This window comes from Argiope bruennichi, chromosome 7, assembly GCF_947563725.1.
Source record: "Argiope bruennichi chromosome 7, qqArgBrue1.1, whole genome shotgun sequence".
NCBI classification, from domain to species: Eukaryota; Metazoa; Arthropoda; class Arachnida; order Araneae; family Araneidae; genus Argiope; species Argiope bruennichi.
In genome coordinates, this window is record NC_079157.1 from 55,846,255 (window position 1) to 55,975,373 (window position 129,119).

General features: G+C 27.5%; 2 protein-coding genes across 2 annotated transcripts; both read left to right on the plus strand.

Moving 5' to 3' along the window:
* The first annotated feature begins 16,252 nt into the window (after positions 1-16,252).
* LOC129975380 (tubulin polyglutamylase TTLL6-like) lies at positions 16,253-49,453 on the plus strand. Its single transcript, XM_056088443.1, has 7 exons — positions 16,253-16,362; positions 24,576-24,732; positions 24,944-25,087; positions 26,167-26,258; positions 27,106-27,331; positions 44,616-44,788; positions 49,264-49,453. The coding sequence occupies exons 1-7, from the start codon at positions 16,253-16,255 to the stop codon at positions 49,451-49,453; spliced, it is 1,092 nt and encodes a 363-aa protein (XP_055944418.1).
* Positions 49,454-51,504: 2,051 nt separating this feature from the next.
* On the plus strand, positions 51,505-88,876 carry LOC129976646 (inhibin beta B chain-like). Its single transcript, XM_056090327.1, has 2 exons — positions 51,505-51,931; positions 87,672-88,876. The coding sequence occupies exons 1-2, from the start codon at positions 51,595-51,597 to the stop codon at positions 88,517-88,519; spliced, it is 1,185 nt and encodes a 394-aa protein (XP_055946302.1). The 5' UTR covers positions 51,505-51,594; the 3' UTR covers positions 88,520-88,876.
* The last annotated feature ends 40,243 nt before the right edge of the window (positions 88,877-129,119 follow it).

Below are 129,119 nucleotides of genomic sequence, written 5' to 3' on the forward strand. Positions count from 1 at the left end.
TTTGAGTGTTTTCGATTACATTGTACTGTTTTAACATTCAAGATTTTATAATATCCATAGTGAAATTTGTTAAAATGAGTTGCATTGTTTGTAATGTTCATTATTTTTATGTTCTTGATTACAGTGCGTTGTTTTAACATTTCTAGATTCCATAATATTTACAATATGGAATTATAAATTAAAAAGTAAGAAGTAGAATATTAAAATAAAAAATTATACTTTTAACTACATGAATACCTTCTAAAACCTTTGGTTGAATCCTAGTTTAGTGTCCCGAGTTTGTCGCCAATATGGTAACCCAAACAAGCAAGCGGAATAGTTTTCCTGATAACCTTAATATTGTTTTGTTAACAAATTTTGCACTTGTTGAGTTGTACATCTACTACAACAATTTTGTCAGAAATAAAAATTAAAAATAACTAGCAAATAAAGATCCATTGAAGAATTTAATTAAATTATGTTTTATAATTGAAAGTATTATTGCGGTTAATAAAATATTCTAAAGTTATTTTTAGAGTGAAATATGAATTAATAATATCTATCCTTTTGCAGTTCTTACTGAATTAATTCATTCTAATTAAAATCGTCTGTTCATGAATTTTTTCAGAAAATAAAATAAAAAAATAAAACATCTGTTCGAGCTTTTTGAAATCGCTTGTCTTTATTTCACAGCTTGTCATTTTAATACGATCTTGCCATTCTAAAGGAATTTTTTTTGCGATTTGTTGCTCTTTTTGTGGATTTCCCGTAATTCAATAAGTCTGTGACTGCTCAAGAATCTAATATCTGATGATTGGGATAATCAGAAATATTATGATCCCAAATATTATCGGGGATATTGTATAGCAGAATTCGATGTTTATATTTTGAAGTATATATAGCGCCGATTGAATGACGTTTGATTCAATGAAAAGTTCCGCTGTTTTTAGAAATCTCTAAAACGTTCCCTGCTTAGTTGAAGAATGAGTTGAATCGAGTAAGTGTATTTATTTATTCCTTAAAATTTCTTAAGACAATTATCAGTCTCTAGTGGCGAAGCTACTAGGAACGGACGTTTTCCTTTTTTTTCTTTTCTTTTTTTCTTGTGCTGTTTCTGTTATCCCCAGAATCTTTAAGTTCAAACGAGGCAGCAAAGTTATTTGTTTCCCACTCCCTATGCCAGCAAAGCTATAGGACATTTTTTTGAATTAAAAAATTCTGCCCCGTTCCTTCTTCAGATCCGAAGGCGTGTGTATGATTTATCCCATTTCTTTTAAATTATAAGGGGGAAAAATTGAATTCCTTATCTTTAATGTGCTACCGAAGCTACTAGATTCCCACTACTAGCGAAGATGTTTTAAGTTAAATTCTGCCCAGTGCCTTTCTGATACTGAAGACATCGCGTGCTCTATTTTTTTTATATATATATATATATATATATATATATCTAAAGCACAGGCCGGCGCAGCCATTTTGCAAAATTTATTTATTTCAGAATTTAAAGAGGATTCAGCATTTGTACCCATAAACGCTTAAAAAATGAAGTCTTCTTAGATAAAATAATCATGATTAATAAATGTCATAATTTTAGTAAAAAAGACAGGTAAATATAACTGTTTCACATTATTGTTTATTTGGTCAGCTATCTTGAGTGGCGACTTGATACTGTTCGCATCCTTGATGAAGCAACGGACACACTAAATTAGTATATAATCACACCTTTTCCCCTTTTTTTATTAAATTCATTCAAAATATTGACATTTCTGTTATACTTAAGATTACTGCATGGTGATAAAAATGGAATTATTTTGGAATGATTTCTCGAAAAATGTAATTGTGGCAAATTTTTATTGCAATCCTTAAACCCGTTTGCTATCTTTTCTAGTAGCCATACAAAATGGTGGCAAGCTTTGGGTGATTGGCACGATTCTGACATGCTTGGTGAAAAACAGTGAATTAATCTTTAAGTCTTACCGTTATATCTAAGAGTAGGAACAAATCAATATCTTTTTGTTAGCATTTTGTTTGACAACAAAAAAGAGCGCCAATAAGATAAATGAAATCTGAAATGATGAGAAATATGAAAGCAGTAACGGCAAACAAATCGCTGAGGTAATAAACTGACTAAATAAGTTGAGATGATGACCTTATAATATCAATTAATCATTGATTTAATTATATCTAGATTACATGCATAATGGTAATCAAGGCATTATTATATACATTTGATATTTTCATCATTATTTCATCTGATGAAAAAGGACGGTATCTTTATGCCTAAAGCAATATTAATTGGAATCAAGACGCGAAAAAAAGAAGTTAAAATTAAAATATTCCATTTAGTTATGATTGCCTTATACCATTGAAAGAAAAATTTAATCATATATGTTTGATTGAATTTGAACTGAACAACGTTTATGCGAATTGGTTTTTTGTATATATATATATATATATATATATATATATATATATATATATATATATATATATATATATATATATATAAGACAATGTTCATTTGTGTGTTTTCTCTATAAAATAAAAAAATTACTGGACAGATTTTATTGAAATTTTAGATGCAGATGTATGAAGCATACAAATGTATCCGATAAAGTTTCGTGGAAATTAACCGAATGGTTATTTTTTATTAATCAAAACTATTTTTCGCGCTTTGGAGATCGCACCTCTGCCTCGAATCTTTCTATTTCTTTTCCTACGCCAATAGACAAAGGTTGTCGATTCTTTTCTTATGCCAATGAGGTAAGGCCTTTGATAGTGTAAAAAAAATAATAGAATTAATAAAAAATAGCGTTAAACTATTTTTTTAGCCTATAGAATTTTAGAAATCTCCACAACCACCACCACCACACACATACACATGGCAGTGATTTAAGCTTAAAAAGTATTTCACCTATCGTTTCAAAAGAAAGCATTTATTTTTTAGTAATTTATGCACTGAAAATTAAGCATTGTTAATTAATCAACCTTTCAGATTTTTTTCTAATATACTTCTGAAATAAATTTAAAAAACGATCGAAGAAAGCTAAAAACTTTTAATCTAAGTTTTATGGCTTCTAAAAGCGTGTAAAATTAAAATCGAATGTAAAAATGTGTTATTTACATTCTGACTTCAGGAACATTAAATTTTGTTAAGTTTCATGATGTTCAGTCATTTAATGTCTTGAAAGTTTCTTAATGTTAAATACTAATTATGATAATTTTCCAGCCATATCTCTTTTCGTTAAAAAGTTATTTTTGGATTATTTTTAATTTGGTGAAATATTAATTATAATTTCTGATTTCTTTTCATTTCATTGATTTGATATCTGGGTGTTAATTTGAATGATTGGGAATTTCAAGTTAATAGTCTCATTTTAATAAAAAGTTCAAAGATTATGTATTTAAAAAATATTTACACATTCAGTAGTATTGACCCTGGGAAAAATGGGATATATCAGTTAGTCAGTCAATAAACCAACAATAAAGGCTGATTCCAAATTCAGATTTAGCGATCTATAAGTAATAAGTTTATAATCATAAGCATATATCATAAGAAAGTAATCACAAATATGTATATAATCATAAGTTTTATAGTCGAGAACTATAGGGATACAAATTTAAATTCAGCTGATAAAGAAAATCTTTCTAAAGCGTGTAAGACCATGCGGCATATTCAGTATACATTATTTCACTTCAGTTAAGATTATGATTTTATCGTCTAGTGCGCGGAATGTTCGTCAACTGTTAATATGCGTGAGATGCATTGAATTTTTGCTTTTTAGGGCTGCAGTTTAACATTTTTTACTTTTCCTTTAACCGATCCCGAGGCAAAAACCTCCAGATCTAAACGAAAAATCTTCAACTCTTAGCGATAATTCGTCGCATTTTAACGATATTTCTCTAAAAATATGATAAAAGCTATATATATTGCAGATATTAATGGAGTAACGCTAACAATGATTAAGTGGTCAGTTGGCGGGAAAGTACCAAAATTTCTGGATTGTCATATTTTCCGTAGCTATTGTTAAGGGGGAAAAAAAAATCAAATTACGAAATTGTACCGAGATTTTAAATCAACTGTTTCCGTGGTAGACTATTAAAGTTATAATCAATGATAATTAAAAAACAAGAAAAACTAAAGTATTTACTATATGCTAAACACTTGCCATTGGGGAACATAGTCAAAACGAAAGTTGCATAGTTACGAAAGAACCTAATAGTATCTGATTGTTTGCATTGTTTTAGGGCACTGAGTCGTTCGCAGGTTGTTAATACGGAAGCACCAAAGTCATATTAATTATCAATACTCCTTATTAAACTGTCCGGATAAGCTCAAAATATTTTGAAAAAATTAATACATTTAAATATAATTAATTTAATAAAACTTATGTAAAATTTATGTAATAAAACTTTGAATATAAAATGAAAATTATTCAAATTCATAGTTGTTTACCTTTTTTTTTTATAAAAATAAGGCGTTTAAAAACATATATATTACGTCATTTACTTGAGAATGCGACAGCAAGTAATTTTCCAAGTACAAGAGCTAATCAACAACCACATCTAGAAAAGAGAGTCCGAAGATTGGGTAATTTTTTTTTGGCAACCCTTTGTAATTGTCTAAAATCGTATAATATAGTAAAATTAAATTTCGGTCAGTTTTGGTTACAGAAAAATTGAATCGTTTTTTTTTTTTGTTTAAAATGTTAATATATTAGAAATATTTAACTAAATATAATTAACAGGATTGTGTAAAAATTCAAATTTCGTAATTTTTTCCAGTAGTTTCCAGTATTGACTTAAACGACATAAAATATAAATCTTTTCGTAATTTAAAGCATTTTTCGAAATGGTAATATGTGTCTATCTTTAACGGTTTAGAAATTAACTATTGGGCCATAAGTGGATATTATGCATATAAAATCTCAACCCGCAGTCCATTTTTTAATCTCCAATAATTGTAAGTAATTCATTTTAAGAATCATCATTAAGTACTTCTCTTAGAATTTTACTGAAATTAATGATTTATATAAAACATTTTATATCACTTCTAAATCTATTTTTCATTCAATAAAACTATCATTGTCTTTTTTTAATGCTTTTCCAGAATCAGCCCAGAAACACAATTCTAAACGAGTTACCATTTTGAAGGAGATTAGTCTTTCCAGCGCTAAAAAACGCAAACGGTACTTGCTTGCTATTTTCTATTATGCCTTTTACACAATAAGAAACGCTATTAAATATTTCGAAAAAATTTTACGTAGCCTGTTAGTAAATACATCTCTGTAGCATAATTTGACGAGTTTAATTTAAAGATAACTGGGGAAATTAATTCATTATTTAGATGATCTGTAACATTATCTCGATTTTTTTTGTTAAAAAATTATATAAATTATATGACGAACAGATTACTTTTTACAAGATTGAGTATCCCATTAAAAATAGTTTAACATTTAACAAAATCCCTCTATATATAACAGAAAGTTCGTTTAATTGCGTAAACTTCCTACAATCCTACATTCCTTGACAGAATCAAACAAAAATCGGTACAATGGTTCCTTATCAACTAGAAGAGTTAGTATGCGATAAAAAAAGTTGCTACACCTTTTAAAGGGGGTGAAATGAGAGTAGAACTATTTTACGTTTTCCATCCATAACTTCGGAGCGTACAATTGAATAAAACTTATGTTTTAAACTATATTAAACTTTAAACAATTAGCTGTCCAGTGACATAGATTTCATTTCTGTACAAACTATTTCTCTATTTTTAATTAATTTTTCAAAATTAATTTAAGCGCAATCTATAATAATTATTTTTCCATTGAAACATCAAGCCTACTTTACTATTTTATTGCAATTTATCACTCGTGCACTTGTGTCAATGTTAAAGCTATTTTTTTTTTTTTCATTCTGTAATTTTTACTTTTGCTTTTATTATTTAGTACCTATTAATACACGTATGCAGATATTTAAATATTATCTTTTAAAACTGTTGCGATTTCTTTTGTTGCTTTCTTTAATTTCTTTTCACATTTTAGCGCTTTCATATTTTTAGAATCCCATTAGGCATTTCTTACACTTTTTTAAAAGATCGTTCTTCATAATGATTGCTGGTGGAGTTACCGGTAAAGCAACTAGTAATTCGCAACTGTTTTATCAAATAATAATAAAGAAGAGAAATTTATTAAACACTAGCAGTACCCGCACATCGTTGCCCGTGGCATAACATCTAAGAGGAAAAATTAGCTTTAGACTTAAGTCTAGCCTCCACCCGATATGACATGGATATGTCATGCAGGATCAAAAAGATATTTAGAAATCATCAAAAATAACTACAAAACAATTTTTTATAGCTCATATTCAGAAATATTTAGGGCTAAGCTTTGATTTACAGTCATTTGGCGCCTTGCGAGGTAGACAATTTTTCGGTGTCGCTTTGTTTGGGGTTACATGGCCATCATTTTTTTTATGTTACTGTATGCTACTGTATTTCGATCTTTCTTTTTCATTTCCCTTGATTTTTTTTCTGCTGCACATACTTCTGCTTACTTTCATTATTTTCGATTAAATTTTTTGCATGCATTTCATTTTACTGCATTTATTGACTTTTTTTTTCTCTCCATATTTCCGTTAATTTGTTGCAGCATTCCTCGGAAAACTTTAGATTGGAAACTCTATTGCTACCGTTCGCGCCACATTCAGCCATTTCACTAAAATTTGGCGATAAACTTTTTGGAGGAAAATGACTGTATATCAATGCTGTTTCATATTTAGACTGCTAAAATGGTTTCAATTTTCCCTTGTAAACAACACATGCTTTTTGATTCATCTTGCCATTTTAAAGCTGGGCTTTGATATACAGTCATTTTGCGCCTTGAGAGGTTGGCAATTTTTCGGTGGCACTTTTGATACCGTTACCTATTGCTGCCGTTCTCGCCACTTTCGGATATTTCGCTAAAATTTGGTGATACATTATTTTTTGGCAAAAATGACTGTATGTCAAAGCTGTTCCTAAAGCTGAACAATAGGGACACACTATAGACATTGTTCCTATTGAAACCGAGGTATCATTTCTGTAATCCATACATTGATCAAAATTTAGAACGGCGTACTCCTTTTCGGATCAAATATCAGGAACGTTTGTTCTTTCACTTCTTCTTCTGTATCTTAAATTTAAATGTCTTTCTCTGTCAGCAGACAGGCGAGATTCATTCTATCTCTGTAATTCAACTGCAGTACAATTTAAAGAGAGAGACGGTTACTTCGTTCAGCAGAAGATTCTCCTTTGAAGAAAGTGTGGACATTCTTTCTCTGATATTCGCTAACCTAACGTTTCTTTCCTCTACATTTTCACAATCGCGAAACAAACGAAGCGTTTTGGCACTTAATGTGCTCCTGCCAAGGTTGAATTTCCTTCTTTTGGGGATAAAGAGTTTTGAATCGCTGCTTAAAATAGACGTAAATAAAGAAATATTTCGCATATGCATACCACAGCTCTTGCTATTTGCACATGCTATAGTTTGAGATTTTTCGCTCACGCGCGGATAAGTGAAAAGTACAGATACTGCTGCTTTACCATGCTCGAATCGTAGTAGGAAAATAATTAAAATCGCAATTATACAACTCCTTTCTTTATTTTGATATGACTTTAATAAACTAAAACCTTCCCCAATAAATGCCCTACAAAATAATACAAATATCTCCAAAATTAGTTAAGTATTTCTCAAGTTTTTAGGGTTTCAACATACAGACGCTTTCAGGAGACTACATTTTATACTATGTATAGATATTCTTCCTGTTGAAAGCATTGTCAAAGAATGAAGAATAATTATTAATTAAAGAACTTAATTTTAATGAATTTATTTTAATTTTGAATTACATTGATGCATATGTTAGTACATTCAATTATTGTCGAAATATTAGTATTAAATCGATAAAAATTTGTAATTCTTCCGTTTTTTTGCACTTAAAAGTGCTTCTGTGAGACCAAGTTATATTGTAGGGTGTTATTTCGACTTTTTTTTAGTTGGTCACACACCAAATCTACGGGCAAAGGTATCCAAAATGCACATTCGATTTTCTGATACTTAAATATTAACCACATGACAGCAATAAATCGTTAAAAGTTAAAAGATAGATTCAGTAAAAATGTTAGATTCACTCAAGAGATCGACCTTTCGTAAAAATTTCTCAACAATGGCACTAAATTAAAACACAGGATTCACGACATTATGGAAGGACCACAATTTTATGCAAAGGGTAGGGAAATACTACTTTTATTAGAGAATGCGGAAAATCTTGTATATACCTTTTTTGCTGATTTATTAACACATTTTTTCCGACTATGCATATAAAAAATTTCAAAATTGAAATGTGTTTATTAGATTCGTATTTTTATTTTATTTTATGAGATTAGGTTTATTTTATGAGAATAGGTTTATTTTTGGAGTAAGAGAAATAAAACTCTAAATATAATTTTAAATTAAAAAATATATTTAAGAAATCAAAAATATATTTAAGAAATCAAAAATATTATTCAATATTAAAAAATGTTATATATCTCCTTATTTCATGTTTATTCTTAGACTGTTGTAGCTGCTTGATATTCTTTGTCCAGCAATCTATCTTAATCTAATAAAACCATTTCGCTGTTGAAATTTCACGCATGTTTAGAAGCTTCTATAATCTATTTTACAGTTTTTTTTACTGTTTATTCGTGAACGAGTTTTTAACTCCTTTATGTCGTTAGACCTTGTTTCAATAATCAGCTCCAGCGTTTGTTTATTTCAATTAGTAATGAGAGACATTCCGTTACTGTTGTAAACTGCCAATATTAAGATCTATGAAGGAAAGAGTAGGGCTAATTGTAAGATTTTTTCTCAGCAACTTTTTAAAGAGATCATTATAAGTACTTTCACGAAACGTTCTTTAAAATTTATTCTAATTATTAGAGATCCATAACATATTCTTTAAAAAATGATTGGATAATTATAATTCAATAGTATTTAATAGTATTTTATATATTTGTTTTCAGCACTAAAAACAAATATATTATTTTTTGTGTTTTTATTATTTTACAAGTTCAATAGAATAAGAATACGTCTATGAACTTTATCCATAACGCACTTGAATTCACAAGATATTTTGATGAACGATTATTACAATTAATGTCAATAGCAGTTTTTACAAATATGTAATTTTTAAAATTTGCTCTATGTCGTGTAGAAAATTCTATTCAGTATGAATTGCCTTCTTCTTCCAACGATATCTGTGAAGAAACCTTTTACTTTCGTTTATTTGTATAGGTTGATGTTTTTTTTTCAATGCTTGGTGTTTTCTCTGTATAATTTATCATTTCCACCATCGGTTTGCAGAGCATATATATTAAAATGAAACGGTTTCCTCTTAGACTACTTTCCTATCGTCAGCATCTGAAAATGACCTTATTTCCTATAAGCAACATGACCATCTCCTTCTTCTTGTCGAAATAGTGGGATTTGTTTCTAATGAAGAATCTGCTTGTAATGCAAAAAGGCTTACTTCTGTTATGAAAGGACTTCCTTCTGTTTTAGCCTCACTACTTCGTACATCCGCAGTATTTCATCCCTCAAGCGAATGAATCTAATGTCTGTGGGTGATCAGCTATGATGTCAAAAAATTGTAATCACCAAAAATGTCTCATTTGTTAAATTGTCAGATTTCAATTGCGAAGAAACCTGTCATATGTTTTCACCGCGTTACAGCATTTGGTAGAACCTATTTCACAGGAGACGAAATTTTATTCATGGTCAGAGTTTTTTCGGAGTTGTTCCTCACCTAAGAATCAATAAGACTACTAGTGAATTTTTGAAAACACAAGCAAAGGCAGACCTATCTAATAGTCCAATTGATGTCATGTTTGGGATGGTATTTTTATGTTTCTAGACCAAAGAATCCCCCCGCATTGTGAATCGAGATGATACTGATGATTTATCCAGTTTTACTAACTGCAAGTAGTTCAAAAATCTTTCGAGAAGCCACAAGAACGAACCATCCAATGAGAGAAGAAGAATTTCAATAGTCGGTTAATTTAAAACGTGAATATAATATCTTACTCCATGTAACAATTAACCACGATCTCCCCTAATCCTTTGTCTAAAATTTTGAAGACACTCTTTGTTCTTATGTTTTTGTATCCTTTTGCTTGTCAGATATCAAACAATTTTCCGAGAGTCAAACAACACGGAGAAATGGAAATGTTCTGGATGTGCCATAAAAGAAGCTTAAAATAATTCAATTTACTTTTTCTTGAAAAGTAGATTGAACAAGCTAGTTTTAATTTACTTTTTAAGTACTTGAGCATTATACTATCTTAAACCAGAGGGAGGGATCTTCCCAAGCTTTCTCGCATACTCTGTAATAAAGGTGTAATCCCAGAAAACGCCTTACATAGCACTAGCAAAATGGCATGAATTTAGCATTTTTATTCAATTTGTTGTAGTATCTTTGGGGAATCTTTTGACGATTAATTCCTGGCATGACGGTTAATTGTATCCAAAAAACGGGCTTAACGGGCTTTTTTTCTAACCGATTGAAATAAAAATTGAATGCAAAACTATACACACAGTCACAAAATCCCATACCAGATTTGATGTAGTATTTAAGTCATTCTGTTTTTTAATTATTGTGTTTACATGTTTCTGAGGGCACAGATCGAGAAATAGTCAAATCCTTCTTCGATTTGTCTCAAAATTTGATAGTTGTGTACACTGCAGATGGCAAATCTGTGAACTGAATTTTATCTATCTGGCTATCTTAGTTTTGTAGTTATCATGTTAACTTATATTCGAACAGCCGGACAGATAGACTTCCCTTGCATTAATTTTGCTGAAAATTTGATAGAAATTTACAAATTTAGTGTAAAGCCCATATATTAAATCTCAGCCGTCAAGCTCAAAGCCTTTTAAGTTAACTTTGCCACAGACTGACAGAAGGACATTTTCCAAAAAATGCGTTTTTTGAACTCAGGGTGATCTAAAACTTGGAGATGCATCAAAATCTCGAGTTCGAATTTTTAACGACATAATACTTTTTCTATATTTCATATACGAGAAAGTAAAAAGTTTTGTGACGCATAAACATTTTTTGGATAATATTTTATATTCAAGTTCATGACGAACTCATCTAGTATTCTCAATTACGGATTGGATCACGTGATAATGTAAAAACATAATATTTAATTTGCTATTGCCAATTACCTTGCATGGGAAATGCTTTTAGGGTTTCTGTTTTCTATTTCTTAGGGGAATTTGCCAGCTAGTAGACACTCATGTATACCCCAAAGGTCTTTCTTGTCTGTCCTGAACCCATTGAAATCTGTCCCTGAAATATCTATAAAATACTATCTCTTTTATTGTGCAAAACAAATGGAAAAACTTGATATAGTATTAAACATTTTTCTACAGTTTCACTAAAAGAAGTAAGTTGCTGGACTATCGAGGACAACCATAACTTTCCTAAGAGGCAATTCATTTAAATGAGCCAAACAAAGCATCGTTGTATTGAGGTTTTAAAGCTTTTTCGAAAAATAAAATTGATCCATTAAATGCTCTAGTATTTATTGCAGGAACCATCACAACTTAGGACATTGGTACTTTTCTCATAAATGCAATTTTATATCATAAATTTTTAGCACTGATGATATGTATTTCCGGAATGAGTTTCTAGAGTTAAAAATATATTGAATCTGATTCTTCAACCGATGATTCTACATCAATTATCTATCCTGACAGATTTAACATTTACAATTACATTTCTCTTTTTGCTAAGGTTCAAATTAAATTACCCTTTAATGAAAATCTTTCCTTTCATCTATTACTGCTGACTAATTTTCTGACGTTACAACATTTAAATCCTGAAAAAGAGAATTTGCTAGATGTGCTCCTGCTATACTGGAAATACTCTTCGGGCACATACTTCATAGAAAAAGTCTAGATTTTCTCCCACCGATGTAGTTATTCGTCATTTCACAAAATGAGCTCATAAAGCTGAACTGTATTATAAATAAAAGAATTGATATTTACTTAAAGGATGGTTTGAAAGTTTAAAAATATTTGTATCTGGTAAAAAATGAAAAAGGAAGAAGAAGAAGGAAAGGTTGTCATGCAGAATCTAAGGACCGAGAGATCTAACTTTTACATGACGGATATAATTTTATCACTGTTAATTAACATTCAAAATTTTATATTGTGTTCTTTATTCCAATATTTAATATGCAGTATGTATGATTATGGCGTTTAATTATTTATGATTCATATATGTTGTTTTTTTAGCATTTTTTTTTAACTTTAAGTTTTATTTGGCTTTATTTCCCTTACTACAAAAATAGACTTGATTGCACAAAATAAAAAATAAGATTGGTTTAGAAAATATGTTTTATCTTTAAAATTCTTTTTATTTAAGAAAAGTGCATTAGACGCAAATGAAACCGTCAAAAATTGATCTTTATTTTTTGAAACATTTATAATTTTATTGCTAATGCAGTAGTCTTAAATTAAAAAAAAATATATAGATAAATTTTTTTGCTTCAATTAACATTTTAAACTTTACATTTTTGTACCAGTAAACTAAAAATTGCTTTCTATTTATGTTTTATTAAACTTCAGAATCCACATTCTTGACCAAAAGAATTCAGACTTTCGGCTCATTTCGGGAGACCTAAATATTTTTCAGTGATAGATATATGACCATGTGACAACTTTTATCGATTTTTCTTTTTTGAAATTTTTAAGTTCAAAAAAGAAAAAGCTTTTTGTGATATACCCTATTTTTATTCATACAGAGGCCAAAGATATTGAAAAAAAAAATGTATATACTTGTTTTATTTCTTAGATAAATACAAAATTTTATCTAAGAATATGGTCAAATGAAATAGTTTTGTAATTTTATTCAAGCATTTATTTTATGATGAATTTATATTGAACCGGTAACTATCTAAAAACTAATTGAAACTGATTCTGAATTTTCAGGAAATTCAAAATTTTCTTGGAGGAATGCAAATTTCCATTAGGTAATAATCAACTTTTCTAGTCAAAATACATATATCTATTTCCAGAATTCAGCAATTTCTGTTAAAGACCTCTATTAAAGAAAATGTTACGAAAATATTCAACTGATATCTAATTGATTGTCAGATTTTTAGGATGACTGATTCATCAATAAGTCTAATAAAACAGTTTAGACAAACACGTTTTTATAAATGAATTTTAAAGCAGCAATTTTTTAAAATTTATTTTCAACTTAATTTAGAATTTGTAATTCATTATTATGAATATTTTGAAATAAAAATATTTCATATTCACTATAAACATTATCAATTAATTGAAATTTAATCACTATTAATCTATTAACTCCTTATAAAGTTTTGTGAATGTTAAAATAAAACACTATCATCTGAAACACATGCATGTAAAAAATTTTAAAGTTATGAAGTCCCATAAGGGAGTGAATAAAATTTATATTACATCTTGAAAACACTGAATAAGCTAAGTGAAATAAAAGTGTAAAGATATTCTATGTGTTTGTAAAGATTCATTTTTAATTGGTCAGTGTAAAAATTTATATTGACATTTTGCAAAAGATTTTGAAAAATTCAAAGAATTTTGTAGCAAAATCAATTTAAACAAAATAAGACACAAGCAAAGCAAATGAAAAAATAAATACAGAATGCTAATGCAAAAAGTAATAAATCTCAATTAATAATAATGATGCTTGGGTATGTGTCGACTTTCTACAAACTAGACCGTTTACCAAATTTAGGATACATATATATATATATATATATATATATATATACCTTAGAGGTTGGAAATGTGCAACACCGAGTGCTTTTTTTAAAAAAAAAAATATTATTAAAACCTAAGCTGAAATTTCCTTTTTTCAGCCTTAACTTAACGGAAATATTATTGCACAAAAATAAGTATTATACCACTTCAAAACATTCTTTCTTTTCTTTTAAATAATATCAAATTAATAGTCATGCAAATTTTCCCTGTATTTTAGTAATTTAAAATGTTTTTTGCGTATTTTCCAGAAACAGATAACGTTGTTGTCTTGAAATTTAAACCTATTTCATTATTTCATCTAATGTATAATCGCGTGATTTTCTTAAATTGTTGAAAGATTAAGAAGGATTTTGCTTAATATATGTGTAGTTTACAAGAAGAATAGAAAAGTTCCAATACCACGAAGTTCAATAGATAGATGAAGCTGATTTATATGTTTAATAGTATTATGATGCTATGGATATATTAAAAGTGTGCATGCGCGTGGTAAATAGAACGTATGTAAGTCAATTAAAATAATATGACTTAATTGTCTGATAATTCGACAGAATCATTGGCATCAAGGAGAAGATACTGTTGTAAGATTTGTTTTACCATCGCCTATACAACCAACATTATTAAAATCTGCATACATTTGAGGATCAAGTGTAGCTACCTTGCACTTTCACACAGTTTAATGGAGTTCCTCTTTTGAGAAAAATGCATGCCAATGTAAAAATAACGAAATTGTCAAGGTTGAAATTAATAAAAGCAGCTTTGATGCAATTATATCTTATCTACAACTTGATTGTATTTATTCATAAGACAAGATGAGCGCAAAAATGTAGTAGGTGAGATTCATTTTTGATGGGGAAGAAGTTGTTTTAAATGAGGCAGTAAAATTTTGTAATTTATAATTTATTTTATAAAAAATTTGGTTTGCTTATGTTTTTGAAAATAGAATTGTTTTCTAGTGAGTTATTCACTCACTTTCTGTCTTAGATATTTCGAAATTTTGTATATTTATGTTATTCTCGATGGAAGAACTTTCAGATGTTAAGAAACGACTGATTGATTAATTTAATTAAATATTGATTACATATGAGCGGAGCCTTATGATAGCGAATGTGTAAAATACAATTTCCAGTATTGAATAAAATTTATAATAATAAATTACAAATTAAGGTTAAAAAGTAGAAAATAATTAAATTAAAAAAATCCACTTTTTAGTAAAGCAATAAAAGTTTGCTTTTGAAAATGGTTTTATTTAAAACAAACATTTTTAAAAAAGACCATTTTCGGTTAATAAAGCCATAAAAATGCTTGCAAAAATATTATTTCAATATTAATATTTCATATTCTTTAAAATATTTTAGATATTTTGAAAATTCAAATATTTTAGAAACTATTCGATGAAGCCGATTTAATTATTTGTCACAATTATTTGTTGTATCACACTTAACCATATAAAAATTCAAACTTACTAAGCTTTGACTACTGAAGTTTTAACTAATAAACATACAAAAAGTATTGTTCATTAAATTTTTTATTGAATTAAGCAGGACTAAATAAATATAAAATCCAAATATCCACGGTAAAATCCATTTTGAAAGAAGATGAAAGTGAATGGAAGAAGTCAAATTTGCAGTATCTTTTATTGTTCAAATATATTTGAGAGACGATCATATAAATAATAAATCATTAATCATATCAAATAAATCATTTGCTCTTTGTGTCATGAACGTAATTTAAATTCATTATTTCAATTATTATAAAAATAATTGATTTGAAATGGAATAATTTTAACGTATTTATTTTCATTAATTATGAATGGATGTATCTGATGAAGAGAATTTGCTTGGATTTATTTGGAATGGAATCGCTTCACGTGATAAATATTACTTTCCATATCATTTAATATCTGACTGCTAATTTTATTACGTCTTATTCTACAAAATTTTGAATAGAATCCATATTTAACTTGATGCGACATTATATGATTTAACATCCATCATGCGAGCAGGAAATGGCTGCAAAAGATTTTGAAACAAAATGAAATCATTTTTAATAAAAAATAAATTAGCAGACTTTAGTAAAATAATTATATTCAAGAGAATGCAATATTAATAAAAAATTAAATGAAATGACTTTCTTTCCCCAACAGTCCGCAATGTACTTACTGACTCGGGAGCTGTTAATGCTAAGAATGACGATAGTTGGATATTAGCATGGATAGATGGTTTGATAACAAAGGACCGCTTCAGCAAGATGAAACCATTTCAAGTAAACTACATATCATTATCACACGAATTTATCATTCAAGATATGATTTAGATACAGTATCTGAGAAAATAATTACAGTTATGACTTCAAACTAACAACTTAATTAAATTCAATAATAGATTTATTGATTACATGGTATTAATGTAAGTTATTTTATACACTTTTAGAGGATAAATCATTTTCCAGGTATGAGCGAAATCTGCAAGAAAGATCTACTCTGCCATAATATGAACAGAATGAAGAAGGTTCTTCCGCAACATTATAATTTCTTTCCTCTCACATTTTGTCTGCCAGATGAGTAAGTTATTGATTGAGAAATATTTACCTTTACGATTCTCAGAAGTTTCATAAATACGCTGTTATAATTTACCAAAAGAATATTAAAAAACAACATTTTTTTTTGCTCCATTTAAAATTTACCAACTTTATATATCTTCCTTTAAATTTGTATTGCCCTGTTTTAGAAGTTATTAAATTTTTAAAAAGCAAGAAATCTCTGACGAGAGAAAAATTTCTGCATAAATACCGAAATAAACGAGACGAGTTCGGACTTCATAATAATATCATATAAAGATCTTAAAAGCTTCTAGTAATATACTTTGTGTTCAAAACAAAGAAATAAAAACTGTTATTCTTTGAAATGTTTTTTATTTTTCTATGCAGAACTATTCGTCTAAAAAGTGATATCCATAACCTAGAAACATGTATATAACAATTCATAAAAGCTTTATTTAGAATTCATTATTTCATGTAAGCCACGAGGTTAAAGTAAAATTTTCTGTCCAGAAATAAATTAATTCTCTCCGCCGCTCTCTTATGAAAAAATAATAATGGTTATGAGAAGGTTGTTGTATTATTATTCGGATAACTGCAAAATATTTATCTTCAGATTTAAAAACAAAAAGATTCACAATTTTATTAGCAGCTTTCATTTTCACAGCTCAATCATACTAGCATAAAAATCATTTTTTTTTTAATCTTTCCACTCTCTTCCCGTGACTGAATAGCTGGCACATGCTCAAAGATGAGTACGTGTGTTGGCACTGACACACAAGATGGCATTTCTTTAAAAACAAAAGGATTTATCCAGATTTTAATCAACAATTTATTTCATCTTTATAATTGTACCGGCATATAAATAAAATTATTTTTCTTTCCACTCTCGCTCCGCGTTTGAATCACTAGCTAAAGGTTTAAAATAAGCAAGCGCATGGAGATATCAGCTTTATTCCCCTCCTCTAATCCTGCAATAGTTGGAACTATGTAACTGAAATATAATGGAAAAGAATGCAGCTGATAAAAGTTTCCCTGGGAAGTGTTACAGGGCATGGTAAAAATCAATTGAAACTGCATTATTTTCAGGAACTTCATTCTTTGAATAGGATTGTAAATATTGAAAAATATTAAATGTTGAACTTACTCGTAATAATAAAACGATGAGTTTCCAAGTCAAATTATTCTTCTATCTTCTATAGTGTAGGTGTCATGGGAAAAAGAAAATTTCATTTCAGCACGATTTCCCTCATTTTGAGCTGGACGGCCTAGGCACGAAACCGGCTGAGATTTTTTATACTGAGCATATCCCTCAACAGTATACATACTCGGGGCCTTCAGTCTAATCGCGGCCAATGGTTTATTTCCTAATAGAAATGTAGATGCATAGATAAAAAGAGATAGGGATATAGATGCAGTCTGAAAATTCACGATATAAAGCATTTCAACTTTTGCTAATTAAGTCTATATATGTAATGCTGAAATAAAATACGATTCTTTAACTTGTACACAATTCTTCAATACTATTAATCATATGTAGTGAAATATTCTTGACATTGTAATATTTTTTCTTGATATTATAACATTTAACAGTCCAATCCATTAAAAATAAAACCGGCCGACATATGAAATTTTAGATATAATAGACTTTAAATTATTTCAACAGCTGCCTCAAATTAGATCACACAATCAACGAATTCCGTTTCCTCATGATTGTTGATTATCTTGTTTATTATCTAAAATAATAATATTCAAAGCTTCAAAATTCGTAAAATTTGGATAGCAGAAGAAAGAAATTTCGGGAAAAAAAGTACGTCATGGCGATAAAAGTTTTCTAAATTTTATTTGTAAGGTCGGGTGGATGTATGAAAATTTACATATAGTTTATTCTTTAAGCAACATATTTATTGACCGAAACGACATAAAATATTTTTTCTTACGCCATTTGAAGTATTTGTCAATTGGAAGTAGTTGTCTATAAAATGACTAAAAATTATCTATTGCCCACTATAGTGTGTGGACGCCCTATATATAAATACATCTGAGATTAATACATATTTTCCATCGAATATTATGAAAAGGAAGAAATTTGATTACAGAATTATCTTTTTTTTTAACAATTCCAGCTTAATTGTTGTAAAATGATTTACCCAAATGTTAGCAAATTTCATCAATTATTTTTCCTTTTCATAATCATTATTTTAATAAAAATCAAACTAGCTGCAATGTTTTTTTTTTCTAAATCATTTTTTCACATGTATATGCAGCATAAATTTAGCAGATACATGGCCGAAAGAATGACACATTTTGAATAGATTTCCATTTATTTTATCACGGGAAGTATAATTTGTAAACAAGGATAAAAGCAAAACGCTCCGTTCTCATTAGAAGACAAGAGCAAAGTGAAGAAAGTTTTCTTTTTCGTGATTTTATTAAGGAATTCTGATAAAGATTTTTTTGACATATGTCGACTTATGAAAGGGAATCTTAAGTAACTTTAAAAGAATGCCGTAGGCGTTAGGGATTTTTATCCCTTCGCTTTGGGCGGGAGATTTTCTGACTCAGCAATTTTTTAGAGCGCGTGTTAGAAATAATTAAATAAAAAAGTAGTAATAAGTATCAGTAAATAAGAGAAAATTTTAGAATGTAGCAATATTGGCTAATTTAAGAAAAAATTAGGATATTATTTAAGATATGCATACAACGCTTTGCCCGTATTAACACGATAACTATAGTCATTTAATTGGAGTCTATTAAACCTCGGATATATTGTAAAGAGAATAAGAATCTTAGATGAGATCATAGATAGATCATCTCGCTCAAAGTGAGTTAAATGGTGGGGTGGAAAATTTAATTTCCCCATGATTTCCTTATGATTGGAGATAAAAAAGTAAACCAAATTAGGAGAATTCGTGTCACATTAAAAGGAAAACATTATTAATAAAAGTTTTTCGAGAGTTGCAAGAGAATTTAGAGCCTGAAAAGTGATTTTCAACCTCTAAATGCGGCTGGATGGATATTTCTTTTCTATTTTTCAAATTTTATATTTTTAGTTTAATTCTATTTTCACTATTATTATAATGTAGTTTTCTCTTCTTTTAGACGCTTTGACTAAGAAATAAGGAATTTGAATTTTTCTTCTCACAAATTTATACATTGAAAATTCTGGCATCTGAATTCTATTAAAGATACAGATTTATAATATTTTGGGAAATTTTGGTTCATTTTCGGACTGTTTCATATAATTTTTTCAAAGCATCATATTATTCTTATAAATTTACATGCTTATTAATATTTCTGATGTTGTTTGATGTTCTGATGTCTGATCCCCCACACATAAAAGCACCATAGTAAGGCACTTAAATCAAAATCTCTTAAAACTTGATAACTTGCCATTATAGCTGCAAGAATCAGTCCAACAGTTTTGCCAGACACCTGTACCAATTTTTCTGACTCTTTTGTGTAGCCCAATTCAGAAATTATGCATTATTTTGAAAGCATGCTTAAAAAGTGGCAATTCGGTTTTGCAATACATCTAGTTTCCATTAAATTCATATTTTTTAATCTTATTGAGCAACTTATTAATTATTAAGCCTTGTTGAATTTCACATAGTTATGTACACCGTATAATCAATATTCTGAGCGAATATGCAAGCCGAGAAAGGCTGCATGCACTTTTGCCGAGAATATCGGCATCTAAATGAAAGGAAAAAACATCGTAAACATAGCCTTTAAAATGGGATTGTTTTCCAGCTGAAATAAAGATTCCACGCACCATTTTTTATCAAAGATAATTTCCATGCCCTCATTTATCACATGCATAGTAATAAAGTGAATAATTAATAATACACTGTCATTAACTAATGATTATTAAATACCAATGAGTAATCATTAGTTTTTAAAACCTAGCAATAAGAAAAAAATATTTAATACAGTTTGCAAACAGGAATAAAATATTCCAAACCAAGAATTAGTTTTTCTAATATTTTTGACTTTGTTTTTAATGTAGAAAACTCTAAAAAACTGGCTAATTAACATAGTTTTCTGAATTGTAATATGTGACTAAATTTCTGATGCATGAGTTAATTTTAGATTCATAATCTATCTATAAATATAAAATTATTAAAAAAATTAAAAAATGATGGTTATAAAAAGACTTCTAGTTTAACTGATTCAGTTAATAGAGAAATTAAAGAGGAGACAAGGTCGTATAAATCTTAATCTCAAAGATAAAATTCTAATTAGTTCTTGAAAGTAGAAGTTAATTTCCTTTATCTTTAAAGTACCTAAAATAAATGTGGCTCATACGAGTTGGATGTATATAAAAAATCTTGTACTGAAAATATTTATCCTTGTATCTTTTATGAAGTATTTTGATGATATTTAAATCCAAGCTACATTGTATATAGAATTAGTTAAAAATACTTTGCCAGGTACCGTTTGAGAAGTAATTGTTCTTTCAATGGATTTTTTTGTTTTTTATTTCTAATTCCGAAAAGTATCCAGTGATTCTATTAATAAAACTAAAAATAAGCCTTATTATTTTTCGATACGAACATCAGCAGAGAGCAAAATGAAATCGTCACATCTATACTGCTACGATTTTGTGAGGTTTGTTCTTGCTTCAGAAAATTAAAGTTTTTACAATTTTTTTAGTATTTCCAATTCATAATTAAAAAATTTCATATTTTCCGCCTTTTATTTACATTTTTCTAACACTGAAATACTCAGCAAGGTTACTTGCAGAGAGTGCAAACGGATTGCATCAACTTTTAAAGCATTGGCTCTTCAAGGTTAATTTCTTCTTTTTTGATGATTTTCTTAATTCAAATTAACCCTACTCAATTTTTGATTCATTAATTTGTGGCGCCAATTCAAATTAGCCGTCTTAAAAATGAAATAAAATATTTGAGGATGGAAGTGAATTGCTTATCCTATTTTTTAATACCGATGAAATCAATTTATTTTCAAGAAATAAACATTCATTCAAGTTACTTTTTCTTCTTGTTGGATAAATTAACTATTTTCTGTTTTATAAGTAGGATGTTCTGATGTCTAACAAAAATCGTTTTAAGGGGATTTCTTAATAAGAAAGATGATTTTTTAATATGGTAATTTCTTAATAAACGATGATTTCTTAAAAAAAATGGAAGATTTTGAAGGTCATTTTTTTAGCATCGGACGCTTTAAAAGAGCGTTGGTTTAAGATCATGGAGCATTTAATCTTGATAAAATTCGGTAATTTGAATGGATAAAATTTTAACTTGGAAAGAAAAGTGAAGAGTCCTGTAAAAGAGAAGGTCATACTATAACTGAAGAGAAGCTATTCAGGTCAATACTATGAAAAAACGCATAATATGCTTCAACATTTTATCACTTTCAATCCAAACTTTTGTATTGCGGATTAACAACTTTTTTTCAACTGTAAAACATTGAGAAATATATATTAGACCAAAATATCATAAGAAAATTTGTAATTGATATTAAATGAGAGAATATATTAAAAAAATCCAATTGAATTTAAACTAGCGTGTCTGTTTTCAAGTCGAGGTGAAACGAAATACAATTTTCAACATTTCAAGGTAGGAATCTTAGCATATTGCGTGTCACGCCGTGTACGTGTGTGCGACAATTGCGTTCCCCAGAGAGTACTGAGCGTGTTTTTTGTAATCTATAGGAAAACGACTTTAAGTGTGATTTTTGTAGATAAAATAATAAAATACGTAATGATATGTCGTTGACGTAATACGTAATAAATCGTTGACGTAATACGTGTCGTTGACGTAATACGTAAATGATTGTCGTTGAAATGTATTTTGATGTCAGCGACATCAAAATAAACAAACAAACAAAAAAAAGCTGATAAAATTAAAAAAGATTTATGTATAAATATTATGCATGACTAAATATATTTGAATTCAAATAAATGCCAATTACAAGAAGAAAAAAAAAAAGGAAAAATGTGATGGCTCCCTCTGAAATATTATCCGCTTGACCGTGGTATGCAGTGTGTTAATGATTTATTTTCTTTACCCTTTTTCTCTATGATGTTACGGTAAAGTCCTCAACTTTAATGATTGATGATTTTGCTGCAATTTCTCATCATATTTATCAAAATTCTTTTCGGGATAATTAATTCTACAGTATTTAGATTTCGGTTATTCAAGTATACATGTTATACAAGAGTATCTCATTTTTCTCCATTAATTTATTTTTTACCATAATTTTAGAGTAAGATATTTTGAAGTGTTTTCTGAATTTACTTGTTTTTCTTAAAATCAAGAAAGAAAAATGCTAGGCTTTAAGTTACGAAAAAAAATGTTAATAAGAACAATAGTAATGAATATTTTTAAAAAGTTTACTATGCAGGAAATTTGGATTCAAGAATCAATAATGATATATTATTATGTTTAATATAGCTGTACCATTTCTCTGACATTTAAGCTTTATCTTTCCGTATTTTTAAATTAAAAATATTTCTATTGTGAAATACTAAGTAAAGCCTTTACATTTTTTTGCATGTGCATACATAACATTTGGAAACGATTGAATTTGTAAACTTTTTAATGAATATAATAAAATGAACGAAACAATTCAGAATATTCTAAATGGTACAAAATAAAAATATTTTATAAAACTTTATTTAAATTTTACGAAGCACCATCGAAAATACCTACATAAAATACTGCATAAATTTTATTAAGCAAAAAATGTTTAAATGATATTTTAGATTAATATTTTATTATAATTAGAAAAACGAAAAGTTTCCTATTAGTATAAACAATGAATATTCATGATTTCCATCTTGATATTTAATTTAGTTGGTAAATTAAGGAACTGGTAATTCATTTACCAGATTTACTGAATTGGTTTAATTTAACTAGTAAATGAACTGATGAGTTCTATTTAAAATTTAAGGCAATTTTATTTTCGAATTGTTAAGAAAAAGTATGACGGAACATAAAGATATTAATTTTGAAAGTAAAAATTGAGCTTAAATCTTTTGGAAATTTTGCAAATGCAGATTCACAAAGTGGCAGGCACAAAGATCATTAAAAAATTTTCAAATATTGAATATTTTCCTTCGGTATTTTTTACATATAAATGATCAAAATTTATAAGAGCGAATTGGAAGTATTTCTGTTATAAGAAATCAATTCCACATTAAATAATACAATAAATCCTCTTCCCCCTCATAGCTACTTTTTCAAAGCAGTGTTGTAAAAAACTAATTCTCTATCTAATTAATTATTACATTCAAGAAGTCTGTTGAATAAAAGATTACATGGTTTGATTTTGGATGTAAAATACTTTTATACAGTTTTTCATATTGGACTCTTTAATTATAAAATGATAGTTGCTTCCGATTCCATCCATTTTGGATTTTTTTACTTTCTCATATCCGTAAAATTGGGAAAGTCTGGCAATCGTCAAAAGATTCGAACATGAGATTTTGACGAAACTCCACGTTTTAGATCTCCCTGAGTTCGAAAAACACATTTTTGAAAAATGTCACTCTCTCTATCTGTGGCAAAGTTAATTAAAAACATTTTAAGCTAGATGGATGAAAAGATCCAGATGGATAAAATTCGGCTCACAAATTTAACGTCTTTAGAGTAGATATCTGTCAAATTTTGAGCTGATCGAACAAGAGGTTGACCGTCTGTCAATCTGCATTTTCAGAAACATGCAAACGTGATAAACCAAACACGCAATGACTTAAATGTATCAAATTTGGTATGGAATTTTGTAGTTGCAAGTGTTGATTTTTTTTGTCAAATTCTTGTGTCAATTTGTTTCAACAAACGCATCTAAAACCTAGATTCGATTTTCGGACACCGCTTGCCAAGAATTAATCGCCAAATAACTCTCCAAGGATGACATGGCAGATTCGATAAAAATGCTTAGTTCATGTTAAAGGTTAATATTTCGTTAATATATTGTATGTCAATGCTATGGAAGATGTTCTCTAGGATAACATATCTATTAGAGAAATACGAGAAAATTTTTGGGAGACCACTAGTTGATTTAAAAAGAGTGATTGAAATCTACTTCCTGGTGTAAAAATCATTTTATTTTTACAAAAAGAAGATGATTTTAATAATTCTATCATTGTTAAGTAGTAATCTGAAAATTAATTGAATCGAGTCATTGTTAGGGTAAATTTGCGTTAAGGTAAATGTAAGGTATATTCTTTAAAAAAATCACTAAAAATGTATAAAAATGCTTGTTTTTCAGAAAAGTGTCTTTGCGGAAATATTGTGAGAAGAGAAAATCTGAAATTTTTATCATAAAACCAGATAGAAATTGTCAAGGCATTGGTATAGATCTAGTGAAAGGAATTCCCGACATAAAGAAATATTGCAATGTTGTTTGCCAAAAATATATATCTAAAGTATGTTTTAGAATTTATCTTCTGTTCTATTATTTAAAATAAAATATCTATTTTAATAGAATAGCTGGTTAAAATTTTCCAATTATAATACTAGTTTCCAAATATTCTTGAATTTTTATATTCTAAAAATGTACACATATTTTATTTATAAATGATCAAAGCGATAACTAATTTCAGAATAATAGATGCAATTTAATCCATATCTTTATAGCCTTTCTTGATGGAAAGTTTCAAATTTGATCTCCGACTTTATGTTTTGATCACTTCTATAAGGCCTCTAAGGATTTACATTTATAAAGAAGGATTGGTTCGTTTAGCGACGATACCTTACAAGAAACCGAATTCTTCAAATTTGGTTAGTTATATATTCTAAAGTTTATAAAATTATTATGAATTCTGTGTAAAAAAATTATCAAAAGATTAAATGCCACAAAATTATTTTTATATCATTAAATGTATTTAATTTTTGCAGCTTATTAAAATGAAAAAATTCTATAAATAAAAACTTTTCAAATGCATTTGGAACTTAAGTTAAATCACGCAAATTATAATTTCTAGGTGGATATACTCATTTTTTTAAATGGAACCATTACAGCTTTTAGAATCTTTTAAAAGAGAAGTAAAGCTAGTTTTGTTATTTTTATGACTTATATCCTCTGAAATTCTATGTAATTATGGTTTGTCAAATTTATTTTTTAATTTTAGTTATCTATTTTCATGGCAATCTTCTATGTATTAGAAAGAACATTTTTAGAAATAAACTCCGATTTCAGTTGTATTTCAGTTTACATATTAAAACACAAAGAGCTTTGAAATATCGATTGATTTTCATTGATTTCTCAAATAATTAAATACCATTTATCCAAAGAACTCTAATGATTAGGGCGATCACTGCTGTTAGTCTGTATATGGATATAAAATCGTTGGTGCTTCACTGTTTCGTAACATTAAAGTTAATAAAATTTGAATTTTTTCTCAACTCCAAGTTCTAGTGATTCCATTTTCCTGGAGTTAAAACTTAGCGGCTTAGTCACTAGATTCAACCATTTGCTGTCTATAGAACTCAATTTGTACACTTATAAAATCAATGTAACGAAGAGAAAGAAATAGAATTAATAACTATGACTTAAGGATATATTTATATATTTTGAGTTCAAATGCTTAAAACAAATTATAATATGGAAGTCGAACAGAATTGTTTTAGAGATAGATAGTTCTGTCTCACAATGTATAACACATGAAATAAAATCCTCAATTATGGATTTCATGAAAACATGACCATCTTCAACTTATCTTTTGTAGATTTGCTTATACCGTGCTAGTTTGTATAAAAGGATGGTATTTGTATCAAAAATACTTAGTTTGCGTAAAAATGTTTTCAAACTGGTAAAATTTCACTTATTCCAAACTTCTCTTTATTTAAACAATCTCCAGAAGAAGAAAAGAATGCACTTAACAAATTATGCCATAAATAGAGACTCAGGAGAGAAAAATCCAGAAGAAGTTAAAGAAAATCATTGCAAAAAGTAATTTTCTTTGATTTTTGTATCAATATTTGATTTCTAATATAATAAAAATTAAATTACCGTAGAATCTGGGAAGTTATTTGAATCCAAAACGATATGATATTAAAGTTACTGATTTAGTGAAGAAGGGATGTAATCCTTAGTTCCTCTGCATGCCCTGAGGCCAAATATTTTACTAATTGTTACTTTTAAACTATGGAGATCGTATAAAATGTAATGCTTTAAACTTTTCATAATCAACCTACACAGAGGCCAAATTGTTTTCGCACGATTTTCCACCAGTAATTGGAAGTATATGTCAAGGTGTAGTATTGGAAAAAATAAGTGATCGTTCCATTTTTTGGAATAACCTGTATATTATAAATACGGTCGCGTAAATAAATCATATTCAATCAGTGATGATTTGCATCTTTCTAAGTAAATTATTGGATAATGCATTTAATGACGATTTTAATTATGGCAACAATAAATGAAATTTGATTTCAAAATAAAGTATTTTTGAATATCTCAAATGAATAGATTTAAAGATGAAAAGTAAAATTCTTTCGATATTTTAACCCAAGTTTTCATTCAGACCTATAAGCTCATAAAAAATTCTTTCTGTTGATGCTGTTTGCACACTCATAATCGTATATCGACATAAATATCAGCCGATTAAAAGCAAAGACTGTACACAAACGAAAAAAGATATGATTGAGAAAAATTTAGCGATTGTAATTTTAGGATACATTCAATTTTGCTCAAAAACTTCATTTAAGAGTAATTGTTATTATTAGTAATTTTTTTTTTGTAAATATTTCATTACGTTAATGAGTTCCATTATTTTAAACCATAGTTCCTTTTTTAGGTCTTTATGTGATTTACATAAGTTACTAACTTCTACAGGAATATCAATAACAGAACTGTGGACAGTTATCGATGGAATAATTGTTAAGACAATCCTTTCTGCCCTGCCAACTTTACAACATCTGTTTCATACGGCTTTTCCAATATCTACACCAGTGTCCTCGTGCTTCGAACTCCTTGGCTTTGACATTCTTCTAGACAGCAGAGGTAAACCTTATCTACTTGAGGTAAGTTGTTAGAAATATTTTAAGCATAATTGATCAATCGTTTCTTAGTTCCTTTTAATCTAATTTTTAGGAAGGTGATAATAATAAATTCCATTAACAAAATTGGCATTTATAAATATCTGAGCAAAATATTAAATATTATGTAGTATTATCTTTTATATTTTTACAGGGGCATCGTAACTGATAGCAAAATTTTTATGAAAGGAAGCTATTTTATAACTTTAAAGACAAATCTATTAATCGCACTACCATAAACTTTGATTACGAATATTTTTTTTCTTGTATTCATTAATTATAACAATATCAAAAACTCTTGCTTATTGTATTATCTTATTTGTTAATCGATTGTATAATTGTGTTATTATATTGAGTTTATTAATATAAGGCGAACCTTTTCCACGAAAATTGTTTAAATTAAAATAAATCTACACGTTGACAAGGCTTTTAAAAATCACGGATTTATCAGCATCGCCAGCAAGAATTCAGGTTGCAGCTAGAACTAAAAAAAAGTTCTAAAAATTAAAATTTATTGATTTTGCTACTGATTGATTATTAATATTGCATCTTAATTTATCTATATATTTAAAATAGGCAAAACCAAAGAAACAGTTCCCCAGCTCCAATCATTGGCTTTATTTCGTCCATTTTATTTCATATGATAACTCATGACTCCTAAATAGGTCTTTGTATGTGCTCTACATTCTCGACAGGTTTCTTAAGAAAACTACTTTCAGGGGAAAAAAAACCGAGACAGAGTTCCTCTGCTCCCAGCTTCTGTACTAATTTTGATCATTTTTATTTTATTTGAAAACTTATGAATGCTAGATATGTCATCAATGATCATCTGTTCCCCTCCTCCTTCCTATTTTCGAGAGAAATCTCAAAAGTGTTACTTCATAGCACATTCTCTATGGGAAAAACACCGACTGGTAGAGAAACCCAGCCCCAATCTTTGCAGCCATTTTTCCTGTTTTTATTTTAATTCAATCAAAAGCTCAATCAAATTCATTTAGGTATATAATTAATGATAGTTTGGCCCAAAAATATAAGAGAAATCCTTAACTTCGTCAGTATTTGAAATATGAGACTAAATGCTGAAAACAGTTTAGTTACCCCATATTCCTAATCTCAACGTTTGGAGCATATTTTGATTGCTTGGAACTCCCACTCTAGAAGGTGGCAGAATATATTAGATCGGGGAAAAAATAAGAAGGTTCTGAGTTATTACTGTTTAAGTGAGTAAATCTTAAGACTATCTTAAAAAATTCTCTAATATTAGATAATCGATTGACTTGAATGCTTGAAAAATGAGGATTAATCTCTTAATGCCAAAAGATTTGTAATTGACAAACGGCAAAATACTTGAGAGCAAATATGCTTAATACTTCATAGACTAATACTTAATAATAATAATAATCTTACATTGACATCTTAATATCATTTACTACTTTAAATATATAATTGCAATAATTTCAAATAAACTCAATCCCATGGAAGAAAATTGTCACTCAATGGGATGATAGCGCGTCTGAAGATAGTTACATTTTATAAAAATATTTTTGATTGCTTGTTTTTGCCTTTGCATATACAAAGTATATGAAGAGAAAGTATTATAATCGTCAAAAAATTCGATTTTAACAAATATCGATTTGAACGTTTCAGACTTATTTGAGTCCAAAAAACTATATATAATAATATATCTGTTCACTGAAGATGAAAACTCAAAAAAGCGTTAAGCTAGGCTTATAAAATTCAGTATATGCTACTTATACGAAATTTTTACCGTAAATTCATTAAGAGGAAATCAGTTTTTTGGACTGTTCTAGTGCAAGTGGTAACTGCAAAACGTACAGAAGTAAATGGATAAAAATTGGCACACAGGTTAAGCATCTTAACTGTAAATCTGGCAAAAAAGCCATACAAATTACATGTAATATACTTTTTATCTTTTATTTATCAATGAAAAATTAACAATTTAATTAATTGTCACGAAACCTTATTTCTATATATGTGTGAGAGACTGAAATATTTATAAAATAATAAAATAGTTACAGCAGAAGTTATGATGAATAAACCCATACGCACACAATACAATATTTATTAACCATATATATTTTGAATGTAAAATATTCTTTTATATAGAACTTAAATAAGATTTTCCTGTCATCCGTCACTTCATTATTTCACATGTACAAAATATAGATAACTTATTGTAATCGTCAAAAGAGTTGGATTTAAGTTTTTGATAAATTTTCACGCTTTAGACCTCCCTTAATTCGAAAAAAAAATATTTTTAGAAAATGCCTGTTTGTCTGTTACAAAAATAGCTCAAAAACGCTTTGACCGAGAGGGATAAAATTTGGTATATAATCTTTAAACCAAATTCGTAGATGTCTTAAATTTTAAGCAAAATCCGCTCAGAACTTTATCTATCCGGCTATTCGAATATGAAACTCGATAACTCCAAAACGATGGATAAAATTGGGAACAAATATTTAACATCAATAATAACATCTACCAGATTTTGAACCAAATCCAACGCGGGATTGACCATTTGACAATCTGCACTTTAAGAATTTAATTTAGTTTTATTAACGTCCCGTTTTAAAGCAACACTAAGGCTATTTTGGGGTGGACTTCGTAATTTTGAACTGCGGTCAGATGACGAGGACGACATCAGCTGATACCCCCCCCTCTCCAAACTTCTACAGCACACCAGCGGGAGGACGTTTGGCCTCGACGTATTTAATGTTCATCAGACCTGCTTACACGGAGGTTCTTCGGTGGAATCGGCTCTCAAACTTTAACTCTCCAGTTCCGAAGCCTAGACCTTATCATCAGGCCACCACGGCCCCTGCACTTTCAGAAGTATATAAAGTTATAACTTAAAACTGCAATGACTCAAATTTGGTATGCGATTTTGTGTCTGCAAATGTAGTTCAGTGTCAAATCAATCAGACGGGAAAAATGTCTAAAACACAAATTCCTTTTTTTGGAACTATTAACCGCGTGCCGAGAATTAATCACCAAGGATTACACGATAGATTCAATAAAACAGTAAATTCAAGCCATAAGTTAGTATTTCGTAACTATTGCATGCCATTGCCATGCAAGGAGTTCTCTGCCTTATCCGCCCATTTTTTTTTTTTTTTTTTTTTTGCGCGCGAGGTGGGGGAATAACACTTTTATTAGCGAGTATACGAAAAAGTTTTGTGGAGAAGACCATCCCCACTGGTTTTTAAATGATACGAGAAAAATATATCAAAGAATTTTAATATCTTGTAATGTCTCGGAAAATTGCATACTATCGAATATATTTTTTTAAAATTCGATTAGAGTTAGTTTACATGTACTAAATAGAAGTCATTATGTATACATTATATCAAATAGAAATATGCATATAATTAATAATGCATCATATTAAGTGCACATCTGATTGAAAAGAAACCCCAGCATGTGGCAACAAATACACAAAATATAAAGACAAAAGAAACGTAATCATGCATATCACAGAACGCATGTGAGGCAAAATAAAAACAAAAGTTAGAATTCTGTTTTAGAATTAATATCCAAAGGAAATAATTTTTTATTTCCTTTGTCGTTTTAAAGACAAAGAAACGTACTAAAACTGGATTGAATTTTCATAGCATTCTATTAAAACTCTAAATGTATGTCTCAACGAATAATAAATATGCATGTGCGTGTGTATTGTGTGCTGGTGCTCTACAGACCAGACAGCTTGAGCTAGAGTAAAAAAATTTGGTCAATATTATATTTTGGAGGATAAAATGTGCATATTGAAAATATTTTTTTTGAAATTTTTATTAATAAAAAATAAGCTAGATTTGATGTTTTTTCGCTATAACTCCAGAAAATATTCCAGCAAGAAAATGTTTTTTAAACAGTTTTTAAGTCCACAATGTTATCTTTTCAATAAAGCAAATCTAGTTTCTGTAAAATTCTTGGGTTGACATTTAATTTTTAAAAGCACATTTTTGAGTATGCTACACAACAATATTTGTGAACAGTAATTGTGAAGAGAACCGCTATTGTTTGTTTCATCAAATATTTGATCATATGATTTTATTCAATTGTTGAAAGCTGAAGAAGGATTCTGTTTTATATTTTTGTAATTTACAGGATGAATAAAAATGTGAATTTATAATAGCATTAAATTTAGAAGATATATGAGCCGGACATAATAGAGCTATGGTATCATAAAAAGGGCCTCCAGTATAAGAATTTATATATATAATAAACAGAACATATGGAAAATTATTAAAATAAACGGCTTTAAAGTCTGAAATTTGTCAGAATCATGGGCAAGAAGTTTTATGTGAGCGATTTTACAAATTAAATATAATAAATATGTTCGAACGATACTGCACACGCACAGGATTCGTAGTCTGATAATCACATCTGTGAAAACAAGGTTGTAGTTGTGAAGAAAGTGCGTAATATTTGATATTTTTTAAATTGGTTTGTTATTCACACTGTATTTGCATATCATACTTTAGGGTTCAAAATATTTTTCAGATTTATTATATATATACTCATAAATATTAAGCCATAATAAGGAATAAGAATGTCTTTAAAGAACACAAAAAATCAGTTGATAATACTTCGGTTTGGTTTCATTATTTATATGATGAAAGGAATATGGTGGCACAATGTAAAAAATGTTCAAGAGTGAACGGAGGAAGTAAAAACGGACTCCATACACATTTAAAAACGAAACACGATACAAATTTGTTAAAGAGGAAAGAATCCAATTGCAATGAAGATACAAATTTAAGCACAGTTTCTAAGCCCAAGCCATCAGGGATTTTAGATTATTTTGAAATATATATATATATATATATATATATATATATATATATATATATATATATATATATATATATATATATATATATATATATAATTTGTATGAAACTATAAGTAAAATGGCAGCATTAGATAGTTTGCTCTTTCGAGTGTTTTGCATTTCTACTGAATTAAGAAAATCACTATCTGCCAGAGGTTTTAAAAATCTACCAACATCGAATCGGAACAACAAGAATCGGTGTTAGCAATTCTTTGAAACACGAGCTAATACAATTAAAAGTAAATGGTGAAAAATTTAGTCTTACATTTGATGAATGGACAAGTGTAAGAAATGGACGCTATTTAAATATAAACACTCATTAAGAAAAAAAATTTGGAATATAGAACTTACACATGTCTGGGGAAGTATGCCAGCCGAAAAATGTATGGAAGTGCTTAAATCTAAATTATCGATTATCCCTGAAAGAAGATATTGTATCCATAATGACTAATGGAGCAACAGTTATGAAAAAAGTTGGAAAGTTGATTGGTGCAAATCAGCAATTGTGTTATGCTTATGGAATTCAATTAGGAGTAATACCAAAAAAAAAAAAAAAAAAAATTAAGAACAGAAGAATCCAGATACTGTGGATATAGGAACTTCGGATTCCGACTTTGAAGAGAGTGAGAGTGATAATGATGATAATAACAATGTAATTGTTGAAGAAGATATTGGTAATGAGGATGAAATATTAACCAATCAAGAATTGCTTCCTATAATTTATAAAGTTCGAAAAATAGTTTAGATATTTAAATGTTCCCCTATAAAAAATGCCATATTACAAAAGTATATACTAACTGAAAATAAAACAGAATATATGTTAATATTAGGTTCTAAAACACGTTGGAACAATTTACTCCTAAGGACAGAACGATTTTTGAAACTGAAAAATCCAATCCAAAAAACAATAATTGACTTAAACCTACAAATTTATTTTTCAGATAGTGAATTCTACTTAATATCCAAAACTGTATCAGCCCTACTTGCAATAAAACTGGATGTTGAGGCATTATGTCGGAGATGTTCAAATTTATTAACAGCTAATGCAACAATAAATTTCATGTTGCAGTCACTGAAAGAACAGCACACATCACTATCTGAAGAATTATATATTACATTGAAGAATATCACAAAAGAAAAGCATACCGAAATAGAAAATATATTACGGTATTTACATAATTATAATGATTTTAAAAATGAAAAAGAAGAAAAGAGACTAACTAATTGAAATCTGATCGAGTTTATAGTAAATAGTAAACCCACAAACCTATACACATTCAGAAGAATTCGGTACAGTTATCGAAGATTATGATGACACTAATGTAGACAGTGAAAAAGAATTGTCTCTTGAACCAAAATTAGAATGAGCGATAAATAAAAAAAATTCAAAGAACCAAAATACAATTCAGAAATCAGCTATATTCAAAACCAGCCGACGAGAAATCGATTTATTTGAAGATGAGGAATTTAGAAGTAAATACTTGGAAAAAGTATATCGCGCATTGCTCAGTACTACCAACTAGCGTAGATGCCGAAAGAGCGTTTTCGATAGCTGGTAATTTTTGCACAAAATTACGTTCGGGCTTAATGACAGTACAATTGATGCTTATGTTTTTTAAGATCACATTTCAAAAATTTGTATTAGTACCAGAGATTGATTAGAAATAATTTACACTTTTTTTGTGATTTAAATAAATAAGATATTCCTTTACTTTTTTGTGATTCTTTATATACTGTTATCATTTATAAGTTACAAATTATTTTTTGTGATATTTATACTCTGTAATAAAACTGGCAAATAAAACAAAGAAACACTTGTGTTTTCTTTCTTTTTCTACTGCCGGTATTAAAACCGGTTCGCCCGGTACTAAGATCTAAAAAATACCGAATATCGGTATTGAACTTTTGGTCCGATATTGCAATCCCTAATTGTAACAACCTGGATGAGAAACTGAATCAGAAAAAGGTTAGCATAATGAATTTTGTAATCACAAACCTAGCATATAGAAATAACACCACAAGACATCAAAAATAATACATGATTATTAAAAAATTGAAGTTTAAAAATATTTTCTAATTAAGCCATTAATTGCTTATTAAACTAATTAAGTCTATATTATGTACAAAATATTCTATTGAAATTTTGCCTATGTAATATTTCTAACTAACCAGCTAGTTATTAAAGGTGGCCAGTATAAAACCAAAAGTGGCCAGTATTGTCACGTGCAATTTTATGTCCATTAATGATGCCTTTGCTTTTCATTTTTAGATTAAAAAAACAACCTAGGAATTTATTTCAATTAAAAAATACTAATTTTAGAATGCAAAAAGTGACAATATAGTTTTGGTCATGTTCTTCATTTTGAAAAAAAAAAAGTATAGTATACAGCTATTGAAGTTGTTCCTTGAAACCCAGTAAAATATGAATATGACATTTTGATTTCTGTTATTGTTCTCCGTTGGTATTTTGTTTTTATAAGAAAATTATTTTATTATTTGCAGGGAGTAAATCTGTTAATAAAACGTGGTTTCTAATTACGAACAATTCCGGTATACTTTCTTTTTATTTTCTTATTGAATGTTTAAATACAAACAGAATTTTTTTGTAGGATTATAGTTTTTGTACTATATTATAAAATTTGATGTTACTTATATTTCTTCAGAATTTTGATGGTAACATACAATGCTTTCAACTTCTAACCTGGTTTGGGGTGACGATCTTCCATGAACTTGATTCAATCTGTTAAAAAATTTATTTGATAAACCTTTTACTAATGCATTAAACTGCATCTCAGAATTCTAATGAAGAATTAATTCAGACCAGCTCCCTTGTATAAAACAAGTTTTATTCTTCATCAAAGAATCTTATTTTAAAGTCCTTCACTTGGCGGTTACAATGATTGAGCTTTAGAAATTTGAAATTTTAGATTATCTGTTTTAGAAGTTACGATTATGAAAATCGATATTTTGTTTGGCCTTTCTCCTCGTCTAAAACTTTTTTCTAGCATACTTACAAATGTACCAAATTAATAAGATTAAAACAGTTTTTTTAAATGAATTTTTACTGATATATTAAAAAATAGATTTTTATTTTATTTTCTAATTTTTAAATATTTATTTAAAGTTTATAATTAAATTTAATGACTTTTTTTCTCAAATTCATTAGCAAACGGTACCAGTTGCAGAAGAAAACGATTAATTTAAGACCGCTCGTCTTTGTTAGTAAATATTCTTTGAATTCTTTTATTGTCTAGATAAATCCATATATTTTTTTTAATTGGCCATATTTCTATCCAAAATTATCATCTATTTCAAGAACAATAGGTGCAACGTTTTATACATGTACAATTTAAGAAAAATTTTAGAATTTTTAGTGGAGAAATATTTTGAAATCTCTTTAACTTTTCGCGGGTGCATTAAATGCTTTCAATGGATTCAGAAGCTTTTTCAGACACGATATTCAATTATTTGTTATTTAATTTTTGAATTAAAAATTATTTTTATGAAATTTTTCTGAATATTAATTAGAATAATAAAAATTAGATGTCATGTTTGATAATGTCACTTGAATCTTGGTCTGAATTTTTTCATTAGCAAAGACCTTTTCAATTGCAAATTTTGATAAAGATTTAAGTCATATTATTTTAAAAACTTTCACTTTTCTGCTTATAGAGTTGCGCGTCTCACAAAATCTCTGCCATTTCACTTGAGATTTCAAATTTAATCTGAAATGAGAAATGATTTAACTTCTATAAATCCAATAAGTTACTGAATAGAAATAGATTCATGAAAAATGTACGGATGATAAGAAGAATAATTAAGTATTGTTTGTATATAATATCAAAGTTACGCAATGCCTTAGTGGAGTTTTATGTAACTTTGATATTCTACACAAACAATACTTAATTATTCTGCTTATCATCCATACAATTAAGCTAAAACAATGATATTTGGATAGTTTTATGCATCCAAATTTATATTACAAGTAAGAGTAACAGTGCTTTTGAGAATAGGAGAATTATTTTTAGTTGTTTCAGAAATTAAACTTTAATTGCAATTACAAAATTAAAAAAAAGTAAAAATTTTATTAAAAGTATGTTTAAAAAAAGATTCGGAATATATAAAAATAGACGAAATCTTCATACTTAGTAATGGAGGAAAAACACAGGGTAAAATATTTGTAGAAACTATAAAATGATTTGAATTTCATTACCAAATAAAAATTATTCTGTTAATTGCCTTAAAATGTTTTGAAAAAAATATCAAAATTATCGAAATTTTAAAGCAGTTAAAAATAAATAATAAATAAGCCTATCATCGAAAAGAAAATGATATGAATTTTAAAATGATGTTAAAATCAGTTTTGTTTTTTAATATTTTCGAAATTTACAACAGAAAAAAGCTGTAATTATGTGTATGCGATTAATTTAAATAAAATCTCAAAAAGACTCTCTTAATTGTTTATTTCCAACCTGCTAAATTTGTGATAAAGAATTATTAGCTGCAGGTTCAGCGATCTTTCCTGTAGTGCGACAACAAACGCACTGTTCACATTATCTTATATTAGTAGAAAATTAAAAAAAAATTCTATTAGTATATATAAAATTGAATGCTTGTTTATTTGAACCTTGTGTAATTCCCCACCCTTAACAGATTCAAGCATTTACTTACATTTTCAGAATACAATTTCCATAATACCTAGAAGATTTGAACGAGCTATTAGAAAGTTTTAACACCCCTTCTAAGATTAAGGGAAACAGGGGTTAAAATAATTTAAGGGTTTCCACCATAATTTCTGAAGAAATCGCCATGCAAACATTTTCATATCGTCTTAAAATGAAAAAAATTAGTTTTATAATGACATCAATTTCATCACCGTAAACTTTTCTCTGATTTCTAATAAATTTTCAAAGTTAATTTAAACATAACTTTTTTTTTTTTGCACGCTATAAGCTGTATAATTTGCAAGTATATGTGTTTAGGTTTTCTTACATGTAGAAAAAAATAGACGCATATGAAGCTGAGGGTAAAATGGCTATTTCATTACAAGGAAGATGAAATTCAGCGTCAGGTATTAGTGGTGCGATAAAAATTTCTATGAAAAATTGAGTTCCGGATACTCAGAAGTTAAAAACCTAAGATTTAAACTGCAGTTAACTGCAATACTGCTAGGATAAAATTGTAGGAAAAATTAAATTACTTTAAATATATAATTAGAGTTTAAAGAGAAGCGTGCTAATCGATTTTCATGGAGCTTCTTAAGGATATTTTAATAGATTTTGCAAATAAACAAAATAGTAAATGCATATTTTTTGAAATGATATATTATCATATTGAAAATACAATAAATCAATATTTTCAAACTAATTTATATGATCTATAAGAAAAAATTCTCGATAATTTGTTTGCTATTGCATCATAAATCAAATAGCTACTGACAAAGCCATTATAAAACATTTTCGCCTTTTAAAAGTCAAGATGATTTTTCGCAAACAAAAAAATTCCATAAGTTTTAAAATGAAACCTTGAAAATGCATCTGAAAATATGGTAAATTCTTTCAGTAAAAGGGGAAAAGTAAACCACATGGTGCTTCGGTTGTGGTCGAAATGTTAATCATGAACTTACTAATTTCATCATAAACGTCATTCTGTGGTTTTCGCTACAGGGGCAAGAAAGGCGTCATGGTATCCACGCCTACTAAGGTTCATCCAAGGTTGTTAAATTATATTTACCATCACTTCGCGGACATGATGAAATCTGAAAAATACTGTCACTTCTAAGTGGTGGCGGCACCCTGTCGCAAATTTTGTTTTCTAGTGAGCTTTAGTGTTCGCCAAACCCGGCCTTCATATTACTTTTCAAAACGAATATGTCAGCACATGCTTTACAATTAATTGCTTTTGAACGGGAGCGGAATAGACAAAATTATTAATTACAAAAATCCAGGCTCTTGTCTTATTCTTATTTATAAATAGTATTTCAAAGGTGTTTTGGAAGAAATTATGTAAGAAACAACAGAAAAAAAATAATGAATGATCTTAGAATTTAATTCATCCCAATCTGCAAATAGTGATATTAAATTCAAAAATAAAATTTTTGAATTGAAGGGATACGGAAATTTAACATAAATCAGAGATAGAAAAAAAAAGGGCTGAAGAATCATTTTCCAAATTGGCATAGGTTCGAAAGTTTTAGAGATACATTGTAATGCCTTTTAGCCTGGTAAAAAGAAATGAAAAATTATGCCCGAATGTTTTCGTAAAAATTAGCAGACAATTCTGTTTTAGTTGATAACTATAATGAACCAACATCAGATTTACAGACTTTACATATACAGAGACAGACAATACAGTTATGTTTTATTCTTCACATTAAAATTCATTTAATTTAATATTAATTAATTAACTTATATATATATATATATATATATATATATATATAGAGAGAGAGAGAGAGAGAGAGACTAAAATTATATAATCATATTATATATATATAATTTTAAAATAAGGTTTGAAATAATTTATTTACTTTTTCTCCTAATTTATATATTTGAACCTGAATTTTTTTTTCTGATTACTTGATTTTATAACTTGATAAAATTGATTAAAAGACGAGTCACAATTAAGTTATGCTGTTATGAAATGTAGATAATCCGATTTACTTTAAATCCTTTATATAAGTGTATAGCCTCTTCCTTTTCAAAATTTATCTGATTTTAATTACATTTTAATTTCAAAATTTTATTTTAATACAAATGAAAATCATTGTGGCTATGCATGTATATATGCATGATCTGTATCTCCTACCAATTAACTGGATAATTCCATCAAATTGAACACACATTTTTATATAAGACATGAAAAAGAAAACTGCCAATTTTTCAAAGTACAAAAATTAATTAAATATTCAATCAATTATAAACTAACAAATTGTCTTCTTTACACTTTGAACTTCTTTATCATTGTTTTTTAAATCAGTCTTTTATTCTAATACATCTTTTGATAATGATTTTATTGGCTTTAAAGAAGTGATTTAACCACGCATTAAACTAGAATCAATAGCTCGAAAAAAGACAACCATTTTTACATTTCAGCATCTATAAAAGAATTTGGAATACTGATATAACAAATATTTACAGTTTATGGAGAAAGTTTGTTATAGGCGGTTTTTAAAAATCATATGGTATAATTGATATTCTCTAATTTTAATTAAAAGCAAACGATAAAAGTCGATAAAGATTTTAAACGGTAAAAGGATTTATTTTTATGCTAAATATTTTATGCAAGAATAGTTTTTATTTTAAAATATTGTTCATGAAAAGATTAAATAACAAGTAAACGCTGCGTACATCAATTAATAAATATCATTGTGGTTACGCATGTATGTTCCACATCTCATCCTATACAATGTGCCGAATTATATCGAACTTTGCACATTCATTATTCATGATAAGAGTTTTTCAAATTTTCAAAGTGAAGAACTTAATTAAATATTCAATTAATTAAAAAAATTAACAAATGGTGCAACCTACTTCAATCTTTTTATTTTTCTGCCGTAAGTATAGAACAAATTAATTTACAAGAAATATCTTTATGCCATTTTAAAATTCCAAACTTTACCTTTTAGATGATATCCATTATATTTATGTGCAATTTTCCTTGAGTTTTATTAATTTTTAAAATTTAATGAATTATCGAATAGATACATATGAGTTTAATGTATAATAATAAACAAGAAAACTGTTATCAAAACACATTAATAGAATTTTCATATGTTTAAAAAAGGGAAATTTAAAACAAACGATTTGCATGTTTTTAAATAAAAAAAATTAAATTATATATTAAATTTTCTCAAAACGCATACTTCAATATTCGTGATTAAAATTGCAAGCATTTATATAATTAATATTAAAAAAATTAGTGAAAAAATTAATTAGTTTAAAACTATACAGCGACGATTTCTAAATATCGTCTAATTCAACTGGTATTCCTATATTAATTTAAAAACACGTTTCAGATAATGAAAGAATTTTGTGTATTACTTTATACATAATAATTTTTACATTAAAAATATTAAACATGCATGTGCTTTAAATCTTAGCAACACAGGCTTATCAATTGGGGTGTTCTAAAAATTGTAAGCCAATGAGATGCCGAAGTCACTTAGTCCAAATGCAGCGAAGCTTCAGTTTCTAATCTAAGAGTACAACATAGCTTGACAGACAGATATGAAATTACATTTCTCCATCCTAGTGACTTTATAAATTTTGTAAACTTTGTAGAATTGAAAGTTTTACAAGTTGAAACAATTGGCAATGAAATCCTTCAAATTTATTCGAAATCAAAATTAATGAAAGTACATTTCTTCTATTCCGAATATTATATAACGTATCTTATAATAAAGCAGTATTATTAAATGGCAAAACTCCAAGCAATCAAAATATCTGAAATATATAAAAGAAATTAAAATTAAAAAAAGGAACTACATTTTTTATAGACTTTTATAATACATGGCACCTACAGCGAGTATTCATCAGAAATTTTAAAAGAACGCACAACCTTCAATTTTTTTTTCAACTGACTCGAAGAAAGAGAAAAATGTACATAAGCGTACCTTTTGAGTGTAAGCTAAGTTGAAATGGTCAGTTAGGTTGACTAATTCATATGTGCTTGCGTCTACTATTTTCTTTTCAAACATTTCCATGAATTTGAGATTCAATTGACTATGAGTGCAAATGTACTTAGACATATCAGGTATCCCTATGAATAACCTTCATAAATTTTAGTATATTACTCTTTTGTACTTAGTAATTAATCATTCATAATATTGATTGTCAGAATTAATTTTAAGAAATTAAATCTATTATGGCTTAAATCGCTCAGAGTTAACTGTCGGTGGGCTTGAAAAGTGCCATAAGTCACAAATTTGTTATCAACTATAATTTGGAATACATCATGTCTTTGATCTTTGATTTTTTATTTGAATGATCATAAACTATACCAGGAATATAATGTATTGAAATCTACACATGTTGACTTATATTTCGTCAACACATATTTTAAGCTTATATTTCTTCAGGAGATGTTTTATATTTTTTTTCTGAAACACAAAATGCATTTCCATTTTGAATAACACTCTTGTAGTGGTAATATTGCAATATTAAAAAAAAAATCATTTTATTTATTTATCGCAAAGTAAATTTCCAACTAAGCATTTCTATTCGACCTTGTACTTTGAATGATGTTATTGTTACTTTCGTAAATAGTAAATTAAAGATTTTTACGGTAAATTAAAGATTTTAAAAAAATGATCTTGGCGTCAGAATTAGAGAAAAATGCCTTAGTTTTTTTTAACAATAACCTTTTAAATTGGTAACTAATGGGCGACATTGATAAGCAATTAACTACACGGTGTACATTATCAAAGAAATCAATTATAGATTTCATTTTATTGATGCTACCCTAGTAATATAAATAAAATGTTGCAAGACGATTATTTTAAAATAACTGTAAATGTACTTGTCTTTAGTATAATGAATGTTTCTGTAACAATAATCATAAGTATTTTATAGTATACTAACCGCCTTTGGCGACCAGTTAGTTCGACAGGATTAATGCTCTCAAAAATGTTCAATTAAATATTTATATACTTTGATCTCTTAGCAGTTTCTTCAGCAAAATATTTCTATTTCTATAACCACATAACACATATTATTATAGAAGCCTTTCGATATTTTGTTCATTATGCTATATATATCTCTCTCTCAGCTGCCGTAATATTTAAATTTGAATTTGAAACTGAATATGTAAAACTTCAATAAATACGAGAACGTTTTTGCTTAAACCAAGCATATTTTTTTTAAAAAAAAGGCTACAGAAAATCGAATCCTTCAGTATTGTAATCTTACGTGTACCACGGAATTTTTTTTTTTTATAATTTATGCAATACTTCAAAGAACTGTTCAATAAAAATTTCTCTAATTCATTATAAAATTCAATTTTATTTTCAAAAACATTTAAATGAGGCAAATAAGATTTTATTTTATTTTAATCAATAAATTAACTTCTGAAAACAATTATGAAGTTTAAATTTTATACAGTCCGTTGATCCTATAAGTCATATTCAGTAAAATTATCTTGAAAATCTAATGTTTCAATCTTCTGCGATCAAGCCTGACCGAATTATAAAGTTTAAATTGTCATTATTTTAGGACAATCAACATGATTTTAGACTATCAATCTCGGAAAAAGTCTACTGACTATTTTCTTCAAGACGGTAAAGAGAGATAACTAAATTCGTATATTTTAATAGAAATAGGATAGAAGCATTCGAATTTTCATAGCTCAATCAGTTTTGATTTCAAACAAGTAAAGCTATTGTTATTTAAAATATTGGTATCTCAAAAATATTTTATTAAACATTACTCACAAAACAAGGCATCTGTATAAAAGTTTAAAATTCGTAATTCAACAAGGCATTTATTGTTTCAAAATATATAAAATGTGATTATTTATTTAAAACCATTTTGTTAGCAAATGTATGTCTATTACTAAAGGTTTACAAATTGGCTGTTAGGCCCAGATAAGAGCTGATATTCTGTACATATTGGCTATATATACCTTTAATGAAACTGAATTATTGAATTAATAACAGAGCTATTTTAAAACGTCAAAAAAATTTTCTCACATTCTTTTTTTTTTTTTTTTTTTTTTTTTTTTTTTGGAAAATGTCATTTTATATTTATTCTATTTCATACAGATATGTCCTGAAAATTATACTTTTCTAAATTTAATTTGCCGGAAAATTTATCTTTTTTTATTTGAGCTTATGTGAATATGTTGGCAACGCATTGATAAAAACTAATTTTTTTCAAATGCACGCCTAACGTACTCGTTCAGGTTAAATTTTACTTTTATCTTGCGCGAGATAAATTAAAAAATATAATTAAAATATTTTTTCAAAATTCATTAAAAATAGAAACTTAATTTATAAGTTCCAACATTGGTATATTTGAAAAAAATATTTTTTGAACTTTAACTTGATGTAAAAATAATTTTTATATAATAATATTTTTGAAAGTTTTTTCATTTGGAAATTTCCAAAATTTTGCTTACTTTTTAATTAATTAAAATTAAAAAAATAGCTCTTAGGTTCACATTTTCCACCTCCAAGGTTATTACATGTGCCAAATTTCGTAGCTGTGGGTCAAACGGTCTGGTCTGTAGATCGCCAGCACGCACACGCACACACTCAGCTTTATTATAAGTACTAGCCGCCTTTGGCGACCAGCCGGTTCGCCAATCTTAATGTTCGTTAAAATTTTAATAATTAAATATTTTATGCAATTCCTACTTTAATAGCTTCTTCATCAAAATATTTTAAAACTTCAAATTTTGATAGTCATATAATTCACTCATAATATTATAAACGCCTTCAGTCATAACGTAATATGTATCTCTCTAATTTTCTGTTAGTTCCCGTAGAATTTATACTATAAATTAAAATGGAAAGGATTAATCTGCAATTAATATAATAATATTTTTTACTGAAACAAAGCATTTTTTTTGTAATATGATTATTGAAAACAGTCACTGAGTGTTTAAACTTTATGGGCACTAAAGAATATCTTTCCTAATTTATGTAATATTTCAAGAATTTGTCAACAAAATATTCTCAGATTCATCATGACCAGAACGATTAATTAACAATGTTTAATTTTAAATGCATCAAACGCTAAGAAAATAAATAGAATCGTTTCAAATAATCAGCCGAAAAATCTTAAGCCTAGCCTCATGACTGTTGGGAAAAAAAACTGAAGCCGTACTCATTTGGCGGTGGGGAAAATGAAAACATTTTTTTGGCGAGAAAGTTAGTTTTTAATTCATAATTAAAATTCTAATTAAAAATTCAAAAAAAGGGCTATCCTATCTTTTAAGTTAGATAAAACTGCACACGGTGTGCAAATTTGATTGAAATCGGTTAAGGAGTTTAGGAGTCCATCGCGGACAAACAACGTGACACGTAATTTATATATATTAAGATAGATATAGATCTAAAATAGATATAGACGACAGATAATACAGTAATATCATGTAAGTCTCAGTGATTTGATATTAAAATTTAAGCATTAGAAATGGAAAATTGTAAGTTCAGCACCAGATTTTATTTTTAAAAAAATCTGCTATCGTGGATCAAAATATGTGATGTAGAAATTTGGAAAGTAGAATTCTCATTGGACATAATCTTTGCCATTCGATGTTGTCACATAAATAAAATATTTCTATTCATTGCGATTCAAGAAACAAGCTCTATGTCTTGCAATTTGTTTCATTTCTATACTTCAATTCTATATAAATAGGTATACATATGCTAATTTTTTAAAAAATAAATTAACAATATGTATGATTTTTTTGCAGGTTAATCGTTCTCCGAGTTTGGGAGCCTCATCGCCGCTCGATCAAGAATTGAAGCAAAGCATGATAAGGAATGTTTTGAATATGGTTCTTTTGACATCAAAACAGATAAACATGATAAAGAGAGAACAGCATTTGAAATCTCTCCACAGATTAACAAATCCTAATGTAACAAGGTAATTTTCCAGATCATATTTATCATCAAAACATTGATTCCCTAAGAAAAAAAATCGGTACTTCAATAAAAATATTTCAAATATTATCAAAATTTGTTTCGTATAAAGATAAAAAAAGAATTCAAAGACAATAAAAAATTTCAATACATATCAATGTATTTTTGTATATAGTAAACAGAGGACATAACTTTTTCAAGAGATATTTTTTCGAGGAAAAATATGGAATCAACGATTTTGAAAACGCAGCATCCTGCAATATAATATAATCACATTATATGAAATATTACCAAAAATTCATTCTTATGAGGTAAATAAATAACATATAAAGAAACAACAAAACTCATAATTTTAATAACAAACAAATTTAAAATTCCCCAACTAAAGATTTCTATACTTGTAAGTGTATCGTCATGCTGGCATGTGGTATTTAATTCTACTAGAAGTGCAGACGACTCCTTAATGTTTAGTATAAATGCTTGTAATGATCAAATGATTATTGTTGTCGTAATTAATTACATCCCAGGTCATGACAGTACTCTCAGAAGCAGTACGGTTAACAAAACTGCTTTAATTATAAGTCAGTTGCCTTTGCGTTCCACACTCGCACTTATTCATTTTATAATACAAATACTTGATTCATTTGCAAAGACCAACGAGTACCAGTCATTTTATCAACTGCTAAAGGTGCAACATTCTTGTTCTTGTTCATGTTAATGCATTGTAGACGTTTTAAGACAACATCTTATATAATAATAAACAAATACGAGGTCTGTCTGAAAAGTTTCCGATCACAACATGAAAATGCCAGCATGAATCAACCGAAGTGGGGGGAACTTATTTAAACATCCTTTGTTAACGTCCAATTAAAATTTCAGCCATTGTTTGACAGTTATTTTCGTGAACAGAAGTGACTGTTTTTGCGGAAATGAAAAAAATGAGGGCCGAACTTCATTAGATACTTATTTTTGAAAGGTAATATGCCTATATAAATTAAAGAGGAGTTGGACGCTGTGCACGGGACTCTGCGTCATCATTTACAGTTGTGAAATTTCGACAGCTGAATTTAATGCCATTCCAGCTTGCGTAACGATAAACATTCAGGACTGACAAAAACTGCAATATTGTCGAAAATATCGCTAAACTTTATCAATGATGTTGGACAGTCGTCGAATCAAGGTTAGAGACATAGTAGAGGCTTTGAGCATGTCTAAAGAATGTGTTTGCCACATATTGAACCTAGATTTAGGTATGCGCAAGTCAACTGCACTTTATGTACCACGCTTGCTCACTTTGGTTCAAACACGTATCTGAATGAAGATTTGCATCGGCTATTGGTGAAATTTAGGTACAATAAATAGGAGATTTTTTGACGATTAATTTCTATAAATGAAATCTGGATTCATTACAGCCCAGAAACCACAACAAAAAAAGTCAAAACCGTGGACTACAAAGGGAGAATCGGCTTCTAAAACCCAAAACATATTCATTCTGCTGAGAAAATGATAATAACAATTTTCTGAAATAGCCATAGAATTGTCTCAATAGATTATTTTGTGAAGAGTAAAACCATTACAGCATACTATGCAATATTAGGTACTTAACAAGATGTGGCGGAAAAACGGCCACATTTGCAAAAGAGAAAAATATATTTTTCGCTAAGGTAATGCTCTGTCTCATATTTCAATGGTTGCGATGGAGAAAAACCATGAATTACGCTTTAACTGCTACCCCCCCCCCCAAGTGACTTTTTCAGTTCTCTAAAGTAAAAGAAACACTTGGAAGGCAAAGAATTTCATAAGAGAAGGTTATGAACTTCGTTTTTCAGAGGAAGATTTTAATATTATTTAGAATATTTAAAAGAATGTGTGTATCGCTGGAAGAAATGCATAGATGTACAAGGAGACTATTTTGAAAAATAAAAGTAATTTTAGAGAAAAAAATATTATTATTATTATTTAAAAATATTAATATTAGGTTATCCAGACAACCTAAATTATAAACTCTAATTATTGAAAATTTTAATAACTTTGAAAAATCTCTAGCAACCAGTGATGGATGATCTGTGTCTTTAAATCAAGGAGCATTAAATACTTTTAATAAATAATGTAAACATCTATAGCTATTAGACACAAAATTATCTTTTAATAGACATATTAAAAAGGCCATTGTCAAGACTGCATATGTGAGTATAAATTCAACAATTTAGTTTCTCATTTGAATGAGCTACAGGCCACACAAATACTTTTCCTTTATAAGTCAATAATAAGACTTATGATGCTGTGCGACTCCCTAATTTGAGATTTGGCCTTATTAGATAATAATAGGAAAATATCAAGTTTTCTATAAAATAAGCAATTGATGCAGAGGGTTTATGTTCCTTATCATGTAAGGCGTAAAGTCATTCACAGTTACTTCAAAAAGGTAGTCATATAAAGACATCTGACAAGAATTTAAAGAACCTCTCCGAAAAACTAGTTACTAACTAAAGAAAGTCTTCGAAAATTTACCACTATTAACAATGGTAACTTATATTGCCATCGCCAGTAAATGAAATATAGTATTAGCAGTTTATTGTGAATTTAATATTACGATATCTAGGCAAACGTAAGTCATGAAGTTTTCTCTTCCTTTTCGAATTCTTTAATGCGGATTCGTCATCGACAGCTTTATTATCTACAAACCGCCTTTGGTGAGAAGCTAGTTCGCTGAGAATATTGATTAAGTAAAATGTAAACACTAAGCAAATGATTTTTGTACATAATTTCTAAGCTTTCTCAACAAAATATTTTCAGTATTATAATTTATAATTCAAACAATGTTAATAATATATTTCAGGCTAATTTAGAAGCCTTAAACAGCTATGGCTATTCTACTATAATCTTCACTATTTTCACTTTTTCAACCTAAATTTGAAGCTTAATTTTAAAGGGATTTAACTACATTTAAATATTTCGAATTATATTATAAAAATTTCAAATTAAATAAATAATTTGCTTGCTAAAACGACGTTCATTAGTAAAAAAAATGTGAGGGTAGAAAGAAACATTTAGCTTTAATGCTTTGTATGTACTACAGAATATATTTCATCACTTATGTAATATATCACAGGATTATTAAATAAAAATTTATCTAAAAAATTAATAAAAAAATCAGTGAACTGCAATAAGAAAGCAAGCAATCAAGCTAAAAGAGAGATAATATAAAAGCATTTGAAAATAATCAATCTTCCACAATTGCGCTTTTTTAAAGTAAATGCTAATCGTAATCAAACAATTATGAAAAGCATGCTTTAAACAAAAAATCCTTTCTTTTTAACATGAAAAAAAGTAGAAATTTCTTATCTTGATCATCAATAATAACAGACTGGGAAAAAATGTAACAGTGAAAACGACTTGTAATTAATTTACAACAATAAAAATATTGTTGTAAAATATACTTCGAAACATTTTAAGAAGTTAATTAAATAAAAGTTTTTGCAAAATTAACTATAACTAACTACTGTCATTGAAACAAAAGTTTTAGAATTTTAAGATGTGTAGATTTCCTTTTTTGCTCTAATATTTACAGAAGTTATCGCATAAAAACCTCAAAATCTCGCTTAATTTTTGATAAGTTAAAATTAAAAACATCGCTTCGTGGTGAACTACCCAATCTTTCAAATATATATGTGCAAAGTTCGGTAGCTCTTGATCATGATATCTGACGTGTAGAGATATGCATACATCTGTTCTAATTCCTACTAATAATAAGGATGAATGTGTCTGTGTATGTGTTTGCTCACTACAGGCCAAACAGTGTGACCTACAGCTACCAAATTTTAAGAGCTCTCGGAGGACTTTTTTTTAAAGTTTTAATTTATTAAAAATTAAACAGATTTTTGGCGTTTTTCCGAACTTAACTTTCGAATATCTTATACGTCTTGTTTTTTAATTATAAACGTCAAAATACGCACCGATTTTTAGATTTGAGGAAATCTTAAGCTATCTGACATAATGGTTCTTTTTCAAATCCATTAAAGTAGTATATTTAGTATATATAATATTTGCTTACGCAAAGAGTCCCAAGAGAATGGAGGCTCTGAGCTATAGCTTATGATGCTTATACTTATTCTCAATACTAGTCTAAATATTTACACATTACCTATAATATGAAAGAAGAAATGCTTGCCTTTTCAACAAAATACCTTAGATTTTATTTCCTTATATTATGAATACTTAATGAATAAAGTTTTTGCAGTTTATTACAAACTTATAATGAGCGAATTATTTTCTATTAACCATACAATTAGTCATTATAAGATTAATACAAAAAAGACTTCGATTACAAAACTTTATAGTTTACATTAATTATTAAGAAGAAATATATAGTATTACCTTATAAACGAATTTCTATAAGAAATACAAATCTTTTAAGGAAATATGTAATTATGTGAACAAGTAAAACCTTTTTAAAAAAATAATTTGTGTTTTATGTAGAAGTCTAACACCAAAAGAGCGAATTCTGGCAGAATTTCAAGAACAAAAAGAAATCAAAATGATGGGAAACTTCCGCATGTTATATCCTGTTGAAGATGACAGGTACGACGAAATACGTAGAATGTCCTTCAGTCTGGACGGGAGAAATGCAGACAATTCTAAAACTAATTCAATAGCGAAGGACGCCTGAAAAAGAAGACTAGCCATGAAGCGGAATCTCATGAAAAATATTTGTGAGCTTTAAGGCACAAACAATATGGACCTAACTGATAAATACTTTAATTTCAATTTAAAATGTCATGCTGTAGATAATTAGCTTTTCTGTTGATGTATTTAATTTGGAAACTGGGATCATAAATTAAAAGAAATTTGATTTTGATTTAAAAACACTTAATTTAATTTTCCTTGTCATGTCTAAAATTTATATTTTAATTATATAAGAAAAATGAATAAAATAAAAACAAATTAACATTTTTAATGCAAAATATTCCAAGAATATCCAAGGAAATTTAAATAAACAAGATTTATTTAGATTTTTTTCTTTTTATGGCAAATTATTTTTTGTAAGATGCTTGGCAAATCTTTATCAATGCCAATCTATATTTTCTTTATATATTTCACATTTCACAAATTATGAAAAAAAAAGAGCAATAAGAAATCAATAAAATTGGTCAAAAGGAAATAAAAATAAGGATTACAAATAAACCATATTTGTTAAAACTTTATTTCAAACAATAGGAAAATTGGGGATTTCCATCTCCTTCCCCAAATTATATTTAAAAAAACAGAATGGTTAAATTGTTTATGGCTTTTTTTATTTATTAATGTTTTGGTGATTTAAGGATTTATTAATGATCTGAATGCAAAAAAGGATTTTCTCAGCGATGCACTTATTCGGAAAATTATTATGGCTATGTTATATTTTAAAAAATGCTTAAAATATCTCAATCTTACTAATTAAACTTTACTTAATTAAAATTTACTTAATTTTAAATTATTTCGTGATAGTTCAAGTATTTTTAAAGCTTTTTTCAATGGGGATATCGTCATCACATCTTCAAATTACTGATCCGAACATGTAAGCACTTATTTTTTTAGCAGAATAATAGTTTTATTAGAAAACTTACAGAATTTCAGGTTTTCAAATATTTATGTCAAAAGTAAAATTTTTTAGAAATTAGCATTTCTTTATTAGAGAGAGAGAGAGACTATTCAGATGTTAATCATTTTGATTTCTTAAATTATGAACTATTGGCACTAAGTGAAAAGACTGAGTCGCTACATATCTTGTACTCATTTGAATGAATTTTTTTGTATTAATTTAATCATTTTGTGAAGACTAAGTGAAAAAAAAAAGAATTTTGAATTTCATAGGAATTCTTTTCTTTTCTTTTTCTTTTCGAATTAGCAAAGAGGAAATTTGAAGTGTTCAAAACTTTAGAAAAATATGAATAAGCGCATCATGCAATAGCCAGAATTTATTTAAAAGGAAGTTCTGCGGTTCAATCGCTCTTAGGTAGGACGAAATTTTCTACATTTTACCTTGGTGTAAAATTAGTATCTCTGAAAGTGCAACATAAATTTGAGATCTGTTTTATTTATTTGTTTGTATATTTCTAATATTTCCAGTTTCCTCCTTTTTATTTTGTGATTCAGAGATTTCCGAATTGTATGAATGCAATGGCATACTTTTCACGTACAGTTTATAAAACTCGGTAAAAATCCTGATCTGTTCAGAAGCGAAATGCAATCGTATTATTTCCGATTATTTCCTTATCCCCTCTCCCCCTGCAAATATAGAAAGTTCTTGCTTTTTGTAACTTTGCATAACTTATAAATGTTTTGAATATCCTCATTCGCTTGATCTTAATTAACAACTGCTTTACGTACAAGTTAAAAGCAGATATGAGCAGTGAGTTCATTTCGAAGTTTCGGAATGATGCTAAAATTCTTAATTTCAATTAAAAACTTCTACAGAAGTTATGTACATGGCGGTGAAACTTCTTACACTAAACGACAGATTCAATGATGTATATTCGGAAAAATTTCCCATTCCACAAACAGAATTACTTAAAAGAAAATCAGATGGAATGGTCAAGAGACAGAGTGGATGACGTCACTTTACCCAGTTTCCCCTCCTCCGGGATGACCAGTCACTTCCCCTGACACACTTATTGCTCCTCGGATGCTGAAAGGGCGGGGACTGGAAGAGGCTAGACCATTTATTGCTTTGGTCGACCACCGCCAGCTGGTGCGGCGATCGCGAACGTAGATCGGCCTGCTCTTACCAGAGATGCTCTTCTGCTCCAACGACCTTTTACACCGTCCGTTATGGCTCTCCGCATCCGCGCGTCTATCACCTTCCTCGTGCTCTTGTCGTGGTGCCGGCATGCCTTCGCTACCTGCCCCGAGTGTGCGGTCAGCGACCAGCAGCAGGCGAAGCGGATCAAGCTGGAGGCAATCAAACAGCAGATCCTCTCCAAGCTTCACCTGCAGGACAGACCGAACATCACTTCCCCCCTCGCTAGGGAGGTGGCTCTGGAGGCTCTCAGGAGAACGCAGGGTGGAATACCGGAGGAGGAAGGAACAGAGCCGGAGGAAGATGAAGCTGGTGGCCGCGATGACTACTACGCCCGTCCCTCTGAAATTATCGCTTTTGCCGAGCCCGGTGAGTAGACACGTGGTTTTCAAGAGTGATGCAATACACCGTTAATGCGTAACTTAAAATTAGTGAGAAAAAATCGCGGCAAATGCAAGAACTTGTATAAACTGTTGATTCAGGTGAGTGAATGAGATTTTACTCTCTCAATCTACTAGTTTGATAAATATATGTTTTACAAAGCAATTTGTGTCTGATAAAGAGAGTATTAAAATCTAATTGCTATTAATGTAAAATTTTCGGGATTTTTTTTTTTTAATTGAAAAAGGTGTAAGTCTCGAAAACATAAAATGGCACTGAACATGCTTCAAAACTTCAGATTTCAATGCAAAGCTGATAGTGATATTCATAGTCAAAAATGTTCATTAAAGGAAAATATTTCTAGCACTTGCATTTGCTTAGGTCAGGCATTAAAAAGGCATAATTACCTATAAAAAAGAAACTTGCTGATTTATACAAGATACTGAGCTTTATATAATCTCTCCCTCCCCATTTTGTGCGCACAGTTTAAACTCCCAGAGGCTGAATTTAATTGAGAAATTATTTGATGAAAGGAGTTATTTCATCTAAATAGGAAGCTTCTGATAAATTTCTGAATTGTTTATGTTAGATTAATGAAACGCGACTTAAAAGAGGTTACTCTTCCATTTTAAAAATACTGTTTTTACCATTTATTTTCTATCTTTATACCAGTTTTATTCGTATTTCTACATGAAACTTAACAGAAGTGTAAAATGCGTAAAAGTATCAATAAATAAACAATACATTTTAATACATATAAATAATTCCTTGTTAATATTTTTGCTTGCTAAAATTTAGCAATTTCTTGTGTTATTAATTGGATAAACACAACATTTAAACTATAGAACTATATGCATCTATTTAAGTATAGGAAGTAAGTTCTGAAGTTAAAGATATTAGATTGCAAAAGCAATAATAATTAATATTTAGTATTAAATGTTCTCTTTTTTTTTCAAATGTTATATTACTATACTTTGTTTAAATATTGAAATCATTCCTAGCAAAGTATCTTTAATTTGTATTCATTGAATACAGCTTTCTAGTTTTAAACATATTTTGTCAAATGCTTTTAAGTAATTTCCATACTTATAGCATACATCTTTGAATCACTAAAATACTCACAATTGATATTTAGAAATTTACGGATATTCCATTGCCGATGTTTCCCTTCCATTGCTGATGTTTTATGAAATTTCGTAAATAAAGGGATAATGCTGAGAAAATTGTATATATTTCTTATAAGGATGCAAAACATATTTTTTAAATGTAAATATTCGAAAAAATATTAACGTATCAATTCACTTCACTCTCATTTGAACAGGTCAAAGCAATATATAGCTTTGGCCTTAAATTTAAGAATTTCTTGCACTGCTTACCTTTTAATTGAGATTTTTCATAATTGAAAACTGACTCTAAATTCTTAATATTTTATTTTATTTCAATTAAAGAAGAGTTCATGTCTTATAAGATACCAAAGAAATTATATTTTCGTAAATTTTATCTTGTGGAAAAAATAATAAATATCTACAAAATTGGACTTTGAGGCATTTTTAAATTTTCACTATAAAGAGAAATAGTTTTGCGAGATTCATTTTTGATTAACTTAAAAGAATTTCTTACCAGTATTTTAATTATTATTAATCAATGAAATATTGGAAAAACTTATCGCAGAAAATAAAATAATAAATTTATGGAATAATTAATGAATAAGAAGATTATTTAAGAGTGCTCAAAAGTTCTTACAAAAATGCTTTGAAAAGTTTTACTAGAAAAGTTGCAGAATTTTACACCAACATTTTGAATATTTCGTATGGGATTACTAATTTTTACTCCATTTATTTAATCTTTTTGGATACTATTCTTTCTAGTGAAGTACATCCTAATAGCATGACTAATGTGAAAAATATTACAAATTGGATTTTATTTTTATTAAAATAAATTTTTAAGCTGCATTTTAAAATAAACCGCAACTTTTGAAATTAAAATTTTCAATTAATAATTTTTTATTGCAACTGCATAGGTATTTGGTAAAATTAATTTTTAAAAAAATTACAACCAATTATATATCATCGCTGAAAAGTGTGCGTAGCGAGAGTAACTGGTGCTCGTTATGTACTATTAATAATCACTTGTGGTATAGGAAGGCAAATGGCACTAACAGCATGGCAATATTTTTTCACCCCTTCCTGATTTTTCAGTTTAAAACATTAACTGAGTTTTTTTTTCTTGGTCCCCATTAAGAATTAGCCTCGGGATTCCTCTTTATCTCTCTTCTTGCCTCGTGTAACTGCGCCGTTTTTCCGAAGTTTAATTTAATAGCTTCTTGTAAGCACAATTCACAAAATAACATAGAATGCTGAGAAAATTAAGCTACCATCATCAATAATGCAATACAGGATAAATTATAGCAAATGGGAAGATTAAGAAAATATAAGTTAAGTTGAAAATTTAAAATTACTTACATTGTTTTTACAAACAAACAAAAAAAAAGATGACTGAGATCTAGGAGAGCACAATAGAAAGATACCTCAGAATTATGCTACTTCATGCCACTCAATGAATTTTCCCTAAAAAGTTTAAATTTATTCTTACATTATATATGTATTAATCTATTTTGTGATCTGATTGCCTGATATTTTTGTGCAGTTTAAAGCCAACATTTCCAAGTGATATTTTATATAAAACTAAATAATCTGGAAATGTCTGAGAGTTCATGTTGCAAACTAGAACATGGAGCATGTTTTAGTTTACAATATGAAAATTCAGAAAAAAAGGATTAAAAAAATGCTAAAATTATCATTTAGAAAAATCTTTTCTACAAAACGAAAAAATTCTTTTCGTTCTACCTTTTGTAGAACGAAATACTTTCAATGAAAAATCATTTAGAGCTCTACATTTTAATATGTATTAATAAAAATGAATCAGGAAATTTAAAATCTCCTTTTTCGTAATAAATATACAAAATTGTGTTAATTTTTTTAATTGCATCAAATAAAAAAATTACATATATATAAAAAGAAAAAGGAAAGCTTTAATCATATGATTTTAAAGTAGATTGAAACAAAATTTCAGAATGAGCGATGAGCAATTTTAATTTGATTTCAAAATAAAAACTTCAATGAAGAAAATATTATTAAAAATAGACTGAGATAGTTTTATCGGTTCTTCTACTAAAAAAGATGCGAGTGTTTCATACATTTTAACACAAAAGGAATATTAAGATCAAATCATAACATCAATTCATTTTTTAAAAAATTGTAGTTTAGTTGCATTAATATCCGCTTTGATGCATGAAGATTGTTATTTTCGAATCACGGTCAGATGACGTCCCCTTCACTAAGTTTCTGTACTATACCAAAGGGAAGATGTTTGATTCGCAATGCTAAACTAATATTACTCCAAGCCCATATCTATGATGGTTATTTAATGAAATTGGATTCTAAAGCCCTCGGAAACAGAACATCATCCTACTGAGAAACTACTACATCCTCAGATGCAATTTTAAAAAAAAATTACTAAAATTTGTAGACCGTTCGATATAAGTTGTGCGGAAAAGCGATATAAAAGGCACAATTATTTTTTTAAAAAAAGGACTAAATGACGAAAATGCAGTGCAAAAAATTTGTTTAAGAACATTGTAATAAGCAATTTTTTCAAATTAAACATTTAAAAAATGAAATTGTTTTAATCTTTACATTTATTACTTAATATATAGTTTAGCTTAGGAATTTTATTTAAGAATTAATTTATAAAGTTATGCAGAGAAAACTATAATAAAAATTGCAAATTTCAGCTCATGAGACAAATTTAAGGCACCGTGTTCTGTAAATTATTCTATCAATCTAAGAATGAAATAGCGAACTGTAAGGATTTAAAAGAAAAATATAATAAAAAATATTTCTAGAAAATCTTATTCTTAAAAAATTTGTTTAGAGATTCTTACCTAACAAATTATTTCAAGATAAATCTTTTTTATGTAGATGTGACCTAAAGATACCTATATTATGATTAAATTTTTAGAAAGTAATGTAATTTTTAATCTTTTTGGCAAAAGCAAGGCACCTATGTAAAGTATTATACGAATAAGAGTTAGGTACTTGATTCCATTTTCGAATGAATTATCAATTACTTGATAACACTAAAAACTAATTATTTTATAACTATATTATAAATATTATTCATGTATTGAACCCCTTCCTTTTTTCCCGACAGTATCATTTTGTCACCTAATTATTCATTGGTATTATTCAGGCCTTTTTTTGCATATTATATATATATATATATTGCATATTTTGTTGCATGAATATTATATATATATATTATTTTACAATAATTTCTAAAAGAATCTGATCTGCATGAAAAGAAGCATTTTTTCACTAAAAAAAATTGAGAATGAATAAAAATCTATTTCCTTTAGAATTAAAATTATATCAGATAACCGAGCAAAGATCCACCGTCACCTTCCAAAAAATCCCAGACAGTTTGATTTCAAATTCATCGTTCTCCTTCTCTGATAACGAATTTTTAAATTTAAAAACTAGAATAATTTGATAACTAATGAATAGTGATTGTTTAAATTTTAAGAAAATTTCTGACTCTCTATTATTTAACTAGCCGCTCTTGGTGAGTGGTTGGATCCCCGGAAATTCTGTTAATTCTGTTTGTGTTATTTCCTATTAAATCTTTTACGCATAACTTAATATTCATGATTTTTCTAAGAAAATATTTTTACCCATCAAATTGTGACAGACATCAGAGCCATGCTACTTGATTACAGTTATCTCTGTTCTGTTCATCGCATGTCCTAATATTTTCATGACATCAAAGTGCTATTAAAAGTCAAACTTACAGAATAATTTTTAAATGAATCAATATTTTATTTCTAGTATTAATAGTTCAAGATTCAGAATTGATCTTTCTTGGAAATTTTTATGCAGCAAAGAAAAAGTATTTTCCTCTGTATTTCTTGGTGTACATATACAATTTGTGCTGAAAGTAAAAAACTTTACAGCATAGTAAAAAGAATCAATTGAGCGAATGAATTTCTTTTGTTTGGCCCTTTGGATCCATACTAAAATAAACCATACTAAAACCATATAACAAATTTCATTTAACTCGTTGCTTTTTAAGGCTTACCGCATTCAGAAACCCACAAATACAGAGGTTGGCAGATCATCAGGCCTTTGATAGATTTATTCAAAGATCAGACAGATAGATTGATCCAAAATTTCATACGCGTCTACAATTCCGTAGATCAAGACATATGCCAAATTTCATTCATCTAGCTTGTTGTGTTTTTGAATTATGTTTACATTCTAATATTCTGCTTTATGACTTACCTCTGAAGAATTTCACTCAAAATTGCTTGAGTTTTGCAACTACAATCGCAACTTGCAATTAAGTTACGCAACTGCAATCTTTGAGTTTAGACCATGTACTTCATCCTAGTAACGCGTTGCGTTTTGAGTTATCGTGTTCACAGATAGATAGACAAAATTGCAAATATAACTATTTGTATTCTTAAAATATGGAGACTCGTTGAAAGCTTAACGGCTAAATTGCTTTTTCTTTCTATGCATCGTACACGAGAATATAAACACGTTATCTTCATTTTAAAAAAACCAACCACTATATTCTAATTAAATCAACGATAAATAATAATTCTCTTAAAATTACATTTAGCAAATTATTTCTTTCGTTTATAAAGTTACTAAATTTAAATTTCCAATTTCCTTATTTAATAAAGCCTGTCAATAAAATGTCGTACATTTTATTTCAACAACCTTTCGTTTAAAATGATAAAAAATCTTGGAATCCTTCGCATTACCGAGTTTCTAATTCATATAGACTAAAAGTTTTAAATTGTTGCATTTCTGATTATAATTATAACACAGTATAGTGAAAACGTGATGGTTTAAAAATAGGAAGAAAAGATTTTCCTGTCTAGAACGTCTTATTTTATTATTGAGAGCCATAAATCGTGTAAGTGGCTTTAAGTTCATAAGATTACTCAGAAATTTTCAAGCAATCTCATATTTCCCCGGAAAAGCACTAGAAGTTTTAAGTAGTGACTATTTCACTACTGGTGAAATATGTAAGTTTTATTGGTCGTAAAATGCTTACAGTTTCTCTCTGGTCAGCCACTTAGCCTCTTTCTCAAAACTTCTGGGTTTTATGACTATTTCCAGGAAAACCACGGGAGAATTTTTTTTTTTTTACATAGTAACTTTATTTATCGTACGCTTTATAAACTTGTTATTTACAATTCTTGTTCTAAGAAAACATTATTGCTATGGAATATAATTTGCATTTATGCTTCTTTAACAGCCTTTGAATTTAAAATATTATCTAATTAAACATCGATAGTCGAAAACATTTTTAAAAATTAAACTAATTTCTATTTTATACAGAAAATTTTGAATTATAAAAACTAATTTTATAGAGACTCTCAGTTAAAAATTAAATAAATTTTAGCTTTATTGAACTTAAAAATCTTTTATAAAATAAAAGTATGATGCATACAAATATCTTTGATTAATTTCTAAACAGCTTTTGCATTCATAGCATATTTTGGAAAAAATCAACTACGATTTTTTTTTTATTTCATGAGTTCTCATTTTTATTTTATTTGTATTGTGGTGATATTTGTAAAAGTCTATTTTGAATTATCTCGCTTTTAAATTCGTATTCAAGTCAATTTACGATACAAACTATTCAACATGTAAAAAAAATCCACAGATAATTTTCTGCTCAATGATTAAATTATTCAACACTAAGAGTTTTCATTCGTTAAATGAATTTCCTTTTTTCCTGTTTTAACAAATTTTTTCGCTTTTTTTTTTACCTTTTTATTCACTTTTTAACATCTAATATATATATTACCCTTTTTTAACAATACTCAGCAAACGTTACTTAAATATCTGTTGGCGGCTTATTCTTTATTTGATAGTGTAAACATTAAATATGAAAATCTCGGTTACATATCGTTTAGGAAAAATGTTTTTAAATACTGGTTGTAAATGACATCTTCAATAGACGCATGCCTATATGTCTAGAGAAAAATTTACCCGATTCTTCCTCTTGAATGATGAGTAATGGATCCAAAATTGAATTATCACGACGCTATTGATACGGTACCCCTGACTTTGAATTCACAGCATCGAGCAATATTTCATTCATCTATACCATTTGATTTTACTGATTTTGTCTTTTACGACTGCTGCCTATTTTCATATTACTGAAACAAAAATGTTATTAAACATAGGCTGAATAAAGGTATTTAATTCCTGCTAATTCTAAATGTTTATTAATATTTTTCTGGTATTTATTAAAACTGAAAGCATTAGTTCTGATATTCCTTTACAAATTCGAACTACTAATTTTCAATGATAAAAAAAAAATCGATAAATTCATTTATTGTAAGGACTGAATACATTTTAAGTCCTGAATATTAATTTCTTGTTAAATGTCATTCTTGACTAATATTCTTTTATAAAATGGATTCTTCTGTACTGCAAAGTGTATTCACGTAAGACAGATAAATACATTGTTTAGTTGTAAATAATAAGAAAGTGAAATCATAAAATTATTATGACTTTCGAATCTAATAAATGTTGATTGGATCATTTGTTGTGTCTAAAAAGCACGTGACATGTCATAGAGACCGGTGCTCTCGTAGCAGAGTCCTGAATTTTTTATTGGAGAGTCATAGTTCGAAACCCGATTTCATGGAAGAACCTCCATATATATATGAACTTGAGGGTCAAAGGTCTATCCAGAGGTGTGCTTCGGAATCTTAGAGAAGTGACGGTTGCACTTGCTTTGTTATTTGTGCACGACATAAAATAATAAAATCCGTCTCAAAATAACTCCCTTGTGGCTTAAAAGTAAGATGTTAATCCAACTAACAGGCAATAAATTTTATATTTTAGGAGAAAGTGAAACACTGATAAAATGAAATGTTGCAAATTGTATTATCATAAAGAGAAATATCAATAAATACTACGATAAATAAATTCTTCATTTTCTGATGCCAAATTTCTCAATGCAATAAACCTAAAATGTATAGTTCCGATGTCTTAATGAACTATTTAATTACATACTTTCCGTCGTATTACAAAATTACCAACTTTTAATGAATTAAATTCTCTTAATGAATAAAATGGAATTTCAATTTTTCTATAAGGTGATCCAATGTTATTTATAAATGCAATAAATTATCTATTGAATAGAAATTGCTTAGTTTAACTAATGTATGTAGTCATTTAGATATTGTAGTTGATGAATTAGCAGCAATAATAGATTCTCACAGTTTTGATGATTCGTTTTCAGTTTTTAAAGATCCATATTACGAAATTTTCCTTTCTTCTGTCTTCCCAATTTTATAATTTCTGATTCAGTATATCTTCAAAAATTTTATTCAGCCATACCAAAATAATTATGATATCTGAAAGGTATAATTTCGAATAATTACGCATGTTTTAACATTTATTCTTTCCTTTTGCAAATATTTTATTGATTTGCTTTTTGGTGAACATAGAGCTATCGTGCCAAAATATGGAAAAAAGGTGAAAGCATCCTTTTAGAACTTAAAAAGTAATTTGCATTTAAGAGATTAATGAGCATATGGTACTAGACTTATAAGTTGGAAAAACTGTGTGAGGTTTACGCAGATCCGGGAGTGTGAGTTTTGTAAAGAATTGCAATTTAAAGTGATATATAATTAGAAAAAAACTACATGCAATATTCATAGATTCAAAGAAATACGGATGTAATTAGAACGAAAGGTTTCAAGTTTCTGCATATAAATTTACTCCACCCTAATCGCAACTATATGCCCGACGCCCGTAAAGTTTAAATAACATTTTGTAGCACTCAAAAACGAAGAAAAAGCCACTAGATCATGTTTTGGGAAATCGCCTTCATTTGTATGCAGACGGTATAAAGCAGTTTTTCGTGTGTGTGGCCAGACTGAAACTCCTCGGAGAAACTTGAAGCTTCCTGGGTGGTAAACAGTGGTGGACGCGGAAGTTCTGTTCTCTTTCGTTATTCAATTCGGGTGTGTCATAAAAGGCATTACTTTTAACACGAAATAAGAATATTTCTAAAATATAAAAACGAGTAGGGGAAGATTAAAATTATTTGATTTAGCAATAGTAAAATCGCGCACATGAGAACTTGTTTCAAATGCTGCATCCATCTGTGGTTCTGTATCATTTACTTTAAAAATAGAAACGAAAGATTTTATTTATCTCAAAAACCTCAATAATTTTAAAGTTTAAAAGTTAAGTTTCTTGATAAATTAGTATTTTCTGTTATTTTAAAAATTCAATAAGCTTTAGTAAAAGTGATTTTGATCATCAAATTTCATCTGGTAAACGAGACATGATAAAATCTCAGAACAATTTTACTGATCAAATTTCATTCTATGGGAAATGGCAATTTTTATTTCTATTTTAAAATAATCAATATTTTTACAATGTTAATCAATTCTTTTTAGTAAAGAGAAAATATACAGCACAAAATTTAAACCAACTAAATACTCAAGTTCAATGTGAAAATTAGTTTCTTTCTAATATTGTTTACTTCAGAAATATCAGTTATTAAATGAATTGTTCATATTATATAAAAAGAAAATATATAAAAATTTATCAAAATGTATCTTAAAATTTTTTGCTGGCGTATTAAATATACAAGAAGATAAAATAAAAAGTTACTGATTAAAGTTACGTGAGATACGCTGGATAAAGTTATATGAGGACACAGACAAGAAAATATCATATGAAATATTATTATATTACAAAAACTTGGTTCCTATTTTGATTTTTAAATGAAATTAACATATTTTGTCTTCTCTTTCTTTATATTTGAAAGTATACCATTTATTCTAACATACAAAAATGCATTTTATATATATCTCATTGCTGGAAACAAAGTGCATACATTAAGTTACAATACGATATATCACTACTAAACTACTAGCACACTAAAAATATCACTATTACTAAATTTTATATTTAAATGGGAGGATTTAAGAATACAGTAAATACCCGTATTAGTCAAAATCATTTCAATACTTTTGAAACTGATAGATTCATTTAAGCCGCAACTTTTAGAAGATAAGAAAATAATCAAAATTATAAAAGAATTTTTTCATTATTATTTATTTTCTTGAATATAAAATTTTATTGGAATTTCTACTAACAGCAATTAAAATATTATTAAACGTAATTGCTTTCATACTTTTTAAGGACTTGTACATTAAATTGTTACCTATTTATCACAATGTACTTTTCATTTTTTTTACTTGAAATTACCTGAATTTGAATAGACACTTTATTATAAAAAATATTTGAAATATTTTAGAAAAATTGCCCAGAAGATGTGAACAATTTTATTTAGCATAGTTTTCTAAAAAAAAATCTTAAACTCTGTCGAAAATACCAAATTAAAAAAGACAGAGGGTAAAAAAAAGTTTTGTTGAACAAAACCATTCTTACTGCTATTATAAAAAGTATTTTACTGTATTTTATATTTGTATGCAAAATAATTACTTCATTTCAGTACCCATATTTTAGGGCAAATTAAAATTATGTAAACTATGAATTCTTGTACTTTCATCTTTTTGGATGCTATTAATAAATTATAGAAATTATTTAATTATAAGTTTGTATAAAAATAGACTTATCATATGTCTTATGTTCAGGAACTTTTTATAGCATCCCCAATGAAGCGACCAGAGTGCCGGAGGGCACAGACGATTCTCAATTAATCATCTGTCTTGTTGAGAGGAAAATGAACTGTTTTTCGATTAGAGCCGGTCGCTCTTTTCTTCACCATCAATTAACTAACTAACGCGCTTACGTAAGTTGTGAAAAAAGTCCGCCTTTTAATAGAGATGTATCTATTGGTGTTAGAACACCTCTCCTGTCTGCCATTCCTTACGAAGTTTATTTTTCTTTCTTCTCTGGTAAAATGGGCGCGGTAGCTTCTGTTTTTATTTCATTTACTTTAATAGCGTCTGATACTAGTTATTATTCTGTTCTTTACTCTGAGAGCGCCGACATTCTAATAGCTACAAACAGCTTTGTAATCACCGCCTTCCTTTGATATAGCCGAACAACGGAGCGATCTTTAATGATACAGGGTGGGACGAGCCGTCACAATAAATAATATATTAGTTAAGTAAAATTACTTGCTGTTTGATAGAATCAGTTAAGCGTTGACAGATAGTAATTTTTAAAACTATTTATGACAGTTCAGTTTTGAAAGACTAGTCCATTTAATCTGTTCGGCAGCTTATGAGAGATAGTGACTCATTGAAAAATATGTCTGCCAAATTTGCGGTCAAACTGTTTTGTCATTAGCATTCAGTTATAGGTCAGTGTCCTCGAATAGAATGAATAAATCAATTTTCTTTTTAGGTAATAGCCAGAAGTAATTTTCTTCCCAAGAAATGAAATATTTCCACACTGAATGCATTTCAGAAATATTTTTCTAGGCGTTTGGTTTTTTTTAATTCAGTTTACTAAGCAAATATCTAATTAAAATGAGTTGAATAAATTTAAATGATCTAATTAGCTTAAATTTCCTTTACATTTTACAGTACTAGTTTCTGGCTAGAATAGGATATTTCTTAATTTTAAAGCTTCTATTCATTTCATTATTTCCTTCAAAGATAATTTATTTGAATGCTTATTTTTAACTATTTTGAAGCCTTTGTTATTACTGAATTTAGAAATGAATCAAATGAACTACAAGTTAAATCAAGAGAATAATTTTTATACTGTGATCAGGGAAAAAAAGAATCAGAGATTTCTAAATGGATAAAGATGCTTTGGTAATACTTTTATGTAATAATTTTAAACATCAACTAACTGAAGTCTCTAATTAAAGGTATGGAATATTAATGTAATAAGGTAATAATTATAGAATTTTAAGGTAAATTATTTGAATTTTATAAAGCATACATTTTAAATTAATAAATAAATTTTCAGTTCAATTTATTTATACAATAATCAAATAAAATACATGAAATAATAAAGTCATCCAAACCAATGTAAGAAATTGTATTCCATTTTAAGAAATTTTAATATGAAACATCCATAATTGCTGAGTGTAAAAAATCAAATAATATTTTTAAACATTACTGTTTTTGTATATTTTGAATTTATCTTAATTAAAGCAATGTTGGAGCGATGGCTTTTCTTTTTTAAAAAAATATAATTTAAACTCACTGTCTATGAAAAAATGACAAAATTTGTGATGTAAGAATTTGGAATTATATGTTTGAATAATTAAACTTCAGACTGAAACAAAAAAGTTTTTTTTAAAGAATCATGAACAAAGAATTAAATCAGATTACCTGATGGAATATTTTTTTTATTTCCACTATTTTGAAAAGAAAATTGCAAATCAAATATTGTTTAAACTCACTTATATGCATTTAACTAAAGAGAAACCATAACTTTCGAATATCTTTTTCTCCCCTAATGCTTATGCTTCATAATGACACATTCAGTTTATGGAATGATGTACATATTTAATAACAAAGTTTTCCATTAAATTTTCCCACGAAATTAAATAATATTTTCCTAAGTTGTACAAAAATATGACAAGAAAAAGTTACAGATATCTGTAATCGGGATTAAATTGAACTTAAAAGCTTCGAATTATTTGTCGATTGAAAAAAAATGCTAAGAAAGAGAAGCAATAGACTAATGAAAAAGATCAGAATATTGTCAAACTTACACACTAAGCAATTAATTAAAAAAAATTCGAGAATCCTAGTTAAAATATTTCTATCGTGAAATGATTATAAATAGTTATGTCGAATAATATATTTATGGTCGAATCAATTAACGCAATCTATTCAATATATTTCAAACCACAAGTTGAAAATTCCCATTTTCCCGTTTCAGCCTTTAAGCTCGGGTCAATCATATCTAATTTTTGCCTCTCATGCAATTTCGAGTACAATTTAGTAAAACACAATAATCGTTTACGTTTTAAATGCTTGTGTTACAAAAATCGCCAAAAGGATTGTAAGATACGTTATTAAAAAAGAAAAAAAATCCTACCTCTCAGATTTTTAGAAACAGCTAATCAACGAACTAAAAATATATATTAACAATAATATTACCTGCATAATATTACAACACCCTGCATCTTTTACAGCTAAAAATATTCTAAGTGTCAAATTGAAGCTTTTGATGTGGTTCTTCAATTCTCGTTGACATAGCCACAAACTACTGTATATTTACTTTACCGATTTATTGCATTATCTTTAGATCATTCTAGTCCTTTCCAGGCCCTTTCCTTAAAAATTGATGTTTGACGTTTCTTTGGGAATAATAAGAAACACTCTAATATGATTACAATATTTTTCGAGAGTGCATAATTTTATTGCTGAACAGCGTTTATGTACCTTATATTTCTTTCAGAAGAGATACATTATTGCAAATTTTGTGAATTTTCATATTATGCAACTATTTAAAAGCTCCGTAAAATTTACAATTCACTTAGTTTCTGCTGTACATGTACTTTCAATGGTCAGCAGTGAAGTTGCTTTAGTTAAAGAAAGAAAAAGACTTCTTCAAAGATGATAATTGATTCATGAATACCGAATTAGATTATATCATATTTTCTTCTAATTCTTCATTTATTATTTTAAAGTAAAATCTATTTTTTTTTACGTATTATCTTTCATGCTTGCACTTTTTTTATATGCATTATCATTATTTTTTATATGCAAAAATAATAAGAGGCATAAATGTACATACGTGAATGTGCGGATTTCTCTAGAATTTAGGAAGCCCAAAAATATAGTTATAGGTTTGTTATAATTCCTAAAGATTAATGAAAGTGTTTTTATTATGAATGGCTTTTCTACAAAAATGATCTGATAAGATTGTGAAAACGATGCATGCTTCTGAACGCCAATCCAGAGTAGATCTCAAAATTTTAAATTAGGATATTTTTTTTAATGATCTACATTAATCTGATCAGGCATATAATGCTGACTCAGAATTTTAACCCGGTTGACATGTAATTATTATGCATCTATCCAGTAGAACGAATACTTTAATGATCTATCTAATTTCGATGAAGCCAATAGTTGAAATGAACTCTTAAAAAATATATTTAAACCACACATTACATGAAAAATGGATTTTACCGAAGTATTAAAAAATATTAAGATATTGAATTTTAAATTTTCTTTATTTTAAATTAAATATCACAATATCTTATAACTAAACTATGTTCCTCATATCTTTCGTTATTTTTTACAAATAAATGAAAAGAAGCTAAGAACAACAAATTGAAACATCTGGCTTCAAACTGGCAACATTAAGCTAAAAGTATTTGATTATTGACTAAAGTGAAAAGGATGTATGAAGTTTTCAAACTTGAATTACTTATTTCTAAAATTAAACACCAACAGGATACTACTTAATCATGTTTGCTAATTCTCGTTTAATTGATGATATTATTGAAAAATTAAATTTAACTTACTTAGCATCAAATATTGAAAAAGATTAAATATTTATTAATGAAAAGTTTCTATGAAAATCAAATAATCCAATTTTATTTTTTGCAAACCTTACATTTGTATCTTTTTAAAAAAGAATCAACCAAAGATGTTGATGTAAAAAAGTATTTATGATTGTAGAAAACAACACTATTAAAAGTATATAGAAGATAGTAAGTCAATGTAAAGAAGCAGATTAAGGAAAGATTCTAAATCTTTAATAAATCATAGTAGAAAAATTAGAATGAATTGAATTACTTCAGTTTTATAATGCTTATAAAAATATTTTAAATGCAATATAAAAAATATTTTGGTGCTAATTTAAGGGGAAAAAAGCAATATCTACTAGATGTTTATAGACAATCTACAGATAAAATATTGTAGAAAATGTGCACTTATAACATTTGTTATGCTTGAGACAAAATATAAATTACGAGAATTATAATGTAAAAATTTAATGTGGATTCAAGCGAACTTCACAATAATTCTATCGCTTTTCAACTTTTTCTTCTCGCATTTAATTTATGCATTTCAAATACTCAAATCTTCATTGATAATAAAATAAGTTTCTATTTTTTACAGCAAACAGCTTTTATTCTACAATAACCATTGCAAAACTCCTTAGCTTTAATTATATGGTATAAAACATTTCAATAAATTTGCAAACTTCAATAGAAATTTCCAATCTGTTCAATATAAGAATATTTTCAAATTCATTCAATACGGCAATACGTGGAACATAACATCAAATCTCGTCAAAAAGGGAAACTAGACTATTCTATCATTTTCCTGTAATATGCTGTAAAATGCTTTTCCAAAATTCATGCATGTTGTGTGAATATGAATGGCGAGTTTACCTGTATAATGCTTTCTCACTGTTTGACATCGTTTTCATTCCTCAGACTGACTGACACGTGGCGTGATCACACTACCAGACAGCACGTGCAGTAGTTGTGACGGGAGGCAGCCTTCGATTGAATAATATTCTAGACACGCAAATCGGCAAACAAACGGAACATCTCCAAATTGCGTTGCAGATTGTCTGGAATAAGAAGAATGCTTTTTAAAACAATTTTCTATAGAAGATTTAGGGTGAGACAAGAATAGTTGGGCTATATTTTGGATTATAAATCTAAAGCTTTTAATAAATGCTTGTAAATTTCATTTTTATTTTTAAGAAGAAAAATATTTTCATATTATAATATTTCTAATGCATTTATTTTCGAGATTAAAATAGTTTTATCTCTTTTAGAATTGTAATTAACTTCAAATATACCAAACTTCAATTAACTTTTTATTATAATTTCTTTAAACCTAACTTCTTTTTTTTTTGTAATGCCTTTAAACGTCAAAAATTTATAATTGCGAGAATCTATTAGTGGAAATTTAATACGGACAGACACTTCACAAAAAATTCTGATTTGCTTCAAATTCATAAATGACTTTCAATTTTTCTAGCAAGAAAAATGACTGTGAATAGTTAGCTTGTTATCTTATGATTTAAATTCATATGCTATTTGCGAATTTTCATGAAAAGATTTTGTATTTCTAAATTTTGATTAAAGAAAAATATTTATTTTATTTTATCTATATGGATGTAACATTTCCTTATTTCGTACTCAAGAATAGTTAATCGTTGCTGATAGGTTTTTCAAACTGGTTCGAAGAATTGATTAAACTAGAGTATTGCATTAAAAGTTATGAGTTTGATTCTGATTTTAAATTACGTTAAATATGTTAAAAAATATATATCAAGTTGCTCAGAGGTGGAAGTATTTCAAAATTGTATATTTTATGCTTTTAACATGTTAGTAGTAAAAAGCATTTGTTAAAATTAATCTTTTTTCCCATAGGACATGTTAAAGTTGAAATGATTTCTGGGATTTATATAAAATGCTGTATAAAATTTAAAAAATATATATTTCTAACATTTAATTTTTAATTACTATATAATAAAAGACAAAAAATTACATAATTTCCATTATAAAATTTAGCTCATATAAACTAAACATCTTTAAGCTTTTTTAAGCTTTTAGTGATTTTATTTAAAATCAAATATTGAAACATTTTCTTTTATACTAAAATATTTTTAAATTATGACAACGTTGAATTTGAGAAGGCTCAATCATAAAAGATATATATATTTGAATAGTTCCAAAATATATATATGAATATCTTATTGTCAAAACTATTTACAGCATAATAGAAAACAAATATTTCAAAATTTTTATATATTCGTCAAGAAATTTTCTCTTAAACTAAAATATTCTCAAGTTATAACAACGCAAAATTTGTAACAATTCGTATATAAAAGCTCCATACTCAAAGACACATATTTGAATATTTTATTTCCAAAGTATTTAACAGCATAATTGAGGAAACAAATATCTATTAAAAGTATTAATATTTTTATTCTTTTACAAAATCAGTTTACATAATTTTTCTTCATTAAAATAATTAAAAAGAGGAAACTCCAATCTGAAGAAATGGAATGGTTCGACAAAGAAATTCATAAATAAGGGAATAATCTTACTGTAAATATTATCTTGACTCACATCATTAACATTTTTTCGTTTATCAAATATTTCCATTTTAAACTCCGAAAATGACATCAGTATTGTCGGCATCTTAATCACAAAGCCATCTCTTTGCTTTTGCTGTTAAAAATGATGGCACAGAAAAAAAATCATTTCGCAATGTAGCACCCTGAAAGCATTGATGCTAGATTATATATATATATATATATATATATATATATATATATATATATATATATATATAAAAATTTAGACCTTTTGTGACATAAAAATATTCTAAGTCATATAATCTAAACTAAAAAGGCAATGCAGTTTTAATTTTCTTTCTTTAACTTTTTTTTTTTAATTTTTTATAATCGTATATCATAATATTCTTCAGAATAAAAACAAAACTCACTTCTTTTCCTAGAAACTTATATTATTTATTCCGAAATTTAACTTATACGGGGAATTTCCACTTTCATGTCATTAACTAATAATCCTCGAATAACTGAATTCGCTTGGAAAATTTCAAACGCGTAATTTCAATAGTTCAACTATGAATGAATTCAACTTTTTCTTTCAAATCTCCAAAATTCTTTGCAAAAGCATCATTAGTTCTTGTCAGTCACTATACACGAATTTAACATACCTCAAAAGAAAATTATAGTTTATAATTATTTGTTTAAAGAATTATTTTTAATGGTTCATTTTACATCATTCTAAATCATCTGTAAAAAATTTCAACCTCATATTACAGCAACTTAAAATATCAGAAATGTTTCATTTAAAATGCATGTATAATAAAAATCTTATGCAGGCTTAAATATTTTCAAGATTGATATGAACATCTGAAAATATTTAATATTTGATTTGACACTATTTTTTGAAGCAAATTCGTTTTTAATGAGATAGGAATTTTGAAGTAGTTGATTTTTGCAAAATTGCGAATGTAGCTGAACGAAGAATATGCTTTGAAATTTGTCCCAGAAATGGCAAGTTCTACAACAAAAATATTTTAAATACTACAGAAAGCTTTTAAAGTAGTCTGTTCACCAAAAATTGTTGTTACTATGTCAACTGCATTAAAAATATTTGAAAGATATAAAATTAATAAAAAAAAGGACAGAGAATCCACCATAGATAAATCACACTTTTTCAGATTATCAATTTGGTGATCAAACTGGAGAATCGGAGCCAAGTTGCAACAATTTGAAACATAATTAAGCATTTTCTTACAAAGCGCTCTGAAATATACTGAAATAACTCATAGGTTTTGCATACAAATAATGCATCTTCTTAAAGTGCAATTATTGGCTGTAAATTTTTGACAGTAGCACTTTGACACTAACACATATACAGTATATACGACCTTTTTCATATTTCTATTATTGAATCTGCTTTTTCGTGGACATCATTCTTAGTCTATTAATGCAATAACAGAAAACTAGTAAGAAGATATTTCACAAAATCAACTTTAAAGAATATATTGGGGATCGGAAAAATATTCACAGAAATACTTTGCAGTAGAAGGAAATCATGTTGAAAGAAGTGGAATAATCATTAACCAACCAATTTAATGCAAAAAACCGATACTTTGAGTTTGATACTAGTAAACCAAAGCAAAATTTTATTTGCGTTAAAACCTTAAATTATTCTATGCAGATCAAAATATGTTCAGACATAATTATTTTGCTCGATTTTCGAAACTTAAATTTTAGTACAATGGCATAGCTTGCATATTTTTCCTGTTTAATGAAACTAAATTTTTTCTTTCTGTTCATTAACTTTAATTATTTCTAAAAATTGGAAATAACTGTGTGTTGGTTCAGAAATTTAATAATCTTCTATGTAAAAAGAAATAGAAACCATAATAAGTTATTTCTATTAAATTAGAGCAGTATAAATTCTTAAGACAAATTAAAATTTTAAATGTCATCTATTTATTCGATATTGATCAAAGTTTTTACACATCGAAAAAAAGTTACGAATAATTTGCAAAAAATCCGCATTGTCTTAAAAATGAAATCCTTTATCTAAATACCAGAAACATTCTGACAAACTCCCAATTTTGGAACCCTTGTTGGTCAGTTCGTTACCTGAGTTTTCAACTCTTCCGTTCTTTCGAACCCTATGATCACCTCATTAAATAAAATCTTCTATTGCGGCACACCTACTCCTTCATCGAGAATGCAGCTTAGAGTCGAATGATTTTCATCTCCATGAATTGAAGTACCGGTTAAAAGATCATAGCTAGTAGATAATTAGGATCTTCAAAAAGATGTTCAAGTCCATCACAAATCACTCAGAGGCAGCAACATTCTTCGAAGAGGATATCAAATAGCTGGCTTTTTGACATGACAAATGCCTGAATCCTAATGGCAGTTATGTCGAAAAGTAATCATGTTTCCACATAACCCTTGATTCATTTTGTTCTATATTGTATTTTTATGTCTCACGAGAGCTTTAAAAAAAGAACTGGCTTCCGTATCATATTTACGTTTTAATACATTTTACAATAACTTTTGTTTCGGAAATTATAAAATACAGCATTATAATACAAATAAGGAATGAAACCTTATGGATTTGGAAATTTGATTTAACTTGTGGTCATCGTGTCAATGCATCTAATTATCATTTTTTAAACTTAAAAACTGAAATTAACTTATTCAAAGATGCTATCATTCAATACAAATATTAATCAAATTCCACAAGTACCTTAAATATTGTATGGGTTCTTAAATTGGTTCAGTAATACAGCAAATACCTGAAACTCATGGTGTCATCTAATTACAAAATAAAAAAGCAAAATAGCATGCAATTAATTAAATACATTCAGTTATATTGAGCTATTTAGCATTATTAGCTATTTTTAAAATGAAAATAAAACAAACTTAAAGATATTGCTCCAGCATTGATCAATATGTGGTTTAATTTTAGTTATACCGTAACCAGTTTGATATTACATGAGTATTGTTTTGGGTGGGACATCATACTTTTGAAAAGAGGTCAAACGACAAGGACGATTACTGAATAGCCATCCTTGTTTCAAAACTTCCACTTTCATTAAAACATTAGTAAGCGGACAAATTAAAATTTAGTTAATTTAATTAAAATCTTATTTTCAGTTTATATAAGCACTATTGTTGGAAATACGTTTAAACCATTGTTAGATGATTAAGATAATACATGAGTTAGTAATCTTTCTCGAAACTTCTACACTATTTCGGCTGAAGATCTTTGACCCATTATAGCCTGGTATGCGCTAAATCAGTTTTAGTAGATTTAACGTGTATCAAGCTTACAACCATGGTCAATCGTTGATGAAAACTGGTTTAGATTCTTCAACCCTATGATCCCGCAGCTAATAAATGCGTCAAGACAAATACAAAAAATAAATTTAATTCGATTGTTTGCATAATCAAAATTTTTACTAGATATTGCACAATATGATTAATTTTTAAGACAAGTGTGCACAATTTGGCATTAGTTCTATCCCCAAGGTTACCACAAATAATTATTGAATTCAATGTAGATATTTTCAAAACTTGCACTGAGAATTCAGTGTTCAATTATTTTCCCCGCTGATTTTAAAACAAAATTGGAATAAATTGATTAATTGGCTTTTTAGCAATTTCTTTTTTTTCACAAATTATAATCAGTAATTAATCCATAAGTAAGCATTAGAGGCAAATTATTACATAATTCCTCCTTTAATGTCATGGAAAACTCCAAAAAAAAAACTCCATTTTTTTTTTCTTCCCTGATTTTAAAACAAAATTTGAATAAATTGATTAATTAGCTTTTTAACAAATTATAATCAGTAATTAATCCATAAGTAAGCGTCAGAGGCAAATTATTACATAATTCCTCCTTTAATGCCATGGAAAACTCCAAAAAATGATCTGAGAAAATGTCTGACCATAGGATATAGGAGGTTTGGGCTATCTTTTTTTTTTTTTTTAAGTGAAAAGTGAAGTAGAATTTAGGACTTCCTAATAAAGTAAAAGTAAAGATGCGTCTATGTGTCAAAATTCTAGTCCGTTTTTCAAAAAGGTGAAAGTATACAATGATATCAACAGCGATGACATTTAACAATGTTTCAAATTTGCTGGTAAAATGCATTTTTTTTTCCTTATATCTTTGTTTTGAAACTTTACTCTCATCATATTCTATCTTTAGCTAATGAGTTGAATCACACATCTACATCGTCGTTGGGTTTCCCTGAAATGCGAATGATGTTATTCCACTGTTTATAAATAATTTTTTAATCCATTGTAAATGAAAGTTGAATAGATAAACATCTATTTTTTGATAATGCAATTTCAAGATACCTTTAGGTAAACGTTATTTATATTGTACATTTTGTTCATTTTTTTTTTGTAAGGAAGGTATTGAAAAGATCTTGAAATCAATACTTAGGCATATTTCAATTTACAACGCATGCAAATAACAGGGATGGAAAAGGAAATGAAAATAGATTTATTTGAAATGCATCTAAAAATTAACTGATTTATTAAAAAAAAAAGATCAAAAGTGAATAAAATAAATACAACATCGAATGCTTGCTTTGCTTATTGAATTTGAAAGGTTTTTTTTCCAAGTTTATCATTTTATTCGACGTATTTCAAATGTAAAATTCTTTATACCTAGCAATTCAATATTAAAATAAACATATAAACAATAACATTTTACTAATCTAAATTCGTTGCATTGCTTTAAATTATTATATCATTATACAAATAACCATATGCAATTTCTTCGTAAAATTACATTTTTCTGGCATTTATCAAAATAATATTGCAATTATTAAAATATATTAATTATTTTTTTAAAAAAAAGTATTTAATTCATATTTTTTGGAATTATTGCTAACTTACCACTTGTGCTGACCAAATGGTTCACTGCTATTATTGGTTCTAAAATTTTTAATAACATATCTTGCAAAACTTGTTCTTAATACCTTTCTCAGCGAATTATTTTTTTAAATTTCAAATTTTGATAGACAGATAATTCAGATTATTTTAGAAATCTATAACCGTTATATTTATTATACCACGTATTATTATACCACGTATTTCCTTATTTTTTTTATCCATACCTTAATACATCCAATCAAAGGAAAGATCCGTATTTAAAAAAAAGTGTGTACTTTGAAAACATTTTGTTGATTGATTCTGAAGCTAAACTCTAACTAATACCAACAGAACGTTAAAAAATAAGATGAACTAAGTGGAAATGTTAGTAGTAACATTGGAAACAATATGAGTATTACTTCAACAATTAAATATGATAATAAAACACGCTTATAACAGTTTTTTTGAAAATTAATTAAAAATAGAAAATTTATTCTGCAAGAAATTAGCATCGATGAAAAGATATTTTTTAAAATTTTAAGTCGATATAAAAATTATCTTTGTGCTGTAATATTTTTGGAAATTATCAGAGGAAAATATCAAAATTCCATTCAATTATTAATTAATTAAAATTTCTAAAACTCTTTCTGGGTGGAATACTCCAACTCTCCAAAGTTATATAAGCCAAGTTTGGAACTGTATGTCAATTGATCTGGCCGGTACAGTGAGAAAAAGAAATACACATAGGCATTTCCTACATTTTTTTAAAGATAAATTGGCAAAAAGGCAAATTATGCATTCATTAAAACAATGAGCAATTTTGTAGTCTTTAAGAAAATATCTTAAAAAGAATGGAAATTATAATAACCAAATTAATTTTAAAATAAGAAGCTGTATGGAATTTCAATAAGCAGGAAGCATTCGCATTCTGTCTCTACAACTTTCTAGAAGCAATTTTTGAGTTTTCCCTGGAAAGTAGAAGTGTGAAATTTATTTTCTGTTTGAGGCAGAATTCGGGAAGTCACGGAATGGAGGATCCTTAACGACCCATGCAGAAACTGATAAAGTCACCTGAATACATTGAATGCAGCGTTAAATTTGCTCTTAATCGAGCATAAAAACGGATTTCATAAACAGACGTCATTTTTTTCCTATTCCTTTCTCTAATAAATAGTCTGGCACGGCATTAGAAAGCATATATAATATCACGGTACTTCGTGACAAAGGAAATTTGATGCAAATCGAAGCAGAATTCCGTCTGGTAGATAGGTGATGTATTCAAATACGTGTACAGTCAGTGCGAATACTTAACTACATTAACTATTTCGGGAAAATTTGAAGGAAATATGCAGAAAAAAGGAAACTCTAATTTCTTTATTTCAAAACAGGATAAATAATACAAAATTTTGAACTATAATTGGAAACAAACACTGAACCAGAAGAACTACTCATTTAAAGAGTGATATGTTTTCACTTGGTGTTAATTTTTAGCTATTTCCTGAAAATATTTGTATTTAAATTAAACGTACTGCCTTCAAAAGCGACAATTGTAACTGAATTTTATTTAATTATTAAAATTTAATTAAAAACATTATCAGAAAAATTATTGAAAATTCACCTAACTTGTATTTTTAATATCTCGCTAAATTTTCAAAGTTAAAGTTATTTAAGAAATTATCGAAGTTTTTACCTTTACTAAAAAAATTTCTGTAAATTTAAAATTAAAAGTAAAGAAAGTTTTTGAAATTGGAGGTAAAAGAAAACTTTTTTTATATATTCTTGTTTTGATAGATAATTTTACCTAATGAAACTGTTGTAAAATTTTCACTCGAGATGCTTAATTTAAATCTCGATGGAGACCATTGATATATCCCAAATCATTTAACTTGTCCCATGATACTTTACATTAAGCTTAAATAGTTAAAAGAAAGTTAAATTTATTTTAAATTACAACGCTATATATATACAATGTAAAAGAAAATGCAAATAAATAAATAATAACAGCAATAATTACCCATTGCTAATTTAATTATAAATAGAAAATATTTCCATCTAAAATTTTCGTTTATAAAATTAAGGGTATAAATTTATTTTAAAAAGTAAGCACCTTCGGCGGACAACTGGTTTGCCCAATATGCCAATATGTTAAAAGTATTCGTATAATGGAATATTAATAATATAATTTCAATAATATTAATTCTGATTAATCTGATTAGTTAATTTGAACACATTATTTTAATTTCTATTAAAATTGTCATGCAGCTAATAAAAAAAGTGGATGAAGATAGCATTTATAAATTGATCAAACAAAACACTAATGGAAAAAATAATTTTTTAAAGTTGTTTTTCATTCAATGGCAAATAAAATGGCATTAATAAAAGTTTCGTACCTTAATTTGAAATAACGAAAAAAAATTGGACTAAAAATTAACACGGCAATGTAAATTGCACCACATTTTATTTCAAGAAGGAATTTAATGTTACAAATAGTATATTTAAGAGTTATCTTTTTAATTTTACAAAATTATAAAAAGAATATCCTTGTATCAAAATTAAAAACATTACGGATTTTTTTTTTCAATTCAGTATGCAAAACTGAAAATAACTTTTATATAAATTTTTAGCAGATAAAAAAACACGTGTTTGAGGAAAAACTGAAACTGTTTTCACTTTCACAATAACAATGAAAGATATTGCAGCAAATCATCTAAAGGATAATTTTAAAAATGTGTCAAACTTAAAAAAATGTACACCATATAAATTAATATAACTGGAAAAGAAATACATATTTGATTTTTTTTAAAAGTATAAAAATCATTTTGTGCCATTACATATTTGAAAATTAGAAAAGATTGATTAATCGCTATTTGATCAAAGATTTTATAACCTGGTGAATTTCTAAAATTTCCAGCTGAATGGGCTCAATATGGCAATTAGTTACATAACCTAAGCATGCCTTTGGCAATCCAAAGATTTTTTTTTTCATTTAAATATTTCAGTCTTTTCAAATGCGACGGTTTGCTATTTTTCTGATAATTGAAGGGTTTTGCTGCAAAAAGGAGGTAGCTCCAATTATTCAAGATTGCAGAAAACCAACGGTAGCACCAGGAGCTACCTCTATATCGCAACAAACTAATGAGACAAACAGCTCCATCGCTTGAGTTATCGCGAGAACTAATGATTGGAGCTATATCTTTCTTGTACCAAACGGACAAGTTTTTATTTTATAACATGATAGCACATGTAACTCCAAATTACCCTAATTTTAACTACATCCTTTTTGCAGCAAACCCTTCAATTATTGCCTTATTGTAAGAAAAATTACAGATACATCAAACAAAAAAACTGTTCAAAAATATGTTAATTTGCATATTTTTCTGTCATATATATGATTGTAAGTCGAGTATAAAATCAGTATCCTTATTTAGAATTCTTTTGAGAGTTCATCGTTTGAAGATACACTTTAACGTAATAGAAAAAAACTATTAAAATATTATATTTTAGGTCGTATTAAAATGTCAAAAATGTGTAATACACTCATGTAATAAATAAAGGGTAATTCAGAGTCACGCGGAAATTGAACTCTAAAATATATATATCATCCATAAAATGACAACACAGTAATTATTTATACAATCAAATTTCAATATATAAATAAGAGTTAAACTTTTAAAATTCTCAAAATAACGTTAATTTAGTTAAAGAAAGAAATTCACGCAGAAATATAAATTTTATAATTATTTAGTTTATGGGTTATGCTTTTTATAAATGAAATTTATTACAAATCTCATGAATTGAGAAATTCCAATTCTCTCATATTTCTTAAATTTTATTCCTGAATAAACGGCAATATTAACTTAATATTATCCGAAAAATGCTTCACTTATTTCATTAATTCACAAAATATAATCATAGAAAATATTAATAATCACTGAAAAAACCCTATAATAACTTTTTTCATTGGAAATCAACTTGGTGTTTGTAATTATACAGGAATGGATTTTTTCCACACATAGAGTGCTATATAATGAGGATTTTCCATTATTTAAAAGAATATTATAAATGATTTTTCTTCAATATGTTGTTAATCTGGATATACCGAATTATAGTAACTACCAAACTTATTTTAGAAACTATTATAGATATGAATAATATTTAATACTTTAATGTAATCTGAAAAAATATTTATAAATAAAATATATATAAATAATCTGAATTATTCTTGGACAAATCAGCTGGTCATAGAGGACAATTGCCCAAATCTAATCTGAAGTATAATATTTTACCATTCACTTGTGATTAGTTTTAGCTTAAATGTAAGAGTTTACTATTGTTTCCATGCAATAAATATATACATATTTTAAAATCAGCTATGCAGATGAGAAATCTAAATTTTTACTAGTAAGTGAGAAATATTTCGTTGGGAATTTGAAATACAGTACACTCCCGATTATCCGCGGAATTGGGTGGCGCGGCCGCCGCGGATAACAAAAATCGCGGATAATCCGAAAAAAGCTAAAAACGGGTATAGCCAAAGAGAAAACAGTCATTCCAACTTTGAAAAATCGTTTTATGTACAATAAAACTTAAAATAAACAGCAAGAAATGTTTAACTAACGCTTAGTATATCACTCAAACCAACCTAAAATGCATTTTGTTACTGAAAAAAGAAAAGTGCTTTGTATTTACGAGATGCGTCAAGGATACAAGAAAAATTAATACATATGTACTGTTTTAATACTGTAATGTATTATATAATTACAAAAGCATAACTGTAAAACTGCACCTTTTTGAAAAAATCAGTCAAAAAAAACCTTTGTGCGGTAGGCGCGGATAATCCGCACCGCGGATAACCTACCCGCGGATAATTGGGAGTCTACTGTAGATTCCTAATGTTGAAAATTTAAATCAATTTGCATTTTCTTTAAGATACATTTTTATGTTTATTACATTTGAATATAAAATAATGCATTATAAATGTTATGAAAACAAATTCTAAATTATTGATTCGTTCCTTTCAGGTAATCTTTTCGATGCGCAAGCAGTCGAATGTTTAACGGTATCGGCTGATTGTTTGTGGGAAAGGATTGCCTGAATTACCTTTTCTAAGCGGATGCCTCAAAAGGTAGCTTTAAATTTAAGATTTTAACTTATAGAGATTCTTATCAGAGAGAAGGTGAAAAGCATTTTTATTTATTAAAGCTATTTGGATTAAATGAACTGAGTTAAAGATTTGTTTTCATTTACATTTATGATTATATTTCTCCCCCCCCAAAAAAAATAATTTAATGCAATTTTTTAGTGTCAACTTTATAATTTACTCTTATTGAAGGGTCTACATTTAAATTTTATTATAATTCTATTTCTATAAAAAAAAGTTGTATATTATTTCCAAGCATAATTTTTAAAAATTACTAAACAAGATATTTAATTTAAAAAGTGATTGTTTAGTCATTCTTATTTAAAATAATCTATATTTAGTCAAATATGGCTGATTTACGGGAATTCTACTAAATTAAAATGAACTTAACTTCCATGATTTACTCTTATTGATCATAAAATTTTAAGCTTAAATTGATTATGTATAAATATTAACTGTCAGTTATTTCAATTTAAATTATCAGAATTCTAATAGGATGAAATCTGACTTAAACTTTCAGTTTTTACTTTTCTTTTTGTTAAATTTTAATTCTTTGTAACTATATTGCATTTAAAGAGTGAAAGATCAATCTTATTTATAGTGTTTAAAAGTAGTCTTAAATTTTGTAAGCAATATTTTTTTAAATAAACAAATTTTCTATTTTTAAATTATTAACTAAAAAAGGCAAATTTGATTACATAACTTAATTTGTCCAAATTTTTTTTAAAGAGAAAAGAAAGTGATTCCATAAAAATTAAAAACTAAATAGCAATAAACTTTTGCTTATAACCACTGATGTCATATACACCGTAAGAATGGGAATCTGTAAGTTATCTTATATATCATATCATCAATGTATTCAGGCTTAATTCAAATTTTGCTTTTTCTAATCAATTTTGGAAGTTTTAATTATTGTTTAATATAAAATAATAACTTGTATAAAATTTTTAAAGGAGAAATTACTAATTTTCAGTTAATTTTTAGCTAAAAATAAATATTCTCGATTTTTTTTTCCTCTTTTATACTCGTTTATAAAAATTTTTACATTATGATTAAGGATTACAGCAACTTTTTACTTACATAGGAAGGGTATTTACTTCCTAACAAATTTTACAAAGAAATTAAGGAACACTTAATGTGAATGCATATGTAGGGAAGGTTATTAATTTCATCTTTATTTACGAAAAGATTTTAAAATGCAATACATATTGAATAATTTGTTGTTTACGAATAATCAATCCTCGTTTTTAATTTTTAAATATAAAAAATTTCTGATACAGATTTACATTAAAGGCAGTAGTGAAATCCATTATTTCTAAAAAGCAAAGAGTTGGTATTCGGGACAACATCTTCTTCAAATTATGGAGAATAAGTTGTAGAAGATATGCGCTACGTTACTACATGTGCGCAGAGGAAGAAATTAATGCTATTCTTTCGAAAGTATTTTTCCACTACAAGCTGTAGAACGAATAAGCACTTGCGCTGAAGTAGGAATCGATAAGCTTTGAAAAATTTTTCTCTCTTTGAAGACTGATGTATAATTTTTGACTGCATTTCTGCTGAATATTGAAAGCATTAAAAAAGAGTAATATTAGTGCTGTTAATATATTAAAGTATTGCAAGCAATGTTAAATTATATATTTTAAATAACTAAAAATCAAAGTATCTGTCCCGCAGCCCCAGACAATGTCGAAATCGGGTCATTTTTTAATAGATAAAATCTCAAGATTTTTAAATCTGTCGTCAATGATCACCTGTCTCCTCACCCTCATTTTCGAGAGAGAACCCCCCCCCCCCCAAGAAAAACACTACTTCATTAAATTTTCTTTATGGGAGAAAAAAACCAAGACAGTATCTCCCTTTTCAACCACTGTGTCGATTTAAACAATTTTTATTTAATACGAACTACCTCTGACGACTAGCTGCTTAGCAAGGATTAATAGTTGATAAATTTTTTAATTAAATATTTTATATAATTAGGTCTTTACGGCTTCTTCAGCAAAACATTTTTTAAGCTCCAAATATTGATAGACATATAACTCATACTATTTTAAAAGTTTTCTGCGTTCTGTTCATTTTACTATACATTTCTCGTATTTCCCATCAACTTTACTAAAATTAGTAAAAAATAGTTAACGTTTTAAGAATCTAACATAATTTCTAAGCTAAAACTATATAAAATTTAGCATTTTTCTTCATATTAATGGTATTCTAAATATAAATATACATTTTTTAAGATTCTTCCCAGATTTAATTAAATATATATTGATTCTTTCTCAAAATTTGTTTTGCCAATAATGATCTGAGTAAATGACAGGATAATAATTTGCATAGCAAAACAAAAACGAAAAAAATATCTACATATTTAAATTTTTATCAATAACTTTGGTGTTCTAACAAAGTTTTTGAATTATCATTTACATCTTTTATGTTTTTGTATTATCATTCGAGATACCTTTAATATTTTCTCAGAAATCTTAAGACTCTTGTTGGAAAATATGCCTGAAGTATTTTTTTTTAAAGTTAAATACAGAAAAGATATTTATACGGCAAAAAATTGCTATCAGTTAAGAGATAGTTTTAGAATATTAAGTTGATGTAAAAATCATTTTTACATTATAATATTTTCGGAAGTTTTCGCCGAAAAACTCCAGAAATTTTCTTATTTTTTTAATTAATTAAAAAAAATTTAAAATTTAAAAAAAAATTATCAATAGTCAATGACTTTAGCCTTGGCGATAAACTTGGTAATTATTTGGAGATAAAAATGAGGGTTATAGAAAATATAAGAATTAAGGCGATATCTGCAGTAGTAACTGAGATTTGTGGATCATTCTGGAAAATTCCATACCCTATTACTGGAACTAAGTAAACGCGTGAGAGAATTAAAGCGAGTCAATCTACTGAATAGTTGCTTTAGATTGTTGATAGCGGAGAAAGCTTTTTAGCTGCACTGTTACTTTTGTTTAATAATGGTTTACTATCTGCGTGCGTGTTATCGATTTTTTCTGGTGCTATCTTTGTATACGTTTTGGCTGTGTTTGCTACCAGTGGTTCGTGTTTTTCTTAAGTAATAAAATGATGCTATCTGTTATCGAATTTGCTGGACATTACTATTTCTGCAGCAATATTTTTATACCGAAAAATTTGGGAATTTTTTGTTGTTTCCAAATTTCCAATACATATAATTTAATACATACTTGAACTTAAATTATGTAATTTAAATTATTCAGAAAAATAATTTATTAACAATTAGTTGCGAAATGTTATTGTGTAATTGTTTGTTGATGTCAAGTTTCTGATATTACGCATTTAAAACACTATTATTTTATTTCATACGATTATATGAAGGATTTTAAATCTAAAATATGAAATTCACATTTTCCTTGATTTAAAAAAGAAAAAATCATATATTAACTTGAAAAATTGTTATCGATATCTCTTATTTTAAAATAATTTTGTGAATAATTTTTTGAAAGATCTATGAATGTTGTTATAGTGAATGTTGTATATAATGATAGTCTAATGAAAAAGAAGAGCATTTCATTGCTTATGTCCTTAGCTTATCGATCCCAGATAAGAAACAGAAGGTATTGCATATTATTATTCTTAAATAAATTAGTAAAAAAAATAAGGTCAAATTTCACTAAAAAAATGTATGACTGGAATTGAATTTTTTTTTTATGATTATTAAACAAATATTTTTTAAAGTTTTATTAAAACTTTTTAAAAGCCATTTGAAATGTTGTATTTGATACTATGACAATTTTTGTTTTTCCTTACTTATAGACTTATAGCATCTAGATGTTAAAGCGATAATTTTTGTTGGTCAAATGAAATTGCTTGCTGAATATTATACAATAAATAACAGACAGCATAGAAATTTGCTTTGCGCTTTCAGATTTAAGGCACTTATGAGAAGATTTATGAATATGTTATATGCTACAAGCAATCAATTGCTGTCTCATTTCCTTTTGATATATCCTTTTGATTTGATATTACAGAAAATATTTTAAGAATAATTTTAACACCAAATTTCCTAATATTACTAGGGCAACTGCCAATCAATATTTTTTATATATTATCATTTATCAATATTTTTTGTAATAGGATGATTCACTATATTGCCGTTTATGCAATATTAAATTTCATATGAATAATTGTGTAGTAAATTTAAGAATTATTCTTTTATTTTGTTACATTCCTGAGATTCATGAAATTTCAAGTCATATTTAAATTAATATCTGATTACTTTTATGAATTAAGAGAGAATTTAATTTCGTACTTATATAGGAAAAAAATACATTTTTTTTTAATATTTCAAACAAGAATATTTACCGAATTTAATGCACAAAAACACTTAATTGAAATTTACTGAGCATTATAAGAATGGTATAAGTAATTTAGTAAAAAAAAATGTAAGCTATATTTTGTTAAATTATTATTTTTATTACTTAAGACTTTATTAAATTTTATTTAGCACGCGTAGCGATAAAAAGAAGAGTGGATTCTTATAAACTAACTTTAAATAAGAAAAAAAAATGTATAAATTAAAATTTCAGATATTTCTCAATTTTTAATTCTTAAATGATATACAGCCTAGATTAAATAAAAAAATCCTTCAGTTTGCTCTTTTTTTTTACATGTTTTTCATGTTAATATTCAGCTTGGCAAAAAATTATTCCTTACTAGTTATCTTTAACAATCAGTTGATTATTTTTTATATTTAATGTTATTTAAATCTTTTTAACATAACTTCATGCCCTTGATTCTGTTAAGCAGTCAAACTTTAAAGCTGTGTTATTTTAATTGTCTTACTTAATTTCTGTTTATTGTGTATATGAATCTTTCAAATGGGAAACCAATTTCATTACTTCATAAGACTATTAAAAATATAAATGTCACGATTCATCTATCTTCCGAAATTCCCGTAATGTAACTTGACTTTTTTTATTAGTCTTGTATACTATGTAGATATTAAGAAAAACCTTTCTACTTTAGTTTTCTCACGATGGAAGAAAATTAAGTGATTTAATACTGGATCAAATAATGAAAATGGTCTGAATTTCAGGACAACAATGTAATCCATCGTTGGAAATTATTTTTTAAAATTTTGAAACGGTGTAAAACGGTAACAATTGTTATTGCGGACGAACGAAAAACTTTTTTATATTGATTAAAATTTTAATGAAAATCGCTCCCAAAGGACATTTTTACCCTCCAAGGTATACATGTACCACACACACACATACATACACATTCATCTTTATTATTAGTATAGATACACAACTAACCCTATTTGGTCACAATACTATCCTAATCGCATAAAATATCGCTTTGTTGGCTGTTAAACTATTAATATAGAATGTTTTTATATTTAAAATTGCAGCTCTTGTTTAAATACAAATTTGATTATGATAATTTAGAATTTTAATTTGGAAAATAAAAATTCAGTGAAGGTTGAAATTAATGTAATTAAATGTAATCTAAAAAATTACATTTTTCGATGTCTGCTTCTGAAATGAAATATTAAATTTCGAAATGACAGTTAGATCTTAACCATACTAAATCTACTAGCAAATTTTGGTAAGTTATTACTTGAAAAACTCAAGTTTTACAACAATCTCTTGTTTTTTAGGACTAATTAAAATATAATTTAAAACGAATTAACTGTCAAAATTTTTCAAGTAATGAATTTTATTAAAAATAAATGTTTACTTTCATTTCCCGTAATAAAACTATCTAAAAGAAAAGTTGTTAAATTATAATGAAATGAAAAAAAGAAACTATTTAGAATGCAAAGCAAAAAAAAAAACACCACGAATATTTTCTCACATTATAAAAAGGATCAATTTGAGCTAGTGCGTTTATGTATAGTAAAATGTTTAAATACACAAAACATATTAGGGTAATTGAGGCCGAATTTTCCAAACTCTGACATTTTTTTTTCTATTTAAAATGGACGTATGAAATGAAAAGCAAGCCTACAATTTATATGAGAGTATAATCACGTTCTGCAGAGTACATTAAACATTGCTTTTTCCCTTAGACTAATTTATTAATGTAACAGCTTCCATTACAGGAAGGGAAGGAGGACGATTCCTACGGCAGGTGGCGTTTGCCATTGATGGGTAGAGAGCGTAAGTTAATTGCTTCAGGTTCAATCTATATATAAATGTTGAAATTCACAAGAAGTAACTAATAAAATAACTAATGCTTCAATCTAATTATACGCTACCGTTTATGAAGCCAAAAAGAAAAATTTCTGATTTTGGTGATGAAAATACCAATAACCATATAGTATAAGCCAGGAACTATACAATATAACCCAGAAGCTACACTCTCAACGTTACTCTTGTAAGCATTATTGATCTGGAATAAGAAAGCCGAGTATATGGCTCAGGTATTTCAATTTTTAAAAAATGACAAAAATCGATTTACTAATTAATTTAATTCATTGAGAAATAAAATATATTAGCTGTGCATGATAGACAAAGATTAAAACTGGGAAGAGCATGTTTTTTTATAATGAATTCATTTATTAACCATGCAAGTTTTATCATTTCGAAGATAATAAATTACATTGTAAATTTGCTTCGCATAAAAATGAGTTTTTGAAATAATCAAAAATTAAAATTTACTACCACAAAACAAATCTGACTATAATGGTGAATCAGTTTATGCTTAAAAGTTAACTCTTAAATAAACTGAATGCAGAATTAAATCCAAAAAATGTTTTATAGATATTTGTATAATGGTTATTTCCCAATCATGATTATTCTAATGTGATATAGATATTTTCATAGCGAGTGTAATTACCGACATACATTTTTTTAAATTTTTTTGGAATTTATAATATTTTTTATTATTTTTGTTTTATTATTAAGGAGAATTCTATCAGAAAAATATATTTTGAGCAATTAAATGTTCCAAGATAATTCAGTACATTTATGAAATATATGTCAAGAAATTTTTTGTTATTTGTTTATAAAACGCTCATGTAAATTTTATTATACACTTCAATTCCTTCAGGATTCGATAAATAGCAATGCTGACCAACAAAGAGACTGAAGTTAAATTACGGATAATTAACAGCACTAAAGAAAACTGGGATGATTACCTTTCATTTACTTTGAATTCAAATGATGTCGGCGATCTTCGTTGGGGCATTTTGCCTGTTGAGTAAAAGCCCTTGCTGGGTAGACAGATCTACATGCGTATGCACAAAAGAAAATAGCGATATCCTTGACGTCTTTCTATATTTAGAATCATTCTACTTCCTTCTAAAATTAAATAAATATATATATGTATGTAAGAAAGTGTGGTTTTTTTCACCAAACAAGGAACTTAATTATCGCTTGAACTGCAACACTTAATTATAAATATGATACCTTTTTCATGCATATTTACTTCTTAAAAAAGAATTAACTTCATTCCTACATTTTGATTATTAACATTTAATATTAGAATTACCACGTTTCGGTGAATTATTATTGAGGTTTCTTTCGCCAGAAGTTATTATTGTATTAGACAATATTGCTTTTCTTTTAACTTATTATCCTCATTTTAAATGAATTCTTTTTATAAAACAGGGGAGAATATTGTACTTTTGATCTATTTTAAATATTAATTTTTTATTAGCTTAGTATGTACAGTTACAATTATATTGTGAATGTTGATCGGAATGATCTTCTTAGTTTTGTATTTATTACATATTTTAATAAACCAAAATTTTCAGATTTAGCATTTTTAAATATTTTTTTTTCAATAACCTTACAAGTAAAACTTACAGCATAGTATTGCACCTTTTACCGGGATGTTGTGCCTCTGATCTGCATTTATTATAAAACATTAGAAAACATCATTATAAAACATTATTTATAAACATCAATGAGAAAACGAATTTTATTCTCGTAGTTATTTTTGATTAACTCTCAAATTTTTATGCATAAAAACAAGTTAGTAGTTTTTAAAAGGTTCATTCCTTTTAAAATATATTCATTATGATACTATTTAATGATTGAGAAAATTTTTTATTGAACTTTATAATTTGAAAAAAAAATATCCCTATTTTTAATATTTATTTTCTTTTTTTCTTTTTGTTTTAATGAGCAACACTTCTTTTTAATCTCTTTCACTGTCGGGTTTTAATTTTGGAGCCTTCATTTGATTTTAGGGCTTGTAAGTCAAACTTTTTAGGGCTGTCAGTGAAAATCTTGATTTTTATTTGTTCTTATTCTTCACATGTAAATCGAAGTACTCCATTTGGGCATATTCATTGTTATATGTATGTAATCAATTCAGATTTGTTATATTCAGAAAATAATTTTCTATTCATTCGAACTTCGGCTTTAATAATATAACTTTAATTTTTAATATAACTTTTTAAATATAACTTTAATTTTTAAAGTTCTCGGCTATACTTTTTCCGATGGAATGAAAATACTAAATTTCCAAATTCCTTTCTAAAACTCTATAATCTCAGAATATTTTCTCACACTATCTCTTTTCCGTTTTCTCACTTCTTATTCGATACACTATACCGTGTTTGCCGTGGCCTGGACATAGAAATTTTGACAAATTATGAAAATTGGACTATTTCCTCGAAATTGCGAATGCAGAAAATTTTATTTTGATGGATTTGTTGGTGAAGAATCATAAAACATTCTATTTTTTTCTTCCTTAGGTCAGAGTTTGAATGGTCATTATCTTCTAGACTTCTATCCACATGAATATTTGAACAACAAATTACGAGTGACTGCTGCTACATTATGGATTCAGTTACGTTATTCTCCATCTTTACCAGTTGAAGGCAGAGCTCAGCTTAGAAATAAACATGTCACTCTCTATGCTTTTCGAGTTGGAAACAGTACAGAACAGTTGTCTCATGTAACTTCATATCACCAAGGTACTGCTCATGCGGGTTGGAGACGTTTAGATGTTGGTGAAGTGGTTCAACAATGGCTGTCTGGAAGTGATAATCGAAATAAATTAACCTTACTCGTTGATTGCACTGGCTGTAATTCCAAGCTTGAAATGGTTTTATTCAACGATGATGATCCTGCTTCTAATCATGTCACAGCTACTACAACAGCCCGAAGAATTCGTCACGGAGGGCATGAACATCAGTTGCTTAATCTGAGGCCTTTCTTAGCCATAGCAACAGATGCGAATGAGCAAAGAAGGAGTCGCAGGCATGCCAGGACATGTGGTGAAAATCCAACTTATTGCTGTCGGCAAAATCTCTATGTGAATTTTAAAGAACTAGGTTGGGGAGACTGGATTATAGCTCCAAAGGGATATTACGCAAATTTTTGTATGGGAAGTTGTGTTGGAAGAAGAGGATTTTCCTATCACAATTTCCATACACACATAATAGAAGAATACCGCAATCGCAACCCATACGCTTCCATACATCCTTGTTGTGCTCCTACTAGACTATCTTCTATGTCTCTCATATATTTTGATACAGATCTCAACATAATCAAGACGGATCTTCCGAAAATGATTGTTGATGAATGTGGCTGTACTTAATTAGAGTTTTCGCCCTGGCTGGTCTTTCTTTTTGACAGAGGTGGTTGGGGTGCATTCTGAAGCCGGTCTTCCGATAGCGCCAGCTGGAATTTAGTCACTGCCAGTGGTTCAAGTATTTGAATGTACGTATCTTTCTTAGCTTCAGTCTTATCACAATTTAAAATAGGTAACTTTTTCTTTCTTAAATCATCAAACATCTTCGTAAAAACATCCTTTTAGATATTTTTCTATTCCTTAACTTTATTACGACAAATAATTAATCAACGAATTAATTATTTTAAATAAATAAAAAACTATTATGAAAAATTATATAGTGATAAATATCTAAATTTATCCACAAGACGTTTACTATTTTAAATTGTGTTTATTTAAGAAAATTAATTTGCTTTAAAAATTAAGTTATTAATTATACATTTAGTTTACTAGATTGATAAATCATTGTAAAATTCATAAATAATAATGTGAATGTCAAAATTTTTTAATTAAAAGAATATTTCTAGTATGTAGAAGGCTATCTCAAATCAAATATCTATCTCAAATACTCTATAGTCAGATGAATTTTTATGAATTTTAATAATATTAATAATTAACGATCATCAATTAACTATTTTAACTATCTTCAATTTATTACTTTTTTTGCAATGTATTATTTCTGAAGCAGGCTATTATTCGCAGCTTAGCATTTTTTTTATCTTTGCTTCTGGATGAATTTCGCATTAATAGGTTTTTTTATATTAAAGTCCGTCCTTTTTAAATGCAAAACTTTTCTTCTAATCAATTGTGATAAAGGATCATCGAATCTTAATTGTGTTCAACAACATATGGTGGACATTGTTGAAGCAGCTTTCACCAGCCATTCAAGAAGTTGGAAAAACCACTTTCAACTTCGGACAGTATAGTTACTATACGTTGTGTGACGTTAAAAATATTTGTGATAAACTTTGTACATTTAACAGATTTGCAGGGAAGAAGCAGAAAATCAGCTGAGCTTATAAAAATAACAACTTTCTCCCTGGTTTAAGTGGTATTAAAACGACTGTGATGATTATTATCTCTTGTCAATGAAAAAATTTGTCGATAAGAGTTAACATTTGTATTATAGTACCATGACGCTAAAGAAAAATAAAACTTTTGTATAAAGATGTATTTAAGACTGCTTATTTGGTTTGCATTTCTCGATACATATTTCTAAATTTCAGAGTTTTGCAATTTTTAACCGTCATATGTTTGTAGTACTAAGGGAAAATAAAAAGATTAAAAATGCTTAAAGATTAATACATAAAATAACTTTCTAATATGTGTTTAGTAATAAAATTTTTTATCTCACAATGGCATTTTTCAGCTTAATTGAAAGACATGAATTAAAAATAATCAAAAAGCAAGAAAATCATACCATATTTCCAAACAATCTAAAAAAGTTATAACTTTACTTATTAAACAGCAAAAGTAATAATACATTCATATAATATTCAAAGAAATAAAGTATGAATTTAAAAAATTAATTTTCAACTAAATTTTAAAAAAAAATTTCAATTATTTCAGTGTAAAATATAATTTGAGCTAATTCTTTAATATATCTGTTAGAGTGCACTTTTTCGGAGTTTTTAAAAATAAAAACAAATTGTTTAATATATGAAGCTTATTTAGTTGAATTTTAGAAATCTTCACTTTCATAGTGTTTAAATGCCCTTGATTATGTGTTTCAGGGCCTCAAAATAAATTTTTTTTCTCTAAAATTCAAGCTATGCCATTAATATTATTTACCTATGCAAAAAAATATTTTAAAATATTGCCGAAGTTTTTATAAATAGTAATTAAATAAAAAAAATTAACAAAGAATACAGAAGAGGACTTATATATATACTATATACAAATGCACTAATTTTTTATTTATGATTTTCTTTTACCTTGAAGTAATATCTCTTTTTATTTTAGTTTCTGCTGGTAGAAACTTTCGGTAACGGGATTAGAAGACTTTAATTGAATTAAATCAGAGTAAGCAATGTGTAAGCATCAATTCATTATAACTAAAATAAATAAATACTGATATTCAATAGAATGGAAACTATAAAGACATTGTAAATTATATAACATTCTATTGAGATATATTTTACATGATTTATTGTCTTTATAATGAATCAGTCATAAATAAATTCTATCTTACAACAAAAATAGAAAAAAGAATATTAAAGAAGCCAAGAACAAACTTTTTTTTTATCACTGGTAGGGAAATAACATGCGAAATTATAAATTAAGTTACATTTGATTAAAATTAAAAGCAGAGAAAACAGAAATATTTTTTTTCAATCACGCATTGAAAAAAATTATTATTAATATTTTTTTCCAACTACGCATCGTGATGTTTGTATAAAATAGTTCATTAAAATTTAATTCAAAATTACACATAAATTTTTCTACTAAGCGACTAAAAAATTAATAGTTTTATTTTTCATTTTATTTGTATTATTAATAGTTTAGCTATAAGTATATCTTTTTAATTTCGGTTTTCACTATTTATAAAATAGTACGATAAGGGTTAATTAAAAAAAGAAATATATATATAATTGCATGCATAGTGATTCATAGTATAAAATTGTCTCATACCTTGGATCATATTTTCGTGTATCTTGGATCATACTGCTTATTGTTTTTAGTCCTGTTTCATTCTTCTTCAATTGCATTGAGAAGGAAAAAGACACGTGTGCCTTCGACGATTTTAAAGAAGATTTCAACATTGTTAAGTTTGAAAGCTGTTGTCATCAATAAATCTATATTTTCTCATTTACTAAGGGATAATTTTGAAGCGTCTCTTGTAATAAGTAGCTTCAAATTCTCTGTTGCAGTTGTTTTTGACCGGTCGAATTTTTTCATTGGTCTCTGCAAATAAGCTATACTAGGAACTTTATTCTTCATCAACCCATAGTTCTTAAAATATATAATTGTTGAATGTCTCTTTCTGAGACAACTCAAAAGTTTAGTCAAAGTTATAAATTTAATGTTACACTTTTTACACGACATTTTATTTAAAATTTTCTTTCCTGCTTCATAATACACAGATTCATAATTCATACTTCATAATTCAACTAGTTATTTTATATTTATAGAATCATTATTTTCATAATTCGCATATTCATTCGTGTTGTTCCATGGCATAGCGTTATAACCTGAGAAAGATCATGATAATTAACATCATATATCTCACATCAATGATCCATGATACATAATGTAGTTAGGATTTAAAGTACAAAGAGTAACAGTTTACAGCTCCAACACATGTTAATCTCAGTAGATTATGGAAAACTAACAAACATATCTACCCGAAAAATAATACTGCACTAATTCAAACGTAGTGATAATTCCCAATTCATGAAATTTGTAGATAAAAAACATAATCTTAAAAAATTTTTGCTTTTTACTTTATGGAACAAAATAATTTCATAGTTGCATTCATAAACATACACTAAACAATAGCATATTTATTCTAGATACTAATCAGTATTGCTTGAGAATAATTTTGAGAATAACTAAATAATAACTTTGTACGTGAAAAATTGCACTTGAATTAAATCACTTTATTTAGAGTTTGCTATGTACATATAAAATTTTTAACATAATAGATAAATATAAAGTATTTATTATTCTCCAATTAAGCGATCTTTAAAATTTTTATTGGACTATTAAAGAAGCCAAATTATTTTGCTTATGAGTATAATTAGGTTCAGATGTTCTATTTATGTATTCTATATATCATTAAAATCAACAAAAATAAAATGCAAATAGAAAAGGAATCAAATTATATTTTTAATTTTGGAAATCTTAGGTAAAATATGCGGAAGAGGATTAAAAGGATTCTACACTCACGATAAAGGATCTACGGTTACTAGTTGAAATGCATTCAAACCAATAGTGATTCCAGAAATTTACTATTTTTCATTTTTTTAGAAGTTTTTACATTAATAGTATGAAGGAATTGCAAAACATTCAGTATTTCTTATTTTGCAAAAAGCAATGGAAATTTAAAAAAAAAATCTGTAAATCTGCAGTCTTTTCAAATATCTCTCAACTAAAATCTTACTCAATTTGTAATTCATCCCTTCCGTGCACAGAAGTAATTCCTTTAGCATTAATATATAATATGAACCAAATTTTTAGTATTTTTAAGTAATTATTTTTAATTTGAAAAAACGAACAAACAAATAATCGGAAATTCAAGCGAACTTTCATATCCACTGCACTTAAACTTTTACATTACATCCTCTTGAATTTGAATGAAACGCTATGAATTTCTGATGAACAGATGAAACTGATAAATATAAGTAAATTCAATCTTGTAAAATTCCAAGCAGCATGATAACTTTGGAGGAGTTGATCTCTCTCGGGTTGGTTGGAGCAACCCGATCGATGGTAGACAGAAAATGGACAAGCCTTTTGTCTCCACATGTCTTGATTTTACTTTTTCAAGATTTTTTTTAGCTCTCATTCGTCTTCCGGTTCGTCTGCCATCGATCCCAAAGTTGGCGCCAACCATTCTTATTAATGTCACCTGATTCTACGTCCATCGTTTCTCTCTTCATCCAAAACCATAATACAAGAATTATTTGAGGTTTCTTTTATTTTTATTAAACTCACAAAATTGCATTAGATTCAGCAGGAGACAATCTAATGAACATTTTTCATATGTGGCTAGCACTATGAAATTTCTTATATGAAGTTAATTCATATCCTTTCATTTCCATGAAAATTATAGGAATGAATAGGAACATTGAGTTTTCACATCGAATATTTCAGTTATAAGACAAATTTTCATAAATTGTAATTGGTTTTGAATTAATCGTTCAAATATCGTAATAATTTTTTTATTGATATTGCGTTTTGAAATGTGTGTAGAAGAAATATTAAAAAGGAAATAAAAAATGCCATAGTCATATTTATTTCTTCTGTATAACTTCGAACTAATTCTATTAAATCGAAAAAAAAATCTTTATTTTTTCCTTAAAAATTCAGAAATTTCATGCAATTTATTCTAAAAAGTTTTGAAAAATGGCATTGAAGTTTTCATTGAAAGATAAACCTTTATTAAATGAGAACGATTTCAAATTAAGGAAATAAAAAGGTAATTTTAGCAAGTAAACATTTGATACAAAAAGAATGAAACAAATTATTAAATTTTATAAAAATATATAATTAAAAATATATATAAAAAGAAAAAAATTAAAAACGAATAATTATTATTGCATTTTGGGATAAATATACAATTCTTTGAGGCAAGTTAGGGTAGTCGATTGGGAATTTTTCAATCAATCCGTTTAAATTTCTGTGTCTTTTATTACTTTTTTTAAATTAAAAGAGTATTTCTTTAATTTAATAGATAATTAAATTAAATTCATTGCCTACATAAAGCAAATCTTTAATATCAAGTAATTATAAATGTATTTAACATAAATTTAAATTAAATTTTTAAACCGAAATTAAATTAATTTCACTGAAGAAAATTATTAAATTCCACCTTAATTTATTTTATTTCGAAAATGGTATACAAATGTTTTAAAAATGATACTATTCTTCATAGCTATTGAAAAAAGATGCTGAAATTTTGAATTATATTTAATTAACATTCTGAAAAAGAATCTTTTTTTTAATAAGTACATACAAAGCAAGAAGAAACTACAGGTCAAATGCAGTAGCTCTATGGCCAAATGTCTCCCATTCAGAGCATTTTAAAAGATTTTTGCATCATACTTGCAGACCGCACAAAATCATAGAGTGCATCAAGCAATTTACAGATGGTATCCAGCTTTATGAATGTTATGTTAAAATACACATTAGCATTTAGAATTAAATAAATTATAAATATTAAAAGATAGAAAAAATATTATTGTTCTTTAATAGCAAGTAGTAAATTTAGATATAAGGAATAATTACAAACGTTATTTTGTATTTAATTATTCTTTCCGCTGCTTTTAAAAGCACAACCATTTTTTAAGGATTTCGCAATACAAACATATGAATTTGCATTGCTATTCCAAACCATATTTACCATAAAACTATTTTAAACTATAAGAAATCTTTGCATTTCAGACTATGTAGCTTTAAAAATTTAAAGCATCACACAAAATAATGTATTATATTATTGATGGAGCAACTGAGGGAGAATATTCTGTTAAACAAAATGATATTATATACTCAGACAAGATTCTATTAAACAAGAACGAATTTTTCCTTATCAGAAATGTCCTATGTGAGATAATGTTTACATTTTTTAGGCGAAGACACAGACGGAACAATTTACTCTTAATGATGGAACGTTTTTTGAAACTGACAAATCCAATCCAAAAAGCAATAATCGACGTAAACTTGTAAATTAATTTTTCAGATAGTGAATTCGACTTAATATCCAGAACTGTATCAGCTCTACTTCCAGTAAAACTGACCATTGAGACATTATGTCAGAGAGATTCTAATTTATTAACAGATAATGCAACAATAAATTTCATGTTGCAGTCAATGAAAGAACAACACACATCACTATCTGAAGAACTATATATTACATTGAAAAATCGCACAGAAGAAAGGCATACCGAAATAAAAAAAATGTCTTACAGTATTTACATAATTATTATGATTTTAAAAATGAAAATGAAAAAGAAGAAAAGAAAATAACCAATTCAAATCTGATCAAGTTTACAGTAAATTTTCTTAAAATTTTTTACCCACAAACCTATTCACATTCAGAAGAATTCGGTTCAGTTATCGAAGATTATGATGACACTAATGTCGATAGTGAAAAGGAATTGTCTCTTGAACAAAAATTAGAATTAGCGATAAATAAAAAAAAATTCAACGAACCAAAATACTATACAAAAATCAGCTATATCCGACGAGAAATTGATTTATTTGAAGATGAGGGATTTAGAGGTAAATACTTGGAAAAAGTATATCGCGTATTGCTAACAGTATCACCAACTAGCGAAGAGGCCGAAAGAGCGTTTTCTACAGCTGGTAATTTTTACACAAAATTACTTTTCAGCTTTAATGACATTACAATTGATGCATCATGCTTTTTAAGATCACATTTCAAAAATTTATAATAGTACCATAGACTGAATATGTACACTTTTTTTGTGATTTAAATAAATAAGTTGTTCCTTTACTTTTTTGTGATTCTTTATATACTGTTATAATTTATAAGTTCCATATTATTTTTTGTGATATTTACACTCTCTTATAAAACTGGCAAATAAAACAAAGAAACACCTTGCTTTCTCTATTTTTCTAAAATTTCTAATACCGGTATTAAGATCTAAAAAATACCGATTACCGGTATTGAAATTTTGGTCCGGTATTGCAATCCCTAATTATACTGCATGCATTTAACATAAAAAATTTTTTCAGTTATCATCTAGGAGCTAATTAATTTTTTTTCCAAATATTTCCTTCATTTTCCCTTAAAACTTTCTTCAGAATCATATGAATAAAAAGTTTTAAAAATTTACATGTATAATTTTCTTACAGTTTAAAAATATATTTACAAATATTATAAAAGTTAAATTTTAATTAATTTTTAAACGATTAAACTTAAATTTATATAAATTCGAGGCAATAAAAAATGTGGCATGTGAACTCATATGTTATCAGTTTAGTAAAATAAAAAAAATTGTTTAATCATTCGTATTCAAAATTTTCAATAAAAATATGTTTAAAAATTAATTAAGTTCAAGTGATACGTACATAAGAATAATGATTTTCCTAATTAGTTTATTAAGCATTTTTAAATTTATTCAATGTTTAAAATATCTTTTCAACCTATTAATTTTTTAGAAAAATCCTTTTACTGGAGTAAGTATTTTGATAACAAAAAGTTTTAAAAAATGCACTTATAGTTTTTGAAAAATTAAGTTCTGAATTTTTGTTGTTTGAAAATAATCCATTATAAAGCAAAAATATTTTGAATTAAATTACAAACATTTACCTGTAAAAAAAATAAACACCAGTCTTTAAGAAACTTTTCAATTACGATTTCATTACATTTAGAAATAAATGCATTTTTCTTAAAATATTTTTCTAAAACTGAACCAAGTGAAATTATATCCGTAATTAAATAATTAGAAACAGGTGTGAAGAGAATTTCTTGAAAATATGAAAATGGAATTTCAATCCTGAGTGTTAAAATGAGGGATCAATATCAGCGTTTGATATTTATAAATCATACATTCAACCTAAAATACGAGAACATAAGGTTCATAATTTTGATAATTATAATAAATATACAGTTCATTATGATATGAATAAAAAAACTATTAAAGGTTAAAATTACATTTGAAATAAGACTGAAAATGAAACCAGAAAAAAATGTTAAAAAAAGTATTTTAATGTTTGAAATCAAAATGATCGGTTCAAAAAAATAATTGCTGAAATCCTTGAAATCATATTTTTTTCCCACCAAAGTAGTTCATAATCTGATTAATCTTGAATCTGTAAATAATTTACTGAGATCAAGGTTAGTACGCTGTTCTTTTACATTATGATAGTGTAGTGCAAAATTTACTTTAATGTAAGAATCCTCCATACTTCCCTTGATTTTTTAAAATAAATACATTTAACACTGAAACTAAAATTACAAAATTTATTTTATCGCATCTTTGAAATAATATGAATTTAATAGCAATGCATTTTGTTTCGTCTGTGAAAACAACCTATGTTTTAAAAAGAAAATAGATAATAAAAATAAAAACCTGATAAATGTTGAATATGTTTAAAATAAAGAAACATCAAAATAATTTTCTAAAAGCTCAATAAAAATTGGAATTCTTTATTAAAGAATTTCAAGAGAAATTCAAATAGCTCATTGTCACTATCAACAAAAGACACGTAATTAAAATTTCACACTGAGGAAACATATATCTAGTATTAAATATTGAAGTCTAATAACCTTTATTAAGTTACTTTTTACTCTGTAATCGATTCTTATGGGATTCAGATTTCACTTTTAAAAACCTATTGTAAATTCAATAATGAAACGTAACTTGAAAGTGAAAAAAATTTCATCAATCTTTTTACATAGTGTATAAAGCAATATTATTTCATATATAGGATGAATTTGACTTAATCTACCAAACGAGAGAAGGTGATAGAAATGTCCATAGAAGAGTTATAAAACATAATAACAACAATGTCATTAATCTTACCATTTGCAAATTAAGGCAGATGAAGTGATTATGCTATCAATCGATAAAAAATTCTAATTGAAAAAATTTCTGACAAACCTGCAAATAAAATAATGCACAAATAAGCAATTTGCAAAAGGTAATTTGCAGAATGTAAGAGATAGAACATCGTTGCTCCAATTTCTTATGACCCACATGGCCTCTTCTATCATCTTCTTTCCTTTGGCAAGTTAGGTCAAACTCATTCTATATAATAATTAAAGCAATTTTATTTCATATAAACAAATACAAATTATATTAAACATTCTTTATGATTTACATTTTAAATTCTCTACTTTTGGAAAATATGTAGTGAAAGCAACATTAATAATAGCGTTTTCACAACCACAAATAATCTATGCAAATCAAATTCCATTTTTAGTCGACAAATAATGATAGTGCAGCAAGCAGCGATTTTATTAACTTTAGACAGCAAATTTATTTTCATAAAATTAAAATTCTTATTGTGATAAATAAAAGTACCGGAAATGATTCAATTAAAATACAAATAGACTAGAAATCTTTTGCGACCTTTAATCAATTATTTTACGACTTTAAATATGTGTTAATACTTATTCATATTGTTACCTAAAAATAAATATGTTTTAACAGAAATAACAATATCATCTTAGCTACTGCGGCATCTAAATTAGCACATTTTACTCATAATCTTAACATTCATAAGATTTCCACACGTATCACAACAAATTTTAATAGTAATTTCAAAGCAGAAAACTTGATTTTTATTATGACTATTAAACTGCATGCTAAAGACAGTAATCATTATATTATCTTTAGTGACAGCAAAAGGGTCTTAGAATAATTAAAATCAATTACTCATAAATCTCTGTCATCAAAAAAATTTTACATTCCATTCCTAATCAATCATCGTCTGTTGCACTGATCTTGATTACAGATCCCAGAGGAATTGCACAGATCACAGAAGCAGACTGACATACTAAGTCAGTAAATGAAAAATGAGGAAAGTACTAAAATGTTTCAATGGAAAAACTCACTGTTACTATCGGAAATAAATAAAAAAGAAACATATGAAAATGAAATCTACTATCGCCAATTTCAAGTTGTCACGTGAGATCATTATTGTTTGTTAAGTCATTATTTGTCTTAATTAATTTAACTCATTAACCTGTTTAAACCGTTTGGAAACAATCACCAGACTTCTCTCTCTCTCTCCCTATTATATATATATATATATATATATATATATATATATATAATAGGGAGAGAGAGAGAGAGGGAGGGAGAGAGAGAGAGAGATAATGATAATTTTTTTAAACTTTCATTTTCAATTTTTCTAGCGGGCAAACAAAGTTTTGGAGTTCGACCGATTTTGAGATGAAATAACAGATATGATGTCATAGTTCTACGTCAACCTTTTAAAAACGTATCTGCTGTCAAAGAAGCATACGTAATAATAAAGTAATTCTGATAAAAACAGGTCAACCTTTTAAAAACGCTTCTACTTTCAAAGAAGCATACATAATAATAATGCAATACAGGTAAAAGCAGGTAAAAAATATATGCGATTAAAAGATGATGCTGAAAATTGCCATTTATGCTTTAATCATTGCATACGCGATTTCGAGTTTCAATATTCATTGATACGCTATTTCGAGCTGTAAAACCTCCTAACCAAAACAAAATCATGTTCTCACATGATAAAAGAAAAACCAAATTGTTGGGAAAACATGAAAGTATTTTGAAGACTTTAAACGTCTGGATTCTATAAAGAAAAAAGACAAACTCAAATCCCAAATGAAATCCATCAAGCAAATCCAAAAATAATACGCTCCGGACTAAAAGTGCCTTAGTGCATTCAATATTATATATCTTCCAATTGAATATTTTTGTCCTTGAGAAAGAATGTATCTCATTTATTCATTTTCATTGTCTAAGATTCTGTGTTCTACAATTTATGCATTTTTACACAAATTTCATATTTGAATCTTGTTAACTCCGATGGTTCTTTTAAAAGTTTATTAAATTTAGAAAAGAAAGCCATGATCTAAAGCACTTGAAAATTTTTCCATGGTTGAAATTGCTTCTAATTTGAACTCAGAACCTCAACATTATCTGTACTGTGCATTGCTTTATTTATTTAGGGTTTTTAATTGTCTTGTTGTTTTTGAAAAAAAAATTCTTCACTTTGGCTTGTAAAATATTCTTCTTATTATCTTATCTTATTTTATTATTATTATTTATCTTATATTATTATCTTATTTTCTTACAATAACGATTCCAAGCGCTTGTGATTATAGCAAAAATTACAACTCAATTCAATATACAAAGAGAATACAGAATAGAGATATAACTCCACCTATCTCCAAAATAATAAATGATTACATTTGATTTCCGCAATATAATTTCTGCTACAAAAATATTCCAAATACAAGAAAAAGCTTTTAAAGACACATTTTGAAATCAAAAATAATAATATGCACAAGAGAAATTCTGTAAAGCAACACATGTACAAAGAATGTTTGAGATGTCAAATTCTGAATCTCAAAACAGAGACATTATTTATTAAGCAGAAAAAATTCTACTGTATGAAACTAACTAATGCTCTTAACAACTACATTCTCTTGTTGTGCTCTGATAAAGGTGTCTTAAATACTCACAAAATTTCAAAATTTCTTCATGGTTTTTATTTCTTTCTAAAGAGAAAACGTTTCTTCCAAATATGACGCAAAAATTTAGAAAAAAACAACTTAAAACTTAATGCATTTTCAATCTCAAAATCAAATATCCATAAAATTTCATATGAATCTTACCTGCTAAGCCAAAAGGACTACATCAGCTTTAAAGTGCATCATATTAAATTCTCAGGATTATCCTGTTCACTCAAACTAATCCTAAATAAAAAAAATAACTAAAATAAGCCTTTTTATATAAAATTTTTCGGAAATTATATATTTCTGGAAATATATGAATGGCGTGTAATGTAGTTTGAATTCGCCTGGGAATGGAATCCTAAAAATGCTTAATATTGTTTATACGAATATTACACCATTCTCCATGGAGACATTGTGGAAGATGTGGGAGAACTACTAGTGGGGGATATCGATTTCGGATTAAACGCTCTAAATTAGATCATATCGTTTCGATTATACTGAGATCGAGGTATTGTGTGAGCCAAGGAAGATGTTTCACTTCATCCAGATGTTTATTAATCCACGATTGCACAAATCCTTTTCATAAATAGGAGCATTATCATCTTGGGAAATTCCATTTCCTACAGGAAATAAAGTTTGCATCGTAGATTTGGACATGGTTAACTAAAATTCTCTCTGCCTTTCTGCAGGGATCCTTCCTTTCAAGGTTACGAATGAACTAACTGAAAACAACCACACGGCTCTACATATCATGGCAAATCCACCTCCATGCCTGATAGTTGGAAGAAGACAGTCACGATCATACGCTTGTGCAAGTGTCCTCCAAACGTGTATCCATCATGTTGTGAGGGAAAATGTGAAAGGTGATTTCTCTGATCATATAACTATCTTCCACTTATCAATAGACCATATTTTGTGGTTATATGACACCACCATAGATGATGTTTGGCATTAACATCTGAAAAGACAGACAGAAATTGCTGCTCTGTCTATGAATCATTTTAATTATTGACAGTGGAGGACCCAGTTAATGATTGTGTTTCGTGGTCAGTTTGGTTGATGTTGCTTTAATTTGAGACATTACAATCCACTTCAATATCCGTGATCACTTTCGCTCAGTTTCTCCTTCTGTATATTATTTTTCTTTAGTGAGCTTCTTTTGTCGCGCTGTGTGAACGCAGTCATCACTTTAGATACCGTACTTCTATAAACACAAACATTGTTACGTTTCGGTCATATTTGCTTCTGCTAATTGAAGCACCACAATTTAGTCTCTATGAAAGTCTGTGAACTCTGACATTTTACTCGTTTGACAAAAATCAAGAAATAGACAACTTCGTTAAAAGTACTTCATACTACCGTGATATACGCTTTTTTATATTTAAAACTGACAATTAAGTTTATATTTTAAGGCTTACGGAGCGCATTCTTAAATTTAACTTTTATTGGCAGACGTTTCTCTTTAATTTTGATAACCATTCTCCACTCTTATATATATATATATATATTGTTAGCGCCATTTTCGTTAAGAAACTATTTCTTTAAAAAAAGAATAACTTTAACTTTGATTTAAAAGACGAACAATTTATAAAGAAATACTATGCTTGAACTATTTAAATAAATCTGATAGGAAAAAAATATAGCCGAAACAATAAAATTACTGTTAAAAATAGGTATGAAATAAATTAAATTTCTCAGACAAAATAAGACGAATAACCACTTTAAGTCCAAGTAATCTTAAAATGAAATATTGTTAAAACTGTTGTTTCATTACAAATTTTATTAAAATAACCAACAACAGTATATAAAAAACAGATAAAATGATATTTTACAAAAATTATCTCACATTAAGTATTGGCATATAGATATTAACATATTAATGTTTATAGACTTTACATACAATTTGTACATTGAATCAAGCATGATGCAGTATGTTTGATGAAAATAAATCGTTCAAAACAATCTGCATTTGTTCCAGAGTTACTAAATTTGGCTAATAAATCAAGCCTAACGCAGAGCCTAGATAGATAGTAGATATTCATGTCGGAGAGATAGTGAGTATTCACTAAAAAGATTTTCAAGATTTTAAATCAAATTTTAAAAAATTAATTAAAGTATCAACGTTTTTCTTCTTTAACTTTTGAGCTTCTTATTATACAAAAAATGAAATGTCATTTTAAAATTCAAAAATATTAGCTTTCCAAAGACAGTTTTATTTCTAAAGAACATTTCTCTAATTTTAGAAATATTTTAAGTATATTTTGCAATTACATTTTTCTTTGTTTTAGTAACATACACAAGTTATAACAATATTACATAAAATTTTTGTGTAAAGGTTATCGTTTATGTAAGTAACATGGAATAACAACTTAATTTTTTTAAATAATATGAAAATAAGATAGTCTGTTCTAAAGTATTATTATATAATGATGTTTCGGAATAAGATTTGAAATTCGTTTATTTTTTCCAAACTTTCTAATTTTTTCTAAGAATTTAGAATAAAATTATATATTTTCTGATAAATTGATAAAATATCAAAAATAATTAAAAAAGCTGATTTTAAATTTCTTTTTACTGAAATCAGATTATCATACTGTGTATCAACTTATTTTGTCTAATAAATTAGAATAAAATTATATATTTTTGATAAATTGATAAAATATCGAAAATAATTAAAACGCAGATTAAAAGTTTTTTTAAAATTTCTTTTTATTGAAACCATATTATCATATTGTGAATAATCTTATGTTTTTTTTAATGAATCCAATTTTTAAAGATGTAAACAATTTTATGAAAAATAGCAGAAACTGCTTATTTAGATATGCTTGATTGGAAATTATTTCACATAAAAATATCAACAACAAAAACATATTTTTATTTTCTTGCATACGAACTATTTACTAAGAGAAATAATTTAATCGTCAAAAAAAATTTGAATTCGAGATTGTGATGAATTTCCACGCTTTTACAGTCCCTGAATCCGAAAAAAAAATTACATTTCTTAATGCTATGCCTGCTTGTCTGTGAATATGATCACTCAAAAACGTTTGGAGCTAGAACGGTTGAATTTCGGCATATGTATTTAACACTAAATTTGTAATTTAACATTAAATTTTGTAAGAAATTCATTCAGAGGAAGTCTATCTCTTAAACTGTTTGAGTAGAAATAAACTCGACAACTAAAATACGTAAAAAAAGCTAGGTAGATAATTTGGTACATAAATTTAGTATCTAAAATGTAGATTCTTATAAAATTTTGATCCATATCTGTCAAACGGTTGATAGTCTATCGATCTGTACTTTCTCATGCATGTATAGGTAATATTTCAAAAACGCATCAATTTAAAAAAATTAAATTTGGTATGTGGTCTAGGAAACTGCAGGTATAGTTCTTTGCCGATTTTAGTTTCAATCGGCCAGGAAAAGGACCGGCAAAATATATAATCGATTTTCTGTCATTTGTGTATCAATATCACTTCAAAGATTAATCATCAAAGATCACACGAAAGATTCAATGCGCGCCAGATTCATGACAAAAGTTTATATTCTGCAACTATTATTCGCCAATACCATTACAAGGCACTTAGGGGCCTTACCCAAAATCTGCAGTTATAGGAGAGATGGGGATTAACACATTTAATATAAAATTTGCGAGAAGGTTTTGGAAAGACCACTGCCGCTATTTTAAAGAAATCTACTGTAACTAATTAAATTTTAAGAATTTTTTTTTTAAATAAAGGCCTTTAAAGAAATTTTAAATACTATGTAAAAAACGTTTTAATGTGCTTAGCAATTTGTTCCATTTCAAGATGGTGGCAGTTTTGTGCTAAAATGTTATATACAGAAAATCTGTTAAAATATTTTAGTGAATTTCTTTCAGTGAAAAATCGTTACAAATTCTCAAAAACTTAATAAAAATTTCCCTTTGGACAGTCAATTTAAATTTGTTTTGTGTATAAAAATTCTATCATTAGGAGTCTTAAATTTCGATATTTTCGTAGTTCCCACTTTACCTTTATTCGGATATTGGTACGATTAATCCAGCTAATTTATTTTCACGTGTCCTGTTAGGTGTAATATACATTAGTATTAAATTTATCTTTGTGTATTAAGGAAAGTAACAAAAAAGGAGAAAGAAAGATGAGTGTAGCTTGATCTTAAAGTATTTTTCTCATCATAAAATTCATGCGATTTCAAAAAAAAATTATTTATTTCAAAACTCATTATTTCGTTGCTTATCCTTGAAAGAATTCTTTTTAAAAATGGAATTTTCTAAAAACTTAATTTTTCTACCATTTAATTGACTACTTTCTTAAAAAATTATTTAATTTTAAATTGCAAATGAAAAGCAACAAACCTTCAAACTATACTAAAATATTTGGTATAAATCATAAGAACAAGAAATAAATCTTAAAATCTTTCAAAAAGTACCAAATAATTCTTTTTCAAACTTGTAGCTGCATTTTGTTATTTAATAAGAAATAAAAATTGAAAAAATAAGATTTTCGGTTAATTTCTCACAGTTTCCAACTTTTATTGTATTCTTAATTTAGTACAACTCGAATTTTTAAAAGGCAATGATAAAATGCTATGTAGGCTTAAAATTGTACTAACCATTTTTGGCAAACATTTATCACCCATCATTATATTAATTTGCATCGCATCAATAATAATTTACTAAATCAGTCAACTTTGATGAACTACATCTTATTAGCCAAAATGCACAATAAAATCGAGTAGTGGCTAAGCATGAAACATGGAGAAATTAGCTGGTGAATGAAACTTAGAAAATTAGTCTAGTTGTTGAGAAGAGGTTGATTAAGATTTTATTTACCAATATTTCTTGAAAATGGAAGGGCAAAGGTGGGAAGGTGATCATTCATCACATATCTAGAAATCGTGATATGAAATAAATAAATAAATAAAAGAATCGGCACATCGTGGTTCTTCCTTCCATAAATAACAGTGAATAAGGATTTCGAAATTTATCTTAAATATGGGGTTTTTCGGGAAGCAGGTGACAGTTACTGAAGGATTCCTAAGATTTCATATGAAATAAAAATTGGCGGATCGGAGTATTTAGTTGGGATTGGAAGATTGATTTTTTAGTTTACCTAATTATTTTAAACGTTTAAATCTTATGTATAGTAGAATTATGGTTTTTAAACCATGTGGTCTCGGTCTAAAAATTTGAATTTAAAACGAATTGAATAAGTCATAGTGATAGGCTCAAGTAATACCCAATAAGGATGCCATACTTATTCAATTATTTTTTATCTAGTAGGTAAGAAAAGGATACGATTTCACAGTGCAGAGAAAGTCAATGCATAATGAAATATTAGATGACCGGTGATATCAAGTAAATTGAATCTATTTTTCCTTCTGAAATTAAATTAACAAAACTTTTTTTTTCAAAACATCAAGTATTCTGACAATGAATTTATGCTCTAAGTAGAGTTAAAAGGAAAAAAAACATTTACATTTAAGTAATTCTGTCAAAATATTTTATCTGAATTATAACTGCGAGATAGCGTGAACATATTTTTCAAATAATCAAATGATTGTACATTTCTATTTTAAATATTACTTTAATAAATCAAAAATTAAAATTCTCAATCAAAAATTTACACCTTTTTATTTAGAAAAATAAATAAATACTCTTTTTGATAACACATATATCAGGGAATAAAAGAAATCATTTCTATACTCATTCATTAATCTGAATTCTTTTTTTTCCCTTAAAGTAAATAATGCCAATGAAAAATATTTACAAGAATAGATAAAACCAAAATACAAAGAAAATGTTAACGAACAACAAGTGTAAATGCTTCGTAAAATGTTCGTACTCTTTTAAAATGTAAAGAAAAAAGAGCTATAACCTGGAATTAAATTAAATATGAAATCCAGTATATTTCATAGAAATATATTTCCAGTATATTTCATTCCAACAAAATTAAATTTTGTTTGATTGAATTGAATTAAACAAAATAAATAAAAATGCAAGAAGGCAAAGATAAAATACTCTACAAAAATGACCGTAAATTGAAAATTTTTTTGGATAAATTCATAACGAAAACTATCATATATCACTTTTTTTATTTTTGCATTTTGGTAACATTTTGAAAACCGTCTGCTTTTAATCTTTCCTTGTTTGCTTCTGTATATTCTATTGATCACTTTGAAATGGTTCGTAATCGTAAGGAAACAACAAAATCATTCGAAAAGTAATTGTTTTCCATTAAGGTAATAACAAATCTATTCGGCATATCGGTAGATTAGGAATACCTCATTTTATAAGGCAGTATGGAATAAAACACTTCAAAGAAGAAAATCGAATTGAAAATAAAGTGAGAAAAAATCGTATAGTAAAGTTAAATCAACGATGATTTATTTTGATAATAAATATCAAATTACCACGTCCTGATGCAAATTATCTTCCTTACATGCACCCCCCCCCCATACACACAAACATGCCTCCAGCACCATGCTATATTGTTCCTGCTTTGGATCCTCGCTTTTTTACTTTTTCGTATAAGAACTACAGAAAAAGTATTGTAATCATCACAAAATACGAACTCGAGATTTTGACAAATTTCTACTTTATGGACCTCTCCGAGTTTGAAAAACATATTTTTAGCATAATGTCTGACTGTTCGTGACAAAGATAGCTCAGAAACACTTTGAACTAGAGTAATGAAATTTGGTATTTGGTCTTCAGATCAGATTTTTATTAATTTCTATCAAATTTTGAATGAAATCCATTCAAAGGAAAACTGTCTGTCCAGCTTTCCAAGTATAAGTTAACATGAAAATTACACAACGAGGAGAGCTAGATGGATAAGTTTTGGTGCACACATTTAACATCTAAATGTTATATACCTATCAAATTTAGAACCAAATCGGTTAAGGGATTAACTTTCTGTCTCTTTATACAATACAGAAGCATGTAAAAGCGATAACTAAAAAAATGCATTGATTTAGATTTATGAAATTTGGTATGTAATTTGTGATAAAAAATATAATTCTGCATAAAATTTTTATTTCATTTGGTTGGAAATAGCGTATCTAAAGCAAAAATTCAATTTTTGGATATTATTCCTGAATGTCAGAGATTAAATATCAAAAAAATCGCCAAGAATCGCACGATTCAGTAAAAATGCTGAATTTACGCCTAAGATAAATATTTCATAACTTTTGTTAGTGAGTACAAGAAAAAACATTTGTGTCTAATCCAAGGTCAACAATTTTAAGCGAGTGGAGGAGATAAGCATCTTTAATTGAAAATATGAGAGAAAGTTTTGAAGAGATTGCTCTCGTTGAATCTTTTCCATATAATTATACGTCCATCAGAAACAAAAATCTTAAATTTGCTTTCATCCACAAATGAGATAATTCTACTGTAATTTAGACTTATTTATCAACGATTTCATGAACGAAACCTTAAATTGTCTATTTTTTGACACTCCGAAAATTTCCTCCCTGAATGTCCATGTAATCTGAAAACTCCTCGAACAATTTCAGGTGAGATTGAAGCAGAAAACATTCAGCAGAAACTGCTGAAATAGGGGAGGCGGAGACTAGTTGTAAAATTTTTAGTAAGTTAGATTAGAAGACTAGTTGTAATTTTTTTTCTATTTTTTTAAAATATTAATCATTTTTTGATTTAACCTGCTTTTTCTTATAGTAAACTTTTCATTAATCGTATGCAAAAAAAAAAGAAAAAGAAAAGAAACAGTCCGCAATTTTAATGATTTTAGCACAATAAATACATTTTTTTTTTCAAAATAGATCAGCTTTTAGTATTTACCCCGCTCCTAAGGCAAATTGTAACAGACGTGGGCAAATTTTAACAATAAAAACATTATTTCAAAACTATTCTTCCGTTTTTATTAATTGAAATAAAAAAGACATCTGCTAATTATTATTATTTGACATAGTGATAATTAATGATATCAAGTAATTTATAGCAAAAGTTGATAAAATTATTTAAACAATCAACATAAGATACAATCTTCAGCAATCTTTGAATCAAACAAATGACAGATCCTTACCTTTCATAGATTTGAAAATTAAGTATTACACTCATTCTCCATCCTCAGAATTGATCAAACATTTTATTTTCATGCCAGAAAAAAGGCATATTCTGAATACCAGTATTATCTATACTTTGATAAGCCAACTTCCTTACTTCCACTGCTAACAACCCAAATTACATATCCGTACATTTCAGCAAATAAGAAATTTTCTCCTCTTCAGCAGATGTAAATACTAACTTTGGTTTAGAATATCTAACAGAAAGAAGAATATTTTACTTTTTAATATATCTATGCAGAGACATGTGAAAAATATCGAATAACTCAAATGCATTTCTAATACTTAATATTTTTTCAAAAACTTCGATTGCACATCTTGACTTATTGAAGCCCTTACAGATTTCCTTTTACAGTTTCTCGTTCAACAGCAAGAAAATTCATAGATTCATTAAAATTTATTTATAAATCGTTCTGTAATCACTTTTATTTACTCTATTAGTATCTCCAACGTGCGATGTACTTAGATTTGGCGTCTCTTAACATGATTGGATAATATTTGCTTGTAATGTACGAGCTTTCTTTTCACTCAGTCATCTCTATGTAAATAATAAATTTTTTTTCTTTCTTTCGATCAGCAACTATTCATAAATTACTTTTACAAGAATAAAATAATTGGGATGGTATAAATCAAACCAAGAAATTTAACTACATTGATCGAAATACGAGGAAAACGCGCGTTACAGTTTGTCTTATCTTATGATTGCGGACATTTATATTGATTTATAAATTAATATCACACTTGCTGAAAAATTTTAAATTGTATTTCGCAACCTAATACATAGAAAAAATTAATAAGTAAAAACTTTTTATACGAGAGTAATTAATTTATCTTAAATCAAAATTTACGAATTATTTTTTTTTATTAATGTGCAAAAACGAAACATTGGCGGGCGATTTCTCACAACCCGAATCGGAAGAGCACTAATTGTACTTATTTAATAAGTTCCATCATAAAAATCAAGTTTAATAAAATTTTTGAACAAAAATTTTAAAAACCACTGTGGTACTTGTTATAACTCAGCCTTATTACAACAAACCATAGCTCGACCGATTTATAGCATTCAAATGTAAATCTTTCACAAAAAATTTTAATATTTATTTAAATATTTTAATTATTTAAATAGTTTAATTTAAATATTTTAATTATTTAAATATTTAAATTGTCAGCCCAAATTTTTATATTAGAAATAACGGTTTCTTTTTTAAATTAAGAATATGATCCTAAGTCCATTGCTATCAACAGCCGACGCTGATGTCTATAATTGTCCACATAGTCTGAAAATATCTCCTCACTCACCGGAACATAATAGCAATAGAAAATATTTGGTAACAATTTCAATTTAAAATACGAAGATATTACTTTAATACGAAAACTGAACTAAAAGCATTAAACTTGGAAGAATGGAGAAAGATCGATGCGGAAATAACAAAAAGGAAAAAAGTCCCTGTGTACGCTTTGCCTAGACGTTTGAAAGCTGTTCTGGATACTACAAGGTATCCAACTAAATGTTAATAGACCCAAATGTCACAGTATTTATTAATATCTATAGATTTTTTAAAAATTTATGATGACTTTTGTGACATGACTTTTTTTTTTTTTTGAAAAAAAGTTTTTTTTAAAGTTTGTATATTTTTAAAATATTCAATGAAGTTTTGTTAAGAAACGGTTTTAAATATTATTGAAAAATTCTCACAATCAAATATTAATTATTCATTTACTAATTAAATATTTTAGTAATGGATAGAGCAGTATTTCATTAAAATTCGAAAATGTCTGAACATTTTTTGAACTTCAGTAAATCACAAAAGAGCACTAAAGAAGAAATCACTGAATGTTTACTAAAAATAATGCACTATTTATTAAAAAATAAATTCTAATAACGCAAAAAGCAGGATTAAGTAAAGTTAAACTATAAATATTGAGAAAAGGAATTTCATAATTTTTTTTTATTCCTCACATTTCCAGATTTATTCTAAAATGTTTTATAATCATTTATAAAGTAAAAAACGTTTTACAGAAATAGATATAAGTGTTTCATTTTAAAAGTCCTGAGAAAGTAAAAATAACATTCATTATTTCAGGCTATAATTTATTAAAAGATATTTGAATTAATAAATATTTGAAAAATATACAGATATTACGCATCTTCAAAAACAACATTCTTCAATTTTTTTATTCAATTAAATTTACACATCTTATTTCATAAAATAAATGTTCTCTACATTTATACATTGTATACTACATTTATCATTCTAAGCAATCACGGAAAAATGTTTTAACTTATCATACAATGTTTCATGAAATTATGATGTTATAACAGCTCTTTCGGTAATTTTTAAAAAAAGAATTTTGAAATTAAAGTACTTACTTTGTTAGTAAATTATGTGAAAGTTTCCTCTTCAAGTATCCAAGAAAAGAAAAATTAAAAATATTATATGTCAAAGAATAAATCTAAGATTGATGACTTTTTCAAGACTCAAATGACGCTTTCAAAAAAATTCTTTTTTGCTAATTTATTGCTAAGAACGAACGATTTCATAAAATTCTTAATGCTGTTGCCATTCACTTAAAAATGCTTTTTTTTTTCTCAAATATAGAAAAATTTCCTTATTTATCAGACTGCGCAGCAAAATTTATTTTAATTTTTTATGATTCTTAAGCTTAAAAAAGATTTCGATTAAAGAAATCAAAAATAAAAATTGCTCGATAGAGAATTTTTTTTTTGTTATCATTTCTTCGAAGCAGCATTTGGTTGTTTATGTTCGCAAATTTATGATTAAAAAATAAAACGTCACGTTATGAATAGATATTTATAGATCAATATAAATCTAAAATACAAAAATTAGGTTTTTTTTGCATTTATATTATTTGCAAAATTTTATTAAATCGTTAGTTTTTCAATTTGCGAACAAACGATAATTTCACTTTCAAGCTTGCTTGCGTCATTTGAAATTAAAATGAATATTGATTAGCGGGATTATTAAAAAGAATTCTAAAAGTTGGTTTCAATTTAGCATTTCGGAACTTTATTTATAATTTTGATTAAAAATAGATCTTTTATAAATAGTACAGCAGTCTTATTAAAAATACATGAGTTAACATAACTTTTTATTAAATTAAAAGCAAAATAAATATGACTGTATGACAAATATTAATATGTAGAAAAATTTGTATCTTTTAAACAATGCATTTTTATGCAAATATGTGTGGAAAGTCAAATAGTCAGAATAATGCTTGCAAAGAATTGATATTAGAAAAATAAAATTTAGACAAAAAAAAAAATTAATTAGGATTTTCAATTTCACAACACATAAATTCATAACTTACCAATTTATGTGGCAAATTCATCATGCTATGTGACGTCATAATACATAAAAATAATTGCCTAACAGCAGATTGTCTTATCCTACGTGCCACGGCTTTTAATATGGCGTCATGTTATTTTATTTTTTTTACAAGATGTGCAATGGATTTCTATTGTCGTAGCATATTAGAATGAATAAGTTATATTGCGAATATTATGAATATAGCACTATAAATTTAAATAAAGAAAATACTGCAGATGACGAAACGACAATTCTGATTGGATTGCAATAGGAATGCTTATTAATTTACCGTTTCAATATTACGCTATTTTTTAATTGATTACGATAGTCTGTTCTACAATGTACTACAAAATCTACAAAATGAAATTTATAGTAAGTAATATTTTTAGTATTATTTAGATTTTTAGTATTTTTGCTACTGTATATGCGGCCATGTCTGTATATTTCTAGAGTAATTTAGGGTGATAATATAGGAAACAATATCGTTAAAAACATTTTAAAAGAAACTAAATATATGGGGAAAATTTTATTCCCTGATATCATGTTAGGTTTTCTTCAAAGAGATTATTGCCAGACATTTTCTGTTTGTGACTTTATTTTTATGGATTTCTAGAACTCACCGAATTAATTTTTAAATTTAATCATATTTTTTATATAATTTCTTCATTTTTTTATGTTTCTAAACCATCCACAGGGTCAGCAACAAACAGTAAATTGAAAGCTCTCGAATTTCCAATGCCATTTCTCTGATTTTGATGGATAGAAGAGACTATCCATCAACGGCAATGAATGTTAAATTTTCTGCTTTAAGAAAGGAATTTTCCCCAAAAATATCCTGTATGCATTCAAGTACTAAAAATAAAGTTTTGATTAATGAATACTGAAATAAGCGAGGAGGAAATGAATTTAACTTGTTGATACTTTTATTTAAATGCTTTGAATATAAATCGTTTCTTAAATTATATTTAATTCACGATCACGATGAGCATACATGAGACCAGAATTTTTATTTAAAGCAGTTTCAAGTGGTTTATTTACTTTATTTTACATGCTAGAGACATCTTTAATAATGATAATATTTTTTTTGTTGAAATTAATTTAAAGTACGTAACTAAGTTCAAAATGAATTTAAAAAAAAAACGTTCGAAATTAGCCACATTTTTGAATATCTGCATAAAAAAGATCGAAAAAAACATCCGTGAAAACAAAATATACTAGTTAAGTGGCAAACGTTTTTAAAAATTAAAAAAAGGAGCTCTTTTTTGGTTAAAAATTATAAAGAAAATTTTTTTTTAGTTTCGAAGTTTATCGAATGATTTGTTTAAAATTTTGCAGATAGCATAAGAAATATATTATCTAAATCCTGAACTAAAAAATAAGATGTATTTTTATACATTCTTTAAATATTGGGGCTTTACTGATAAATAGCACGAAATTTTCAATTTTTTTTCACATTATGAAGCTTTAAAACTACAAATTATATCTAATTGAATAGATTACTTATTCTCTAGTTCAGAAACTGCAGAACATATTGAGATACTATTATACCAAATTTGAATAAAAAAATATGAATTAAATTTTAACTGATGCCGTATTTGTAAGAAGATTGTATCAAAGATTAGGATTTGAGAAAATACCATCTGAAGATGTAAAATAGCATTAAAAAGTCTGTAAATGCAAATATAAAAATCATTGTAACTTTTCAAAAAAATAGACGTAAAAACAAAATTCTAACGATTTTATAAAGAAACTTGTTCAAACATTAAGAATATCAAATAAAATAATTTATAATTTCGCAAAAAATCGGCTTTTTGACGTACCACCTACCTTAAGGGAAAACCACCCCATTTCTAAAAAAAATTAGGAAAACAAAATATTCCCATGTTAATTAATTAATCAAATCATGTTAATTAATCAAACTATTCCCATGTTATTTTTGTTAACCTTATGAGATCGATTTATTATGGGGAGATTATCTTTTGCAATAATTCTCATGGCTTTGGGAATTTTGATTGTATTTTTGGAAATTTCTGAAATTCTTTACTAATCATGTTCCCGAGAATCCAAAACTACTCTCCGCTGCCTGGATCATCCAGTTCAAAAGGGATGGAAGTGGTACGAGGAGTGAAATTCTCGATTCCCCATAACTTCTTTACTATTAAAGATAAAAAACAAATCAAATTAGGCGAAGCAGCGAACGAACGGTTTTTAAAACGAACAGTTTTTGCATTAGAAGTTTTTCGATAGATGAAATTGCTTAGAAGTTAGAGGCTGAAAAGTGATTTTTCAACCTTTAGCTTTGAATATTTTTGACATGATCTGTGTTAATACATTTAGATAAGTTTTTTAAAAAACGTCTACGAATATTTTTGTTAGTTTGAAATTCTTTAAATTGGATTGTAAATTAAAGTTAAATAGATTGTAGAAAACTATTAAATAAAAATAAATGAACAGAAATGTTTATTGATAATATTATGTAACAATGATTAGCTTTAAAAAATTTCAGAACCTGTGCATGCTTTAGTTCTTTTGAATGCATTTGATTATAACTATTTTTTTTTTTTTTTTTTAGATAGATCATGCTAAATATTCATTTTGCAATAAATGCTGAATTATGCGATAATAATAAAGTCTTGATCTATGATCGCTTCAGTGTACAATATTTCATTGCTTTTGTCTAAGGACTGAAAGGAATTTAAAAAAATATTAACCGAATTTATAAGAAATCTACTTTTGTTTTCCAGCTTACTAAGATAAAAAATTTTGTAGGAGTTTTGCCTTATTGTGCCATTATGAGATGGCAGCCGGAGTTCAATCGTTCGTTGTTGTTCCTAGATCATACGCAGCAGGATAGAGAACCCTGTCGAATCCAAGACCACCCTTTTGGCCAGTTAGATTAATGCATTTCTTCTTCCCAAAGGACTCAGTGCCCTCTCCTTTGTTTCTTCCCTTGTTCGTGGCGGGAATGCGTAAACACGTTGAACTAGACGTATGTCAAAATTTTTAGCCTTTCCCTGCCCACAAAAAAGATTGTCGGCAAATAAGAAAGAAAGGAATAATCGTCTGTGTCTAGACTGGGTGGGGATGGACTTCAGAAAAAGTGCCGACCGGAGGTCATCTGGAGGCGGATGGGAGTCTCCCTGGACTCTAGACGTTGTTTCTCTCTTGGCCATCAAAGGTGCCGATATAGGAGCATATTAACAGAATATGTATCATGAGACGAAAGGGTTATTAAAGGCAAAGTGGCCTGAGTCAGGGTGAGATCCGTTTACGCAAGAAAGGGTGAGAAAGGGCAAAAATTTAAGTGGTCAAGATAATTGAACTCAAAAGTTTCGATTCAAATTTTTTAAAAAAATTAATGAAGCCTCCAAGATCTATAACGAGTTTTAATAATATTTTCGTATAATGCTTCCCCATATGGTATCAAAATTGTAGTTTTAGCAGCATAGATATATTATTATTGAAATAGATGGTTCATATTAAAGCTCCAAGAGTAGAAATCTAAAGTAAGAAGTGTAAATAGTAAGTCTAAATATTGTCAAAATTTAAATAATTTTAATTTACGGAATTGCTATTTTAAGTTAACGCTAAATTTCTATTAAAGTACGATAAACTTTTAAGGACATATTTTTTCTGGCAATTTAATTTATAAGAAAATTTAATTTTTCTTTTGACTTTCAGCACCAGTGCTTCTTCTTTAATTAAATTTTTCAGGAATCAAGAAGCTTCTTTATTAAATAATTTGGGAGAAAATATGGTATGCAATGAAGATTTGCTTTTAAATTTTTATAGCTGATATTTAAGCATCTTAGACTTATTTTAGAATAATTTTATATTATTTTAAATAAAAATATTATTTCCTAATTGGGTTATAAATCTTGGAATAAAAATTTCAAAAATGTATTCAATTTGAATTTTTTATTTTTAAGCTCTAAATAAGAAATCATAGCTGAAAATTTATCAAAACTTCTATTTATCAAAGAATGGCAAGTATTTTAATTTTGTGTATATAGTAGCACTTTAAATATTAATTAGAAAAAAAAATTACAAGATCAAAGCAACAAGTGAGTCGACCTTTGAAGAGAAACTACAAGCAATTTGGAAATCAATCAAGGAATATAACAAGTTGATATTGTTAATAAGTATGGAATCGCAAATCAATGATAGTACATTTTTGAAATAAAAGAGAAAAGAGATTGAAAATGTTATGGAAAAAAGTGAACTCGCTAGCAAACGAAAATGATTTAAATCTGCGTAAATTATAATTTTGATAAGATACTGTATTTCTATGAAAGTTGAAAGCATAATATTCGGTAATATTGGATCGATAATTTTTCAAAAACAGCGGAATTCACGTATGTTAGGCAATATTATTTTCAAAGCTAGCAATGAATATTTTTCATCTTTTTAAGTCTCTTCGACTATTAGTAAAAAATTTATATAAACTACTATTAGTAAATATTTTATATTTATAATTTTATATAATTTTACTATATTTATATATTATAGTAAAAAATTTAGCTAAAGCATTCATATTGAAGTTCTTACATAATTTATGTAGTTCAAAATTAAAATACCATTTTATACCAGTGAAATTGAATCAAAAAGCCTATCTATGTACACAGTAATCGATAATGTCCTTTAAAGACCTTTACATTCAAAGCGGTATCTCAAATAGCCAGCGCAGTAGAATGCACCTATAATAAAGTGACTATGCTGAATTTATTGAGATAAATTACGCCCCTCCTAGAAACAAAAAATAAAGATGTTACCAAAAATAACTCAAAAATTTAAGGAAATCGATCAATTAGATAAATATACATTGTAACAAAATGAAATCAGGAAAAAAATTTCATTTAATTATTTGTAAAATTGGCGGAGACATTTGTGATTAAATTTGGAATTTTCAGTAATTTGAAAAAAGAGACGCCCTAAAATTGAAAGATATATACTCCAGTATTATTATATAGCTTTCCAAGTTAAGCAATGGCGAAGTGAAATTTAAGCAACAAAAGAATTAAAATAAAATAATAATAATTTTAAAAAATCTAAGAAACTTACACAGAGAGGGAGAATCTGAGGTTGTTGATGGAATCTTTTAGGATGAGCTCTTTGTCAAGTCAAAGGAATTTCATAAATTAGCCACAAATATCTTCGTCAATTTTACAGATAATTCCATGACACTTTTTCCTTTTTATTATGATACTAGCCGCCTTTGGCGACCAGCCGGTTCGCCAGTATTACCGCTCGCTACCATTTTCAATTAAATATTTTAAGTAACTGGTCTCTTAATAGATTCTCAAAGAAAACATTTTTAATCTTCAAATTTTGATAGTCATACCAAACTTATACTGTTGTTTAAATCGGTTCGTTCAATTTACTATATATATTTTCCTAATTTGTTGTCATTTCCGGTAAAACTTCAACTTTAATTTAAAGTGGAAATGCTGAAATTGCAATTAATATAAAGATATTTTTTAATAAAACCAAGCGTTTTATTTTATTTAACATCTTTATTGTTATTTATTTATTTATTTATTATTATTATTGAAAATGAGTATTGCAAACAGAATCGCTCGATATTTAAGTCTTATGTGAAATACAAAATATTTTTCATAATTTATGTAATATCTCAAAGAATAATTCAACAGAAATTTCTCAGATTCAGCATAAAATTCAGTTTTTAGTTTTGCTTTCAAAAGGATTGAAATGAAATCAATAATAATATTTTGTTCCGGCCTATAAATATATTTCAAAAATTATGAAGTCTAAATTTAATGCAGTAAGGTTCTGAGAAATATTCTGGACACACCAAATTTTAAATAAATGAATGAATGTTTCTATTTTCCACGATCAATTAAGACTGATTTATGAAGTTTTGAATGTTAAAAATTTAGAAAAACTCAACATTTTCATAATCTTAGACCAATTAATCTTGAAGAATCTGCGCGCTGATTGGTGTATTTTCTTTGAAACGATCGATGGAAAATCTAAAATTATCCTTTTTTTACTGAATAGTGATATTCAAATTTTCATAAATCAGTCAGTTTAAGTGATTGGTTTAGTTGATTGGAAATTAACTCTTTTTATTTAAAATATTAGTGCTTCAAGAACATTTTGTTAAACGTGATTTCCACAGCAGAAGCTTTATGTAAAATCAAAAATTCATTATTTATTGGAGCATTTATTGAATCAAGTTACATAAAATATAATCATTTTCCATTTAGACCATTTTAGCAGATCTGTGTCTATTACTAAAGGTTTACAAATGAGCTGTGTGGCCCTGATTTGAATGGATATCCTGTTCATATTAAACAAAACTTGCCTTAAAATAAAATTGATTTATTGGATTAATAATATAGAGAGTGTAAAAGATCATGAAATAATTTTTCTTGAATTTATTTTTTAGAAAAAATAATATTTCATATTTGTTTCATTTCCTACAGACACGTGCTGAAAATTATATTTTTGCAGATTTCATTTCCAAAAAGATTTAATTTATTTTTAATTGGAGCTTTAATCAATGTGATGGCAACACTTTGAAAAAAGCTAATTTTCCCCCATGAATGCGAAGCGTGCTCGTGCAGCTTAAATTTTATTTTTATTTTGTACGAAAAAAATTGTTGAAAAATATAGTTAAAATATTTATTTAAAAATTAATTAAAAATAGAAACTTAATTTTAAGGTTAAAACATTGGTATCATTTAAAAGATAAATTTTTGATCTTTGACTTCATGCAAAAATCTTTTTTATGCGGTAATATTTTCGGAAGTTATAGCAGAAACACGCCAAACTTTCGCTTAATTTTTAAATAAAAAAAAATTCTAACTAAAAATTCGAAAAAACAACCCACAGGTGCACATTCCCGGCCTCCAAGGTATACACGTGCCAAATTTGGTAGCTGTAGGTTGAAGGGTCTGGCCTGTAGAGCGCCAACACACACACACACATTGAGCTTTATTATTATAGATAATGTACATTTAACTAATAGACTTTATGGCTATACTAGAGGCAATTTTGAATTTAAGAGGCTTAAAACGACCTATCGTCGTATATATAAGATCAATATTGTCGGTTTATTATTAAAGCAACAGAACTCGCACAACGCTTCCCATATGTAGGTGAATATGAGTGAAATCAAAAATATAATATGTTATTTTCTTTCATTTGTCTGTTCGCTCATAACTTTTGCAAGTTCTTCGATTTATCTTAATATATATAAATTATGTGTCACGTTGTTTGTCCGCGATGGACTCCTAAACTACTTAACCGATTTTAATCAAATTTGCACACCGTGTGCAATTTGATCTAACTTAAAAGATAGGATAGCCCTTTTTTTGAATTTTTAATTAGAATTTTAATTATTAATTAAAAACTAACTTTCCCGCCAAAAAAATCTTGAAATCGCCAAATGAGTACGACTTCAATTTTTTTTCCCAACAGTCATGAGGCTAGGCTTAAGATTTTTCGGCTGATTATTTGAAACGATTCTATTTATTTTCTTATTGTTTGATGCATTTAAAATGAAACATTGTTAATGAATCGATCTTTCAGATTCATTCTGAAGTACTTTTGAATTAAAATAAAACAGAATAAAGGAAATTAAAAATTTCTAATCTGCATAGCGTTACCCCAACTGGCGTAGAAAAAATCACGCATTTGCGTTCCGTAACTGGCGTTGAAAATTCACGCATGCGCATTGTATTATCATTGTTTACATTTCAACGGAAGCGGACTCGATTTAAATTATTTTTAGGTTCGTTGCATGTTTTTGTAATTAAATTGTATTTAAGTTAGTTATATATTTTTTGTATACGCTTATAGTTTTAAGTACATCATTTTTTAAGTAGTTTTTTTTAACCTGTTTTCAACCGATTATTTTAAACGATTCGTTTTATTTTCTTAATGTTTGATGCATTTAAAATTAAACATTGTTAATGAATCGTTCTGGTCATGATGAATCTGAGAATATTTTGTTGACAAATTCTTGAAATATTACATAAATTAGGAAAGATATTCTTTAGTGCCCATAAAGTTTAAACGCTCTGTGACTCTTTTCAGTAATCATATTACAAAAAAATACTTTGTTTCAGTAAAAAATATTATTATATTAATTACAGATTAATCCTTTCCACTTTAATTTAAAGCATAAATTCTACGAGGGGTAACAGAAAATTAGAGAGATAAATATCACGTTATGACTGAAGGCCTTTATAATATTATGAGTGAATTATATGACTATCAAAATTTGAAGTTTTAAAATATTTTGATGAAGAAGTTATTAAAGTAGGAATTGCATAAAATATTTAATTATTAAAATTTTAACGAACATTAAGATGGGCGAACCGGCTGGTCGCCAAAGGCGGCTAGTATACAATAAATCTTATGCAATGCGATTCTTTAGTTTTCAATTAAATATGAATTGAATCGAAAATATATTACACCTTACAGTACCAACTCGTTTCTCTATTAAACTTTATAAAAAACACTTATGTCAGTAAAATTCCTCATAAAGTCGGAATTTTTAGAACCTTACACACTTCTACAGAAAAGTTAACCCCTCACAAAAAGAAATAAAATTTCCCGTTTGATCAGTTTGAATGCACATCCAGAACTAGATTATTAAATGTAAAACTAGGCAATGTTAGGGCTCTAACACTTTTGAGGACCCTGAAAGCTAGCGATTTTTTTTACATCATTTTGAAAAGTAATTTTGGTTTTCATTGAATTATAAAGGCCATGCAATCGAACTTGTTCAAATTAAAATCAAGTACAGTTTAAATTAATTTTCAAATATTCTAAAAATATTCCTAATTGATTACCATTCTAAATTGCCATTCTATATTACAAAACTCTTTTGAAATATAGTGTTTTATAGTTTAAAAATGTATAATTATTTTATTAAATATTATTTATATTGTGTTAAAGTATTTTTGTATTTTTTTTTAATTCTTTTTTTAGCATTTTAAATTTCATCGGTGCACTCTTTTAAACGTCATAAGCGAAAACAATTTTTTAGAAAATATTCTTTGATTAAACGTTTTGCAATGTCAGTTCGTCAAAATTGCTATTAAAACTGCGTATATTAAGTTAATACTAAAATCGATCAAAATATTTGGTTTTGGAAATTTGGCGGGGAAAAGTAGTCGTTAGTAATAGTCGTTTTTCTTTTAAATTGGAGAGAAATACTGTTAATGACCTCAAACGATTTGAAAGAGACGACGAAATTAGAATACCAAAAGCAGGATTTTTAGTTTTGTTTCTTAAAATTTTTGAAGAAAATTTACTACTGCTTCAAGAACTCAGTAAATTATATTAAAGGTTTAAAACAGATTTTTTTTTAAGACGAGAGCTGTTTCAAACTTTCTTTTGAAGAACTAATTTCTTTCTTGCAACATTAGAAATAATACTCTGCTCAGAAAGTAAAAAAATAAATAAAAAATCACAAATCATCCCAAATTAACACAAAATGTTGAATAAAAAATTATCTGTATGAAATTTGAAAGGTTTCGAAGTGTATTGTGTCATTATTACGACTAAATTATAGGCCAAATTTCATGTTCGCAAATGCGATTAATTTGTTTGAACACCTGAAACATACACACACACACATACACAAGAACTTTCTTTTATAAGCATAGATGCTCACATACTTAAATATTAGATGCACAAATATTCAAAAAACGTAAATTAGTAACTTGTCTATAATAATATTTCCTCTAAGTCGAAACAATATCGGTATAAACAAGTTTTACTTTTGATAACAATTAGGGTTATAAAAAAATTCATGAAAATATTAAACTTTTTTTTTAGAAGAAGAATAATAATAAGAAAAAAAAACCCGAAGAGCCAGTATCCCAATCCCACAACTTTAAATAAGTTTTTGGTATATAATCTACAGTCGCGTTCGCTCCCATTTACGAGAGAAATCTAAAAAAAACATTACTTAAACATACATTTTCAAAAGGAGACATGCAATCTCAACAGGATCATGCCAGAGTTTTCAGCCAAAATCACTCTACTAATTTCACCAACTTTTATTTCTTGTGAAAGCTATGATTCCTAAATGCATCATCATTGGTCAAACTTTCCAGTAACGATATCCTGTCATCGAAGATGTGACCAATACTTTCATACCACTTGTAACTCCTGATGGAGTAATTTTATTGTAAGAACGGGTAAATTAAACATTCATGTACTTTATAGGAGTTATTATGTTTCTCATTCATGTACTTTATAGGAGTTTTAATGGAAGGAGACTTCAATCACAAAGAAAATGCTCCCTTCCTATCTTAGTGTTCGGCATAATCTTCATGATCGAATCACCATGAAATTAAAACTGACATTGAAGCCAACACATTACAATTCCAATTATTAAGACGTGGTTCATGCGTCCATTCCGCAAATATTATTTCGATCCGTCATCGAAGTGGAAGTAACTCGTCTTTGCAAAATTTTAATACCCACCAGGGAAAAAGAACCTCCTCGCCCTTATGTCTAAAATGGTCCCAGGGAATTATTAAAATATTATTTAAGTGGGGTTATTAATTAAACGGTAGATATAATCGTCATGGTACAGCTAATATATGAAGATTTCTCCACCGATTATTGAATGATTGTTATAGCAATGTCTGCAACAACATGGTTATTAATAGGATTTCATCATCTATCTAGTTAAACATTTAAAAATTAGTCCGACAAATTTCACAATAACAGATACAGCATCACCATGACTTAAATTAACAGTAACACAATTTAGTTGCCTTGGAATATTACAGAAACCAGTGTCGGCAGAGTATCTTATGCCTAAACCAATTAGAAGGTTTCATGTAAAAATAAACTAGATTAATTGGATATTTAAAAAAAATGACCGTAACTATTTTAAAATTTGATTATTTTATTTTGCCAAAACTTCAGGTACATTTTCAGGACACAATTTCCATCTCAGAATTCTCTTTAAAGTAAATCACGGCATATTTTAGCATTTAAGTTCTGTTTCGAGATACATCATATCATAAACAAATACAGGGCACTCAAAGTAGATTCGAAGATTGCTGAAATTTTTTAACTTAGCTTTGTTGACAGTGGTTACAAAGGAAAAATTCGATGGATTTCAATAAGGCATTTCCATTCCGACTACAAAGCCTATAGTGATCGCGGCTACATTCAGCTTTAGAATGCCAATTCTCATAAGTTCACTCATCTCTCTGTAGATAAAAAGTTTGAACTTCGGTATAGTACGTTGACCAATTAGAGACACACATTTTATTTGTTCGGTACTTTTCCATTAGTTGGGCGCAGATGTCGCCATTTGTGAACCAAATGCGAATTTGGCGTAAGAAAATTGGCGGAATTCTACATTATTTGGCGATTTTTCGCTTGCGTCCGGCTAACGGATTGTAAACCAAACGCGAATTTGGCGGAATCCTACATTTTTTGACGATTTTTCGCTTGCGCCCGGCTAACGGAAAAGTATCATTTGTTCGCTGTCGAGTCGAGTATTCGACTTGAATAGTTCGCCGTCTATCGCCTAGTCATAGAAGTTTTGAAAACATAACAGTGAAGTTGGTACGCACTTTTTACCTAAACTTATTTACTTTCTTTCTTATTTACTTACTTTCAACTTATTTATAGCTTGATATAAACGTCGCTTATAAGCGTCTGATTCTATATAGCTATGCTGTCGGTTTGATTTGCACCCGCTTAGCAAAGTTTGGTTCAAAAGCGAATTTGTTACTATATGAATAGCATTCAACACCACTTCAACAGCATAACAAAAGTCTTTGCTCGGTAACTAAACGCAGAAACTTTGAATTGGTTTGTCAGTTTACATATAGCTATATATGTAGCAGCTTATTATGTTTTCATTTATAGAATGATAAATACATATAATATCAAATATTTTGGGCAATGCAATAATCTATGTTTAACATATCAATGAAGTTTATATAAATGCAAATTTTATGTCTTAAACAGATTGAATTATAATAAAACATATTAAATTCCTTAGGTTAGAAAGTTTTGGTTTTCAATGGAATGACTTTAGCTAGAATTTTCAAAGCTTATTTTCATACATTACGGGATATCAGATTACGACAGAGATCAGTCCCATGATATCATAGCACTATTAACGTAAATATCTGATGCATCTATTTAAATTTCACGATGTTGAAAGCTAATTTCCAATATCGAAATTCACTTTTTCATTTGTTTCGCAAACTACACAAACATTAAGCAGAAAACTTGCTCTCTAGCTTTCAACAATGCGAAAACAAAACAAAACCCCACGCGATTACATATTTGATGAAATAATGGAAAGCTTTTATATTTCAGGACAACAATGTAATTTATTGTTGATATTGTTGAAAAATATTTTTTGCCTAATATTCAATAATGTAATTTATTGTTGAATATTAGGCAAAAAATATTTTTTTAAATGCCAAAATTTAGAAAAAATTCGAAGGTTTTTTTTTTAAGTTGATATTATTTAAAAAAATTAGTTTTTCAAATTTTGAAACTATAAAAGATTTCCTTTTGCACAATAATATTTATAAAGCCACCGAGGAAACAAGCCAAAATGCAACTTAATTTTTTAAATTTCAAAAAAAAATTCACGGAAGTGCACATTTCTATCCTTTAAAATATATATCTGTCAGATTTAATAGCTATAGGTCAAACGTTCTAGCCTGGACAAAGTCAACATATACATTCATCTTTATATAGAGATGGAATTCTTGAAATAAAACTCATGAACGAAAAAATAAGCTATTATTTAAGGAACTTTATGTCTGCCTCTTATTTATTAAGAAAATACGAATGCGTTATAAAATAAATATGTACACATGTGTGTGTAGAATGTTTGTATAACACACACACACTTATTTATATGTCCACAGATAATAAAGATGAAAGAGCATGTTTGTATGTCTTCGCTCTACGGGCCAGATCATTTAACCCTCAATTACCAAATTTAGCATATGTGTATATATATGTGTAAGCACAATTTTTTAAAGTAGAGTCATGGCCGAATACAGAGAAAACACTTTGAATTTTTAATTTCGTTTCATTTCATCCCGGGAGGCATGATTTATGTACAAGAGGCGCGGACAAGACACGTCCGTTCACGGCGCGATACAAGAGCAGATTAGCGTAAAAAGAGGGAGAATATTTTTCCCAGTGTAAATACTATGATATTCTGATAGGGATTTCTTACACGTGTCGATTTTGATAAGGGAAACACAGGGATCTTTTAGAAAAATTTGTTTAGGTCAGCAATTTTTTATCCTTTCACTCGGAGCGTGGAAACCGCTGACGAAAGCATTTTTACAGAGCTTTCTGTTGCATTAATTAAATAGAAAAGTGGAATGGGATCGAGAAATAAGAGAATATTTTAAAATGAAGTTAATATGTGCTAAGTGAAGCTTAAAATTAGGAAATTAATTAAGTTTAAATTATATTTTAAAATATCATTACATATACGTACATTATATAAATACCTTGGGAGGTAAGAATGTGTATTTTCTTCCATTGTTAAAAGTTGAAGAAGGATTCTGTTCAAGATCTGTGTAGTTTCCAAGTTGAATAAAAAAGTGGACAAAACATCGAAAGTTCGCTGATACATGAAATAGACATTTACGTTTTTAGCAGCGTTATGATGTTATGGGACTGGTCTCCATTAAAGAGGCTCACGTATACTCATTGTACAGAACTTATGTACGATAATTAAAATAACATGGCATTAATGTCTGATAATTTGATGGAATTATGGGTATGAAACTATACCTAAGCGACTGAACTGAAATTAAATATAATTAGTAGATCCGGCGAACCAACTGATCGCCAAAGGCGATTAGTACATAGTATATAAACGCAGTATACCAGATTAGATGTAAATAAATCCGAGAGATAACATTATTTATTTTCATTTACTGAAAACCCATATTAGTTAAACAAAAACGTTTGAAAAAGCTTAAAATTGTACACAAAATGAAAAAAAAAAAAAAAAAAAAAGGATTAATTTTTATAAGAATGAAAGCAGAAATTCATTGTAAGGTAATTAATAAAAAATGGTGTGAATGTATTAATTAACCAGCCCTAATAGTATAATAACTAACACTACTGGGGTATTTCTACCCATTTTTACGACAGAATAAATTCATTTCTTTAATTTAAAACTTCGTGAAGCAGCTGCGAGTTACGAAATAAATTCCGTGAATATATAATAGGTGGAAAGGTTTACTGCGCATTTGGTTTGTGTACCTTCCCTCGTTATATGCATTCTCCTGCCTTTCATTAGATTTATTTACTAACGACTTGAGATAACTTCTACAAAATCTAAAAATACCACCTTTTGTTAAAAATTACAGTACATTTCTCACCTAATTTTTAAGTTCCAAAGCTTTCCTAGTTAACAATCAATTCTTTGTGTATGATTAAAAAACTATTAAAACCCCCATCAAATAAAATATATATATCTTTAAAGCATGGAAATAATATGCAAAGATAATAATAATTTTAAAAAGAAGGATGTATGATTATCTAATCAGAAAATTCGGAGCATTATAATGTTTTAGGCTTAATTCATTTTTACTTTTGAAAATTTATTCTCAATTATCTGGACTACTATTATAAATGTGAAAGTTTGGATGGATGGATGTTTGTTAGTCAATCACGCCAGAACTGCTGAACAAAATTGGATGAAATTTAGCTGAGAGATAGATTATAGTCTGGAATAGGACATAGGCTACTATTTATTCCGCTTAATTAAGTGGTTAATTGTTTATTAATTAAAAACTAACTTTCCCGCCAAAAGAGTAAAGCTTCAGGGGGTTTTTTTCCCCACGCCAATGAGATTAGGCTTAACATGATTTTGACTATTATTTCAAACGATTCTGTTTATTTTCTTAGTGTTCGATACATTTAAAATTAAACTTTGTTAATGAATCGATCTTTCGGATTCATTCTGAAGTACTTTTGAATTAAAATAAAACAGAATAAAGGAAATTAAAAATTTCTAATCTATATTGCGTTACCCCAACTGGCGTAGAAAATTCATACATTTGTGTTGCCCCAATTAGCGTTGAAAAACACACATGCGCAGGAATAACAAAAGATAAAGCCATTAATGTCATAAATTCCAATCTATTTCCACGCGTACGAAGTCGCGGGTAAAAGCTAGTAGAAAATATAACATGCCGCAAAAATATACATTGAAAGATAATCAATTTATAAACATTATCAAGTTAATACAAAAAAAAAAATTAACACAAGAATTCTGGAGAGCAGGAGAGATGACTCATGTTTGCCGTTTTAAATACTCATGCTCAACAAATGATGGAAAATAGATATATCAGAGAATTTAATTATGCCTTTTTTTTACCCCTGCTCATCTAACTGTAATTTTAAACAAAGGTTAGATAATAGAACAACCTATACTGCTTTAGATTTCGCCAAATTATCGCAACATTGACACGAAATTTTGACATGTTACTAATTTAAAAAAGTTTTATGAGTCACCAAATATGATAAATGCAAGTTATTGAAAAACAAAGAACAATGATCTCGCGTGTATTGCTCAGTATTATTGAATAAATAAATGAGAACGTGTGTATTGGGGGTATAAAAGCTAGGTCGTTTAACAACGAACAACCAAATTTGTGATTAGCTCCAAATCAAACGGGGGGATTTTTTTGAAATTTTAACTAAAAACTAAACAAGATGTGGTCATTTTTCCATAGTAGTTCTAAAAATATTATTGCACAAAAATTATTTTTATATCTTTTAAAATCCAAATTTCTCTTTTTAATGACCGCGCAGTTCGGCCCTCTCCCTAAATTCTGTCAATTAAAAAAAAAAAAGTTTTTTTCCCCCCATTTATACCCTTTTCATTATTTCATCAAATATTTAATAGCTTGATTTTCTTCCCTGTTGAAAGTTACGGAAGAGAGATTGTTTGATTTTCTGATCAGTTTACACGAAAAGAGAGAAAGTAAAAACTGCTAAAGATGACTTGAAATCATAAATTACAATAAGAAGAGTTACGTTTCTAACAATATATGGGAACGTATGATGGAAACTAACAACTATTAAGTAGGTTAATGTGCACAATAAAGAGAACAAGTGTAAGGTTATTTTAGTAATATTGCACCTGTTCAATTAATATCAGAATTTGATTTTAAAAATGCTCTTTATTTTCAATTAAACACAAATATCGAATTATGAACAAGGTTCAATTAAAATGAAATGAATACCAATATTTATGGCGAACGCGCTTTTCACCAAAGACGTTTATTATAAAATAAAGCCCACGAAAAGACTTCCGTTTACAACTAGCACTCTACGAAAGTTGAACAAAAATTAATTTAAAATATGTTTATTTTCTCCCTTGATGAAAATATTTACAAAAAACATAGCAGATAATGGTGGGCAAAATGGTAATACATAAACTAATGTCAAATAACATTTAGGCACGGCAAAGGTGGGGAGAAATTTGCCATTTATGACATCTCCATAGTAAAATAGTGGCCGATAATTCAGCCGTTCTGAAGGGCACCCCATTTCCTATTTGATTCAGCACAGCATACTGTAGAATTTCGAGCTCAGCCTCAAGCTAGGAATTACTATCAGTACTAGTCTCTAAGCGGATCATCAGCAAAGATGCGAGTAACGATGAAGAAAATTTTTCAAGAGAAAGCAAGTATTTGGGGAATCTACCCCCCCCCCCCCCAACTTTCTAATAAAGATGTTATTCCCTGCACCTCGCATAAATTGTAGAACTTGGGCAAGGCCACATGACACTGGTAAGCAATAATTGCGAAATATTGATTTTTGGCATGAATCCGGCATTTTTACTGAATCTATCGTGTGATGTTTGGCGATTAAACCACAGCAGAAAGAGGAGAAATACCCGAAAACCGAATTAGTACTTCGAATGCCGAACTATTGAACCAACAATTGACAACCATATTTCATTTATTTAAATCACTGTATTTACACACATGCGAAAGCACAGACAGCCAACTCTTTAACAGATTTGGTTCACAAGTGTCTACAATCTAGATGCTAAATCTGAGTAGCAAATTTCATCCAGCTATTTAATGTTTTGTAATTATCATGTTCACTTGTAACAGAACAGCCAGATTTCCTCATATTCAAAATTAGCCAGAAATCAGCAAATATGTTATAAGTTTATTTGCCAAATTCAACCTATTAAGCTCAAGACATTTTTTTTTTTTTGAATTATTGTATTCACATATAGACATAATTCAAAAATGCGCGTTTTTATTATTATTTCAGGGAGATCTGAAATGAGGATATTTGTCTAAGTCCCGAGTTCTAATGTTTT

What these genes read in the sequence shown, in the direction of transcription:
- LOC129975380 (XM_056088443.1), top strand. Translation starts at nt 16,253, where the DNA reads ATGAGCGAAATCTGCAAGAAAGATCTACTCTGCCATAATATGAACAGA. An exon ending in GCCAAAAATATATATCTAAA is followed by an intron (nt 24,733 to 24,943) that starts GTATGTTTTAGA and finishes ATATCTTTATAG; the next exon opens with CCTTTCTTGATGGAAAGTTT. An exon ending in AAAGAAAATCATTGCAAAAA is followed by an intron (nt 26,259 to 27,105) that starts GTAATTTTCTTT and finishes TTCCTTTTTTAG; the next exon opens with GTCTTTATGTGATTTACATA.
- LOC129976646 (XM_056090327.1), top strand. Translation starts at nt 51,595, where the DNA reads ATGGCTCTCCGCATCCGCGCGTCTATCACCTTCCTCGTGCTCTTGTCG. An exon ending in TATCGCTTTTGCCGAGCCCG is followed by an intron (nt 51,932 to 87,671) that starts GTGAGTAGACAC and finishes TTTCTTCCTTAG; the next exon opens with GTCAGAGTTTGAATGGTCAT.